General features: G+C 44.6%; 4 protein-coding genes and 1 pseudogene across 5 annotated transcripts; 2 read left to right on the top strand and 3 right to left on the bottom strand.

The window, feature by feature from the left end:
- Positions 1-26,092: 26,092 nt before the first annotated feature.
- Positions 26,093-27,670, bottom strand: LOC101417945 (protein FAM209). Its single transcript, XM_004484619.5, has 2 exons — positions 27,310-27,670; positions 26,093-26,439 (listed from the first exon to the last, which is right to left on the bottom strand). The coding sequence occupies exons 1-2, from the start codon at positions 27,556-27,558 to the stop codon at positions 26,173-26,175; spliced, it is 516 nt and encodes a 171-aa protein (XP_004484676.1). The 5' UTR covers positions 27,559-27,670; the 3' UTR covers positions 26,093-26,172.
- Positions 27,671-29,261: 1,591 nt separating this feature from the next.
- Positions 29,262-95,625, bottom strand: RTF2 (replication termination factor 2). The gene is made up of 9 exons (XM_058287256.2): positions 95,470-95,625; positions 83,591-83,685; positions 82,741-82,834; positions 80,221-80,360; positions 76,566-76,644; positions 36,047-36,160; positions 31,132-31,186; positions 30,932-31,027; positions 29,262-30,012 (listed from the first exon to the last, which is right to left on the bottom strand). Exons 1-9 carry the CDS (start codon positions 95,536-95,538, stop codon positions 29,855-29,857), a joined length of 900 nt encoding a protein of 299 aa, XP_058143239.1. The 5' UTR covers positions 95,539-95,625; the 3' UTR covers positions 29,262-29,854.
- LOC101418688 (beta-1,3-galactosyl-O-glycosyl-glycoprotein beta-1,6-N-acetylglucosaminyltransferase 7) lies at positions 46,218-57,431 on the top strand. The gene is made up of 4 exons (XM_004484621.5): positions 46,218-46,338; positions 50,136-51,164; positions 52,191-52,286; positions 55,746-57,431. The coding sequence occupies exons 2-4, from the start codon at positions 50,195-50,197 to the stop codon at positions 55,970-55,972; spliced, it is 1,293 nt and encodes a 430-aa protein (XP_004484678.1). The 5' UTR covers positions 46,218-46,338; positions 50,136-50,194; the 3' UTR covers positions 55,973-57,431.
- A 255-nt stretch (positions 95,626-95,880) lies between the features above and the next one.
- On the top strand, positions 95,881-97,399 carry LOC101420734 (mitotic spindle assembly checkpoint protein MAD2A pseudogene; annotated as a pseudogene).
- A 6,241-nt stretch (positions 97,400-103,640) lies between these two features.
- CASS4 (Cas scaffold protein family member 4) lies at positions 103,641-139,518 on the bottom strand. 2 transcript variants are annotated; one of them, XM_058287254.2, is made up of 7 exons: positions 139,218-139,518; positions 118,726-119,148; positions 112,902-113,003; positions 110,500-110,574; positions 108,260-109,564; positions 107,114-107,191; positions 103,641-104,922 (listed from the first exon to the last, which is right to left on the bottom strand). In XM_058287254.2, exons 1-7 carry the CDS (start codon positions 139,326-139,328, stop codon positions 104,512-104,514), a joined length of 2,505 nt encoding a protein of 834 aa, XP_058143237.1. In that variant the 5' UTR covers positions 139,329-139,518; the 3' UTR covers positions 103,641-104,511. The 2 variants fall into 2 exon arrangements, with proteins under 2 accessions (XP_058143237.1, XP_058143238.1); XM_058287255.2 differs by lacking the exon at positions 139,218-139,518 and adding an exon at positions 130,019-130,108.
- Between the last annotated feature and the right edge of the window lie 4,086 nt (positions 139,519-143,604).

The following is a 143,604-nucleotide window of genomic DNA, read 5'->3' as shown; positions in this document are numbered from 1 at the left end:
TATATGTGAGGTCCCATTCAACCCCACCCCCCCACCCCCCCTCTCCCCCCCCCCCCCAACAACACTCGTTCCCATCATCATGACACATCCATTGGATTTGGTAAGTACATCTTTGGGCACCTCTGCACCTCATATACATTGGTTCACATCATGGCCCATACTCTCCTCTATTCCATCATGTAGGCCCTGTGAGGATTTACAATGTCCGGTGATTACCTCTGAAGCACCATCCAGGGCAGCTCCATGTCCCGAAGACGCCTCCACCTCTCATCTCTTCCTGCCTTTCCCCATACCCTTTGTCCATTATGTCCACTTTTCCCAATCCAATGCCACCTCTTCTATGTGGACACTGGATTGGTTGTGTCCATTGCACCTTTATGTCAAGAGGAGGCTCAGATTCCACCTGGATGCTGGATGCAATCCTCCCATTTTCAGTTGTAATCACTCTAGGCTCCATGGTGTGGTGGTTGTCCTTCACCTCCATCTTAGCTGAGTGTGGTAAGTCCAATAAATCAGATTGTAGGTGCTGGAGTCTGTTGAGGCTCAGGATCTGGCTATCACATTGTCAGTCCAGAGATTCAAATCCCCTAAATATATCTTAAACCCCAACATTAACTGCACCTCCAGCACATTAGCATGAAAGTCTTATGAAGGGAGATCCCATCTGAGTCCAGATTCATCACACATACACACCATTTCCAAAGAGGGGCCATCTGCCCTGGTAGTTAACCCCATCGGCCATGACCATAACTCCCATGGGTCTCTTTAGCCCTCAAAGGAACCAATATCTGGGGGTTGTATCTGCTTTATCTGTCTCTCTGACTCTGCTCAGTTGTGCATGAGGGCAAACCTTCTGCCAGCCTCCAGACTCTTTTTTAGAAACTCGTAGCCATATAAACTCATTTCTCCTTTCCATTTCCCCCTTACTTTAGGTCAAACAGCATTTTAAAGTCATGGTATTTTATGTAGACATGGATATTCTGCTGATCCGCATTGAACCTTCCGTATAAGGTCATTTTCCAGTTGCATCATCAGTTGGTAGTTGATAGTGGTCCCTCGTTGCCAGGGAGGCTCATCCCCGGGTGTCATGTCCCACGCTGGGGGGAAGGCATTGCATTTACATGCTGAGTTTGGCTTCGAGACTGGCCACATTTGAGTAACATGAAGGCTGACAGAAGGAAATTCCCAGGCACAAAGTTGCTCTAGGCCTTGTTATTATTTTGGGTTTATCAGCTCACAAGCATAGTCATTAGTATCAGGGGCTCACTGTTGAACCCTCACTCCCTCCCGGTCCCCACCACTGTACCTGGGAGACTGTCGCTGCTCCCCTAGGGACCATGACAGAGCACCACTGGCCGGGAACCCAGTACCCCCCCTACTGTGGTTTTTAATTGTTGCCACTATGAGTATATCCAAACATTACCATGCACCCTGGACATATGTTCTGTACAGCTCCCTGTCAGTCATATATCATCTGTCATTGGTATCCCATACCAGTATCCCTCCATTGCCATTGTTGAAACACTCTGTGATCCAGAACTCCCCGAAATTTGAAGCCCAATATAATGTCATGGTCCCTTACTAGGGAATGGCATATAGCGATGAGTTTAAAGGATAGATAAAGAACTTGGATAAAGTTAGATAAAGAACTTAGATAAAGAATGTTGACTTGAAAAAATTCCACATCCTATTTTTCCCCCCCCCCCCCCCCCCTAATTATTCAGCTTTTCTTCACAGGAGTCCTAGACCACAGCAATGTATATATATAATATACAGCACTCCCACACATCCACCAGAAAACCTTTTCCCTTCCACAGTGATACTCTTACGCCCTATTCATATCATATTTACTTAAAGTGATGTACAGAGTCTGAGACATTAGCTTTCTAACAAGGTGACATCTGTATTTACATTATGGTGCATACTTTAGGATACACAGTTCTTTACATTTTTAGTTATCCTATGTTTTACATTATGGTTTACATTATCAGTCTGTCATCTCCTATATGTTATGGTGTAATATTACATGTTTTATATCCATCCTTGTGTACTCTCAAGAAACTCCTCTCTTACCCCCCATTTACTTTGGTTCCACACATTTAACGTCCATTTTCCCTTCCACCTTAGTGCCCTCAGTGATAGCCAACCTCTGTTTCCTGAGGAGCCACTTCCAGAGATAGATGGAATAGTGTTCAGGGCCTAACTTGCTCAACTGCCCCAATGCCCTGGGAGCCACCCTTTCTCTCGAGGGATACATTTCCCTCTATTGGATGGCATTAGTCCTCCCCAGGATGTGGGTCCACCCCCACTCTCACTACTTGGGTTTCTACCCCATGGTGTCACCCACTCTGGCAGAATGAGCATTTAGACATTCCCCAGGAGCCCGTCCTGCATCAGACCCTCCCCTCCGAGCATTCTAAACAGGTAACCCTCTTTATTATATTTTGATATGATTTTCTCGGCATTTTACTCTCCACCAACACCTGACCCTCTCCTGCATTCTGATTTTTGATCCTTCTTATATGACATTATTTTTCTCTAGAAACTTATTCTTTCATGTTCTAAATTTAGCAGTTATATGTCTCAATATGAATCTTTCTTTATTGCTCATTTATGTGAGAAGAAATCTATTTAACCTCCATGAATTTCTCATGCAGAACTACTTAGAAGCAGTAAGAGGGCAAAGTGAAAATGTGGTGCAGAGAGAGCACAGGGACTAGGGTGGTTTGAGAAGCCCCAGGCAATGTGTGGGAATTCTGTATGGTATGCATGATTCTTCTTTAAAAATTTGAAATAAAATAAAGAAGCCCCAGGTATCTATCCCCATGGCCTAGAACTTATGCTTTTATACAATAGGGCTCAATAAATAACTGTTATATTAGTATAGACAGAATCTACATTATTCATCTTAATCACTGCAAATATTTTATTTTATAGATAAGGCATTCTTCATTTAACTACATATTTTTTCAATGTAAAGACCAAAAGTAAATAAAATTTGTTAAAATTTGTCTATAAAACCACATAAAAATGGGTACTTTTATTTTGCTTTTCTTCAGGATTTTCCTTTATTTGTCTTCAAAGATCAGTAAAATAGGCTGCTTAGGAGGAGGGGAAAAGGTAGAAAACTGCAAAAGGTCTGACACAGTATGTAGGTTAAGATAGTACCTGGAGTCAGAGTTCTTGAGTTTGAGCTCAATTCAGCCACTTCCTTCAGAATGACCTTGGGTTGTTTACTTAACCTCTCTGTGCCTCCGTTCTTCATCTCTGAAATGGGTTGTTAGGAAGATTGGATGAATTAATTAATAGATGCAAAGCACTTAGAATGGGTATGGCAGAAAGAGAGAGCCTTGTGTTATCTTCTAAGAGTGTTAGCTCATATTTAGGTCCTTGATCCATTTTGAATTGATTGTTTGCTTAAGGTGTGAAGTAGGGGTCTAACTTCATTCTGTATGTGGATATCCAGTTTTCCCAACACCATTTCTTGAAGAGATTATTCTTTCCCCACTACATGTACTTAGCACCTTTTAAAAAAATCGATAGGCAATAGATGTGCGGGTCTATTTCTGGACTTTCCATTTTCTTTGGCTGATCTTTTGGTCAGTCTGGTGTGGATTGAATTTGTGTATTGCTTTGGGTAATTTTGACATATTAACCATGTTAATTCTCCCAAACCATGAACATGGGATGTCTGGACATTTATTTAATTCTTTAACTTATTTCAGCAGTGTTTTGTAGTTCTCAGTATACTTGTCTTTTGTATTTTAATTGAATTCATTCCTAGATATTTTATTCTTTTAGATGCTATTGTAAATGGAATTTTTCCCCCTTAATTTACTCTTTGGATTGTTCATTGTTAATGTATAGAAACAACTGTTTTTTGTGTGTTGCTCTTATACCCTGCTACTCTGCTGAACTCATTTGTTAGTATTGTTTTAGTTTTCTTGTGGATTCCTTTGTTTCATTTCTTCCTTTCCAATTTGGACACACTTTATCTCTTTTCCTTGCATAGTTCTGGCAAGAACTTCTAGTATCATATTGTATGGCAATGGTGAAAGTGGGTATCCTTGTCCCAGTCCTGCTCTTGGGGGGAAAGCTTTAAGTCTTTCACCCCTTGAGTATGATAATAGCTGTGGGTTCCTTTCTATTCCACTTTTCTGAGTGTTTTTTGTCAAGAAAGGGTGCTGGATTTTGTCTAGTGTCTTTTCTGATTCTATTGAGATAATCATGTAGGTTTTATCCCCCTTCATTCTATTTATGTAGTGTATTACATTAACTGATTTTTGTATATTGAAATACCCTTGGGGAAGTGGACGTGGCTCAACTGATAAAGTGTCCATCTACCATATGGAGGGTTCAGGGTTCATTTCCCAGGGCCTCCTGACCCATGTGGTAAGCTGGCCCATGCTCAGTGCTGCCACACACAAGGAGTGCGTCCCACAAGGAGAGCCGCCCTGTAAGGAGAGCTGTCCCACATGAAAAAAAGCACAACTCACCCAGAAGTGGCACCACACACACGGAGAGCTGATGCAGCAAGATGACGCAACAAAAAAGAGAAGCAGTTTCCTATTGCCGCTGATAATGCAAGCGGACCCAGAAAAACGCACAGCAAATGGACACAGAGAGCAGACAATGAGGGAAAGGGAGAGAAGTAAATAAAATCTTTAAAAAAAGAAAAAAAAAGAAATACCCTTGCACTCCTGGGATGAATTGCACATGACCATGTTGTATAACTGTTTTAATATGCTGTTGGATTTGGTTTGCTAGTACTTTGTAAAGGATTTTTTTCTTGTATTTCTATTCATAAGGGAAATTGGTTTGTAATTTTATTTTCTTTTTGTCATTACCAACACTTTTCATGTCATTACCAGGACTGGCTTTATCAAATGAATTAGGAAGTTTTTCTTTCTTTTGAATTCTCTGAAAGAGTTTGAGAAGGATTGCTATTAATTCTCTTTTAATGTTACATAAAATTAACCAGTGAAGCAATCTCATCCTAGGTTTTCTTTGGTAGAAGGTGTTTTGTTTTTCAAAGATTTATTTTTTATTTCTCTCCCTTTCCCCGCCCTCCCCCCACAGTTGTCGGCTCTCTGTGTCCATTTGCTGTGTGTTCTTCTGTGTCCACTTATATTCTTGTCAGTGGCTCTGGGAATCTGTTTCTTTTTCTTTTCTTTTCTTTTTAAAGATTTATTTATTTATTTATTTTTCTCCCCTTACCCCCCCACCCCAGTTGTCTGTTCTCTGTGTCCATTTGCTGTGTTTTCTTTGTCTGTTTCTGTTGTTGTCAGTGGCACAGGAATCTGTGTTTCTTTTTGTTGTGTCATCTTGTTGTGTCAGCTCTCTGTGTGCGGCGCCATTCCTTGGCAGGCTGCACTTTCTTTCGCGCTGGGCAGTTCTCCTTATGGGGCACACTCCTTGCACGTGGGGCTCCCCTATGCGGGGGACACCCCTGCGTGGCACAGCACTCCTTGTGCGCATCAGCACTGCACATGGGCCAGCTCCACACGGGTCAAGGAGGCCCGGGGTGTGAACTGCGGACCTCCCGTGTGGTAGACGGACGCCCTAACCACTGGGCCAAGTCTGCCACCTGTGTTTCTTTTTTTTTGTTGTGTCATCTAGCTGTGTCAGCTCTCTGTGTATGTGGCGCCATTCCTGGGCAGGCTACACTTTTTTCATGCAGGGAGGCTCTCCTTACAGGGCGCCCTCCTTGTGCGTGGGGCTCCCCTACATGGGGGACACCCCTGCGTGGCACGGCACTCCTTGTGTGCATCAGCACTGCATGTGGGCCAGCTCATCACATGGGTCAGGAGGCCTGGGTTTGAACCCTGGACCTCCCATGTGGTAGGTGGATGCTCTATCCGTTGAGCCAAATCCGCTTCCCTGGTAGAAGGTTTTTGATTATTGATTCAATATTTGTATTTGTTACAGGTTTTTTGGTGTTTCTATTTCTTCTTTAGTCAGTCTGGGTAATTGATATCTTTCTAGGAATTTTCCCATTTCCTCTAGATTATATACTTTGTTGATGTGTACTTGTTCATAATATTCATTATTAAAATATTTTTACTTCTGTGAGGGTAGCAATGATAACACCATTTTCCTTTCTGATTTTAGTTATTTGCACCTTTTGTTTTCTTTGTCAGTCTAGCTAAAGGTTTGTCAATCTCTTGTCTTGTTTATGCTCTCAGTTGTTTTGCTATTCTTGATTTATTTATCTCTACCCTAGTCTTAATTATTTCCTTTCTTCCATTATCTTTGGATTTACTTTGGCTCATCAAAAGACACCATTAGCAAAATGACAAAGTAAGCCATATAGGAAGTAAAACAATGCTCTGACAAAGGACTGGTATCCTGGATATGTAAGGAATTCCTATAACACAGTAATAAAAACACAAACAACCTAATTTCTTTAAAAATGGGGAAAAGATTTAAACAGACATATCACAAGGTAGCATATATGAATGGCCAATAAACACATGAAAAGTGTTCAACTCGTTAGTCATCAAGAAAATGCAAATTACAATTCAAAAAGAGAGAGAAAAATTAAACAAACATTGACAATTAAATGCAATACATGATCCTGAACTGTATCTAATAATGGAGGAGAAAATCACAAAAGGACATCCATGAGACAACATAAAAGTTGGAATATAGACTGTATGCTTTATACAATGTTAAATTTCTTGAACTCGGTGACCATACCTCATGTGGTTACATAAATAAATATGTTTGTTATTAAGACATACATGGAAGTACATGGGAGTATTGTATTCAAGGAGCATGATGTATGCACCCTACTCTCAAATATTTAGTAGGTAGGGAGATAATGATGTAACAAATGTGGCAAAATGTTGAAAGTTGGTAAATCTGGGTCTCTTGGGGGCAGGTATATTAAGTTCTCTGAATTGGTTTTTTTTAAGAATTATTTATTTATTCTCTCCCTCGCCCTCATTGTTTGAGTTTCTGCTCTCTGTGTCCATTTGTCATGGGCTGTGTCTGCTTGTCTTCTCTTTAGAAGGCACCGGGAACCGAACTTGGGGCCTCCCATGTGGAAGAGAGGTGCTCAATCACTTGAGCCACCTCAGCACCCTCGTTTATTGTATCTCTCGTTGTCTTTCCTCTTTGTGTCTCTTTGTTGTGTCATCTTGTTGTATCAGCTCATCATGCCGTGCATCATGCCAGCTTGCCTTCTCCAGGAGGCACCAGGAACTGAACCCAGGACCTCACATGTGGTAGGTGGAAGCCCAATTGCTTGAGCCACATCTGCTTCCCCAGGCACCATTTCTAGTCACCACAGTGAAGAGCAGAAGAGCCCATCTCTTTTAGTGGGTCTCATGGAGGAGGAAGGAAACCTTCCCCAGAATCCCCTCTGGAGACATCTCCCTCCTTGGCGCATCACCATAATTACATCCCATGCTCAGGCCTAAGTCAATCCCTGGTAGGGACATGGGGCCACCGTGCTTAATTTTATCTCGGACTAATCAGGATTCATCCCCCTTGAATCAGTGGAGAATGGATGCCAAAACAAAGTCAGGGGTCTGTTAGTAAAGAGTAAGAGAAGAAGCGGGTGTTGAGTCGACAACTCATAGTGATTGTTAGATATGAATAAGATTGGAAAAGGTTATCCTACAGTGTTATTTTGGTTTACCTCCGTGAACATAGGCTGATGGCTACGGTTAGTTTGTTGGCCCAAGTTTTCTTACTTATTCTCTAATGACCATGTTTCATTTTGCAATTTAAAAAAAATTCAAATATTATTTTGAAGGACTCCAAATCTGGCGGGGGTGGGGGGGAGAGGAAGGGGTGCTATAAATGTGAGAAATTAGCATAATGCTTACCACTTATTCTTTTCTAGCTTCAACAATAGGTCCCAAAGTTGGTTGGGAGGTGACATCTGCATTTGGGATGTAGGAGCTGGTGTGACCTGGCTGGAAGCTTTTTACTTCTTACAGGTGACTGGAAACCTCCAGAAACTCTACTGTTGGTACAAGAAACACTGTCAGAAGGAGGAGGCTCCAATTTATCGAGTGAAAAGTCTACCCAGGACAGTTGGCAGAAGCTCACGTTCTTCTTTCACAAAAGGGAAAGCCTAAGACGCAGCCCTCTCCAAACAGCAGACTTCCCCAGGGCCCCGAGGGACCTTGGCCCACAAAGAGCCCCGTGTTATTTGCAAGCCCAGGTAAAGTTTCTACCTAAGAAAAGTCAGCCTAGAGAAGATTCTGGAGAGTGCCTGGGAACTGGAAAAACTGGTTCAAGCCTCAGTCCTGAGTCCTCAGTTGATTCTGCAGGGAACCCCCCACCCGGCTTGATGTAGTGTGGCCGCTGGCAAGCAAGGGCGCCTTGGCTCCAGGGGAGACAGGCGGTAAACTGTAACTAAGTGGGGGGAAAAGACTTCAAGGAGCTCATTGCAAACAAATAGGCTTGGGTTCCTGGGCTCAGGACAGCAGATTCCTCAGCAGATGGCCTAATTTACGGGTTTGCAAAGTTGCAGGCTCTTGGGCCAAGAGACAGACAGAAATGACTTAAAATGCCCAAGGACCTGGGTTCAATCCCTGGAACCTCCTAAAAAATAATATGAAATGAAATGAAATGCCTGTTTTTTCACCTGTCAGAGCTTAGAGATCAGGGTTGGGCTGGGAGAGGTCAGGCGGGGCTTTAGGGACACTCTTCCCATTGATTTTCAAAGTCAGACCGTGTCTCCCCGCAGTTTTGAGACTGTTTGCCAGAGAAATGAATGTCCTCAATTGGAAAACTTTGGCGTAAGGGAAGCCACAGGTGCCTGATAACTCAGAGCCATGAGAGCAAAATGCAGCTGGTAAAAGTGACAGTAGGATGAGTATTGATAAGCTTGAATAGGTGGTCATGGTAGGACAGGGTTGGCAAGCTTTTTCTTTAAAGGGCCAGAAAGCAAATATTTTTGGCTTTGTGGGCCATCCAATCTGGAAAGCAGCCACAGTCAGTAGGTAAAGGAAAGGGTGTGGCTGTGTGCCAATAAAACTTTATTTACAAATCAGGCAGAGGGTTGGATTTGGCCCACAGGCTGAAGTTTGCTGACCCCTGGTAAACAGTAGAGAAAGAAGAGGTAATACAACATGGCAACCATTTCATGCTGACGCCAGATGCCCTAGTGGGAGGGGGAAGCCAGGGTTTCAGCCCGACACGCAAACTCAAGGGGCGTATTTGCTGTGGCTTACAGAAAAGTTTTGGAATGTGTGAGAACCACAGAGTATCATACCACCCATGCAAAAATGATGCCAGCTCACCCGAAGTTAGAGGTTCTTTTGTCTCATTGCTTGGAATGCATGGGTCCCATCACCTGGCATGATGCTCAAATCCTTTATCAGTTACAGACGCACCGATGACTGATGACATTTGGGGAACCTGAGTCACCCAGCTCAAGAGATTCTTTCTAACAGATTTGTGGACAGCACTTTGCGTGGTGCCTGGAATGTTTGCTAGATGGTAGCTATGATTTTGTAGTTATTATCATGACCATATTTACTCTTACAGATGGAGCATTTATTGGGTTCGATGCACTGTGCCATGCATCTTTGAGCTAATTCAAGGGTTGGCAAACTGCCTCCTCCAGGAAACTTTCCTGAACCTCCGCTGTCACCACTCCAGGCCCGTCTAGCTAGCCCAACTTGGTGTTTGCATGGAACCCTCTGTATAACTGAGTGGTGGGACAGTGTGCAGGCAGTGATACCCCTTCCTGCCTCCATTCTTTTTTTGTTTAAGATTTATTTTTATTTATTTCTCCCCCCTCCCCCTGTTTCCCCCTTTGTCTGCTCTCTCGGTCCATTTGCTGTGTGTTCTTCTGTGTCTGCTTGTATTCTCATTAAGTGGCTCCATGAACCGATCCTGGGACCTTCCGAAGTGGGAGAGAGGCAATTACTCTCTTGTGCCACCTCAGCTCCCTGTTCTACTACGTCTTCTTATTTTCTCTCCTCTGTGTCTCTTGTTGCATCATCTTCCTGCACCAGCTCTCTATGTCAGCCGGCACTCCTGTGCGGGGCGGCTTTCCTGCCTGGCCTGGCACTCCGTGTGGACCAGCTCGCCGCATGGGCCAGCTTGCCCTCACCAGGAGGCCCTGGGCATCGAACCCTGGACCTCCTGTATGGTAAATGGGAGCCCACGTGGTTGAACCACATCTGCTTCCCCTGCCTGCATTCTTCTGCTCTCCTGGAGCAGGGCTCAGGAGAGTGGCGAGGGCCGTGGACTTTGGAGTTGGACAGACACAGGCTCAAATCCTACTGCTGCTCCTCGCCGGCAGTTTGACTTTAGGCATAATGCACTGCTAGAGCCTCGCTTTCCTCACAGGAACAGCCACGCTGCCAGCCTGCGAGAGTCAAATGAGAAAATTATAGAATTGCACACACTGCTCTAGACAGTGCATAATTTTAGCTTTTTAAAATTTCCCTTTAAAACACTTAGCGTATGGGTTTCCTATTGCTGCTTTAACAAGTTACCACACACTTAGTGGCTTAAAACAGGCTTTCATTCTCTTCCAGTTCAGAAGATCAGAAGGCCATGCCAGGTTTCTCTGGGCTCAAATCCAGGTGTGGGCAGGATGACCTTCCTTCTGGAGGCTCTAGGGGAAAACCGTTTTCTTGCCTTTCCCAGCTTCTAGAAGTCTCCTGCATTCTTGGGCTCAGGGCCCCAAGCCAATCCAGTCTCCACGTCTGTGGTCACATCTTCGCCGACCCCTGCCTCTTTTTCCCCTACAGGGGCCCTGTGATGGCCGTGGCCCCACCCAGATGACTTAATCACACACACAGAGCCCCTTCGCCATGTACGGTGCCCGCCTTCATAGGGTCTGGGGGAGCAGGGCGTGGACACCTTTGGGGGCCGCTCTTCTGCCCGCTGCACTGAGGGGTCTTTGGTTGTGAGCAGAAATGGACTCTGGCTAATTGGGCCAGAGAAGAATCTATTTGGAAGGCTGAAAAGAGATCAAAGGAAAACCTCGGGTGACCTCAGGCAGGACGCTGGCCAAGATGTCTGGGTTTTAGGGAGCAAGACCCAGAGGCCACCTTTGTCCATGCACCAGGGGCGGGAAGGAAACATGGCTGGGCTCTGCTCCAGCGTCGCATTCCCGGGGGAGCAGCTGTGGGGCCTCCTCGGAGCACCTGGTCCCCTTTGACAGGGATGGGCAGTGGCAGGTCCCTCCGGGAGTTGGCACAGTGACAGTGGGAGGAGGACAGGGTGGCAGCTCCTACAGGGAAACTGGGGCGTGTACAAGATGGGCTGCAGGTACTGGTTGGACACAGTAGACCTGGCCTCTGTCCCCAGGGCTGGGTGTCCTCCAGGGCACGGGCTCTGTTTTCCTGTCAGAACTTCCAGAACCCAGTCGAGGCCTGGACCCCTGGAGCCACCCCATCAAAATCTTGCTTGTTTGCTTGTTTTTTTTTGTTGTTGTTGTTTTTTAAAAAAGATTTAATTAATTAATTTATTTATTTATTTATTTCTCTCCCCTTCCACCTACCCACCCACCCCAGTTGTCTGTTCTCTGTGTCTATTTGCTGCATTGTCTTCTTTGTCCACTTCTGTTGTTGTCAGTGGCATGGGAATCTGTGTTTCTTTTTGCTGCGTCATCTTGTTGTGTCAGCTCTCCATGTGTGTGGCGTCGTTCCTGGGCAGGCTGCACTTTATTTCGCGCTGGGCGGCTCTCCTTACAGGGCGCACTCCTTGCGCATGAGGGTCCCCTATGTGGGGGACACCCCTGTGTGGTGCGGCACTCCTTGCATGTATCAGCACTGCGCGTGCGCCAGCTTCACACGGGTCAAAGAGGCCCGGGGTTTGAACCGCAGACCTCCCATGTGGTAGGCGGACGCCCTAACCACTGGGCCAAGTCTGCTTCCCTGTTTGCTTGGTTTTTGTGTAATTTAAAAATTATTTCAAATTTCTTTGGGCATACACACACATATAAATTTACATAAATGCATAGCTGTGACGGTGTCATACTGATTTTGGATTTTTTGCTTGGGGCTTTCTGTTTTCATTTTTTGCTTGACTGCCTCCTTTTCCCTCTTCTTCCTCCAACACAAACTTACCCACCTTGACCAGGAGCCTATGTTAGCAAATTCCATAGTTTTCTCTATGAACATAAAAATCATATATAAATACACGTACCTACATGCACACATAGTGCCTTTTTCTTTTATTTAAAAAAATGGAATTACATTATAACTCTTTTTTGTGTCTTGCTTTTTTCACTTACTACCTGTAGAAACTGCTCAAAGGCACTGATATCTCTAGTTCATTCTTTCATTTGCTGCCAAACATTCTAAGATGTGACCTTCAATCATTTCCCTATTTTTAAGACTTTGTACCTAGAAAACCGTAAAAACATATCAGCTATTTAAAAAAAATAACCCTAGAATGAATCAGAGATTTTGGTTAGGTGGCTGGGTTCAAGTTAGATAAACAAAAGCAAACTTTTTTCTAACCTTTACAAATAAACACCTAGGAATGAAAATAAGAAAAACTATTTCATTGACAATACTGACAGACTCTATAAAATACATAGAAATAAATTTAATAAGAAAGACATGGGGGAAGCGGACGTGGCTCAACTAATAGAGCATCGGTCTACCCTATGGAGGGCCCAGGGTTCGTTCCCCAGGGCCTCCTGACCCGTGTGGTGAGCTGGCCCATGCACAGTGCTGCCATGCACAAGGAGTGCCATGCCATGCAGGGGTGCCCCCACATAGGGGTACCCCACACACAAGGAGCGCCCAGCACGGATAGCCGCCCTGTGTGAAAAAAGCACAGCCCACCCAGGAGTGGTGCCACACACATGGAGAGCTGACGTAGTATGATAATGCAACAAAAAAGAGACGCAGTTTCCCAGTGCCACCTCATAATGCAAATGGACACAGAAGAACACACAGTGAATGGACACAGAGAGCAGACAATGGGGGGAAGGGGGGAGAAATAAATAAAATAAATCTTTTTTAAAAAAAAGGTGTGAGGCCCTCATGAGGGAAATAATAAAATCTTACTGGGAAGTGGATGTGGCTCAAGGGGTTGAGCGCCTGCCTCCCACACGGGAGGTCCTGGCTTCAGTTCCTGGTGCCTCCTAAAAACAAACAAAAAAACAAACAACAAGCAAACTAATGAAAAAAAGAACAACTCAGGGAAGCTGATGTGGCTCAGTTGTTGAGTGCTAGCATCCCACATGTGAAGTCCTGGGTTTAATCTCCAGCCCCTGGACCTCAAACAAACAAACAAAAAAACTTATTGGAAAAGTGGATCTGCTCAAGTGATCGGGCTTCCACCTACCACATGTGAGGACCGGGGTTCTGTCTCTGGGGCCTCCTGGTGAAAAAAGAAAGCATGCCCATGCGGTGAGCCAAGTGCCCACGTGGCAAGCCAAGGGCTCACACGGCGAGTGGAGTGTCCGTGTGGCGAGCCAAGTATCTGAGCGGCAAACCAGTGCCCACCAAGTGAGCCATGCGGCAAGATGATGGCAGCAACAAAAGAGAGATGAAGGGGAGAGTCAAGGCAAGAGTGCAACAGAAACCAGGAACTGAGGTGGCGCAAGTGACGGAAACGCTCTCCACATCAGAGGTCCCCAGGATTGAATCCCGCTGAGTCCTAGAGGACAAAAATGAGAAGACAAAAAAAGAGAAATAGATACAGAAGATCACACAGCGAATGGACACAGTAAAAAAAGACCCAGTAGGGTGGGGGGTGGGGAACTTACTGAATGGCATTTCATAAAACAGGAACATATCATGTCCTTGAGTGAGCAAAAGTCAATTATTCCAAAGTTATGACATAAATTTCATTCAATTCCAACTAAAGTCCCGATAAGGATTTTTTTCTTGGAGGAGGTAGCAAGAATGAGTGGATAAAGTTGAAATCCTGACTCAGATGTACAGAGGGAAATTTCCTTTTGCCAGGAAAGAGGATATACTTGGCCAGTTTCCCCAAATGGCAAATAAAAAGCTGCTCCGAGGGAATTACTGGTGTTCTCACAGGAGAGCTGGTCGGGGCTGGGCGCCGTCCTCCCCTGGGTAATTCTGAAAACTGCTGCAAGATTTGCATCTTGGTGGGGCTGGCAAGTTGCTGAACGGGCTCCCAGAAGATGCGGCTCCTCCCGCCCCAAGTTCCCCCGCCACCCCCTAACACACCCCTTCCTCCCGCCTGTCCCAACACCTCCCTCTTCCTTGGAAGATTCAGGGAAAGATAAAAATCAAAGCGCAGCTTCTCCAAGCCCCAGGAACTGGGGCCAAGAGGAAAGCAGTGCTTCCAGGCCACGCCAAAGGTTTTTCCCACCTGGAGTTAGAAGAACTTTCTTCTCCCTTGGCCGCAATGCTCTTGTTTCTCAGAGGCCTATCCAGGGTTTCCTTGATGTCAAAGAGCCACCTTGAGAGTCCCCGTCTGGTCTGAATCAGCAGGAAGCCAGCCATTTCTGATCCTCACGCAGTGCGATCAGGCAGACAGCGACCGGGGTCGGGTCTAACTGGGCGCTAGGGGCTCGCCCTGTGCTCAGGGTGGGAATGAGGAGCAGGTGCGCCAGCCATCATCAGGATAATGTCCCGCTGTGACAAAAGCTGCGAAGGAAACAAGGTGAAGCGAAGGATGGGGGGCAGTGGAGGAGGGCTGCTGTGCCCGCGAGGTCACGGAAGGCCCCTCTGGAGGTGACCTCTGATATTCAGGCACGTTGCCCGCCCTGTGGGCGTGCAGCCTGGGTGCTCACGAAGGGCCCAAGCTTGGCTTAATTCTCCACTGCTGCAGCCTTGAAACCCTTACTAATCTTAGCTTTGAACTTGAGCTTTGTAAGTGAAGCTCGAGGGAAGGACGGGGCTTGCACGTGGGCAGGGTGCGTGTCCGCGGGGCTCCTCACCGCCTCCTTCGCATCTGGCATTGGAGAGCCCCACGAGCACAGGATCCAGAGTGCCCGCCACACAGGTCAGCGAGGGTCAGAGCAAGTCCGAGCTGCATCCCATCTCCAGGTGACCAAGCCCTGGCCAGGCCTTCCCTTTGAACTAGAGAAAGAGGACAATGGCGTTCCAAGAAAGGCGAATGGCCGAGGAACCCCATCACATCCTTTCCCACGCCTGTCACTGCCCTGCATTAGCCGGTCACTCGTGCTGAAAGTGACAGCGAAGGGGAGGAATGACAGGGCAGCCCAGGGTCCCTTCCTTTCAGTCCTTCCGTCCTCCTCAGTGAGCCAGACATAGAGAGGGCAGGTGGAGCGTATGAGTGTCACAAAGTGGAATAAAAAGCAGAGCTAGTTTTTGTGCAGTGATCCCACTCTGCTGGTAAGAAGCAAATACATCTGCCTGTGTGAACTACAACACGAGAACCAAATAATTTCTATGTTTCCACATACAAATTAAAAGCTCTTCTCTTTGTACATTAAACTAGCATTGCACAATATAAATAGTAAACTTCATCCTAATCATTTCAAATTTTAAGTTTTCTTTACTTAGAATGACACTAGGTAGCAAATGAAAAAACACCATGACAAGTGCAGAGAGAGACTGTGGGAGAAAGAAAAGGCACATTTGTGTGCCTTTAGGGGGACTTTCTGCCTGCTTTTTTTTTTTTTTCTCCCAAATTCTACTCAATTTATTAATTTTTAAAAAAATATTACTTTAAAAAAATATGAGGTCCCCATTCACCCCCACCACTCCCCCCACAGTAACACTCTCCCCCATCATGACACATCCATTGCGTCTGGTGAGTACATCTCCGGACATCGCTGCACCCCATGGCCTGTGTTCCACACCAGAGCCCACACTCCCCCACGTTCCATCCAGTGGGCCATGGGAGGACATAGAATGTCCGGCAATTGTCCCTGGATCTGCCTGCTTTTGAACAAGGAGCCCCACATGGTCCTTTTGCCCTGGGCCCACCAATAACGCAGCTGGCCCTGCCTGGGGAAGCGGAGCCCCTGCCTGCAGGCCGCAGAGCGCCTCCCCCCGGGGCACCCGCGAGTATGGAAGAGGGGAGCTCTGCGGTGTGTTCTCTCTTTGGCCTCTGAATCTCCAGAATCTCAAAGAGCAGGGAATGGTTGGTGGCTTCTTAGGAGGAGAGGCTCAAGATGGGCCCTTGCCCAGTAGTTAAAGCAAACAACAACCAGGCTGGAAGCCATCGTGGGAGGAGCCACAGGCCTGGTTCTATTTTTTTTTTAAGATTTATTTATTTATTTATCTCCCCCCCTCCCCCCGCTCCGGTTGTCTGTTCTCTGCGTCTATTTGCTACGTCTTCTTTTGTCCGCTTCTGTTGTTGTCAGTGGCAAAGGGAATCTGTGTTTCTTTTTGTTGGGTCATCTTGCTGTGTCAGCTCTCCGTGTGTGTGGCGCCATTCCTGGGCAGGCTGCACTTTCTTTCGCGCTGGGCGGCTCTCCTTACGGGGCGCACTCCTTGCGTGTGGGGCTCCCCTACGCGGGGACACCCCTGTATGGCACGGCACTCCTTGCACTCATCAGCACTGCATATGGGCCAGCTCCACACGGGTCAAGGAGGCCCGGGGTTTGAACCCTGGACCTCCCATGTGGTAGGCGGACGCCCTAACCACTGGGCCAAAGTCCCCTTCCCAGGCCTGGTTCTAGAGGCACGTTCTCACCCTCATGGTTAATAAAGGCATGTGGGGTTGGGAGGCAGCATTTTAGCTCAGCTGCATCATCTTTCTGGGGTGGTGGGACAGGAGGATCAGAAGAGCCCTGCCTCCTGGGGGTGCAGGCTTGCTGAAATGCTCAAATCCTGGGTGTCTTTCCTGTGGATGCCAGGAGAAAGCGCCACAAACCGGCGGATCAAACCAGTGTAGAAAGTCATTCTCTCCAGTTCTGAACCTCCCTACCAAGACGGCGGAAGGGCCACGTTGCGCTGCGGCTCGGGGAAGAGCACTTCCTACCTCCGGGCTCCCGGGCTTGCTGTTCCTCGGCTGGTAGATGCGTCGCTCCAGGCTCTGCCTGTCGCCACACAGCCATCTCCCCAGGGTCTGTCTCCTCTCCCCTTCTCGAAGGACCCAGTCTCTAAGGGCCCCTGCGATGGCCCTGTTTCCAAAGAAGATCCTGTTCTGAGGTAGGGGTGTCAGGATGTCAACGTGTCTTTTTGGGAGACACAATTCAACCCATACCGGTAGGAGACGGTGGTGATCCTTCCACTTAACCAGCGTTTACTGAGTGTTTGCTGCTTGCAGGTCTCCTCGAGGCCCTGGGGATCCAGCAGGAAACGAAAGTGACACATGTCTCATGAAGTGCTTTGGACAAAGAGCAAGTAGGGAAGGTCAGGGGAGGGCTGGGATGGGTGGGCATGCCACCCAACAATGGCGGCCAGGCATGGGTGCCTGCAAGGGAGCATCTGACCAAGCATTACTTTGAGGAAGGGCTGGGGCCCATGGAGATGTCACAGTCCCATCAGGTCCTGCACTTGGAGGCTTCTCCCCTTTTCTTACTCGGTCCTCACAGCAGTGCCAGCACGAGCCCCTTCTTCAGAGAAGAAGCAGATTGCCAGGGAACTGTAGTCCCCTGTGCTGTCACCCAGCCAGGAGGTGTCAGAACTGGGAGGTGAGCTCACGTCTTCTGGAACAACAGAGAACAGTTGTCACAAGACCCCTGTCTCCCCCAGGTTCTTCCTTATGTATCACATTTGAGTTGCCCTTGAAAAGCTCAATTGATCTATTCGTGTAATGAATAACTCCTGGTGATAGTGGGGGAAGAGGCTTTTCTGTTTTGTAGACCATTCTCTAGGGTATGCTTTTTGAATTTTAACCTCAGGATCTTTTTTAAATGCAGAAGAGGATCCAGCAGGTCAGAGTGGGGCCTGAGAATCTGTATTTCCAACCAGCACCCCAGCAAAGCCTCTGCTGCTGGTCCCAGGACCCCAGAGTGAGTCCCGAGGCTCTGGGGCTTCAATGGTTACTCCCATGCACGTGGCACTGCAATACAATGACCCTGACCCGAGGGTAGCTGCCACATGGAAGGACATGTGAGAAGACTGCATTGGAGCTAAGATAACAGAGGCATCATCTTTCTTTTTATCTTCTGTGCGCATAGATGTTGGGGACCATGAACCCTCATTGCCTTTTTTTTTTTTAACTGAGATTTAATTTACTTGCCATGACACTTAAAGTGCACAATTCAGTGGTGTTTAGTATATCCACAGGGATATGCAACCATCACTGTTTTAGTTTGCTAATGTTGCCAAAGCAATATACCAGAAAGGAGTTGGCTTTTACAACAGATTTATTAGGTTAAAAGCTTACAGTTCTGAGGTCGTGAAAGTGTCCAAATCAAGGCATCATTAGAGATGCTCTCATCGAACTGCAGCTGGGGGCCACCAGGCACATGGCAGTGTCTGCTCATCTCTCCTCTCCCCGCTCTGCCAGGCCTCGCTGCTTTCAGTTTCTGGCTGAAGTGGATTCTTCGGCTCCCAGGGCCTTCTCTCTCAGCTTCTGGGTTCCTCTCTGCCTCTACAGACTTTTTCTGTGTCTGTGGCTTTTTAGTCTTCTGTTTATAAAGAACTCTAGTAAAAGGATTAAGATCTACCCTGGGGGAAGCGGGCTTGGCCCAATGGATAGGGCGTCCGCCTACCACATGGGAGGTCCGCGGTTCAAACCCTGGGCCTCCTTGACCCGTGTGGAGCTGGCCACGCGCAGTGCTGATGCGCGCAAGGAGTGCCCTGCCACGCAGGGGTGTCCCCCGCATAGGGGAGCCCCACGCGCAAGGAGTGCGCCCCGTAAGGAGAGCCGCCCAGCGCAAAAGAAAAGTGCAGCCTGTCCAGGAATGGCACCGCACACACGGAGAGCTGACAAGACAAGATGATGCAACAAAAAGAAACACAGATTCCCAGTGTCGCTGATAAGGATAGAAGTGGTCACAGAAGAACATATTGTGAATGGACACAGAGAGTGGACAACTGGGGGGGAGGGAAATAAATGAAAAATATCTTAAAAAAAAAAAGATCTACCCTGGGTCATGCAATCTAATCAAAGGACCTTAACTACAGTAATTTAATCAAAGGTCCACAGTAGGCTTACATGCACAGGGATGAACTAGCTTTGAGAACAGGATTTTCTGGGGTCCACAAAAGCATCAAACTGCCCAATTACTGTTACATAATTCCAGACCTTTTAATCATCCCCTGAAAACCCCATACACATTAGTAGTCACTTCCCATTTCCCCCTCCCCCAGCCCCTGGAAATAACAACTCTATTTTTTGCCTCTATAATTTGCTTTTTTGGACATTTCATATAATGGAATCATACCTTCTTTTACTTACATAATGTCTTCAAGGTTCATCCATGTTGCAGAATGTATTAGAAAGGCATTCCTTTTAATGGCTGAGTAATATGCCATGTATAGATAGGTCACATTTTATTTATCCATTTCATCTGTTAAAGGGCACTTGGGTTGTTTCCATCTTTTGGTTATTAAGAATAATGCTGCTATGAATATTACGTGCAAGTTTATATACGAACATGCTTCCAATTCTCTACCCTCAGTACATTTTGGCTATTATTGTAGGGTTTGGATGTACCATAATTTAATCAATTCCCTATTGATGGACATCTGTTTTTTCCCAATGTTTTGTTATTATGAACACAGATGGTATGTGCTGCCCTGGATTGGGCAGGGCTTGCTGGGCTAAACTTCAAACCACCATCTGCCAGTGTCTGGGTGTATCCCACAGTCAGCAAACACTGCGGGCACAACGAGTCAGAGACGCTGAGAATAAAAAGCAGGGTGGCTTATACAGGACTAATTTTAGAATTTCTAAACTCAGTTAAGTGATGAGAAATCCCACTTACTTTAAAAGCTGTGTAGTGGGTCATCTTTTAGCTTTTTCTGTTCCCTTTAGCTTTGAACAGTTCCAGAGAATTTTGTCCACATGTCTGCCTGGTGTGTACGCTATTTAACTATTATTGATGGACACTCAGATTGTTCCAGGCTTTTGTTATTGCAAACATGACCACAAGGAGCTAGAGCTATTCCAAAGACATTTGAAAACCTCAATGAACATAAAAATTACCCAGATTGACTCCCAAAGAGAATATCTGCCTTAGAATAAACAGAGAAGTTATCAAAGAGAATGCCCCAGCACTGCTCCAGGCCCTAAAGCTTTCAGAGGAAAGGCTGTGGCAGCCCACGTAGCCCACGTGTCACCTTGAGGGAAACACGGCTGACAAACCCAGGATGGTAGCGTGGAGAGGTACTGAAAAGAATCTGGAGTTGAACCCCTGGGTTAACCAGCTCCAGAGATAGCTATCCTACCTACCAATTTCTTCATATATTATTATATGGTGTAAGTTCTATCTGGGTATTCTAAAGCAGCCCAAAGCAGTCCAGCTTATGCAGAGGACCTCATAATACAAACTTTGATGTATGTTGGGAACTGATAGGGGTTGGCAGAAACTTCCCAAAGTGGAGGGAACACCCAAGTAACACCTTCAAGATAAGTAAAAAACCAAAGGGATGTGGGGGAGGGGCAACTGCAGGAGGGAATTGCTGTCCCTTCCCCCTGCCGCAATTTGATATGAGTTATGAATTCCAAAAAGAGATACTGATTATGCTTGTAAACTGGTCTGTTTCTCTGGGAGTGCTACTCTTGGATTGTATTAGATTCAGCTGAGATGTCTTTGATTAAATTATGTTAAGATTAGGGCTTTGATTTAGCCACATCAGTAGGGCATTGAGTCCCCGCCCACCAAGGGTGACACTCACGCAGGAAAAGACATGGCAGAGGAAGAGAGACAGCTCATGGGAAACAAGAGAGACCCCCAGAAGAGAGATGAGCCTGATACTCTACAGCTGACCTTGTGAGTCCAGAAAGAAATGACCCTGGGGAGAGAGGTGAACCTTATGCCAGCCTTCAGATGAGACCAGAAGAAACTGGGACCATGGAGCCTTAAGAGGAAGAAGGCTGAATCCTTGCAGACGTTGCCCGCCATCTTGCATCATCATGTGGCCAGTGACTTGGGGTGAGAAAGTACTTCTTATGGTACCTTGATTTGGACTTTTTAAAAAAATATTTATTTATTTATTTATTTATTTATTTATTTATTTCTCTCCCCTCCCCACCCCCCCCACCCCTGTTGTCTGTTCTCTGTGTCTATTTGTTTCATCTTCCTTGTCCGCTTCTGTTGTTGTCAGTGGCACAGGAATCTGTGTCTCTCTTTGTTGCGTCATCTTGCTGTGTCAGCTCTCCATGTGTGCGGCGCCATTCCGGGGCAGGCTGCGTTTTTTTTCGCACTGGGTGGCTTTCCTTATGGGGTGCACTCCTTGCACGTGGGGCTCCCCTACACGAGGGACACCCCTGCGTGGCACGGCACTCCTTGTGTGCATCAGCACTGTGCACGGGCCAGCTCCACACCGGTCAAGGAGGCCCGGGGTTTGAACCGTGGACCTCCCATGTGGTAGACGGATGCCCTAACCAGTGGGCCAAGTCCGCTGCCCAAGTTGGACTCTTTAGGGCCTTGCGACTGTAAGCTTCTACCCCAAATAAATACCCTTTATAAAAGCCAGCAGAGTTCTGGTACTTTGTATCAGCACATCTTTGACTAATATGTTCCCCAACCCACATATTTTCCTAATTCACTATTTTTCAATGTACTAGTAAATAATTACAGATTTTTAAATTTTAACTCTGATACATTAATTCCCATTGATCCTGATTTTCAATATACGGTAACAATATAACACTTTATTTCAAAACAAATTTACCCAATTTTTAAAAAGTAAACTGATTTGAGGGGTGGGGGGGTATATGGGGACCTCTTACATTTTTTGAATGTAACATTTTAAAAAACAGAAAAAAGAAATAAAAAAAGTAAACTGATTTAAGGAAAAATATTAGATAATTGTACAGGTGATCCTTAGAATTGACCTTTGTTTCACCAAAAGACCACCAGGAAATCTGCTGATCAGCCAAAGCTGTTTTCTGGCCTTACTGCAGCCAGAGAGAATAGCACTTTGAGAGAGTCTCAGCGTCTCAGGAGGCAGAAGTTGGAGGGTAATACTTATGAAGGTTCAAGGCCTGGGTTTGGTGATTCTAAGGTGGGTTTTGCAAATGAGGGAACTGGTTGGGACTGGGCAGAGATGATGACATAATGGACTTTGGAATGGTGGCCCAGCAAGGCCAGGATCCCGAAGCAAGCCTTAAAGAGCCAGCTGTTAACCTTGACACAGAAGCACTTGTGACACATAGCTGTTCACAGCCTTGTCTTCCAAGAACAGGAATTTCCTGGAATTCTCATTAGAGATGGCAAAATTCCTGAGAGTTATACAGCAGCGACTAAAGTTTAGGAGACAGCGATCCCTAAGCATCTTCCAGATCTCACCTCACGTCCCTTCCCTATGGAAACATCCCCTGACCCGCCACCCCAGGTCAGACGGTCCAGCTCTTGGCTCTCGTGGCACCACGTACCTGCTTTCTCAGCCCGTCCCACGGCTGAGGTTGCTCGATGATTTGATTCCTACCTACCCCTCCTCCAACCCCCGTTCCACTAAGTGGGCTCAGTAAGGGCAGGAAACGTGTTGGCTTTCGCTCACCATTGTGTCCTCAGCACAGCGCCCTTCTTGGTCCCCAGCAATGCTCACGAAATACTAGTTGAACGATGAACAGATAAATGACTGACTGAATGAAGAACGAACGAGGACATGGGAATGGGGTGTTTCTGGAATAATGAAGTGACGTGAGGTGGCTACCGATTGCCTTTGTCCAAGTAAGGGGTGAAAACTCCAGAAGCATCTGACCGCCATCCTAATCCACACATTTGGGAAGGCACTGAGCAGCCTGGTGGTCCTCCCAGGGCCCAGGAATCTGGAGGTTTCTCCTCAGCTTCAAAGGTCTTCCCGAGCCAAAGGCAGGGCTGCTTAGTAACATTGTCCCCAGTGGGAAGTCGGGGCCAGGGACGCCTCCTCTCACCAGAGACCTCAGCCCAGGGAGGGTGAGCAAAAGGTCTCGGGCGGTGCCAAAGCAAGGAGGAGGAGAGTGGAGGAGGGCACCAGGGAGGGGAGGAGGCGGAGGAGGCAACGGGGTTGGCAGTGGTAGGAGCGGGTGTTAAAGGGGCACCTCTCAGGTAACGGATCTTTGAGTCCCGACTCTGCCGCTGATGCCAACTGCGCGAAGACAAGGACTTGCCCTTGAGGGGCTGAGGCTCCTTCTCCCCCAGCCAGGGCATCAGCCTCCCAAATCTCTCTCCAGTTCGTCCGCTTCTCCACAGCTCCTCGTGGCTACCCTAAGGTGGGTCACCACTGGGTTTCAGCTGAGCACCTGGGAAGGCCTGGAGGGGAAGGTGGAGGCCGCTGGAGGGGGAAGGTGGAGGCCGCTGGGCCTCAGCCTCCGACCGCCGGGGGCCACTACCCCCTACTTCTTATGCAGATTTCCTTTTTCCGGGTTTTAAAAACGGAAGTGGATCCAATTCACCTCCCAGAGTAACCTGTTGGAAGCATCTTCATTTCCACGCTGTTACCCAGACTGAGAAGGGCTCAAAGCACTGTAAAAGGGGAATTTTAAAAAGAGGGTATAATCAGTATTCTCGTGACACATTCTTTCATAAAATGGCCATGTGTCCAAGATTTTGTCCAACTCATTAAGAAGAGAATTCCCAGAGCCACACACAGCGGTGAGGAACACTGACATGAGTTCGCAGATGCAGAACAACTGCGCTGCGCTTACGCAATTCCTTTGCATTTTTATGGGTAAGAATTATCTGCATTTATCAGTTTTCTGCAATTTACAGAATCATTACTGGGCTCAAAGGGAGGCCGCGAGGGCCCACAAGGTGCCCGAGACAAAGCCCTTCCCCTGCGGAGGACCCCGGGCTCGGGCAGCCCCTTTCCGAGCCGTCACGGACTCCCTGAGGCCCCGATCCCGCACCTGCGCAGCCTGTGCGCGTCTGCTGCCCCCACCTCCCCAGCCCCATGGGGCTGAGCACCCCACAGAGAGGCCACGTTTTCAGCACCAGCCCCCAAAAGGGGGCACGTTCTTCTCATCAGCCCCCCGCACGGGGCCTGGCCCAGGGAAGGCGGTGAGTGTGTGGCTGGTGAAGGGGGCACTGCCGCTGCGGGGTGCGGGGTGCGGGGTTCCACAGCCTCTCAGGGTTCCCGTCTCTCACGGAGGAAACACCCAAAGTCCTTCCCGTGGTGGCAAGGCCCTCCGCCATCCGCGGCCCCGGCCCCGCTCCTACCTCCTGCTCTCCTCACTCGCTCCAAGCCCAGCCTCCTCGCTGCGCCTCCCTCCTGCCGCAGGCCTTCGCATCCCTCTGCCTCCCACTCTTCTCGCAGTCGTGCTTCACTCCCTCAGGGAGCCCCTCTGTCATGCACTGTTTAGGATCACAACCAGCCACCCCACTCGCCGACCCCCTCACACATCCTAGCCCCTCCTGGCTTTCCCCCTCTCCTCAGCACTGGCCCTCACTGACACACTTTATCATGTCTTTGTTTCCATCTCCCCCAGCAGAATGCAAGCTCCATGCTGGCAGGATGCTGGTCAGGGCTGTCTCCATCTCCTCATCCCAGTGCTACAGGGGTGCCTGGAATTAACACTTGAACGAATCATCGAGAGATGAATGTTAAGTCACCTTCTAATAAAAATAATGTTAGTATTACTACAAGGACTACAACTGCTAGTTGCTATTAGCAATGAAAGCACTGCAAGTACTATTACTTCACCTTCCACTGTTGTTACCAAAGGCCCCTGAAGCACAATCTTTGGGAGATCTTGCGCACACCCCCTCCTTTCTCTGAGTTAGGCTTTGTCTGCCATCTAGGGGCAGGTTCCAGTAAGTGCGATCCAAACATTCACCCCATCTAAGTCTAAGCAAGCTTGCTTCAGCACCTGTCCAGGCGTCCACGTGTGCATTCGTTCAACATCCTGCATTGACACTGCTGGTGAGAATGCAGATGGGTACAATGAATGAATTTAATTGAGATGAAACTCGAATAAGGTTGGTTAACAGTAACGTACCAATATTAATTTGGTTTTGATGACTGTACTCTGCTTAAGATGCAAATATTGGGAGAAGCTGGGTGAGGGGTAGATGGGAACCCTCTGTACTCTTGGTGCAACTTTTGCCTATGTCTAAAATGAGTTCAAAATAAAATCCTTTTTAAGACGTCTGGGCTGAGGACCTATTGCATGCCAAGCTCTATCCCAGATACTGGGGATCTGGAGCTTACATCCCGGGGGAGAAGGGACGCTCAATAAACAGGGAAACAGAGGGTGTCATGTCACACAGCACCAGGTGCCATGAAGAAAAGGATGAGGCAGGTGATGTGGGGAGCCAGGGGGCAGGGCTCCCCTAGCAGGTCAGGGCCACCCTCGCCGAGGACAGGCTCGGAGCCAAGACCAGGCCCCAAAAGATTTAACCCACGCAGAGGGGCCAAGTGCAAAGGCCCTGGGGCAGAAATGGGCCGATCTAGTGCAGGTGGGAGGAGACAAAGAGTCAAGCGCTGGGAGGGGACCAGAAGCCACACGGCTGGGTGGGCTGGAGCTGAGCGCTATGTTCTTAAGTGCCATGGGGAAGCTCTGGAGGGCTTGAGTTTGGGAGCCGTGCCTCTCACATTATTCACATACTAAAGGAGCTTACTGCCTCACTGCCTGTCTCTTACTACAACATAATGTGAAGTCTCTTATAATATTGGTCACTAATGCTCAATGTTTTTTAAAAGATGACTGTGGGCCAAAACATACGTGTATCATATGACCCAGCAACCACCTTCCCGGGCATTTATACCAGAGAAATGCAGAGCATCCACAAGATGGATGAATAAAAGGACTTTTCTAGGAATAAAATAATCAAATGATTTTAGAATCCACTTGACACCTCCTAATTTGACATATAAAGTTGTCTTTTGTAATAGGTCATAAAGAAACAAACTTTCTTCTTTTGCACAAACTGCCACCATAAAGAAACAAAGCCAGCGTTTGAAAGTGCTATCAGCATCTTATCCTCAGCTGCCCAAAGCTTCCATGGCACTGCAGTCAAGAATATACACTGGGTGCTACAATGCAGTTCTTGAAAAGCTTGAGAGGAAGAGAGAAGCACAAAAGCAAAATAAAAACTGCTACGGCCATCATTCTCACATTGTCTTCTAGTTAAAACAAGAAAAAAACGAAAAAAGGGCTCAAAGGAGAGTTTTCTTCAGAATAGTTTATTAGTTTGCATACTGTTTGCCAACACTCAACTTTCTCTCCTACTTCGACACACAAATCCGCTCACTCAGACTCTTCTCCCCATATTTCATATATTGTGACATTATCGCGTGGATCTGCGGGCACCTCTGTGTTTTGAAGCTTGAGGCTACTGCCAGTTGCCATGGCAACCTTAAGATGCCGCACCTTAGAGACGAATTTCACAAGGTCCATCTCGAGCTGGGTTAAGGAGTTGAACGCGTAGGCATAGTCCTTGCCGGGGGAGGTGTTTTGGTTTTTCTTTAGCTGACCGCGGAACGAACAGCGACGAAGGCCCGTAGGATTCGGATCCTGCCAAGAGAGACGCCGGGGTAAATGCGACCGCTGGCGTGGCCAGTTCCGACAGTTTCCTGAGTGCTGGACTCACCTGGGAGAGGATGCAGCCAGCCCCGCTCTCATCCAAGACCCGCAAACCCCGGCCCGCTCAGCCCCCACCTGCTGTTCTAAAGCTGCCCTGGAACGCCCACCCGCGCGTCCCCTACTGCTGTCCTTGGTGCTAAAAAGGCCGAGCCGGGCCGCTGCCACGAGACCACACGGTCCCCCAAGCCCAGCAGCTTTACTCTCCTGCCTGTACAGTTTGCCCCCCTCGCACCCTGAGGTGCGGGGTCTGTCCAGGAGAAAAGGCTGCCGCGCTTCTCTCCCCTTCCCTAACTGAAAGGGCCGTTTGGCCACTTCAGGGACCAGTTGTCACTTTTTTTACCCTAACCCTTTACTGTAGTTCTCATATTTCCTTTATTTGGGATAATGATTCCATTCGCATTTAGTTCAGCAACTTGTCAAATGCTGGGGGAATTTTAAAAATCAGGGTATAGCGAACCTGGTTTGGGAGTCATTTTGACTCTCACCAAGCTCTTGACTGTATCCTCAATTTGGCAAAAACTCACTTAATAGAAGAAATAATGAGCTGAGGTTTCATTCACCCAATAAACAGAAGGTCGTCTTCACCTTTTAGTGTCAACCTCTGTGGATTTGGGGATCATTGTCTTCACTGAGGACATGTCAGGAAACGAACTTGCCAACTTTGTCAGGACCTCGAAGTAGGTACTTTGTTCAAATTCGTTCTATTGAGCAGTCCTACCTACCCAGTCTAGAAAACCTGTTTCTCCAAGTTGGAAATTTCTGACACTGAATTCATGTGGCATAAAGAACGGGGCCTCTTACCTTACTCTTCTCATTATCTCCTCGAAACTTCAGTATCACATACAGCACAATAACAAAAAACAGCCAGAGCCATTTGCTCCCAAGCCAGCCTTGGGCATGCTCTGGTAGATTCTGCCTAATCCGAAAGTGCCCTCCACAGGGCACCTTGCCCTGGGGCTCTTTAGGTTTTTCTCTCAGAGAAGAAAACATAAAAGCACAGCCGCAGGAGAGGCAAAGAGGCAGGAACAGGAACCATTTCAGCGTACGCATGGTGGGTAGAGATGGGGGAAGAAGTCGCTCATGGTGGGTTGTGTGCCTGCACAACCGGGAGGCTGGGGGCCTAGTGCTGAGCTGTTGGTGATGTCACAAGGGCCCCCGGCCAGAAGCAGCTCCCACCATTGTGAGGCCTGCGGGGTCAAAGGTCGTGAGGCCCACAGCACCAGCCCGGGGACAGGACTTACAGGGAGATGAGGAATTTCCAGCAGGGAAGAGAGAGAGGATGCGAACAAGGCTGGGGTGCCACCTCCTTTCCAGTTCATTCTTTCTGGCCCTGGTGCTCTACTGGGACACGCCATCACCTATTTTTTCATTTGCTTGATCCAGACATTGTGGTGAGCAGTGAGGACATGGCACGTGCCCCGAGGAGCTGACAGTCAATTGGGAAAAGCAGACACGGAATCAGAGGTTACAAACTAGGGGCCACAGATGTGCTTTGTTTGGCCCACACTGATTTTTAAAAATAATTATTTGCCAGCATTTCAATTTGCCAACATCTAGGGGGATGGAGGGGGTGAGCGTCACTTTAAAAATCTAGTTCTGGCTTTCTTGGAAAACATGAAAGATCTAATAATTCTGGACCACATCGGACAGGCTACTCTGTGCTGAAGCCGAGTCAGGACTGCCCACGAGGTGGGTACATTCTCTCCACAGTCCCCACCCCTCCCTGTTGCCTCACCCTCACATGGACTCACCTAGCTGCCCAGCCCCTGTAGGTTTCTGAGTGTTCAATCCGTGTTATGGGTACCATTTAACAAAATTATGAGAAGAATAGAGAGTGTTAAGAACACATAACAAAGAGACTGATCTAAGTTAGAGTATCCAGGAAGGCTTTCTTGAAAAATGACATGTGAGCAGAGTTTGAGGGGTGAGTAGGAGCTGGCTGGGTGAAATGGGGAGGGGGTGACATCTAGGTATATATGAAGACCCCAAGGGAAGGCCACAGCCTGTGTGAGGGCTGAGGCTGACGCTGAATACAACTAGGACTCACTGGCCAGAATGTGTGAAATCATCCATTTTTAAAAATGACATGAAACAAACTAACTCTGGTTAAGGGAACCCAAGGCTTGTACTCACTCCCCTGGGTCATCAGCATCACCGTCGCCTGACGTAGGGCCTGAGCTGAGTATGGAATAATCCAGGGTCTATGGGCCCCCGGGCCTGACTTGTCTGCGCTCTGGGGAGTGACAAAGGTCTGCCAGGCTTCTAGGAACAAGGGGGATGTTTCGGGTTGCACTGAGCAGAGCATTCTACACACTGGAGGGTCTGGGCAGGATCAGGAGGGGTGTGGGTCCAGAGGGCTGGGGGGGAAACGAGCCCCAAGACTTGAGTCTTGAGAGCAGAGGCTGCAGGCTGCAGGGCCTGTCTTTCGGTTTGAGGACTGACCCCTAAAATCACGTTTTCCGTTTCCTGCCCTGCACCACACATGCTGGTGGGAAAGCCCTGAGGGCATTTGGAGGTGCCTCCCCACCCCCAACCCCCCATTTGCATGTAGCCCGTATTTGAGGTCAGCTACCCCAAAGGGTACTGCAAAATGTGGTGCTTACAGTGTGGGGCACAATAAGGTGCAAATGGACTTGATTTACCAAAGGTAACCCCAAAGAAAGGCTCAGTAAGCATTTCTTAAAATAACACGTGACCTTTGTGATTTGGGAATGTTTATGTGCATTTAGTGACAGGTATCACATCATTAGGCACCCAATGAAAACTCTCTTTTATCTTGAAAATGATGAAGGCAATTACCAGACACACAGGGCCCCTGCCCCTTCTGGGGCTAGAACAGAGCAGTGAGTCCTTGAAGACTCCACTGGACATCGCACACACAAAACTCTTCCTTTCTAAAAGCTCAGCTTCACATGTCCTACTATTTTATTTACTGTTGGTGGCAAAACCATTCAATTTTACCCAAAATGAGCCAACCACACACCTATATGGAATCTGGAGTTTTGTAATTATTTCAAGCATAAAAAGTGCAGCCAACACTACTTTCTTGGCCGTGGAAAGGCCTAAGTGCGGCGGCAGCCGGAAGCAAGCATAACTGCAGGCCTGGGAGGAAGTCAAAGGTGGGCAGGTGCCCAGCGCGGTCCCTCTGCGAGCCACACTCCCACGTCCCCTCCCGGACCCTCGTGGGCAAGAGTGATCACAGCCGGCTCGCCACTTTGGAAGGACAACTTTATAACACCGAGCAGACGGAGCTCCGCCAGGTGAGCTACACACGCTCAAGTGAGGACAAAGACCTGCCTACAGGGAGAAGAGCCTGGCGGGGGAGGCGCTGCAGCCACCGCTGCGCTCAAAAGCAGTACGATGTGTGGGTGACCCAGTGGGCCGACTCCTCCTTGGAGCGCTTGGCCGAGCTGTGGGTCGTGAAAAGGGACTTGTAGGCTTCGGACTCCTCGCTCTCAGCGATGGACCGCTTCCCGGCTTTTCCAGAAGAGCTCCCATTAGTTGCTGGAAAGTGAAAAATCAAAAATTTTAAGACTGGGACAAAAGACCATTCCAAACATCACTTTTTCAAAAGGGGGGAAAAATTTCATCTGTGAATCCCCAGCACTTTCTTCTGACCTTCTTGGGAAACACACTGAACTATAGCATGTCTCAACTGCCAATTCCTAAAAAGGAGACAAAGTTACCCGATTTAAATCATTTAAAATAACTAGTATCTTTACTAGCTAACAATTACTTAGTGCCTCCTAAATGCTGGGATTAAATTCTATAACCCACACAGAGTGGGTCCAATTAGCCCCGTTTACAGGGGGAGTTTTGAGGGGCCGAGGGGCTGCCTGACCCAGGCAGGTTGGATGCACCAAGTACAGGGCAGCGGCTGGGACCCAGAGCCCCCAGCTCTTTTCACCGCCACAGACACTCTCTACTACACGACATCACTAGATGTATTCTTTTCCCTAACAAAACTGGGTTTTTCTTTTTGTGGAAATAAAGCTAGTAAGAAACACCCTGACTTCTGGAAATGGGTCTGTGATAACTGGTCAATCGGCGGGCAGAGGGAAGGGGCTCCCAGAGCCAGGCGGGTGCACTGAGAGAGCTGCCCTTGAAGAAATTAGGAACAGCCTTCCTCTGGTCCACGGTCTCTAAGGGATGCTCGAGGCCAGCTGTCGAGGCCTCTTTAGCCTGGCACTGGTGAGAACGAGTCAGTTAGCATTTGGGGACAGAGCTGGAAATCCTGACAGGGTTCCTGACTTGAGGCATATTACACCTTTCTTAGTTACTACCCTCAGGAGAGGTCAACATACTATTTAGACAGAGGACTTTGGACAAACTTGAGTTTCCCCTTCACTCATTCCGATAAAACCCCTAACCATCCGGATTTCCAGCTTTCTAAACAGCTTGTTTTTGTTTCAACAGGCCCCACCTGCACTTTTGTGAGCTGTGCTGGTTTTCTTCTCTTTAGAATCAGGAGCAGTTTCTTCTGCCTTCCCTGTCTTACTTTTTGATGGTCCCGGGGATTCTGTAAAAGAAACAGCCAGCAAAATAAAACCAAAACAAAGGTGTGAACTTAGGAAGGAGCCACATGGTCCTGTTTACTCAATCCAGTCCCTAGTAGCATCTTACCTTCACTGGCATCAGGCTTGGAGACAGACTCTGCCGCTTTGGGTTTCTTCATTTTCTGTAGAAAGGGAGAGAAGTCAGAGGCTGTGTGCAGCCTCCACTCTACCTCACACTCCATCTAGCTGCCTGCCACCCTGCGAGTCCTATTTGCCAGGCTGAGGCGGTACACTGAAGACATTTGCTCACCCCTTCCTTTAATTCTAAGCCTTAATCGCTTGCACGTGTTCCCAGCTATGCACTTTTTGCCTCACAATAGGTAGAAATCTGGCTTAGTTTTTTATTTTTATGCCCCCCAATCACAGTCTCAAATATTTTAAATGAAGATGACAGATTTCAGTGATAACAGTCAATGTTAATGGTGGCTACTGTCCACAAAAGAGCAGTTAAATGAATAATACCATAAATTACATATAGGTACACATCATCCAGCCAGCATAAATATTCTGAATCTTACCTATTCCAAGAACTCCTTTTTTGATGTTGTCTAACTGCTCTGATACACTCTGGATTATTCTTGTTTTAAGTTTTTAAATTTCAGGCACTAGCAATCTGTTACTTACAATAGTTATTTTGATCAGCAAAAATTTAAAAGGTCTACAATTATACAGCTATTCCCAAATTTATTCAATCACAGAAAAGACAAAGAGGACTATATTCAGAGAATGTACTTTAAAATGCCATTTTCCTTAGAATCCAAAAGGTGGTGCAAACATACGCAGTCTAACTCAGAAGGCCCTTTCTCAGGCAAAGATCTTGAACTTGGAATATATACAAACAATGTGATCTTTAAAATGCATATCAAAAAATAAAACCCTTTTCATTTCACACAAGGTATGCATTTAAATTTCAGAGGGTAATAGCCAGTCTTTCGGAGAACTGAGACAACTGTTTATTTCTTAGCCCTCTACTCACTACTGGAATAATCTGAATAAGCAATACAGAGAGGAAATTCTACGCCCTGTTTCCTGCTGCAGGGATATTTGGGAAATATTTTGGTATCCTGGTAGCTGTATCTAAGAGGCATTCCCAGGAGCTCCGATGAATATTTTGCACAGAGAGGGGTATGTAATTTCCACCGGGCTTTGCACAACTTGGCAGGAAGCCTGGGGCAGGGGAGGAAATTTAGCGAAAAAAAGAGCAAGAGAATGGTTTAAAGACTACATGAAAATCAGCGGTTTCCATTAAGTATAATTTTGCCCTTTTGTATTTTTTAGAGACTGAGTTTGATCAATGGCAGCAATGAAGAGCAGAGTCCTTTGAACAAAACATTCTTTGTCAAAAATACCTCAAACTTTTTTTCTTTTGTTTTTCTTTTATAAAACTACAGTAATTTAGAAATCCAACTTACAACGAACTCACTCACACGTATTTGCTTTTTAACCTTAACTCAGTACACAGAGGATTGACAGGCTCTTTAAATGTCCTTAACTACAGAACCACAAACAAGCATTCTACCTATGTATAATGAGAAAGGGAGAAAATGCACTTGGACTTGGCTCTGAGAATCCTGGATGCAAGCAGGACGATGACTGCTGTCGTGTTCTCAAGCATCCGCTTTTTTTTTTTTTTTAAAGATTTATTTATTTATTTTAATCCCCCCCTCCCCGCCCCGGTTGTCTGTTCTTTATGTCTATTTGCTGCCTCTTGTTTCTTTGTCCGCTTCTGTTGTCGTTAGCGGCACGGCACAGGAAGTATGGGTGGCACCATTCCTGGGCAGGCTGCACTTTCTTTCGCGCTGGGCGGCTCTCCTTACGGGGTGTACTCCTTGCGCGTGGGGATCCCCTATGTGGGGGACACCCCTGCGTGGCAGGGCACTCCTTGCGTGCATCAGCACTGCGCGTGGGCCAGCTCCACACGGGTCAAGGAGGCCCGGGATCTGAACCGCGAACCTCCCATGTGGTAGATGGACGCCCTAACCACTGGGCCAAGTCCGTTTCCCAAGCATCCGCTTTTGAAACATCGTGACTGTAGGTCTCATATATCGTTCTAAGGAGGAATGGTGTTGCCCGTTTCCCAACAATGATTTTTTTAAAAAGCCCTTTGAAAAACTTAACTATAAGACTCTCACCTTGACACTGTTGAACACATGCCTGTGTAAAGCAGAGTATTCTTCTCACATTTTTTCCCAAGCATTCTTTTGCCTTAGTTCTGTTCATGAAAACTTTTCTCTCAAGTTTACCCCAAGTCTGACTTTCTTTTTAAAAGAATGAAAAGACCTACATGAAATAGCTATTAGCCATAAATACTTAAAAGAATTGTTATTTTTTAATAGAAACTGACGTTTATTTCTTGTCAACCATATTTCCATGCTGTTTCCGAGTCTGGAGGAGCAGCTGGGCCACTCGGCGGCTGCTCCTGCCCACTCAGTGGCCCGAGCTGAGGAGTGGAGGTCACGCCTCGTCTTCAGCTGGGAGCAGCTGACCAGGCACAGCTGTCACCTCGGGACGGGGAGCAGTGCAGTCAGGAGCTGGGCAGTCTACCCTCTAAACTTCCTCCTTGGCCGGCACCTGCTCTTACTTTTCAGTCCCTCAGGATCTCTGGAAGGAGAGCTCAGGTGACTCCCATGGGTGCTCACAGACTGGGTGCCACTCCTGCGCAGAACTCTCCAGCCCAGCCCCCACATCACCTGCTCAGTGTGCTCCCTTGCGGTGGCACTGGACGGCTGTGTCCATGTGGCACAGGGGAGAGTCTGTGTCACGTGGTGCAGCGGTCAGCAGGAGGCTGGTGGTCAGCTGGGATCACTCACACAGCAGATGAGGCTCCCAGCTGGCAGAGGTTCCAGAAGTAAAGCACCTGGCTTACGAGGCACTCCGGTGACAGCAGCAAACTTCAGCAGTCTGCTGCCTGGTGTTCCTAGAGGATGTGACACTGATAACAGCTGGTTTTCAATGTGACAAAGGACTGAGCCTTTGATGTAGATGCCATGACTTTTCCTTTGATAGATGTGTTTGATATTTATGAATTCCAAAAAAAGATAAAGATTATGTTTGTAAACTGTTCTGTTCCTTTGTATTTGATTCAGCTGAGATGTCTGATTAAATGATGTTAAGATTGAGGCTTTGATTCAACCATGTCATTAGAGTGTGACCCAGCATTAAGTCCCAGTCCCCTTAGTGGGCTGATAAAACAGACACTCACATGGAGACAGACACACAGAGAAGAAGACCAGAGAGGAAGAAAGATAGCTCCACAGACATGGCAGAGGCCCTGAGAAGAGAGACAAGCCTGACAGTTTGCAGTTGAAGAGAAGAGAGTGAGAAATGCTGAGAGATGAGCCTTATGCCAATCTACAGCCCAGATTGGAAGAAGCTGGGCCCACAGAGCCTTACGAGGAAGGGAGGCTAAACTCTCGCAGAGATTACCCGCCATCTTGTGTCAACACATGGCAACAGACTTTGGATGAGAACATACCTTTTATGGTACCTTGAGTTGGACTCTTGAGAGCCTGGTAACTGGAAACTTCTAACCCAAATAAATACCTTTTATAAAAGTCAACGGACTTCTGGTACTTGGTATCAACACCCCTTTGGCTGACTAATACAACAGATATTCTGTTCCATTTGGAAGTGGGTTCCTGATGCAAGCAATCTGAGCACAGCCTCCATCACCTGCAGGTGATGTCAGGGCTCTGGACACTGTTAGAGTTTCCCTTTAAGTTATGATAGGCACCCAGGATAGCCGTGTGGCGCCCTCTCTGATGGCGCAGGAAAACCCGTAAACACTTACCAAATAACAGAGTTTACTGCTGGATCCGGGATTGATGGCATGCTGAATGACTTCTCAGCTAATAAATTTGTTTTTTTAAAAAGATTTATTTATTTATTTAATTCCCCCCCCACCCCGGTTGTCTGTTCTCTGTGTCTATTAGCTGCCTCTTGTTAGTTTGTCCGCTTCTGTTGTTGTCAGCGGCATGGGAAGTGTGGGCGGCGCCATTCCTGGGCAGGCTGCACTTTTCTTTCGAGCTGGGCGGCTCCCCTTATGGGGTGCACTCCTTGCGCTTGGGGCTCCCCTACGCGGGGGACACCCCTGCGTGGCGCGGCACTCCTTGCGCGCATCAGCACTGCGCATGGGCCAGCTCCACACGGGTCAAGGAGGCCCGGGGTTTGAACCGTGGACCTCCCATGTGGTAGACGGATGCCCTATCCACTGGGCCAAGTCCGTTTCCCACTAATAAATGTTTTGATCCTGCATCATACCTTATGCAATTTCCAAACCAACCACCACAAAGTGAAGCCTCAACAGCTGCACGTCTCCCCAGAGGCTTCATTCTCAGGGAGCTGCTGCCTCAGCCTCCATTAGCACAGCCTCTCCCCTAAGCGCCCAAGCGCCCCTCACCAAGGCCAGACTCCCCCTGAGGGAGGGGCTGGGGAAGCAAGGGCGCCGATTCCTCCCCACAGGCGTGGGCCTCCAGGAGGCAGCCCCGGGAGGCGCGAGGAAGGCAGACTCCCAGGGCCCACCCCGGCCCTGCTGGAGCCAAGACCCCCATGGACAAGACAATCTGGGCCACCTGGTCTCTTCCAGTGGTGACGGGAAGAGGGTGACTTTCCTTTGTTTTCCAAGTTATGAACACCGAGTGTAACTCCTTCCTAAGATCAAGGCTGGTGACAGCAATCATGGGCTCACCCAGGTACCAGCACATCCCAAGGCATGATCTTCTTGGCCTGCCTGACCACCTGGCACCCAGACACTGCTGGTGCTCTCCCCATGCTGCTGCCAGTGAAGCCTGGTCTGGATGAGGCGGACCACCATGCCCAAGGAAGCAAGGGTGCGGACAAGTCAGGGCTGGGGTCCTTCTATCCCCAGGGCCTTCCCGGTTGTGAAAAGCTGCCTTGATCCCTGCAAGCTCCTAAGCAGCTGGCAGTCACACCCTGGCCCTAGACTCTAGGAATGTGGGGACACAAGCAAAGATGCTCCTTACCTTTCCCAGCTTCACTCTCAACCTTCTTTCTTCCATCCTTTTCTTCAGCATCTCCACGTCCTCCTTGGTGCCATTGAGCACGATGACATCGTCTTCCTGGAAGGCAGCCCCACACTGGAGAGGGCAGGCAGAAGACAGTCACCTGTGGAGTGGCAGCCACCCCAGACCCTCCCCTGGCCTGACTGCTGCACTCAAGCCCCTGGTAAAGTCATGCTCGTCTCCAATCTTGCCTCCTGCTTGACCCAGCTTCCATGTCAAAGCCCTGGCTTTGGAAGTCCCTGTGCACAGAGAAGAGCAAGCACAGCAAGCCCAAGAGAGCTACCTTTAAAAGGGTCTGCTGGCAAGGTTGGCCCTTGGCTGGCGCCTGAGGATGCGGATTTTGGGAATGTTCCTACCATTCCCTAATCACCCAGAGGCATGCTGTGCCTAGACTGTCTGCACAAACAATGTGGTTTAGATGCAACACCAGCTTTCCTTCCCAGAGCCTGGAATTCTGGTGTGTATTGGGCAGAGGGTGCCCAGTAAAACCCCAGGGTGCGGTCTAATGAGCTTCCCTGGGCATCACACGTAGTTGCTGACTTTTTGCTGCAGGGGAGAGAGCAGCTTGGGTGACCCGTCCCAGGAGGGAGAACAGAAGGAAGCTGGCACATGGATTCCTCCAGGCTCCACCAGTGCCTTTTTCCCTTTGGTCTTAACATGTCACTGAGATAAATCTTAGCCGTGAGCCCAGCTACATGCTGAGTCCCGAGAGTCCTCCCAATGAATCTCAACTGTGAGGGGAGTCTGGGGGACCCCAGCACACTCTGGCAGAACAGGCCTGAGGGCAGGGTCTAGACCACCTGCACACACGCTCACATCACATGCTGATCCTGCCAGAGTGCGGGCCCCCTCCTCAGAGGGGCTTCTGGGAGGGACGGCCTAACGCGGGTGGCTCCTCTCCCCTTCCATCCCCCTTCCTCTGTCTGCCCTGTCCACTGCTTGCTATCTGAAAGCCCCCTCTTCGTTGCTTTGTCTATATGCAATGCTTGGTCTTATTCATTGCTATGTCCCAGCACCCAGCCAGTGCCTGGCACCCAGCGAGTACCCAGCGGTGAAATTTTGGAATGAATTTAATGAGATCTGTAGCCAGAGTGGGGACAAGAAGAAAGAAGAAGAAAGAAGAAACCTCAGGATGGGAAGAGGAGTCTCCCCTGCCTCTGAACGGCGATGCTGCCGTGGCTGCCTTCGCGGGGTCTGGAGGCTAACTGAGCACCTAGCCCTCAACGCTGGGCGATTCTGCACCACCACGCCTGCCCTGGGAACTTGTGGAAATGTCTCGAGACATTTCTGGCTCTCCCGACTGGAGAGGGAGGGTGCTCCTGGCAGCCAGTGGGCAGAGGCCCCCCTCCACTGCACAGGACGGTCCCACCACAGAGAACGAGCCAGCCCCAAAGGGCAACAGGGCGGAGAGTGAGAAACCCTGGACTAGAGCCAGAAATATCCAAAAGTAAAAAGTAAAATTATAAAAGAAGAAGAAGTATTTGTGGGAAAATACGTTTTATCACTAGGGAAAGGGGGAATGTCCTCTAAAACAGGAAGGTGGAAGCCATAAACCTTAGTAAGTTTTGCTACAGATAATGATAAACGGTTGTATAATAAAGCTACACTAAACAAAACAAAAATACAAGCCAAAGGCTAAGAAAATATTTGCAACATATGTAACATTTAAAGGATTAACCTATAGAACTTATAATTATAAGAACTCTTTATGACACCCACCCCTACTCACCTCCCCCAAAAAGTCACCTAAACAGAAATGGACGGGAGCAGGACACATACCCGCCAGCCGTGTCCTCCACAGCTGGAAACCACCACACCTGGTTAGAACCTCCCATTGTCTGATCTGTTCAATACACCTTATTCTTAAAAAGTACCTCTTTTGAAAAAATTGTTCTTACTATTAATTCTAGGGCGAGGCTCACCACCCCCAAATCTCTGAAAACAGAGTAACTGGTACAGTAAGGAGAGAAAAGAAGTACAAGCCCATGCTCTCATTTTTCATTACAAAACCAAATTACTTTTATTACAATGGAAAGTGTAGTAGGTAATAAAGTTGGCCATTTTCTACTATATGTATTTAAAAAGGCTGGGGTTTAAAAAATATATGTAATAGTTTCAAAAACTGGTTTCAAAACCAGTCTAAAGTTTTATTTCCTTCATGTCATGCTGCAAGGACTGGGCACTGTGCTGAGGTAGACCTGGCCCCTGCCTTCTAGCGCTGGGTGGGCATTTCCTAAACACAGAGAATGGAAGGAAGTGAGCCCACTATTGCCCCTTTCTCAGGAAACCTGCCCCTGCCTCTTATGAAATCTCTCCTGGGGCTTTCAGAAGAGGGCTTTCCAGCTCACAGAAGAGCACTCTGGGGTTTTTATTTTATATCTCCTGATGGTCATGAGCTTCTGCAGAGGGCAGATAAATATCACATCTCTTAGCTGGCAGCACACTGCTAGGCTCTAAAATGGAAGGCTTGAGCTGCAGTTCCTTCTTGTACAGAACATGCCTCTTTTCAAACAGCTTTATTGAAATGCAATTTACACACCAAAAAGCTCACCATTTAGTGTCCAACTCAATGGATTTTGGTATATTTACAGAGTAAATATTTCAGAGTATTTTTATCACCCCGAAAGATACCCATTCTAGACATCTCATCTAAATGGATCATTCAATGTGATCTTTCTGTGAGTTGCTTCTTTTGCTTAGCGTCATGTATCAATTGTATGGCTGTATGTCACTTTATTCCTCCACTTATCAGTTGAGAGACATTTTAGGCTGTTACTTTTTGGCTATTATGATAATGTCAATATGAACATTTATGTGCAAGTTTCCACGTACACAAAGATTTTTATTTCTCCACCTAGGAGTGGAATTGCTGGTCATAAGGTAAAACTCCGTATTTCACATTTTGAAGGATTGCTAAACGTTTTTGCAAAGCGGCTACACCACTCTGCACTCCCACCAGCAATGAATGAGTCCTCAACTTTCTAGTCTCAAGAGAGCTCTATTGCCTAAGCCACCCAGTGGGTGTGGCAGTGGTATCTCACTGTGGTTCTGATGTGCCCTGCTTGACCTTCAGTGTCTTTTCATATGCTTATTGGCTTTTTGTAAGTTTTTGGAGAAATGTCTAATCAGATTCTTTGTATGTTTAAAAAAATGGTTTTTTTCTTCTTAAGTTGTATGATTTACTTACATATTCTAAACACAAGTCTTACTAGATGTTTTGCAAATATTTCCTCCTGTTCTGTGGGTTGTCTTTTTACTTTCTTGACAGTGTCCTTTGAAATACAAACATTTTTAATTTTGATGAAGTCCAACTTATCAATCACAAAGATTTACTCCTGCGTTTTCTCCTCTGAGTTTTACGGTCTTCACTCTTAGAGTTAGGGCTGTGATCCACAAGTTAATATTTGTATATAGTGGGAGGTAGGGGTTCAACTTCATTCTTTTGCTTGTGGACATCCAATTGTCTCAGCACCCTCTGTTGGAAAGACTATTCTTTAGCCACTGAATAGCCTTGACCCCTCTGTTGACAACCAATTGACCATAAGCGTGAGGCTCTACTTCTGGGATCTCAACCCTATTCCGCTGGTTTCTAAGTCCATTCTTACGCAGAACTCCCCTGCCTTTATTAATGTTTAACAGCTACACATCGAGTGGACCGGTCAAAATGTTTTTTTTCCCCTGATTCCTATAAAAAAGCAACTGGATTAAAATGTTGTAGCTATAAATATTTGAAAGTGTGCCATTTATTAATTGAAATATTAGGGTGGTACAAAAGTAATTGCAGTTTTACATCGTTAAAATTTGCCATTTGATATTGGCATACATTCTTAAATGTGGTTATGTTATACATATTTTAATGTGCATTTCTTGCTTTATTTTTTTTGCTAATGACTTTTTACTTGCTGTTTATACTTATTTTAGACTATGGAGATGTTAGGCAAAAAGCAAATTCGAGTGATTTTCTTATTTGAGTTCATAAAGCAGCGGAGACAACCTGCAACATCAGCAACGCATTTGGCCCAGGAACTGCTAAGGAAAGTACAGGGCAGTTATGGTTCAAGAAGTTTAGCAAAGAAGATGAGAGGCTTGAAGATGAGGAGCATAGTGGCCGGCCATTGGAAGTTGACAACAACCGAGCGCAATCCTTGAAGCTGATCCTCTAAAACTACACGAGAAGTTGCTGTAGAACTCGTCAACCATTCTACGGTTGTTTGGCATTTGAAATAAACTGGAAAGATGAAAAAGCTCAGTAAGTGGGTGCCTCATAAGCTGACCGAAAGTAAAAAAAAAAAACATTTTTAAAGTGTTGTCCCCTCTTATTCTACACAACAACAATGAACCATTTCTTAATCGGATTGTGACGTGTGATGAAAAGTAGATTCTATATGACAAATGGCAACCACCAGCTCAGTGGTTGGACTGAGAAGAAGCTCCAAAGCACTTCCCAAAGTCAAACTTGCACCAAACAATGTCATGGTCACTGTTTGGTGGTCCACTGCGGGTCAGATTCACTACAGCTTTCTGAATCCTGGTGAAACCATTACATCTGAGAAGTATGCTCAGCGAATCGATGAGATGCACCAAAAACTCCAATGCCTGCAGTCGGCATTGGTCAAGAGAAAGGGTCCAATTCTTCTCCACAACAACGCCCGACCGCACGTCGCACAACCAATGCTTCAAAAGTTGAACGAATTGGGCTACAAAGTTTTGCCTCATCTGCCATATTCACCTGACCTCTCACCAATCAACTACCAATCTTCAAACATCTTGACAACTTTTTGCAGGGAAAATGCTTCCACAACCAGCAAGATGCAGAAAATGCTTTCTAAAAGGTCAATGAATCCTGAAGCATGGATTTGTATGCTGCAGAAATAAACTTATTTCTCACTGGCAAAAATGTATTGATTGTAATGGTTCCTATTTTGATTAATAAAGATGTGTTCGAGCCTGGTTATAATGATTTAAAATTCACAGTCTGAATCTGCAATTCCTTTTCCACCAACCTAATATTTAGAAGAGATACAGAAGTACTTTTTCCTTAAAAGTTGTCAAAGATTTTCTAGCATCTACCAACACATGTAATAATGTGTTTGCTAAACTGACATAAGAGAAAGAAAAGACCCTCTTTAACTCCCTGCCCTGGAAGGGTGATTTATTGTGGTTCTTGTCTCCAAGAATGATTGTTTTTGGTCAAATTCAGCTTTTTTCTAAGGACGGCCTAGTAAGTGTTCATGATGGAAGAGAATTCCCTTGACGCAAAAGATCCTCTGGTTGGTGCCACAGAGAAGTGACATCTTACTAAAAGAAGCAGGTGCCCAAGGAAGGGATTTAGCTGGACGGACTCTGAAGGCAAGGAGCTTGTTTTTTTGCCATCACTGCAGGAGGCTGGGCCTAGGGGAGGAGGAGCGGTCCCCTGAGACATGCCACACTGTGGATTTCGGTAGAGCCTTCCCCTGGGGTCTCTTCCTTGGAGAGGGAATGAAAAAGAATCTGCAGGAAGAGAATCAGGTGGCAGATAGGGCCCAATGGGGCATGGGGCTGGGGCTATGGCGTAAATAACCCTCCCGAGTATACGACCAGGCAGTAGAGAGCCACACGCTTTTGCTCCTCCTCAGCCCTGTACCCTTTTCCTTTCTTTCTGGGCTTTCTGCTGCTGTTTCGTTCCACTGTCCTTTGCTGCCCCTCTCTCCTTTAGTGTCAGGAGAGGGCAGTCTCTTTCCCATAGATGTGATTGGCTAGAGGTTGTAGATCTTATCTGATGCATGGTTGTATTTAATTTGGCCTGCTCGGAGTTGCCGTATTTTAAAAGTTGAATTAGCCACTAGCAATAAAAAGTCAAATATCCTGTTTTTTCTCTCAAAAATTCAAAAGATCCACTAAGACCAAACCCACAGGTTAATGTCCTCCACTGCTGGGATCCAGGTAGGGCTGCCGCCTTGAGAGCGGGCACGCGCACCTCCACTGGGGACAGCCCGTCCCTCATTCCTGGTCCTGCCTTGGCCTTGGTAGGCTTTGTGTAGCCCTGGGGAACTTGGCTGATCCCTGAAGGGCACATCGAATGAGGCAGGAAGCTGGGAGCCACCTGCTAGGCCCGGGTTCTTCTCTGTAGATCGGAGGGCAGAGGGCTGCTTGAGAAAGGGGGGCTACTACAAAGCCCTCCCAACTGTAAAAGTAATAGGCACAGAAAGGAAAGAACACCCAGAATTTCTTCCCAATGCTTTTTTCTATGCATTCGGTTGTTGTACAGCTGAAACTGTATATATATATTTTTATTCTGCTTCCTTTAATCACTTTTAACCTAAATGTCAAAAAAAAAAAAAAATGAGGGCAATGATTAAATAAATTGAATACCCTTCTAAAAATGAATAGCATTAAGTTATTTTACAGCTTTTGATAATATAGAAAATGGTTATCACATGTTAAAAAAAACAGAATAGTAACTCTATTTCCATATGATCTCAGTATGTTTATTACCTTTCTAAAGTATAAGGAAAAAAGATGAGTCATAAAAGTACCAAAATGGTAAAATTATGAGAATTGTGCTGTTATATCTTTATATTTATCTTTCCATCACTTAAACAAGATGGAACAGTGGTTTCCCAATCTCTGGTCTCAAACAGTATGTGCAATGAATATCTCATTACATGGATCTCTGACCCAGAAATTCCACTTCTGAGATTTGGTTATTCTCTGTCATAGAACCTGTTTGTTTCCTTCAGGGCTTGTAATAATGAATGTCTGTCTGTATATTTGACTTGACTTTTTTTTAAGTAGGTACCAGGCATTGAACCTAGGACCTCACACCTGAGAGGCAGGTACTCAATCACTGAGCTACACCTGCTCCCCATATATTGACCTTTTTTTTTTTTTTGAGGTACCAGGGGCCAGGGATTGAACCTGGGCGCTCATATGTGGGAAGCCGGTGCTCAACCACTGAGCCATATCAGCTTCTCTGAGTTGGTTTTTTCATTTGTTTTGCTTGTTTATTTTTGTTTTTGCAGGAGCATTGGGAACCAAACCCGGGACCTCCCATGTGGGAGGCAGGCACTCAACTGCTCGGGTCACACCCAATCCCTGACTTTTTTTTCCCTGTCTTTTTTTTTACCAGGAGGTCCCAGGAATCGAACCTAGGTCCTCCACTTAGTAAACAGGAGCTCAATTGCTTGAGCCACAGCTGCTTCCCTCCCTTTTTTTTTTTAAAGATTTTTATTTCTCTCCCCTTCTCCCACTCCCCCTTGTCTGCTCCCTTGTGCTCATTTGCTGTGTGTTCTTCTGTGTCCGCTTGCATTCTCATCAGGCGACACGGGAATCTGTGTCTGTTGCATCATCTTGTGGTATCAGCTCTCCATGCGTGTGGTGCCACTACTGGGTGGGCTGTGCTTTTTGCACAGGGTGGTTCTACTTGCAGGACGTGCTCCTTGTGTGTGGGGCTCCCCTATGCTGGGGACACCCTTGCATGGCACAGCACTCCTTGTGTGCGGCAGCACTGTGCATGGGCCAGCTCACAGATAGGCCAGGAGGCCCTGGGTTCGAACCCTGGACCTCCCATATGGTAGGCGGATGCTCTATAAGTTGAGCCACATCCATTTCCCCTCTCTGACTTTTAAAACAGTGTGTTTCCTCCATTAGACTGCAAGCTCCAAGAGGAAGGGATTTTGTCTTCCTCTCCCATGACTGCGGCTGAGGGCCGTGCATGCAGTAGACACACAATAAATAATGGCTGAATGAATGAATATGCCCAGAGCCTAAAAGGAATACTTCAAACTAGGATTGAAGGGAGAGAGATTTTAAAGCCAAGAGACCCCCAAGAATACTGCATGAAATTTATGCTCCTTACAACATGTCAGAGTATATATATAATATATATATATAATACATAATTTGAAGGGGAAAGAAAAAAAGCTCTTGCTAATTTGAAATGCAAAAGAAATAGCTCCCTTTTGGCTTTGGTTAATAAACATAAAAAAAAAAAACCCACTGCATTCACATTGCTTCTTTTGTAAATCATATGTATATGTTATGTGTCCACTGTATTTATCAGGATTTTGGTACTGCTTTTAAAATGTCAATCAATCTGTATAAGGAGTTTATACAATTAGCCCGTTAGCCCTCAGTCCACTCATTAGGAGAGTTCCTCAGTCCTTGGTTTTCCTCCAGCTGGTATCTTTGCGCTATGGAAACACACACATCCTTGCAGGCAAACCTCGCCTTCATTTCCTCAGTTTCTTCCGCCATTTTGAGGCTTAGGAAATCTTCCTCCTCCAGGTTTAGGACATGAGGGAGGAGGTGAAATTCAGCACCTCTGCGTGTCCTCCACGGGAAGGGGCCGGGGGCCCAGTGCAGGAGCAGCCATAGCACACGTTTCAAAGCAAGCACTCGGGGTTGGCTTCCCAGGCTGGCAGCACTGCCTCTCCAAACACAGAGGGGGGCTTCCTTTCCTGATTCTGCCTAGACAAGAGCAGTACCTTGACTCAGGGAATCTGACCATCTCCACAGAAACGGTGTCTCACCACGGAAGGCCACATGGGTCCACTCTTACATAAAAGCCATATGCACGCCACACATGCATCAGTACTGCAGCCTCTCAGATTAAAGAGACAAGATTCTATCTGCCCAATTAAGAAACTGGCAAGAGCAACATCTCCACTGCAAAAAAACACATACTTCAGAGTCACCCCATGAGAAGGTAAACAAAATCAGTACCCATGTGATGAAATATCCAGCTCTGGTGTCCGGATATGTTCCAGAAGATACTAAGTCTCCATGGTTTGTGATTTACACCTCTCGGCTCCACTATCCTTTTTTTTTTTTAAAGATTTATTTATTTGTTTATTTTCCCCCCTTCCCCTCCTCCTGCCCTGCTGTTTTTCCTGTCTGTGTTGTCTTCTCTTTTCATTTTCTCTCCTCTAAGATTCACCAGGATTTGATCCTGGAGACCTCCGATGGGGAGAGAGGTTCCCTGTCAATTGCACCACCTCAGTTCCTGGTTTCTGCTGTGCTTTACCTTGACTCTCCCTTTCTCTCTCTTTTGATGCGTCATCATCTTGCTGCACGACTCACTTGGGGCCCTGGCTTACCACGCAGGCACTCGTGTGGGCACTCGCGTGGGCACTCGTGCGGGCACTGGTTCACCACGCAGGCACATCGTCTCTTTTTCACCAGGAGGCCCCAGGGATCGAATCCAGGTCATCCCATATGGCAGGCAGAAGCTCTATCACTTGAGCCACATCCACTTCCCTCCACTATTCTTAACAGATATGTGTTAAACCTAAATGGAGTACCAACAAGCAAGAGAACCTTTAAAACCAGTAAACGGAAGGATCTTAATTAGAAAAATATCCAAAGGTAGAAGAATAATAATAGAGCCAAGTCCATTGAAGGGGGAGAGGAGTACGACTCCATCTGGCAGCATGCTATTGCACGCACTCACCGCTTGGTGGAGCTATAGAGGAGAGAAACCCTGTGCAGGCTTATTTGCATCCTGGAAAGAAGGTGCTTGAGAAAGCCATTTAGGACCACCTGGATTTTTCTGAATGCTATTTAGGAAGCATGCAAGATTTTAAAATGACTTTCGTTTTCCCCTTTAGTGAAAAAGGATCATATAGCTAAATCTTTTCTCCTATTTTTTAGAGCAGGGGTTCTTCTTAACAAGGGGTCCAGGAGTTTGAATTGAAATTCAAAACATTATTCTTGTGAGGACATGTTGGTGCAGTTGTGATCTATTTATTAAATAATACACAGTATAGTGTGGACTTGTAAGGGGTTCGTGGTTTTCACCTGACTGGCCAAGGGGTCCATGGGACAAAAAAAGGTTAAGAACTCCTGCTTTAGAGTATGAGAGACTCTGCTTTGCCGCCATCTGTGCCAGGGGTTTTCTGTTATCTCGATTTGTTTTTCTAAGGCAGTGATCTGGTCCGTAGAAATATTCAAGAGACAGAAAAGCATCAACTATGTTTCTTTTTTTTTTCCCATTTATTTAGGCCTTCTCTATTTTTCTTTTTCTTTTTTTTTTTATTAACACATTTAAAAAAATTAAAGCTACTAGATCACATCAACTATGTTTCACTCTACAGGTCAGAATCAACAAAAATAAAATTCTCGGGGGATGACAGGGCAACAAAACTTGCCAAGCAACTCTGTTCACGTGATTCAAGCCGGAGCCACTGAAAGAGGAGTCCATGGAGGAGAAAAACCAGGTCCGGCAAGCACACTGCCTGGATTTCTGCCCCATGGAATCTGAGAAACATCTTTTGGTAAGTGTTTCCTTAACTACACAGGGATTGCAAATGGGCAGGCGCTAAGCAGGTATGCTTTTTGAAATAAAATGTTTTTTCTTTGCTCCCTCTTTGGTTTTAACATAGAAATATTGGGATATCAGTAATATTTTGAACTGCAAATACTGCAAGCATCTATTTCCCTTCACTTTCTGTTTAAGCCAAGGAAAGTAATATATGTTCAAAGCATAAGATCAATTAGATGTTTAGAATGCCACCATTTAATTCCTCATGTGGGAGGTAATAATCAAGTCTGTCTCAAGGTCAGATTCAAATCTTCAATTCTTGTGATATGCCATTTATACAAATAAAATGTTATTTTTGTTGTGGTTTTGAGGGGACAATAAAATGAAATTTGCCCCTTGAAATCAAAAGTGCTAAGAAAACATTTACGCATGCTTTAGGAAAAAGCATGTTGTGATTAAGACATCTTACTGGACAGTCTTTGAATTCAAAATCAATTCAATTAATATTATCAGTCCAAAGAGCTGAGGGAAAAAACTGTGCTTTTAGGGTGCTTTGGACATCATTCTGAGCCCAGAGACAAGAAAAAGAGCAGACACGCACTTTTCACTGCTATGGCTCTGGTGGTTTTTTAGGGCACACGGACAGTGCCGAGGCCAGGAGTCACACTGCTAGAGGCTGGGAAGTCAGAGAGCTGCAGAGAGCTGGCGAAGCACCGGGTGCCTGCGCTCTGCCAGGCTCAGGGTGGGACTCGCACCACGTACCCTCTCACAGGTCCCAATGTGAAGTCAAGAAAACGGAGACTTTGGGAGGTCCCCTTACTTGCCATAAGCCAACTAGCTGTGAGTCCAACACAGCACCTATAATCAGCAAGGCCTCTTCCCCAGCTGATAAACTAGATGTCAGACTCCCAAGTAAAGCTCGGAAAAACTTTACCGGGAATTAATTGTTTATTCGGCTTAAACTAATGTAAAAGCTCTAAAAGAACACTATTTTAGATTATAAGGCAAAATACAGTAAGCTCACCTTTAAAGATGCCCATCTTATTTAACCAAAGGTTTTTGCTATTTTTTTAAAAAGTATAAAAGATTCAGCAAAAGGAGTTCGTTTATGAGATGCTGCCAACCCCCCCGCCCACCAAGTGCTTATAACCAATTAAATTCCATCCGAATGAATTCAAATGAACCTTTATAATGGTCAGACATGATACTAAACCCATATTGCTCTCATGTTATTGCTGAGGCGTACTGGGGCTAGACAGGGGTGGTATATAAGGATAGAGAAGAAAAAAACAAAAACACACTCGCTGGTTCGAAGGAGGATATTATGTATTTTGAAACAACAACTTGGAAGCATTTATGCAAAAGCATAAAACGTAAAACACTTCCACTCTGAGAAGGCTAACTGGCTAGCATCTCTGTTCGTGTATAGAGTCTACCATTATATAAAGGGAAAAATGTCAACCACCACCCCAAACCATAACTTTGATGATTATTTTTTCCTGAGAGATATTCTATAATATCTCTTGGATTTGACAGAATGTATAATCTTTTTAAAACACTATTCATTGTTTGGAAGGTATTTAAATTCTACCGTATTTTTATTTTTTTCTTTTTATTTATTTTTAAACAAAGCTACCTAACAAAGGCTACAGATATGGAAGGGCTATAAGATCACTAAAGTTAATAAAGTTAAAGCTTAGTAAAGACAGTAAATGGAAAAAGTCTTAAAATGCTCTCACATAAAAACAAACCAAAAAGGCCCATTTTAGTAACTTCCAGAAACCATCTGTGATCTAAGGAATTATACATAAAGAAAGAGAACACTGAAATGGTAAAAATGGGTCTGGTATGGGAAAAGAATCTGTGTATGTGCTCCATTAAAATACAAGGATGACTGCTACTCTTTTTAGTCTTAAAAATAAACATAAAATTGAAATATAACCTTTTGTGGAGAAAATTTATTTCGGTTCACAAATCAGTAAGAACTATAGCTTTTACGAGCACTCGAAAAAAAAAACCACCTAAATTTTTTGGAAATTAATTTAGTGACTAAAAGTGAGAATTTAATAAATACAGGTTCATTTGTGGTCGAAACAACTGACCTCACAAGATAGAAACAAACAAAAACAACAACAAAACACTCACCAAGAACCAAGGACATGAAATGTGTGCGAACTGAAAACAGTACTCATCACTTTCCTTTAAAGAAAGAAAAAGTGCCAGATCCCAAAGAGTTTATTCCTCTGGGGATTTCCTATTATCCTCTAGATGTTAGGCTACAGCAACAGCAAGAACTATTTATACTCAGCAGCACTGGAGTCTCACAGGCTGCCCTCCCAAGCCTGCCCTCAGCGCTCACCTCTGGTGATAGCAGGCCCCTTGGCGTGGTGCTCTCGCCGGCGCCCAGTTCTAAATGTTACCGTGAACCTATGCGGAAGGAAGGGGACCAAGAGAAGCAGAGGTGGCAGGTGGGCCAAGTTCATGTGCCTGCCTCTTACAGGGAGGAGAAAACACTTAGCCCACGTATTACCCTGAAGGACAGTGGACTGCACATGGGACTTGCCTTCATTTAATTATTACAAACAACTAAAATATCCAGTTCCCCAGGCTCGGCTGCAGGTACGTTTAGAGAAACACAAAACCTACGTCCTGTACTAAAGCTTTAGCACAGGTGAGGCTATAAGACACGGGGGTACAGAGTTTATCTTTAATTCAAAATTCTGAATTTCATCTTAAGAAAATGTTGCCTTCCTATTGAATTTCTACTTTTATGGTAGGATTTTTATTTTAGAGGTCAAACATAAAATGAGTTAATTATAATAATGGAGCCTGTGTTCATTGTTCTGCCATCTACCTTGATAAGGGTAGTAACACGTGAAAATATGCTCAGTATCAGGGAAATGCAAAATAAAACCACAATGAATAACCACTACTCATCTATGAGAATGGTTAAAATTAAAAAAATTTGAACACATTAAGTGTTGGTAAGGATACAGAGTAAAAAGAACTCTCATAAGGAGTGGTTTGGCTCAGTAGTCGAGCATCTGATTCCCTTGTATGAGGGCCTGGGTTCAATCCTGGTACCTAGTGGAAAAAAAAAAAAAAAAGAAACTCCTATGGTGCTAATGGGAATGTAAAATGGTAAAATGGCACAACCACTAAGGACAACAGTTCTGCAGTTTCTTAAAATAGTTAAACATATACCTAGATGTGATGTTAAACATATCCCTATATGTAACTCAGTCATTTTACTCTTAGGTGTTTCTATTAAGAGAAACAAAAACATGCATCCATACAAAGACTTGTTTAGAGCATCTTTGTTTGTAATAGTCCAAAACTGGAAACAATCTAAATGTCCATCAACAGAGGAATGGACAGTGGTATGTCCCTCTGATGGAATCCTACTCAGCAATAAAAAGGAAAAACTAATGTTGGTGTAATGACATGGATGAATCTCAGAATCATTATCCTGAATGAAAAAAGCCAGGCAAGAAAAGTAGATACTTTTCTTATAAATCTTGTAAATGTGACTCCATTTACATAAAATTGTAGAACCTGCAAACTAATTAGTAGTGAAAGAAAGCATATCAGTTGTTGTCCAGAGATGGGGCAGAAGGAGGGATGGATTAAAAGGGGCACAAGAAAACTTTTGGGGGAAAAAAAAATGTTACTTGATTGTGGTAATGCAGCAGATCAAAACTGATCAAACTGTAACCCTTAAATACATGTAGTTTAGCTTACTGCAATTGTATCTTGATAAAAGTTGGGGAGGTGGAATTACAGTACTCTAAATTCTAATTGTTATTTTAGGACGCTTAAAGGAAAGCACTGCAAACTATGGTAAGAAGAAGGAAAGTGGAGCTCAAAACATGAGCCAGCTGCGAGCCAGGAGGGCTGGACTGCTAGTGGGCACGGTCATTTGCATCTTCATTTTCCTTTATTTAAGGAATCCGACTCCTGAGGAACCAGAGGAAGCCCCTACCTATCCAGTAGTAGTGGAATGTGGCTTTTATCCAGATGAACTGTGTTCAGCTTTATTTGAAGGGAAAGGAGCAGCCTCCCAAATTGCAAAATTCTGTAAAAACCCATATGGATCTCAAATACTTGCTCATTTACACACACCAGGAAACTGCTCCAGGATTTCCCAGGGGCTGCATTTCATAACCAGGCCCCTGTCTGCAGAAGAGGGTAATTTTTCCTTGGCATATATCATAACTATTCATAAGGAGTTGGCCATGTTTGTGCAGCTTCTCAGAGCTATTTACGTACCTCAGAATGTTTATTGTATTCATGTTGATGAAAAGGCCCCAAAAAAGTATAAGTCTGCTGTGCAAACCCTGGTTAATTGTTTTGAAAACATTTTTATTTCCTCAAAGAGAGAAAAGGTGGTTTATACTGGTTTTACCAGGCTCCAGGCAGATATCAATTGCATGAAAGATCTCGTCTATTCCAAATATCGATGGAACTATGTCATTAATCTTTGTGGACAGGATTTTCCAATCAAAACAAACAAAGAAATTATAAACTATATTAAAAGCAAATGGAGTGGTAAAAACATCACTCCTGGAGTAATCCAATCACCTAACAGTAAATCCAAGACAAGTCCAAGTGATTCTGAATTCACCCTTAAAGGAAATATCTATGCATCTCCAAATAAAGGATTCAAAGGTGAACCACCCCATAACTTAACAATTTATTCTGGAAGTGCATACTTTGTACTGACAAGGAAGTTTGTGGACTTCGTATTGACTGACATCCGTGCAAAAGACCTGCTTCGATGGTCCAAAGACATCCACAGTCCAGAGCAACATTACTGGGTGACCCTGAACCGGTTAAAAGGTAAGAACCACCCCAAAACACGGATCTGTTCAGGTCAGAAGCAACAACAGGAGAGAAGTTCCATCCCAGCTTGCATGTTCTTTCTATTTTGGCTCTTTTTTAATAGCTTTATAAACTGCTCTACATTTTGCAGTACCGTTCACTGGATAGTATGAAGGCAGTTCTTTTGATTTTAGTGTTTGCAGTTAGCCGAGGGCCACTTTTCCAGACCAACATGGTTAATTTTGTTCCTTCCCCAAAAAGAAGTGTTAGCATTTTTACTTCCTCAGATTGAGCCATTCAAAAATCCTGAGCCCAAATCTTGTTATGTTCTTCATTTTTAAATGAATATTACAGGATACCAGGCATTGTGATGAGGGCTCTGTAAGAATGGGAAAGTTATAAGGCCAAAATTAGTCATGTTGGTGGCAAATGTGATACCTCAGACAGGTTCTCTGAGAGGTAAAGGGAAATCTGAGGTCCTCGTTTAAGAGGACTGAAATCTTACCTGTGTTAGGCTGGTTGGCTCCTGTAGGGAATATAACTTCAAGCTTGAGCAAGCTAAGCAATACAGATAATCATGGAAATGACAAATCCAGAAGAAACTGGTTAGGGCCTTTCACAATCTCTTATCCACTGATAATCCTAATTTCAAACCACCTCAGAGGGCAGTGACAGAGAAAACCCAATCCCAAAACACCCAACATAATCATGCCAACACTCTGCAAACATCCAGTGATTAAGAGGGATGCAGAGAGGGATGAAAGATGATGTTTAGGTACAAAGCAGGATAGTCAGGACCCTGGTCATCCCAACACCAGTATGAGCACAGCACAGACCCCTTCCCAACAGTGTTTGCCTTTCATCAGGTGAGAACAAAGGACATCTTTAAAGAAAATATGCTGGACTCTCTTCTCTATCTCGCACACTTAAACAGAAGGCCATATGATGCTCTCTGATTCGCTTATCTTTATGAGCAGAAGATCTTGTACAAAAGAATCCAGAGGCTAGCTTTCACACTACAAGCTTGTTTTCTTCCTCCTTTAGATGCCCCGGGTGCGACACCAAATGCTGGCTGGGAAGGAAACGTTCGAGCGATTAAGTGGAAAAAAGAGGAGGGCACTGGTCATGATGGATGTAAAGGTAAAAATTTAAAAACTTCAAATTGTACAAAAACTATACAGCTGCTACCTCAACAACCAAGGAAAAAGACTAGTGATCAGGTAATCATTTAAAATAATGTGAAGCTAATGATTCTTGAATTAACACCACTGTACATTTTTTAAAGTTTTTATCTGAGCAACACACCCACATAGAAAACTATACAAATCCTAAGTGTGCAGACTGAGTTTTCACAAAGTGAACACACATCAGGGCTGCAATTTTTAAAACTCTAAGATAAAAATAAATGAGCTCTCCTGATTTTCTACCTGCTTGCAGAATCCATATTCAACAGTTAACTGAAAATGGGCTTGGTACCTCCCTATGTTTCTCTGTAAATATACAAAACAGTGACACAGGTACATGCTCGAGAGCAGGGGTTGGCCAACTAGCACCTGGGAATGCCTGCTGCTGGATTTTGTAGGTAAAGCTTTATTGGCACACAGCCACACCAGCTGTGCACATATTCTCTACTGATGCTTGCACCTTATGAGGAAAAGCAGGATTGAGCAGTTAAAACAAAGACCGTCTGGCCTACAATGACAAAAATATTTATTCTCTGGCCCTTTAGAGGAAAAGTCTGCCATGCCTGCTCTAGAGCAGTGGCCTTGAAGCTTATTTTGTTTGCATACCCCCTCCTAAAAGAAATTGGAAAAAAATTTTATTACAGGTTTAATTGTTACAAAGGTATATTTTCCAATCTGCTGTAAACTGTATATGTATTCTGAATAGTTTTCTATCAGAATCTTGAAGCTGCAGATTTAATTTAGCTCATTCAATTTATGGGAAATAGCTGCCAATTAACCTCATCGGCACTCATGGCATTCACGGTCATACAAACCAAATCAAACGAGATTGACTTCCTCTCTGAAAAAGTCTTGAGTTCATTTTTAGATTCAAATGAATGTTTTAATATGCATCCCTGTGACAACCATCTCACTCTGAAGTCTTAGTTTAAGGTACTTAGATGAGGTACGGGCCTGCCCAGGATAGTTCTTCAGTGGTGCTTGTTCAAGGTCCTGTTACTTTGCTCTGGGGGGATTCCCCCTGAAAAACTACGAATTCTCCTTTCGCCCCTTTGTCTGGTATCCCACTGGTTTTAGTCACCAAAGAACACACCAAAGCAAGACTTGGGGTGGGGGAAAGTGATGGCCTTCTCTTGTGAGAGGAGGTTTGGGAGAGAACTGGCTGGCTGAGAGGAGTCCACAGGCACATTTGCCTGGGGGAAAGAGCCCACCAAGGCTGAGGAGCTGGAAACGCAGCTCCGGTGGGTTTTTTTCCTGCCGGCACTCCAAGGGGTGCACCCCATTCCCAGTTTGAAGATGGCTGCTTGAGAGGAGGAGATGGTCTCATGGGGAAAAAGAAGGACAAATCACTCACAGCACGACTATGGATGAGTCCAGCATCCAGCATCTGAATGCTCCAAGCATTCAGACAAAGGAAAATGGAGGGTACCACTTTATGGGGCCACAAACCGTGATGAACAGAGAACGTTAAGAAGATTAGAGCAAAACTGTATTTGCAGATGGCGGCTTCAGAGCATTTCCTCTTCAAGGAAACCTGGCCCCTGCCATTTCTGACTATAAGCAGCTTGCTAAGGAGCAGTAGAAACTACCTGCACTGAGATACAATGACCTAGTTTAATTTTGTATTTGCATATGGTAGCTCAGATACGCAAAATAACCTAGATTCACCCAGTTTTCAAGCTGTTTAAAAGAGTTACCTAAAATACCCAGGTTGTAAGCAGATTAAAAACTATAAACTCAAATACCCAAAAAGATAAGTAATTCCAGCTGTAATGTGCACAGGCACCTACCTCTGAGAGGTCAGAAGGGTGGGAATATTTTTCTAATGAAGTATTTTTTTTTTTAAAAAGGTAGATATGATTCAACTAGATAGCTGTTCACATTGTAAGAAAGTGACAGTTTAAACAACTAGCTAACAAACTTCCTTGCCTTTCTTTAAAAACTGGTGTTCGTTGCCACGTAGGGGTTGGCAGGACTATTAAATAAAATATCAGAAAAGGAGAAGGGCTCAGATTCTTCCTGAAAATGCAAGTCCCTTAGGTGCGCAGATGGTATAAGAAGTGGTGAAGGGTTGCTGCTACTGATCATGAAGCAATGATTCAGAATTTTTATAGTGGCAGTCTGGATGTTTGGAAAAAAGATTTATTCTAAATCTTAAAATCGCCATCCCCTAAAACTTCAGAAAGTTCTTCCCATCACTAGCTTCAGTGTGTAAGCTGTCCTGAGAATAAGGTAAATAGAAAGTCATCTGTGGCAGGTCGAGTCCGCACACGACGTGGGCCCAGCACAGCAGCAGTGCCGGTGGGGAACCCTGCCTGGGCCCTGATCCGGGCGTGCAGTCACAAGGCATGATTCCGAGGTGGGAATTATTATTAGTCACACTTTACAGAGGAGAAACTCAGAGAGGTGGGGTCACTCCCAGTCACAGGAGGTGGCAAGGAAGCGGCAGAACTGCGTCTCAAAAGTAGGTGTCGTCGCATCCCAAAACTGGCACATCGATACCCTAATGTGTGTGCAAAAGGAGAGTTGCCCCGTTACGACCAACGCTGAGAGTACAATGATGTGTAAGCACTGAGACAGCCTCAACACAAGCCGGGAAATGTTCCATTTGTCCGGGTTCCCATCTACTTTTACCCCACACGTGTATAAATTCAGTAATAATCAGGGTGTAACCACGGTTCCTTTAGCCCGTGTATGCCATCGGTTTTTTACCCTGCTAGTCTTCGTGTACTTAAGTTTAGTTTTTAACTGGCTAAATGTAATGCCATTTAGGTTCTATCACATTGTACCTAGGACGTCTATCCATCAACAGTTTACCTGACACGTACACAACATGCACTGAGGGCTGGCTTGGCTGGGCAGAGGTTGCTTCTGGTTTTTTCAGTCTTACAAACAACACTGGATTTCTGGGCATGGGGCTTCCTCCCCTTTTGGTGATATTTCCTTTAGAGACGCAGGATGACGGCTGTGGTGTGAGGGACAGCGGGCAGGGCGGGTCGGGCAGAGAAGAGCAGGGCCTTGGAATCGGCAGGGCTGCGCGGGCGGCCGGCTCCCTTGCACAGGGGCTGCAAAGCCTCGCTTTGCTGGATCTGCTTCTGCAAACTAAGGGTGGTGACAGAAACCACCTCAGAGTGTTGCGAGGACTAAAAGAGGGTGCCGAAGGGCCAAGAGCATCAGCACCTGAAAAGCGCTACTGCACTCGCCTGGAAGGAATCCAATCAGCACTGGGTTCTGATGGCAATCCCTTCCCATCATAAATTCCAAATTCAACATAAAAGCCCCTGTCAAAGTAACCATGGAAATCACATTTAATTTGAACCTGTGAAGCAAAGTGGAGAAGGGAGTGGTGCCCTTTTGGGGGGATGTAAATGGCGGGGAAACACAGACAGCTCAGTCTTTGCGTTTGCTTTTGCAGGCCACTATGCGCAAGAGGCCTGCGTGTATGGACCGGGAGACCTGCCGTGGCTCATTCAATCACCTTCCTTGTTTGCCAACAAATTTGAGCCCTCGACAGACCCCCTGGTGGTGACGTGCTTAGAGCGGCGGCACAGACTTCAGGTACTGAGGCAGGCAGAGGTCCCTGCAGAGCCTCACTGGCATTTTCAACAGCAGGGCCATTTTAATATGAAACTGAACCGCTGAGCGGGAAGTCAAAAAAAGCGCTTGCTCTCTTATCGACACTGTTCTGTTTCCTTGATCATCCAACCAAAGGAGAATGGGAAAATGATTCCTTGATACAGATTTGACCCAAACAAGTTCAGAAACAGGCTACTGACAAGATGTTGCTACTGACTGTGGGACACCTTTAGAGTTTTCAGACAGAGAGAGAAAAAATAACTCAGTCTACCACCAGTGACACTGGAAAAGCACCAGCAAGGCCAAATGCTTCAGTAAGTAGTTGCTGAAAGCCAGAACTCTCCAAACTCTTATAGCCGCGTTCACCGTGGAGTAGGAAAGCTCTCGTTTTGAAGGCTGTATGCTATGGTGTATGAGAACACTCTCACTGCAAATGTAAACATGCTGATCTAAAACAGTTTCCTCTGGCTGAGAGCAACATACCTTTGTTCTTTCCAGAAAAATACTGAAGAGTCTCTTTCTTTTGGGTAAAACGGAATTAATCTGGAGTTGAAACACAACTTGTTAATAAGCCTGCCATGAGTTTCTTTAGTCTGGCAGCCCCAAGAGTACTTTCTGTGATGATGAAAAGGTTCCTAAGCTGCGCTGTCTGAGACCAGCTGCAGTCACACATGGCTACTGATCCTGTGAAACGTGGTGTGACTGATGGAGTACATAGGAATTTTTATTTAATTTTAAATGGAAACATTTTAATTAATTTAAATGTAAAAGTCACTTGTGGCTGTGGCTGCCTAGGGAACAGAGCAGATCCAAGCATACTAGATCTTGAGTATTTCTACTCGGCGATCCTCCCTTTCAAAGTCCACGACTTTTTTTTCTTTGAAGACATTAATTCTCTCTCTTGCTAAAAGACTGCACAACATCATACAAGATGAAATGTACAACTATTAAACGGCACATATAAAACACCTGAAATAAACGGAAAGCAGGACCCACAGGAGAGGAAACTAAAGAAACGAATGGATAATTTGAAGGCAACGTATTAAAAGCACCTCAGTAACCTGACTATTCTCAAACACAGAAATGAAATCAAAGTCCACTTAGAGACAATGAAATAGCTCTTGAAATTCACGAAGTTAAATAGAAGGAAAAGGTATTGTGAAGACAAATACCACAAATCAAATTTAAGCTCATCACAGAATATAAAAATCTTTTTTTACACACACATTTCTTCCCCACAGACATTTAATTCTGACGAAAGCAGCACTACCAACAGCAAGACCATCAAAGAAAAGAATGCAAAAGAGCCCACAACCACAGCGTGTCTACATACCTGACAGTCAAGAGGATAGTGCTCCTGGAAGGTGCTAATTGGCTACATTTCGACTGGCCATTCAGAGGCTCAGATCTTCCAAAATTATGTCCCCCATGTTTTATAACAACTCACTAGCAAGTAGGTACAAACCCCATTACAAAAAAGAAAAGAGAAAAAGGTTAAAGCAGTAAAAGTTATTTGATACACAAAGCTTCCTTTCTTCATTTCCCTGTCCATTTATTATATATTCACAGATTATGAAAAGGGGCCTCATAAGAATATCTAAATAACAGGATTTGGGAGGACCAAATGTGCTAATGTATTATATATGAAGCACTGAGAATAGTGTCTGACACATTCCCCGATAAGGAATCATCATGGGGCGAGGACAGAACTTTCCCAGGACCATATAGCTAGGAAGGTGGAGCTGGGATTTGGATCTGCATGGTGAAATGGGGGCAGCAAGAGGTCCAGGAGCTACAGGCTGAGTGTTAGGAGGAAGTGGTGGAAGGGGAGGCTGAGGGGCAGGCAGCCGCCAAGAAAGCCACGGGCCACGAAAGTGAGATTAGCCGAGATCGGCATCATCTGCTCCTGACAGAACTAAGAACAAGAAGGAAAGTCTCCTACATTTAACCCAACTCATGCTCATTCCACCCTGAACCAGACTCTCACTGCACACAACTGTAAAGGAAAAGAACAAAATTAAGTCACATGTAAAAAATGTCAGAAATACACTGTCAAGGGCTATATCTTAACGGTGATATATAAACAGGGATTTTAAGATCATTTTTCTAGCTCTCTGGGAAAAGAACCCTCTTGCTAACATAAAGTATATTATTCACTTGTTCTATGAAGTTTTTCTTACACGTAAAAGTTTAAGGCTGCCTGTCCTATATACTGAGGTTCCCTGAGCCTTAAGAGTCACAAAACCACAGAGACTGCAGAAAGCTAAAATGAAAGGAGACCAGAGTCTGAAAATCACAACCAGCTACTAACCAGACCACTTGGGAAGAAGCCCCCTTTCCTAACTTTTTCCTTCTGTCTCCAGCTCCCCCAAGTAAAGAACTAAAAGATCAGTGTTAGAGGTTTGCAATGATTACCAGGTCATAAGGCTGTGGCTCCATTCCAATCGACTGAGCAAGCTGCCTACGTGTTGAAGATAGCGTCTCTCCCCTAAGAATAAGCCATATCACCTTGGGAATGGAGCAGATAAGGACCCTCAACCCTTCTCAGCCATCAAACCCTCCTGCATTCCAAAAGAACCCTACCTCCTAGCCCACCACTCCCAAGCCTTTCACAAAGAGAATTCACTTTTACAGCCCCTTATTGACCCAAGGCTGTACTCTGGATCCTAACCCCCATCCCACCAACTATCATTTCCCCGCCTAGGAAAGTTCTGTATAAATTCAAGTCCCCGCCTTCCAGGAGTGGGCTGAAGTCTCTCTTCAGACCCCCACCATGCTGGTGGGGGGGCTGGAGTCTGTTTTTCAGACCCCCTCTATTGGGAGAGCTTCTCAAGACATTCTCTGCCTGTGGTCATATCCGTGTCCGTGTCCTAGTAAGCGCCGTTTTTCTCCAACAATCAGTATTGGTATACATTTGTTGTTACTTCCGACTTTAACCTTTAACCACCCCACACACTATTCATCTATCTATCGACCTAAAGAATGAAGCCAGAAAGCTTCTAAGTCCAATGCTGCCATCGCATCTAATGTAATCTAGTCGAGGGCTCCTCAAACTGGATTGTGCACACAAATCAGGTGGGATCCTGTTAAAGTGCAGATACTGATTTAGCAGATCTGGGGAGGAGCCTGGGATTCTGCATTTCTTAAAAACAAAACAAAAGAAACCTCCCAGGTGGTGTCAACATTGCAGGTCTGGGGATCACACTTTGAGCAGTGAGCACAACATTATTTCTTTGCAACCTGTAATTACTTCTTATTACGAGAAGGAAAGAATACAGTAGGGAATACAATTAATTTTTTTTGGTTAGTGATTTGTTTATATTGAAAACATTAAAACCTAGAAACCACATGCATCTCTTTGGACCCTGTTTACTAAAATCAAGTGTGCACACCATGTATTTGAGAACAGAGACCCAGAACTATTTCAAACCCTCTAGTCTCCTCCAGTAAACAGAAAAACTGCTAGTAGAACTACAGGCTGAGGCAGAGAGAAAACGTACACTCCAAGAATCACGGAGGATCCTGACATTGTTCTCAGGGCACTGCTTTCTCTATATTTCAGACCTTACATAAATAATTAAAATGGAGTTTTAGACTTCAGTCTGACATTGTGGCTGTCTCTCACTTTCATTCACATTTTCATGGAAAAACCACTGACTGTGACACCTTGCAGTTCCTGAAACTGGACATCACTCTCCCTTTTGGCAGAGTTTGGCAGAAATGGCTAGTATCCTCTTCTCCCTGGGCACCAGCCTAGACTACATTTCCCAGGCTCCCTTGCAGGTAAGTGTGGCCATGAGACTTAAGGAATGTGCACCACTTCCAGGACCGGCCATAAAAACCTCCTAAGATAGAGTCTTCTCTGTCCCCATCAGCCAACTGAATAAAGAGGACCATTCCAAGATGACAGGAGCCTGGACCTCTGAGTAGCCTCAGGAGAAAGCTGCCCAACCACCCACTTACGTTTTTGGGTTGTTTGTTACAGCATTTAGCCAATCCTGCTTAATATACTAAGTATAAGACTAGAAAGACACGGGACTCTCTTTTCTTCCAGAGAAATAGCCAGAGGACAGGCAGAAACAGCCTGGAAAAAAGTCCTCTAGGGTTTAGGACACCAGGGAGAGGGACAAAGGAAAAGAATCACAGTGGCAGAATTGTGAGTTAAAAGCGGCACTGAGAGATTCCCTGCAGCCCCTGGGCACACTCCACCTGTTTTATACAAAATTAAAAACAAGTTTTTACAAAAAAAAAAAAAAAAAAGCAGCACTGCCGGCATCCTCCCCCACACTAGAGACTCTTTAGAATTCTCAGGCCTCAGGGCTGGCTGCTACAGACAAAGGGGGCCCCAGGGACCCAGCTCCCCAAGAAAGGGGAGTGGGAGGGACACAGCCTAAGGATGACTCAGCTGCTGAACCACAGATGTGGTCTGCTGTGTCCCATGAGCCTTTCCAGGCCAGGAGGGGACTGCACCACTGTTTGCCTTCTGAGTCGGCTCAGCCCCTCCTTTTTCCTGGGTTAGAAATAATTCCACTCCCCTCTGAGTCTTCAACTCTTTCCCGGTCAGTAGAGGGGGAGATTGGGAGAGTCAAATCTCTGGGATTAAAGAGACAATCCTAAAGACAGAACAGTATGAATGAAGAACCAAAGAACAGCAGTAACAAATAGCCTTCCACCACTAAATTCCTATGAAAGGAGAGAAATTAAGCATCTGAGTAAACAACCATCCTCATCAGATTCCTAGACATCAGCAAAATATTATGAGCCATACTAAGAAAATAGAAGGCATGACCCAAGAAAAGGAATATATCAAAACCCAGAAGAGAAGCAGGATTTGAAATAACTAATGAACAAGATGCACACTAATTTCCAAAATCAAATTAATGACTTGAGATAAAAAACACATTAGAAGGAAGTGGATGTGACTCAAATGATTGAGCTCAAACCTATTACACAGGAGGTCTCAGGTTAGGTTCCTGGTGCCTGATGGAGAAGACAATGAAGACGGCAAGCTGGCATGACAGGCAGGCTCAGCAAGTTGATGCAACAAGATGACACAACAAGAAGGCACAAAGAAGAAAGACAATGAGAGACACAACAAAGCAGGGAGCTGAGGTGGTTCAAGTGATTGAGTGCCTTTCTCTCCCACATGAGAGGTCCCTGGTTCCCAGTTCCTCCTAAAGAGAAGACAAGCAGACACAAAGAGCACACAGTGAATGGAAACAGAAGTAGACAGCAAGAGCAAAACAATGAGGGCAGGGGAATAGATAAATTTTTAAAAAAACCACATTAGAGGTATATAACAGCAGATTCAGAATGAAAGAAGAAAGAATAAGTGATACTGAAGACAGAACAGCTGAAATTGAAGAGAGAAAAGGACAGAGGAAAGCACAGGGAGTTGAATAACATGAAAAAGAACAGCAAACCATTCTCAAAGCAAGCAGAAGGAAAGAAATAATAAAGATTAGATAAGAAATAGATGAAATTGGGAAGCTGACTTGGCTCAATGGATAGAGCATTCGCCTAAGACATGGGAGGTCCGTGGTTCAAACCCAGGGCCTCCTTGACCCGTGTGGAGCTGGCGAATGTGCAGTGCTGATGCGCGCAAGGAGTGCCGTGCCACGCAGGGGTGTTCCCTGTGTAGGGGAGCCCCACATGCAAGGAGTGTGCCCTATAAGGAGAGCCACCCAGGGCAAAAGTGCAGCCTGCCCAGGAGTGGTGCTGCACACACCGAGAGCTGATGCAGCAAGATGACACAACAAAAAGAGACACAGATTCCCAGGCCACTGACAAGAATAGAAGCGGACACAGAAGAACACACAGCAAATGGAAAGAGAGAGCAAAACAACTGGGGTAGAGGAGAGAAATAAATAAAATAAATCTTAAAAAAAAAAAAATTGATGAAATTGAGGGAAAAAGAAGACAATAGAGAAAATCAACAAAATCAAAAGCCGGTTCTTTGAGCTAGACTAACAAAGAAAAAGAGAGAGATGATGCAAATAAAATCAGAAATGAAAAGGGGGGAGTTACAATGGACCCCACAGAAATAAAAAGGATATTAGAGGATTATAAAAAACTGTATGCCAACAAACTAGACAACCTAGATGGACAAATTCCTAGAAATGCACAAACAATTACACTGATGCTACAAGAAATACAAGAACTCAACAAACCAATCAAACTTAAAGAGACTGAATCATTCATCAAAATCTCCCAACTAAGAAAAGTCCAGGACCCAGCAGTTTCACAGGTGAATTCTACTAAGCATTTCAAGAAGAATCAACATCAATTCTGTTTAAACTCTTCTAAAAAATTGAAGAGGGAAAATTACCCAAACATTTTATGAAGCCAACCCAACATCATCCTAATATCAAAGCCACATAAAGACAGTACAAGATAAGAAAATTACAGACCAAGCTCTTTATTGAACAAAGATGCAAAAATTCTAAACAAAATACTTGCAAATAGAATCCAACAGCATATCAAAAGACTTTATACACTAAGATCACATGGGATTTATTTCTGGTATGCAAGGCTGGGTCAACATAAGAAAATCTTATAAGACAGGATAAAAGAAATAATATACCACATAAACAAACTGAAGGAAAAAAAAATACACGATCATCTCAATCAACACAGAAAATGCATCAGATAAAATCCAGCATCCTTTCTTGATAAAAACACTTCAAAAGATAGGAATAGAAGGAAAATTCCTCAATATGATAAAAGGGATATATGAAAACTCACAGCCAACATCATACTCAATGGGGAAAGGTCGAACGCTTTCACTCTAAGATCAGGAACAAGGATGCCCACTAGTACCATTGTTATTCAACTTTGTGCTAGAAGTTTGAGCTAGAGCAATTAAACAAGGGGGAAAAAAAAGCCATCCAAGTAGGAAAGGAAGAAGTAAAATGATTTGCCAATGACATGATCCTATATTTAAAAAAATTATGAAATGTCTACAACAAAGCTACTTGAGCTAATGAGTTTACCAAAGTGGCAGAATACAAGATCAACAGGTAAAAATCAGTAATGTTTCTGTAAACTAGTATTGAACAATCTGAGAGGAAACCAAGGAAAAAATTCCATTTACAATAGCGACAGAAAGACTCAAATACTAGGAATCAATTTAACCTTCAAAGAAGTACAGGACCGATATGCAGAAAATGACAAAACAATGCTAAAAGAAATTTTAAAAGACCTAAACAAATGGAAGATAGCCCATATTTATGGATTGGAAGACTAAATATCATGAAGATGTCAATCCTACCCAAATTGATTTATAGATTCAATGCAATACCAATCAAAATTCCAACAGCCTATTTTACAGAAACAGAAAAGGCAATTACAAATTCATTTGGAAGGGAAAGTACACCCAAATAGCCCAAAGCATTCTAAAAAAGAAGCATGACATGGAAGGAATTTCATTGCCTGACCTTGAAACATTACAAAGTCACAATGGTCAAAGCACCATGGTATTGGCATAAAGATAGACAAATTGATCAGTGGAATAAAATTGAAAATCCAGAAATAAATTCTCACCTCTATGGCCAACTAGTCATGTTAACAGGCCAAAACAGTCTCTTCAACCAATGGTGCTGGGAGAACTTGATATCCATAACCAAAAGAACAAAAAGAGGACCCCTATCTCACTCCCTATCCAAAAATCAAGTCAAAACGGATCCAAGACCTTTTAAATGTAAAATCCAGGACCATAGATCTACTAGAAGAAAATGTAGGGAAACATCTTAAAGACCTTGTGGTAGGTGGTGGTTTCTTGAACCTTATATCCAAAGCATGAGCAACAAAAGAAAAAAACAGATAAATGGGACCTCCTCAAAATTAAACACTTCTGCTCCTCAAAGGACTTTGTCAAAAGGGTGGAAAGGCAGCCAACTCAATGGGAGAAAATATTTGGAAATCACATACCCAGTAAGGGTTTAATATCCATGATATATAGGGAGATGCTACAACTCAACAAAAAGACAAAGGACCTGATCAAAAAATGGGCAAAAGGGTATGACTAATCATGTACCATGCCTGCAAAGCATGTCTCAGATTACATATGGTTTTTTCTTCTTTCTTTTATTTATTTCCCCCTTCCCTTCTGCCCCTGCTGTTTTTGCTGCCTGTGTCCATTTGCTGTATGATCTGTATCTATTAGTCTTTTTTTGTCTTTTCTTGTTGTCTTTCTCCTCTAGGATTCACTGGGATTCAGTCCTGGGGACTTCTGATATGGAGAGAGGTTCCCTGTCAATTGTGCCACCTCAATTCCTGGTCTCTGCTACGCTTCACCTTGACTCTCCCCTTCATCTCTCTTTTGTTGTGTAATCATCTTGCTGTGTGACTCACTTGTGCAGGCACTGGCTCATCACATGGGCACTCATGTGGGCACTCAGTTCACCGTGCAGGTACTCGGCTCACCATGCAGACACTCAGCTCGCCGCTTGGGCACTTGGCTCACCATGTGGGCACCCACATAGGCACTTGGCTCACCACATGGGTATTCGGCTCACCACGAGGGCACGGGCTCTCCATAGAGGCACGCTTTCTCTTCTGTTTCACCAAGAGGCCCCAGGGATCGAACCCAGGTCCTTCCATATGGTAGGTGGAGGCCTTGTCACTTGAACCACATCTGCTTCCCTCTTGTTTCTTAATAAATACTTTACTACCTTGTATCCTGTGCCGTGTCCTTAAATTATTTTATGAGACATAGCCAAGAACCTAGAGGCCCAGAAACCAGAGCATTCCAATAACATTTTTGGCGAGGTAAGCCAGGAGATAAAAAGGCAAGTAACACGCCCCAACCCCTTCCCCGAACACTGGTGAATCTAGGCTTTTAAAATAAAGTCTGTCTGTGCCCTCTTTTGTTTTATTAGTGAGGCTCCCAAGACTCTCACTCTAGGCTGAGCCCGCAGTTTTGTTCCTTACTCAGCTCCCAAGAAACCCTGAGATTCCTGTTAATTCATTACCTCCCTGGCCCCGAGGTTGATAGCCTGTAAACCACAAAACAATCAGCCTTTGGCTTTTTAATGTACTGCTTAATGTCTGGTTTTAACTGCAGAACTTGGTCCCTGGCAGTGGCTCTCTCACAGTCAATCTTTCTAAGACCTCTGTAAGAGTAGGTAAAAAGAAAGGTTTCAAGCCAGCCCCTCTTCCAGGGAAAAAGGACTTAGGTTGGCAGCTTCAGTTCAGTCCTAGTTTGCCTCAGGGACACCCGGGCGCATGGTCTCTGAAATTTCCAGGATGCCAGGAACCAGAGCAGGAACTCCAAACATCCCCCAACACTTCAAGACTTAAGTGGCTTGGGTGCTTCAATTTGGAGGCTGGGATGCCAGACAGGCTGACAGACTTTTTTCTCCATTTCTCCCTAGAACAATGGGCGCGGCTTCTTTGGCATTCCGGCAGACTCCTCATTGGGGTTTCTTCTTAGGAATTGGGACAACCTACCTACTGATGGTCTAAAAAGTACAAGGCTAATCTTTTCCTGCCATACCATGTGGCTGGCTACAGTGGGGCCTCTATATGGGACCCTGAATTCTAGTTAAATCTGTGTAAGAGAGGAGAGAACAGACAGATCTGAGGACCAGAGACCATGTGATCATGTCTCCTTAAAGGGATAAGGAAATGCACTACCAAACTAGTCAATTATAAGTTCAGGGAAAGTACTTAGAAACAAAAAACCCAGCCTTATTTCAAGGAAAGCTGGTAGAGGCAATAAAAATACCCTCTTGCAGATTCTGACTCTTAGAGAAGGGCATATCTTCTAGGACTCACTTTATTAGCCAGTTTGCCTCAGAAATCCTTAGAAAGCTGCAAAAAACTTTCCCTGGGCCCCCAAACTTCCATTAACTCCCTTTTAAAAACAGCCTTTGCTGTTTTCAACAATCAAGACTGAGCCACCAAGAAGTAGATGAGGAGGGACCCAGGGATAGGGCCCAGAAGCAGGCTCACCTTTGAAACGCCACCATTAAAGGCACTGTCACCGCAGGACCATCCAAATCCAGGCTCCACATCAGCAGGAACCTGGCCCCATGCTGTCTCACCACCTGGACAGGGTTTTGTCCCAGGGGAAGATGAAAGAGGCCTGAAACCATGAGTGAACCATCACCAGGAGCTTTGGGTGATCCTTGATATGACATTTAAGATTCTTTTTTTTTTTAAAAAATATTTATTTTTATTTATTTAATTCCCCTCCCCTCCCCTCCCCCGTTGTCTGTTTTCTGTGTCTTTTTGCTGCTCTTGTTTCTTGTTTCTTTGTCCGCTTCTGTTGTCCTCAGCGGCACGGGAAGTGTGGGCGGCGCCATTCCTCGGCAGGCTGCTCCCTCCTTCGTGCTGGGCGGCTCTCCTTATGGGTGCACTCCCTGCGCGTGGGGCTCCCCTACGCGGGGGACACCCTGCGTGGTGCGGCACTCCTTGCGCGCATCAGCACTGCGCATGGGCCAGCTCCACACGGGTCAAGGAGGCCCGGGGCTTGAACCGCAGGCCTCCCATGTGATAGACGGACGCCCTCACCACTGGGCCAAAGTCCGTTTCCCTTAAGATTCTTAATTAACTTGGGAGCCAAGTATTCAGTCCTGGCCTCCATGCATGCTGGCCTCTCTAGCCTTGGCTGTGCCTAACAAGGGGAGGGAATAGGGAATCAAGAGCAAGGCCATTTACTAAACCTCTGTCCTGTAGAATAAGGAACCTCTTCATATGCCACCAATTAAAAAGTTCCTGGAAAATAGCTTCCGTCAGGTCCTTCCCTATACTAAGTGTGTAAAATTATCTCTTTTCAGTTCTAATCTGTGCTTACTTTGTCAGTCTGCTCATGTCTAGAAACTTGTAAGATTTGGGGTTCGCCTGTTACAAACTGGATAACAGTGACAGGTAACCAAAAATGAGTCTTTAAATGTTAATATTCTCTTGAATTGGGTTTGATATATAAAAGAAATTAAAAGTGCAAGTGGAATTAGTTCAACTGCTGGCAAAAGCAGGAAAACTTAGCAATGTTGTTACTAATAAAATTGTTTTAGTTGCTTAGTAAATAAATGAAAGTGCCCAATTTGTTTTTAAGTGAAAACTTACTAGAAACTGTAACTAAGAGTTAAAATCATTATATAGATGGCTCTATTACAAAACAGTAAAAGTGGAAATTGCTGTAACTGGGTGGATTTAACCTAGGCCTACTATTGTGATGGTAATTAGCTTAATTTACCTTTGTTATGGCTATTTCAGTCTAGCCTCACCCTTGCATGTGTTTCCTATAGTAATAGTAATTCTAAACTGGCTTTGCCTTTCCTTATGGTTATTTCAGGACTGGTCTCATCCTTGGTTTATACTTGGTCACCACTGTGACGGTAACTACTCCATTCTCCCATTTGTAGCATGGCAACTTCTGCCCCCTATGGCTCAGAGGAAGGCAAATTTGAGACATCCCTGTCTCCTGTCCCTCTACTGGTGTTAATAGTCCTGCATTCTCTTACGATTATCCAGGTGTGGATTCCAATTTACCTACTCTAGGCAAGAGCCCACAGGGACCCCATGACCTTTGAGGCTATGTGGTGGGAATCCTTGGCCCTTGGGGTTGGATGTCCACTCTTCCAGTCCAGGGACCTCCAAGGAGTGGGGAGTGCAGGACCTCCCACCTTGAGCATCAAGATTCCAGAAAGCAGGTCATGAGAAAAGCTTTCCTTGAGACTTCAATGACCTCAGTGAATATATACTGGAATTATTGTTGCTTATCCAAGGTCTGTCAAAATGAAAATGGGAAATAAGCAAAGCTCTGAAGTAAAGGAAAATGTTGTAGATTGTACTTTAAAACACTGGGGGAAGCCGACTTGGCCCAATGGATAGGGCATCCACCTACCACATGGGAGGTCCGCAGTTCAAACTCTGGGCCTCTGTGACCCATGTGGAGATGGCCCATGAGCATGCTGATGTGCGCAAGGAGTGTCCTGCCACGCAGGGGTGTCCCTGCGTAGGGGAGCCCCACACGCAAGGAGTGCGCCCCGTAAGGAGAGTCACCCAGTGTGAAAGAAAGTGCAGCCTGCCCAAGAATGGCACTGCACACATGGAGAGCTGACACAACAAGATGACACAACAAAAAGAAACACATTCCCGGTGCCGCTGAAAAGGATATAAGCGGTCACAGAAAAACACACAGCGAATGGACACAGAGAGCAGACAACTGGGGGAGGGAGGGGAGAGAAATAAAAAAATAAAACATTGGGAACAATTTGGTGATAAGCCAATAACTAAAGAATGAAGTTTCCTGTGCAAAACTGCATAGTTACAGTACGGATTATCAGAAATCGCCTTCAAAGAATACATTATTTTACAGTTAAACTTATTTTGTAAGAGAATGAAAATTGTAACATTAGTGAGCTGTATGTTTGTGTGTTTGTGTCTAACACTCTGTGTCTATTCACTCAGTGTATATTTGCATACATCAGGATGGTAATACCAAATTAACAAATAAAATTCTTAAAAGCGCTCTATTCAAATTGTTGAAAATTAAATATGTGCTTATCTATGTGAATGAATATTCCTGGAACACAAATTAGGCTAAGCAGGATGGAAAGGTCATATAGAATTCTGTATATACAAACTGCTGGGGAAGGGAAAAAAATTTTCCTAAGCTCTCTGACTCAGCCCCCATCCCCACCCTCCAGAGTTTTCTCTGTGGGAGAACTATGGGGGAAGGGCAAGGTGTGACAAAAATCCTACCTTCTAGGCTGGGGAATTAAGTATCATAGTTTGTCCTAAAATTCCCTGATTTAAACCTTTTAACAGCCTTAAAATGAGAATCATTAATAATCCAACTGTCAAATTTCAGTAAGTAATGGAAAATGTCCTTGTAAGCTATGAAAAGATCTTTTCTAAATTATAATTAAAACAAATTAAACAATTACAATCATTCCAGAACCTGGCAGTCAATATGTTTTTAAAGTCATACACAATTTTAGAATTTTATTAGAGGAAAGAGGTTTTAGCCTCCTGTGAAGGAAGGAAAAAATTCCTTGCATAAACTATAATTATTTCCATTTTATTTAGCTTGGATGTAATCTCCCTAGATTTACAGAAAACTAATAAAATTAATTAGCATTATATGTATTAAATCTTTAGGATTAAAACTACAAGTTTGTGTTTAATGAAATATAGATCCATCCTTAAGTGAAATGACTAGTTTTCACAGAACTAAGTATGTAAGACAAAACTCTTAAATGGATAAAATAAATTTCATTGGTTGCTAACTATAATTTAATAAGCTTGTTTAAAGGTAAAGTAACTATGTGGTTATGGGTAATTACAAGAAGTTTGTAAAAGCATGTTCTAAACTGAAACACTTAAACAGCTAATTCCGGGAAGCCATTATTATTTAGAAACCTAAAGTGATTGATGATAATAAAAAGTAGCTTCATAACAGAGAAATCTGTCAGAGGCCACCTCAATTTGCATATTAAAGTGGGGAAGATAACCTTGATTCTATTGGGCATCTTAGGTTTTCATAAAATAATGGAGAAAGTAGTTTTTCCTACACTGCTAAGGTAAAATACCTGTTAACATAATAATGATTAAGGCCTCAAAGTAAAAAATGAAGTACTAAAAATAGCCAAGCTCATTTAATGTTATACATTGCACTGGAAGTGTTTAGAAAATGTATAAAAAGAGATTTCAATATCATCAAACTCTTCTGCATTCAAACCAGGCCTTCAGTACAGTACATGGTACCTCTCCATTTGAGTTATTGGCTAGGTTGGTCACTACAACCCCTAAAACAATAAAAGTGTCTACTATATCTCTGAACATACTCCTGAAGTGGATGGAGAATATTTTGCAGTTTCGGACTCCTGAAGCAGCCAGTAATGGCTTGTTATAGCCAGATTTACAAATGGATACTGCCCGCAGACTGCCTCTGTTTCATTCAAGGGGCACTATGCACCAGGCCAGTAAAACAATGAAGTCGTACCTTCCTAGTCTCTCTCGAGGATCAACGGTGCTACAGCATGCTGCTGTGTGAAGGACATACCAAGTGGGCAATAATTACTACAGTAATGTGAGTAGAACTTAAACACAACTGGCATTATGGCTTGCTCCCATGGAAAGATAATATGTATCGTATTGCAAACTGGAGCTTAGAGCTATTAACTGCAGCTCAAAGATGAACTTATGCATTGATTGGTGCAGAGATTAGTAATATGTGCTGTACCGATGTACCTGATGAATATGATAATATATCTTCCATTCTAGATCATATGCAGAAGGATATTTAACATGCTAAAAGTCTTGGTAAACAATTCATTTTCTAAACAGTTAACGACCATGCCTATAAGACAAAAGAATGGCTCTCTCAAGTACTGTCTTTATTTTGCTTGCCATATGCTTGTCTTGTTGTTGCCTATACTGTCTTTGTGAGTTTATGTCTAGGGCAGTGCCTCTCCTCATACTTCTCCTAGCTGTCCTGGGCATAACCACCACCATGGGAAATGGGCTTGGCAGTTTATACCAAACCCAGCAGGTCTACCACAATCTCTTCTTAGAGTTAACCAACAGCATAAAAGAACTCAAGGAAAAATGCTGTTTCCTATCAACTTTGGGAAGATGCAGTCTCTGAAGATACTTGGCCTTTCTCACTCTCGTGGTCCAGTATGTCATGGCTGGCCCCCTTTTTGGGCCTGCGTGCCACCATCTTCTTATCCTTTTAGTAGGACCATGTATCTTAAATTCTAACTAAGTTTATTCCTTCCAGAATCAACATCTTCCAGAACAAGATATTAGTCATGTGGGGATCTCATTCAATTCCAACCATGGTGCCAGAGTTGCTTCCCTCAACCTCAATAGAATAGCCAGAGGGTTTTACTCTCTGGACCTATTCCCCCTAACCAGCGGGAAGCAGCTACAGAAGAATGACCTTCACCCTACAGCTCCCCTTAAGAATAAGGGTGTAAACTCTGTGAGGGGGAAGTTGAGGCAGTTCAGTATAGGGGCAAGAGAGAAGATCCAGCAGAGAACATGGTCATGAAACCCCGCCAGGAAGCTCCCTGAGGGTAAGGTCACTATAAAGAACAAAGCTGGAAAGACCTCCCAAGACCATGGCCACAAGGTCCCATTTGGAACTCTTTCAAGGGAAAGCCCCAGATAACTCCAAAAAATAGGCCTCCTATTGGTCCCAAGAACTAACAGGCAGGGAATGTAAGGCAACCAATCAGAACAGTAAAAGGCTAGGGCCTCTCCCCAACATTAGGAAAGGGGAGGAGGAGGAAAGGTCTTAAAAGGCCTAACCCAAGGCTCCACGTGCACCACTTATCCTGTACCATACCTGCAATACATATCTTGGAATGTGTACTGTTTTTCTTTTCTTGTTTCTTAATAAAGTCTTTACTCATTGCCTATCCTTAAAATAAAGGAAAAGGGGGAAGCTGATTTGGCTCAACTGATAGAGCATCCACCTACCATAGGGGAGGTCCAGGGTTCAAACCCAGGGCCTTCTCACCTATGTGTAGTGAGTTGGGCCATGTGCAGATGATGATGCACACAAGGAATGTCCTGCCACATAGGGGTGTCCCCTGCGTAGGGGAACCCCACATGCAAGGAGTGCACCCTGCAAGAAGAGCCGCCCCACACAATAAAAGTGCAGCCTGCCCAGGAGTGGCGCCGCATACACAAAGAGCTGACACAGCAAGATGACGCAACAAAAAGAAGACACAGATTCCTGGTGCCGCTGACAAGAATGCAATCGGACACAGAAGAAAACACAGTGAATGGACACAGAGAGCAGACAACGGGAAGGGGGGGAAGGGAGAGAAAAAAAAAAGACAAAAGGCAAAGGACTTAAATAGACACCTGTCCAAAGAAGAAATACAAATGGCGAAAAAACACATGAAAAAATGTTTGTCACTAGCAATTAGGGAAACGCAACTCAAAACTACAGTGAGGGAGGCAGATGTGACTCAAGCAGCTGGGTGCCTGCCTACCACAAGGGAGGTCATGGGTTCGGTTGCAGGTTCCTCCTAAAGAAGACGAGCAAGACACCGAGCTGACATGATGCGCTGGCGTGGCAAGTTGATGCAATATAATGATGCAACGAAGAGACACAACGAGAAAACACAATGACACAACAAGCAGGGAGTGGAGGTGACTCAAGTGAATGGGTGCCTCCCTCCCAAATGGGAGGTCCTGGGTTTGGTTGCTGGTGCCTCCTAAAAAGAAGATGAGCACACAACGAACACAGCAGGCAGTGAGGGCAAACAACAGGGATGTGGGGGATAGAAATAAATAAAATAAATCTTTAAAAAAAACCCTACAATGAAATATCATTTCGTACCTATTAGAATGGCCACTATTAAAAAGATAGAAAACTAAAAGTGCTGGAGAGGATGTGGAGAGACAGGAACACTTATTCACTGTTGACAGAAATGTAGAATGGTACAGCCACTATAGAGGACTGTCTGGCAGTTCCTAAAGAAGTTGAATACAGATTTGCCATGTGACCCTGCGATACCACTACTACGTATACACCAAGACGAACTGAGAGCAGTGACATGAACAGACATCTGCACACCGATGCTCACAGCGGCATTAGTCACAACTGCCAAAAGAAGATAGAAACAACCCAGGTGTCCATCAATTGATGAGTGGATAAACAAACTGTGGTGTATACACATGATGGAATATTATGCAGCTGTAAGGAAAAATGAGGTCATAAAGCATATGACAACATGGATGAACATGGAGGACACAATGTTGAGTGAAGCAAGCCAGACACAAAAGGACAAATACTGTATGACTGCACTACTATGAACTACATATATTGTGTAATCTCATGGAGTTAATAACTTGAATATGGGTCACTAGAAAACTGAATGAGGTTCAAGAATGGAAAGCTGAGGGTTAACGTGTACAGAACTGGTAAAAAGGACATGAGGTAATCTATGGAAATAAATAGAAGAGATGAAAGCACAACATAATGTCTATAATGAGCAGTACTAGTATGTGGGTACGAAAGGTGTTTAAAGGAAAAGTCTAAGGTCACATATATTAATTACTAAAAGTTAAGATAAAAAAATGTAACGTGGAACTGTATAGCAATAGTAAAACTGCATGCGAAATATGAATATGGGTAAAATTGCATACATAAGATTTTCTTTAAAATCGAACAAATGTATGTTAACACTACAAGATGTTACTATCAAACCAAAAAAAAGAAAAAAACCACCACATTAGGCTAAATGAAAGAAACCAGACACAAAGTACTACATATTATATGATTCCCTTTATATAAAATGTAAATATAGAATGATTACACTGGTGGTCATATATGGCTGGGGAAGGACTGCTAAAGGGTGTGGAGTTTTTCTTTTTGGAGTAATGGAATTGTTTTTAAATTTTTGTGATGATGAATGCAGAACATTGTGATTATACTAAAAGCCATTGATTGTGCACTTCGGATAGATCGTATGGTATATGAATATATCTCAATAAAACCGCTTAATCAGTAAGTAATTGTGCAAGAACAGCCAGAAATAGCAGCTATGTACAGCAGGAGAAGCATAGAAAGATCGATGGGTGAAGAATCTTCTTGTCAGTTTGTTTTTTGTTCATCATTGAGATAATGAAAATGTTCTAATGATGACTGAGGTGATGAATGTGCAACTATGTGATTATACCAAATACCACTGGTTATACACTTTGGATGAATGGTATCCTTTATTAGCATGTATCAATATAATTATTTGTTAAAAAATAATATACAAAGCCAAAACAAAATACTCACTATGACTAAACTACAGACTCTAAATTAGAAATAGGAGCTTGATTCCTGATACTAGTTTATGAATGTGCCACTTAATTTATTTCCTCAATTTAAAACATCATTGTTTAAAATTTTGCATCTCAAGATGGAAGCTGCTAGAAATGTGATTTTAGAATCTGAGGCCCAGAGAGGTGAAGTGATCTTCCCAAGGCCAAGGCCAGCATGCACCAGGCTCTCACCACGGGCTGTGCATGTGAATGGATGATCCCCACTCGAGAGTGCTGCGAGTATCTAAAGCGCACAGTATTCAACCTAGCTCTGCAAAGGCAATTTCTGTGTAGATTACATGGACGGAAAGCTCTCATTATCTTTTTCTCCTGGCAACAAATTTATTTTTAAGAAAATGTTCTCCAGGAGGCAGACTGGACTTACAGCTGGTATCCCAGTTTAACCCCAGAATCCCACTTTAACTGAGGAGTTCATGACAACTGCAGCAGCCTCCATCAGGTGATGGGAGTTACCTGCAGCTCCGTCTACCACCTGGTCTCTGCTTCTCCTTGTGCAATCCCAACTGTTGCTCTGTTCCCCTTTTCTTCTGACTCCTTCCTTTCCTTGAAGTGTTCAAGATACAGATTTCACAAGTTTTCTAGCTTTCAATAGCATTTCTCAAGCACCAACAAAACGACCTCAGGGTTCCCTTAAAATATTGCATTCCCAAGAAATAAAATCAACTTCTCCATTAAGCTCTCTACAGAAGTACTGTCTTGCTGTACTTACGTCAGCTTGGTCACTAATATGGATGTCTTAGGTCAGCCAATGCAGAGGACAGCCACTCGCCAATCCAACTGACAGTTACCATCATGGTTAGAAGGGAAAAAAGTCTCGGGATTTCAGATATGTGGGTCCCCCAAATCTGGCTATCCATTAGAATTATTCTGGGAGCTTTTAAACATTAGAATTCTGTGGGACTCTACTCCAACCTTGAGGATTTTGATTTAGTGGGTCTGAGATGGAGAAAGAGAATGTAACAAGGCTCTGTGGTGAGAGGCACAGCCTAGTTTGGGAGCCACAGACTTAGGGCATTTGGCCTCTGTAAGACATTCCAGCTTAATTTTCCATCTTCTTATACTTATTCATCCCAATAGACTTCCCAGGTATACTTGTAGCTGTACTTAACTCAACAACACCTCACAAACGGTTTGTTAAAATGTGAACACATTCAAACACACGGTGCAGGCAAGGTCCCCTTCTCACTTGAGGGACTCCCATGCCTCTTGAGGCCCCCTGCCTTCACGATGCTTCTCATACAGGCTCCTTCGCCCGTACTTGCTGTCACCAGTCTCACTCTTGTTCAGTCTTTTCTCTCTGTTCATCCTGCACAGGTCTACACACTTATGCCCCAAAGCACTTTCCTGCTACATTTCCAGCTGCACCTGCTCTTCGCTCTAGCATTAGAGGATTTCTATAGTCCAGTCCAACATACGCCTCTGGCTTCTCTCCCTGTTCCCATACCCCCACCTCATGAACTAAGATAGCTAAATACTTTTTTTACCCCAAAACATAGTAAGAAAGGTGGCAGCACAATTTGTAGATGTTCCTGAATCTCCACACAGAAATAGAAAGGACAACGAGGTGGCAAAACCAGAACTCCACAGGCTACACATACTATCACACTAGAGGAACATGGATCCTCATGAACCCCCAAACACAGGAGTGACTAAAACCACCAACAGTCCCTAGATCTGTGGGTTTCCACTGGCTATGGGACCCAGGGAGACCGGCGGGAGAATGGGCACGTGACAGACATGGGCTAGGAGTCCCCAAAGAGCCAAGAGCATTCCCTAAAGAATGCAGAGAAGAGCAATGAGAACTGGGCATGGTCTTCCCCAGTCTACCTGAGGGGAAGGCATCCCAGAAGACCCTCATGCCAACCTCTGGCCACTTCCCCTGCCCCAAGGGTAATGGCTGATTTCAGTCCCCATTAGCTCCTGCCTGCCTCTGAACCTATACACCTGGGATCACCCAGTGTCCTCCACCATACCTGGCTTCTTTTACAGAGGGAGAAGCAATACAGTAAGGCCTAATGGAATTCAAGCAGAGTTCCCACAGGTGAAAATACAGTCAGGAGTTGGTTTGCAGCCGTGATGTCACAGTCAGTGCCAGGGTCTGCGCGGCCCGCAGAACGTCAAGGCTCCAATGTTCTAGGTCCCAGCAGCAGCAAGATCGCTAAGCCCGAGTCACTGGTGTTCACTACGTGGGAGGTGAAAAGACTCTCGCACAGCAAGTCATTTGTTTCCATGTGTGACCATCTACTGAGGGCATGCTATATGCTCTGGAGAAAATAAGCCCTGGAGATAAAGAGATGAACAAGCCTTGTTCTCCACCCCCCAAAACTCACAGTCCAGTGAGCAAACAGATGCATAAATACACAATTACATTATGATCAGAAAAGTGAGATAACAAGGTGCTCAGAGAGCATGGAGGGAGATCTGGCAGCAACGACTCACAGAGCAAGAACTCTGGAACTAAGGCTCACAGGGGGAACAGGAACCCACCAGGCTGGCAGCTCCAGTGGATGGAACAAAGGCAAAGAGAGAGCTGCACAGGACGGCGGGGGTCACACATCACAAGAGGCAGTGTGAGTCTGCACTTGCAGCAACGAAGAGTCATGGAAGGGTTTTTAAGAATAAAGCAACTTGTTAGATCTGTGTTCCAGGGAGAATTGAAGGATGTTTAAATGACAAGTGAAGGGAGCAGGTGGAGCTCAGTGGTTGAGCACCTCCTTCCCATGTATGAGGTCCAGCGTTCAATCCCCAGTACCTCCTAAGAGGAAAAAAAAAAAGACAAGTGGAGAGAAGGATCCTAAACCACCTGATTTCCTCAGCTACTGAGAAGGCAACATCATACACATAAAGAACTCACTGTGTGACAGACTTCTGCTTTTATCTCTTTCAAGGCTCGTTCAGAAAATACGCAACCACAGCACCTCAGGAAGCAAAACCTGGAGAAATAAGTCAATGAGGAGAATGACTAAATAATTTAAAAACTGTTATCCACATTATCAATGTGTTCAGTTTACAAACGGCTAAGAACTACAAAGCTAAAAGTGGTTACATTTGATTCCATTAAGGAAGAACAAATCATTATACCTAAAATTCTCTGAAAAACTTTGAAACCAAAATCACAAATATAAAAAGTCAAAAGGCATAACAGAAACTCAGGGGAAATATTTTAAATAAATAAAGAGATTCAGGACTTATTTTTCGAATATTCAAAAGGGCCTTAAATAGCAATAATACAAGCTATTAAATGTATATGCTGAATGATTGTAAGGTATATGAAGACATCTCAATAAAACCACTTTTATTTTAAAAAAGCAATTATAGGCAATATAACAGAAAAATTGGCAAAGAGCATTAGCATACAGTTTACAGAAAAAAATGATCAAAGCATTAAAAAAAGATGCTTACACTCAATTGTTAAATAAATGAATTTCAAAACAATGACATATGACTTTTTACCTATCAGGCAATAATTAAACAGACTGAAGTTAACCAGCTGGAAAGTATCTGAGAAAATTGGCACATAAAATGCAGTACAACATTTCAGAAGGAGAGTTTGGCAATATCAAGTAAAATACCACTTTTAAGAGTTTCTCCTTTGGACAGTGACCCACAGGTGCACAAATATATATTGATGATGATGTATGGTAAAGGACTATTTGTAACAAGGAAAAGAAAGAACCACCTAAATGCTTGTCTAAATAGGGGAATGGTTAAAGAAATTATGAACATACATACCACTACGGAAAAGAGTAAGGTAAGTGTGTATATAAGGCCATGAAAACATGTTTAAGTTAGACTGAGAAGTCTGGGGAGGGGAACAAAACAGGTTACAAAACATATATGTGATCACTTGGGGAGAACATGTTTGTTTATGTGCCGATTGGCACAGGTGTCTGTAAGCATGGATATAAGTATATGGTATGTGTGCAGGTAGAGGGGTGCATTAAACACCAAACAATTATAAAGCTATCACTGGAGACTAGGATTGGGGGAAAGGAGCTGCAAATACTTTCACATTTTACTTTATTCTTGCCCTTTTAAATCACTGTGAATAAAGAATGGCCTGACAAAACCAATAATGACATTTTACCAAATTCATTATATATTGCTTAGGACCAAAATATGTTTCTTTTTAAAACAAAGACCCAATATATTTATTACTTCAGCAATTTATTTCTATTTTCCTGTATATAAAAGTCATTATTATAGATGTTACTACATATTTAAATGAATCTAAAAGTCAATTTTCTAGTGCTGAGGCTCTATTAATAGCAGGAGGACAAAGCCAAAAGAGGCAAACTCAATTAACTGAGAAGAGGAAAGGAGAAGAAATATACCAGCAAATGAAAGGGAAAAGATTAGGGGAAACCACAACTAGAGCAACAGGCTACTACAGGTAGCCCTTCTCAAGACCCCGAAGTTGAGTTTGTTTCCGCTAAGTTCCTCCTTTGGGGTGAGCCATGCTTTTCTTAAAATGAAGAGGGAAACCAGACACAAAAGGTCATGCATTGCTTGATTCCATTTATATAACATATCCTGAATAGGGAAATCCAGAGAGACAGAAGGCAGGCTGCTGGTTGTCAGGGGTTGAGGAGGAGGGGAGTGGGGAGTGATGACTTAATGGATATAGGGTTTTTCTCTTGGGGTGATGATGAGGAGGCTACGGCAGAATATTAGCCAGAAAATACAGCCGTACCACAAGACAGAGGTGCTGGCTGCACAATCCTGTGAACTGTACACGCTAAAATGTTTAATTTTATGCTACATGAATTTCACCTCAGTAAAAAAAATATATACATATATATTTACTGGGGTGAAATTTATGTAGCATAAAATTATATATGTATACGTATATTATAAATAAAGTATTAAAAAGAAGTGGGACAAGGCCAGGTAATGAGGTTCCCCAGAATACTTCCTGCTTGACCCAAATGATGACGCTTAAGAGAGAGGTTTAAATTTGGATCACCTGAAGAAGAGCCTATCTTTTAAAAGCAAAAGGTCCTTGGCCTTAAATTTTACCCCTCTCCAAACCCATATAGCCACAGGTTACTTCATTTCAGAGCACAGGGGTCAGTTCTCTGGCACAGTCTGCCACATGCAGCAGTGCCCAGGAGGGAGAAGATGCCTGTATCTGTCCATCATGTGCATGCAGACAATTCTGCCAGAATGCTCAAGATGAAATACGGCTGATGATAACTCCATCAAAGTTTTTACTTTTCTGCCCAGTTTAATAGCTTTGTTTTTGAGGACGTGATAATATGCAGTACAGTTTACCATCTGCTTTCCTTTGACACAAAACAAACCATTTACCAGACACACACGCACAAGTTTAGCAAGTTCTCACTTAACGGAGATGTTTTTCCCCTTCCTTTCCTGAATGAAAATAATAAAAACTGCTATCATTCAGTATGTAGTGTGTCAGATGGAAGATTCCAGAGGACAGTCTGGACTGTCAGCTAGTAAAAATATTCCCAGGGAAACAGATGTGGCTCTGGGAGCAACTGGGCTCCCGTCTACCACATAAGAGTCCAGAGTTTGATACCCAAGGCCTTCTGCTGAAGGCAAGCTGGCCTGTGTGGCGAGCTGGCCCACATGGAGTGCTGCCCCATGCAGAGAGCTGACGCAGCAAAATGACACAACAAAAAGAGACACAGAAGTGAGACAATAACTAGACGCAACAGACCAGGGAGCTGAGGTGGCACAAGAGAATGATAGCCTCTCTCCCATTGCAGAAAGTCCCAGGATTAGTTCCCAGAGCTGCCTAATGAGAATACAAGCAGACACAGAAGAACACACAGCGAATGTACACAGGGAGCAGACAATGGAGGGAGGGGGAAGAAATAAATCTTTAAAAAAAAGAAAAGGAAAAAAGATATTCCCAAGTGGTAGGGAATAGGTTTAAAGCTTTTTCTTTGTGAGAGACTTCCCATAAAAAGGTACTAGTAGTCCATTCAAATATTATAGTTTTTAAAGTGGAAAATATACAGGTCACTTAACATTTTCCATATAAATCTCTATGGTGAGATTTCTGGTGCTCCAGCTGCAGGATTTGTTAGATGCAAATTCAAAGCAAGTTATCATTTCAGCAGGGCCTTTAGCCAAGTGATCAACCATACTGTCTATAACACTGTTTTCCACTGCTTAATTTTTTAGCAATTATAAAGGAATGGGATTCGTTTGGTGGGAAGCATTTGCCCTTTTCTTTCCATAGGAAAACATAATCAAATAACCCAACCCAGGCCTCATAAGTGTCACATGAAAACATTTAAATCTCAGCTTCTCCTGCTTTCAAGAATAGAAGACCAGGACAACAAAAAGTTAAGAGGGCTCAAAAGTCAAATTACAGGTGGATGATGAGAAGCCAACGTGCTCTTGTAACCCAGCATCATTTCCTCTAAGGCACTGCCCAAACCGAAAGATTCCTTAGCAGCAGATCCCACAGACTTCACAAACCCCAACAACAAAAGTTGCCAGACTCCCACATCACCTATTCCATGTCCACTACTGACCTGTGCCGGCCATTCATCTCCAAGCCCACGACGGGGCAAATGAAACGCGCCCGCTGGAGGTCATCGTGCTTGTCCCCTTTTGTGTTTCCTTTATCCCCTTCCCAGGCGGGATTATCAGAAAGCTTCAGTTCTGTCACATTCTGCAAAAAAGCCGCCAACATCATAAGAATTTGTTAGATAAATAGGTCATCCTTTGCCTTAGTAACCATAACCACTGAGTCAATAGAGAAACTAATACTCTAATGCCTTTCCACCCAAACTTCTTTTAGTCACTTTCCTTCAGCTGTCAATTAATGTGGATAGAAATTAAACCATAAACTGTGGAAGAAACTAACTTTTTTTTTTTTTTTTTTTGCTTTTTTAAGGTGGTACCAGAGATTGAACCCAGGACCTCGTATGTGGGAAGCAGGTGCTCAACTACTGATGCTCCCCCAAGATTTTTTTTAATCCACTGTCGGGCAAGTAAATTAGGTAATTAATTCCTACTTTTCAAATACTTTCGTATTTCAGGAGAAGCAATGTCTGACATAAAAAACTACCCTCCTAAGAAAAAGCCCTTCATTAGTTCCATCCATAAAGGAGTACTTACTTTCCCTTCTGATGAACCCTCACTGAGGCTGTCTCCTATTCCTGACCACCCATATTTATAAACTAATTGAATAGACAGTAAAATCCATGAGGCCACGGCCTACTAAAGCCAAGGCAGAAAATTATCCCCAAAATACGGCCATACTCCAAGATACACATTCAGGTTTTCAAGAATTAAACTTTACAAGGAGCTGATTTAACGGCCCTACTTTAGCATCTGAGGCATTTTTTACTTAAGCAGACCCATTTTTATTCCAACACCCTGGAGAGCTGCCGAGGGCCTTGACAGGAAAGCCATGCCTGGTTGACAGCTGGCATGAGCCTTAAGTTCTCTGCTCAGAGGGCTTGTGGATTAATTTACAGTAATTACAATCTTGTGTATTTGCAATGGTTTATTTCAATGCTTTTGTCTTTTTTTTTTTTAAGATTTATTTATTTATTTATTTCTCTCCCCTTCCCCCCCACCCCGGTTGTTCTCTGTGTCTATTTGCTGCGTCTTTTTCTGTGACCGCTTCTATCCTTATCAGCGGCACGGGAATCTGTGTTTCTTTTTGTTGCATCATCTTGTTGTGTCAGCTCTCCGTGTGTGCAGCACCATTCCTGGGCAGGCTGCACTTTCTTTCGCGCTAGGCGGCTCCTTACAGGGCACACTCCTTGCGCATGGGGCTCCCCTATGCGGGGGACACCCCTGTGTGGCACGGCACTCCTTGCGCACATCAGCACTGTGCATGGGCCAGCTCCACACGGGTCAAGGAGGCCTGGGGTTTGAACCGTGGACCTCCTATGTGGTAGACGGACGCCCTAACCACTAGGCCAAGTCCGCTTCTCCCTTTTGTCTTTACTGTTGCGATTTCTTGAAGGTTTTTTGGTTGTTGTTTTTTTCATTAAAAGCTCAACCACAAAATTGAATATTGTGTGCATGTATATTTTGTTAAGTATAAAATTATCCAAATTAATTTCATTGATAATTAGTTTATTTAAATAGCACATTTTATTTAACCTACTATGTCTAAAATACTATATTTCAACATGTCATCAATATAAAAAGTTATCAACAATATATTTTATTCTTTTCATAGTAACTCTTCAAAATCCAATAATTAGATTTGAGGTAAGATAATTCATGCTACCATGGGTTTTTAGAAATGAATTATCTTCCCCAAGGTAAAAGATGGCAGAAGTCAGCACGTGTACCTCTATAGCACTACCATTAGCTACATTTCAGAATTAATTCACCCAAAATGACCTTGTATCCCATAATCTATCCAAGAATTCAAACTAAAAGCAAGTATAGTAAAGAAAAAGTAAAAAGAAAAAGGAAGGAAGAAATAATATGCCCAAACCTTTGATTGGGGATTGGGGTGTGGGTTCTGGCTCAAGCCAGGTGACCTAAGGTGAGTCCATTTCAATGAGTTTCCCACCTTGAAAAGAAAAGTTTGGACCAGACTGATGATTCTCAAATTCTCCACTATTGTTTTGATTTTTTTTCCCATTGACCAGACTTTTGTCTTCTCAACAAACTTTGTTTACTAAAACCTTGTTTGTCTACTTTTCTGAAAGAATTTTAACTGCCTATCAGAACTTCTAATCAGCAAGACTTAATTAACCACAGATTTAACAGTGATCTACCCCTAAAATTCTCTAATTCTATGAAAGCATTTTCCAAATCAAAAAGTATCTGATGTTTAAGAACCAAAATAATTTATCCCAACACTTAATTTAGCACATTAAGACTTTCCAAGCACTCTCACCTATATTAAATCACAACCGATTTATAATACAGGAAGTTGAGGTATGGAAACTTCTGGTTAGGCCTTTAAGAGACTTGTCCAAGATCATACTTTTATTAGATGGCTGGGTGAGACCGGAATATCAGATTTCTCAGTTTAGTTTTTGATGGTTCACTGAGACCCTTGGAATCATCAGTCTTACCTTAATGCTTTTAATGTGAGATGTTGCCTTCCCAAGAGCTTTCTCAGAAGATTTGTCCAATAGAAACTCAATGACAGCATCTTTGTTATAAAGCCTGCAACAATAAGGATCAGTCAAAACAATGACAATGATCAACCTTCAAATGACCAAAGGAGGAAGGATAAACTGGCTGGAGCAAAAAGAAGCACAATCCATGTGGAGTGTGTGTAGCTCAGTGACTGAGCATACGCTTTACATGTATGAGGTCCAGGGTTTAATCCCTGCTTCTTCCTGGAAAAAAAAAGAGAGAGAGAGAGAAACACAATCCAAAAGTATTTATATGTCCTAAATTACTAGAAGTATATTCAGTCCAGAGCATACAAAGAAAGAAACTAGCTTAAATCAAGGGTTGTGAACTGGCAGTCTGAAGGTTGGATGTGACCCGAACGGCTTTAAAAATTGGAAAATTTATATTTAAAAGTACATATTTTCAGCTTTTCTTGAAAAAATATCAGACGATCTGGAATCACAGGGTCCACATTCTTGAACTACAAGAACTCAATGGAACTGGGCAACAGCCAACTGTTTGACCAGCCAGTTTCCCAGTACCCCCATTTCCAACCATATGTCACAAGACTCCTTTCTACATTCATGTTTATACCTTAGCTCCTATTGGCACCTAAGCTTTTAGTCCATGGGTTCAATAAGCCACAGTGATTAGGAGAGTACAGAAGTCTGTTCAGAGGCAAGGAACAGGAACCTAGGCTCACAAATTACGTGGCTTAATTCATACTTGATGAATCAAGAACTTCATGTACACATTAAAATTCCCTTCAACATCATTTACAAGACTTTTCCTGTATAATCATACCTGCCAAGTTCACAGGCAACTATTGGTCGCCTTAATATTTCTTGACTTAGAGTACAATAGTTCCACTGGGCCACTAATTCAGCATCTTTGTCAACCTAAGAAAAGAAAAAAAATTCCAATTAATTTCCATCTCTGAAAAACATACGGTCCAAAGTTCTACATATAAAGGTTTATTCAATAATACTACACTGTAATGATTTTTAAGTGACACATGAAACTGGGATTTTTAAGTCACTAGTAACTGATACTATGTCAAAGACCCATTTGAAACATGGCAAGTACAAATAAACAGTTTGTATCAAACATTAAATTATGTACATTATATAAAATATTATCATTTGTGTCTTAGCAGTAGGGAGGCCATACAGGGAGAAAAAAGCATTACTGATTAATTTCTAAAAATGCTAAAGCCTCTGAAGTTGTAGCAGAATTTAAAGAATGAGAATTAAGAAGATAAGCATTTTTTTTTTAAAAAGTTCAGCACAAGACTACAACAGTCTTTATAAAATCACCAATTTAACAGAAACTGTTTTTTTCCCAAACTGTTCACCTGGGGGCATATCAAACCTTTATCCACACCATGAAAATCTAGACACAAAATATTCCATAGCCCTCAAATGACTTTCACCTATGACATTTCATGGCCCACTCATTTCCAAACCTGACACAGGAAAGAGAAAAAAAGGAAGAGAAAAGAAAAATATAAATAAGGAGAAACTCCCTTAAATTTGGTTTCTGCAACAACTGCTTAAGTGCTTGCCAAATGTCAGGCACTATGCTTAAAAGTATTACACCTTTTTAATGCTCATAAAAATCCTATGAATATCTTTATCTTTGTAGATGAGGAAATCAAGGCAGCAAGAGGTTAGGTCACTTGACCAAGGACACACATCAAGTAAATGAAAGAACTGGGGTAAGAACCCAGGCAGGCTGGCTCTAGCGACCATGCTTTGAATCAATACTCTGTCGTGGCAGCAGACTTGGCCCTGTGGTTAGGGCATCCGTCTACAACATGGGAGGTCCACGGTTCAAACCCCGGACCTCCTTGACCCGTGTGGAGCTGGCCCATGCGCAGTGCTGATGCGCGCAAGGAGTGCCCTGCCATGCAGGGGTGTCCTCCGCGTGGGGGAGCCCCACGCGCAAGGAGTGCGCCCCGTAAGGAGAGCTGCCCAGCGCGAAGAAAGTGCAGCCTGCCCAGGAATGGTGCCACACACACAGAGAGCTGACACAAGATGATGCAACAAAAAGAAACACAGATTCCCGTGCCGCTGACAACAGAAGCGAACAAAGAAGACGTGGCAAATAGACACAGAGAACAGACAACCAGGGTGGGGGGGGGACGGTAAATAAATAAATAAATAAATCTTAAAAAAAAAAATACTGTCGCCTCTCGTTTATTAAGAACAAAAACAAAAACCCAAAACAAAACAAAAAGACCTAATACTACTACAACTGTTACTACTCATTCCCCAGATCCAACAGCCACAAACTTGGTAGCTTAAATGGCTTTAGTCAAAAATCACTTTAAAAGAGGGGTGAAGGGATAGCCCACAGAAAGGGCTGCAAAGCAAGAAGCAGATCTATTACATTTTTTTTGCAGATTCAAAAACCACATCTGTAAGTCTAGGATCCACTTTCCAGGTGGTCCTTTACCACCTGGAATGAATCAACAACATTTGGGAGAGTTGGGGATAAGGGAGAAAATGATGAATTACTCCTTACTCAGAGATTTAAAAATTGGTTCTCTGAAAAAACTTTCGAAAAATGTTTTCTTGTTCACTGCCCTATCCTCAGGGCCTAGAATAGTGTACATGGTAAATAGTAAGTATTTGCAGAATGACTGGGGATAATGATAATCCTTCCGGACTGACCATTTCTGGTTGTTTCAGATCACCCTTTATTTCTCTCAGCCCCCTTCTATTAACTGCTTCTTGCTAAGCATTTCACTGAGCTCCTCCTCTTCAGGCCTGGGCACAAGACAACAACACTGAGTTGACTGTGGGAAGATGATGGAGTGGGAAGCACCAGGATCAATCCCTTCACTAAAACAACTGTTGAAGAGGCAGGGACGGCCTGAATCAACTATTGAGAAAGTGGAGTCCAGTGGAACAATGTACAGCATTCAGGGAAGAGCTAGAAGAAGAGCTGGTAAACTGCCAAATATCAGTGAATTTTACCCTCTATACAGCACCTACCATTCCCCATTCCTCATCTACGTGGGAGACAACAATGGGGGCTGCAGTCCAGGAACCTGGTGCAGCTTGCTGATGACACGGTGGAGTATAAGGATTAGTTCTCTAAAATCCAGGGGTGTATGGTCTGATCACTGATCACTGATTTTGCAGTCACTGCTCCGAGCCCCCTCAGGCAAAAGCAGCAGAGGAGTCCTTTTTTTTTTTAACAAACCAATTTTATTGATACATATTAATAAAGCATACAATTTTTCCAAAGTGTAAAATCAATGGCATCTAGTATAATAATATAGTTGTGTGTTCATCACTTCAATCACTATCAAAGCCTTTCCTTATTTCAATAATAATAATAAACAAAAAAAACAGACAAGGAAATTCCTCCCCTCCCAATCTTTGTTAACCTGTACATAGCAGAGGAATTTTTTAAAATTTTTACTTATTTCTATCCCCTTCCCCCACCACCCATTGTCTGCACTCTGTATCCATTCGCTGCGTGTTCTTCTGTGAAGACTTCTATCCTTATTAGCGGCACCGGGAATCTCTGTTTCTTTTTGTTGCGTCATCTTGTTGTGTCAGCTCTCTGTGTGTGAGGCGCCATTCTATGCGGGGGATACCCCTGCGTGGCAGGGCACTCCTTGCATGCATCAGCACTGCGCATGGGCCAACCCAAGGAGGCCCAGGGTTTGAACCGCAGACCTCCCATGTGGTAGGCAGACACCCTATCCACTGGGCCAAGTTCGCTTCCCTGCAGAGGAGTCTTAAAGAAGCAGTTCCTTTTCTCTCCCCCCATCCCCAATTCTATTCCCCATTTGGAAGCAAAAATAGTTTGGAAAAGTCACAGATTGATGGCTCCAGCCTTCATCAAACAACCACAAACACAAAACTAGCAATACCGAGGAGTGGGAGAACTAGATTCCCAGAGTTATAAAAAGAGAATTCCCAGTTATCAACAACAAAAAAATTATAAAGCAGAAGTATGGCCCTTTCACAGAAAAAAAAAGTACCAGAAACCACCCCTGAGGATGCTCACACATTGGAACCATTGGTCAAAGACTTTAAATCAACTGTCTTAAATATGTTCCCTGAGCTAAAGGAATCCATATACAAAGAAGTAAAGGAACTTAAGAAAACACTGTCTGAACAAAACTAAAAGATGGAAATTATAAAAAGGACCAGGCCCTTATGGATCTCAGCCTCCTCTCAAGTAGAGGTGGAGTGGGCAGAACTATCCCAGAATCCTCAGGATTGGGGAATGAACTATCAACTAAAGTAGACTTACTGGGATTCTACTATAGACTTATTGTGATTCTAGCAATGGAAGAAATTCTATCATTGATAGGGAGGCATTGGCCACTGGAAGGTCTGAGGTCAGGGAGAGGGAAAAACAGGTGTAATACGGGAGCATTTTTGGGACGTGGGAATTGTCCTGAATGATATTGCAATGACAGATACAGGCCATTATATATCTTGCCATAACCTACAGAACTGGGTGGGAGAGAGTGTAAACTACTATGTAAACTATAATCCATGCTGTGTGGCAATGCTCCAAGATATGTTCATCAATTGCAATGAATGTACCACACTAATGAATGAAGTTAATATGGGAAAATGTGGATGGTGTGAGGAGCAGGGCATATGGGAATCCCTTATATTTTTTATGTAACATTTATGTAATCTAAGTATCTTTAAAAAAATAAAATATATAAAAAAATAAAAAGGATCAAAGAAACATTTTGGAGTAACTGAAATTTTATATAGTAATTGAAATGAAAGACTCACTGGATGGATTCAACAGCAGATCTGAACAGGCAGAAGAAAGGATCAGCGAACAAGACAATTGAAATTATCTAGTTTGAAGAGCAGAAAGAAAAAATAATGAAGGAAATTGAACAGAGCCTGAGGGACCTGTGGGATACCATCAGGAGACAGCTGGCTACTGATTTCAGCTACTGATTAGTAAACTCAGCTGGCTAAAGTATAACTCTAAGAACAGCTAAAGTTTGAACTTCTCCAAGTTGGAAAGAGGCCAGTAGCTGCAATTTTACTCCGCCCCAGCATGTGACTAAAAATCACAGTGATGCTACAGACCAGTTTCTTCCACCCAGATCAACTTGCAGTCCTACCCTAGGCCTCAGCCTCCCCTCTGCCAGGGAGGAAGCTGGTGGGCCCTGCACCAGCCTATTCAGGTATCCAAGTACCTTTGGCTGGCACAGACTAAATAATCGTAAGTCTACTGGGCAACTGCTGTCATCTTGGACCCACACTGCATAGATTGCTGCCCATACCTGCAGCTCTATCCCTGCCCCAGGAGGGGGGAAAGGGACATGAAGCTTCATCAGTCTCTCTGGATAAATACAGCCAAGGCCTGCATGACCTGGATTATTCCACACAGCTGTGACTCTGTCCCTACCCCTGGCAAAGGAGAAAATTGGGAGAAGTTGCACTGGTCCCTGAGGCAATGAGGGCAGCTTGAGCCCCCCAGCTTATAGCACCGACTACATCCTTGGCTCCTACTACACAACCAGCAAGGGAGAAAGGGCAGGAAGCCCTAAACTAAAGAGAAAAACTGCATCCAGAATAAATATTCTAGTAAGCCAGACGCCAACACACCAACAAAAAATTACAGTCCACACCAAGAAACAGGAAGCTATGGCCCAGTTAAAGGAACATGATAAGCCTACAGATGACATAAAGGAGACAACTAATCAGAGATGTTCAAACAAATCTCCTTAATAAATTCAATGAGATGGCTAAAGAGATTAAGGATATTAAGACATTGGATGAACAAAAGAAGAATTTGAAAGCATACATAGAAAAATAGCAGTCTTATGGGAATGAAAGGCACAATAAATGAAATTAAAAACACACTGGAATCATATAATAGCAGATTTGAGGAGGGAGAAGAAAGGATTGGTGAGCTTGAAGAAAGGCTTTGGAAAGTGAACATACAAAAGAACAGATGAAGCAAAGATAGGAAAAAATTGAACAAGGTCTCAGGGAACTAAACAACAGAAGAGATGGGCAAACATATGTGTCACGGGTGTCCCAGAAGGAGAAGAGAAGGGAAAAGGGGCAGAAGGAATATCTGAAGAAATAATGGTAGAAAATTTCCCAATCCTACTGAAGGACACAGATATCCATGTCCAAGAAACACAACATACCCTCATTCAAAAAAACCCAAATAGACCAACTCCAAGACACATACTAATCAGGATGTCAAATGCCAAAAACAGAGAGAATTCCAAGAGCAGCAAGAGAAAAGGATGCATAACTTATAAGGGATACCCAATAAGATTAAGGGCTGATTTCTCACCAGCAACCATGGAGGCAAGAAGACAGTGGTATATATTTAAGACACTGCAAGAGAAAAACGTCCAGTCAAGAATCTTACATCCAGCAAGATTGTGTTTCAAAAATGAGGGTGAGTTTGGAATACTCACAGATCAGAAACTGAGAGAGTTTGTAACCAAGAGGCCAGATTTCTAGATAATACTAAAGGGTGTGCTACAGCCTGAAAAGAAAAGACAAGAGAGAAAGGCCTGGAAGAAAGTCTAGAAATAAAGGTTATATCAATAAAAGTAACAAAGTGTCAAAAGAGTGGTGAAAATACAATATGGCAGATAAAACCCAAATATTCAGGAATAAACTTAAAGAACAATGGAAAGCACTTGTATTCAGAAAACTACAACTCAATGTTAAAAGAAATTTTAAAAGGCCTAAACTATTGGAAGGACATTCCATGCTATGGATTGGAAGACTAAATAGCATTAAGATATCAATTCTATCCAAATTGATATACAGACTCAATGCAATCTTGATAAAAAATTACACCAGCATTTTTTAAATAAATGGAAAACATGATTATCCAACTTATTTAAAGGGTAAGAGGTCCTGAATAGCCAGAAACATCTTAAAAAGGAAAAGAAAAACTGGAGGACTCTCATTTCTGAACTTTAAATCATATTACCGGGAAGCAGTCTTGGCCCAATGGATAGGGTGTCCGCCTACCACATGGGAGGTCCACGGTTCAAACCCCGGGCCTCCTTGACCCATGTAGGGCTGGCCCATGCACAGTGCTGTTGTGTGCAAGGAGTGCCCTGCCACGCAGGAGTGTCCCCTGCATAGGGGAGTCCCACGCACAAGGACTGCGTCCTGTAAGGAGAGCCTCCCAGCATCAAAGAAAGTGCAGCCTGCCCAAGAATGGTGCCGCACACACGGAGAGCTAACACAAGATGATGCAACAAAAAGAAACGCAGATTCCTGGTGCCGCTGATAAGGATGGGAGTGGTCATGGAAGAGCATGCAGCAAATGGACACAGAGAGCAGACAACTGGGAGGTGGGAGGGGAGAGAAATAAATTAAAAATAAATTTTTAAAAAATCATATTACCTAGCTACAGTGGTAAAAATAGCATAGTATAGCATAAAGACAGACACATAGACCAATGGAACCAAACTGATGGTTCAGAAACTGACCCTTACATGTATGTATGGTGAAGTGATTTTTGACTACCCTGTCAAACCCATCCAGCTCAGGCAGAATAGTCCATTCAACTAATGGTATCCAGAGAACTGGATATCCACAGTCAAAAGATGTAAAGAGGACCCTTTTCTCACATCTTATCCAAAAACTAACTCAAAATGAATAAAAAACCTAAATATAAAAGGAAGAATGATAAAGTTTCTAGGAGAAAATGCAGGAAGATATCTTTAAGACCTGGTGGTAGGTGGTGGAATCTTAAAAGAGATAAGAAGAGGACTGAGATGGACTACTGATGTTTAATGCATGCAGAAGTTTTAATTAGCTTTACTGTAAAAGTGTGGAAATATAGAGTTGACAGTAACACATTATAGTGAGCAATAGCTGGTTTATAAATGGGGATGTGGCTGAAAATGGTAGTCTAAGGATGTAAATGCCAATTGACAGAATGTTAGAGAATAATCTAGGGACCGAACAGCACAGTAAACCCAGAGGTGGATGAGAATTGTAGATGATGGTACAGATGCAACAGTTTCCTTTGTGAGCTAGAGCAAATGTACATCATTATTGCAGGATGGTGAGAATGTGGAGAAGCATGGGAAAAATAAAACTGGAGTGACCTATGGACTGTGGTTAGCAGTAATAATGTAATATTACTGCATCTATGCCAAAGATGTGCTGCGTTGATAACGGGGGAGTATGGAGAACGTGTACCAAATGTACACTATGAACCTGGTAATAGTCGGATATTATTTTATAATCTGTAACAAATGTTCCACCACAGTGTGGTGTGTTGATAGAGGGGTGTTGTTTCAGAATTTTTCATAAGTGCATGACTGTTTTGTAAGTCTAGAACTTCTGTCATAAAAATATATTTAAAAAATAAAAATAGAGTGGGCTGGGGGGAAAATACACCAAACGTAAGATAAGGACTATAATTAGTAGTAAGATTTTAACAATATTCTTTTATAATTTTTAACAAATGTCCAATGACAATGCAAGGCGTTGGTGGAGGGTTGATATATGCAGCCCCTCTATGATGTTATTCATGTTTGCTTTATAAGTTTACACCTTTTATACACACTTATTGTTTATGTACATTCATATATAAATGATATTAAAAAATAGTAGTAATAGGGTGGGCTGGGGAAAAATATTTTGGTTAGTAGTAATATTGTGAGGATGCTTTTTAATCATTAGTTAAAAATGTTTAACAACAATGTAAGGTAATGGTGTTGGGGTGAAGTATGAGAGCCCTGTATTATGTTATATACAGTTGTTTTGTAAGTTCACAACTATTACTATACACTCATTGTTTATGTATGTTCATGTATGAGTGCTATGCTTCATAATAAATTTTTTTTAAAAAATGAAGGAGTGTTGAAGAAAAAGTACACTAAAAGTGTTCCATGAAAGAAGGGACAGGAGCCAGGCTCTCTGCTCAAAGATATTACAATGGAGTAATATCTTTAAAGACCTAAGAGAAAATGACTGTTGACTTGGGACTATATCCAGCTAAACCAATATATAAGAGTCAGGACAAAAACAGGACATTTTCAGAGCTACAAATATTTTTAAAATTACATATAACAGGTTCTCATTAAAAGAAGACAAATGATGTACTTCAGCAAAAAGAAAAACAAATTCATAGGTAAAGCATGGGCTATAAGAAACAATAATGAACACAAAAATGGATAAATTTCCTGGCAAATTCAATTAGCTAAAAAATTACAATAGTTATAGGTAATTTTTTCATTTAAAATAACGTAAAAATGAAAACCACACACCTGTGCTCTCTGTTATAGTAGCTACTAGCCACATGTGGCTACTGAACATTTGAAATGAAGCCAATCTGAATTAGATGATGAAGTATAAACACAAACTGGATTTCAAAGAGTTAATGTGAAAAAAGAATATAAAATATTTAATTAATATTTTATATGTTTAATATAAAAATATTTAATTATTTTATATTGATTACATATTGAAATGATAGTATTTTAGATATATCTAGTCCAATGAAATATATTATCAAAAAAATTTTAATGAGGGAGAAATTAAGACATTATAGATAGACCAAAGTTCAAAAAGTTCATTACCAGAAGACCTGCCCTACAAAAAATGCTAAAGAGAGTCCTTCAGGCTGAAAGAAAAGGACAGTAACCTGAAGCCATAAGAGAAATAAAGAACATTGGTAAAGACAACTTCATAGGTAAATATAAATCTGTTATTATTGAACTTTTGGTTTATAACTGTTTCCCTTCACCCCCATGATGACTCAACAGGCAAATATGGAAAATATCATTTAACATCTATGTTATTGGGCAATGTATAAAGAACTCCTACAGTGCGGCAGACTTGGCCCAGTGGTTAGGGCGTCCATCTACCACATGGAAGGTTCGCGGTTCAAACCCCAGGCCTCCTTGATCCATGTGGAACTGGCCCATGCACAGTGCTGATGCGCGGAAGGAGTGCCGTGCCACAAAAGGGTGTCTCCGGCGTGGGGGAGCCCCACGCACAAGGAGCGCGCGCCGTTAAGGAGAGCCGACCAGCGCGAAACAAAGTGCAGCCTGCCCAGGAATGGTGGCACACACAGGGAGAGCTGACACAACAAGATGATGCAACAAAAAGGAAACACAGATTCCTATGCCACTGACAACAACAGAAGCGGACAAAGAAGACGCAGCAAAATAGACACAGAGAACAGACAACCCGGGTGCGGGGTGGGGGGGGAGTGAAATAAATAAATAAGCAAATCTTTAAAAAAAAAAAAAAAAAGAACTCCTACAACTCAACAACAAATGACTTAATTAAAAAAATACCAATGGTTTGAACAGATATTTCTCTAAGGATATTCAAACGGCCAACACATACATGAAAACATGCTCAAAATCATGAGCCATTAAAGAAATGCAAATTAAAACGATGAGACTTTCTGCATGATGTTTCTGTAAATCTACAACTCCTTTAATAAAAGAAAAAGTACAAGACACTACCTCACACCTGTTAGGGTGGCTATTATTAAAACATCGAAAATAGTAAGTATCGGCGAATATGTGAAGAAATAGGAACAAAACCACGTACACTGTTGGTGCGAATGTAAAATGGTGCCGCCACTGTGGAAAACAGTTTGACAACTCCTCAGAAAGTTAAACAGAATTGTCATATGACCTGGCAATTCTGCTCCTAGGCAACACCCAAAAGAATTAAAATCAGGGGCTCAGAAACCAATGTTCATCACAGCATTATTCACAATAACCAAAAGGTGGAAGCAACCTAAGTGTCCATCAACAGATAAATGGATGAAATAATATGGTGTATACATACAATAGAATATTATTCATCCATAAAAAGATGTGATATGCATGCGGGTATATATTTCAGGATGGATGAACCTTGAAGACATCATGTTGAGTGAAATAAGCCACACAAAAGGACAAATATAATAAATTCTCTTATATCAAATATGTATAGAAAAAGCAAATTTTTAGAGACAAAGCAGAACAGTGATTACTAGAGTGGGGAAGGGAAGAATGGGGAATTATTGCTAAATGAGTATAAGTTTTGGTCTGGAATGATGAAAATAATCTAGAAATAGTGGTGCAAGTTATATGTAACATATACATGACATTAAGTCCATGTACTTAATGTCAAAAAACTGCCCAATCAAAATGGTTAAAATTAATTTACATTATTATATTTCACCACAATTAAAAATATATAAATTACAATCCCAAAATTCTCAAGATTGAGAACAAACATTAAGCGGGGAATATAACCATGGACCAAAGTAGACTTATTATTATTATAGTAACAGATGAACTTGTAACATTGACATAAAGATAGTGGTTACCAGAGGTTCTTAGGGGAGGGGGAGGGGAAAATAAGTAGAACATAAGGCCTTTTCAGGGCATTAGAATCGTTCTGCATGATATTGCAATGACGGATACATGCCATTATACATTTTGTCAAAACCTATAAAACTGCATGGTGCAAAGTGTAAACCATAATATAAACTACAGGTCATGGCTAGTAGCAATGCTTCAATATTTGTCCATCAATTATAACAAATGTACCACACTAATTTAAGAGGTTATTAATAGAAGAAAATGTGAGAGGGGGACGGAGTGGGGTATATGGCAATCCCCTGTATTTTTTTTTTAAAGAGGTACTGGAGATTGAATCCAGGACCTCATACATGGGAAGCTGACACTCAACCACTTGAGCTACATCTGCTCCCTCTCCCGTATTTTTGTAATCTCATTTTTTCCCCTTCATTCAGTTCTTTACACAAATGTCATCACAGTCCACTGCAGCTGAAATACATCTTGCTCCCAGTCACTCTATCCTCTTTGGCTGCTTTATTTTTCTTTATGGTGCTTATTACAGCATTTATCTGTTGTCTGTCTCTCTCCTATGTGGACAAGGACCTGGTATGTCTTACCTCTGTAACCCAAACTATGTAAAAATGTGTTCAATTCAACAGTGAATGAAGAGCCAAGAAGGTGGCATGTGCCCTCTAATTGGACCTACATATGCATACGCTAATGCTGGATAGTTAGCACTGATGGGAGCATTTACCAAAATGTAGTCAACTGAGTTTTTTTCATTTGTAATTTTTAAAAAAACTTTATTTTAAAAGAAGTTTTGAGAAGAGCAGGAGTGAGGTTAGAAAGAGTCAGGATACTAATCGCACAAGGGCCTTGAGGATTTTATTCTGAAAGTGATAGGAAGTCACTGGAGTACAGAGAATACAGTAATGACATATGTGACTTACGGTTTAAAAAAATTTCTCAGACTGCTCACTCTAGAACATATGGAGCATCCATGTGTACCAGAAACTGTTAGGTGTTTATATACCTTCTACTATTACAAAATAATTATAAGAGCTAACTTTGGAATCCCAAACGTACAGATGGGAATGCTGGCTCCACCACATACCAGCTGTGTGTCCTTGATCATATTAATTAACTTCCTTGGACTCAATTTCCCTATCAGTAACTTGGAAATTAGCATACATCATTTGCTCCATATTGTAAGCACTCAACAAACATACTGTTTTCGTTAATTCTGAGTTCTCGGAATGGGATAAATGAGGACAGCTGCGTCTGGAACCCCTCTGGCTCCCCGTTCCTACCTCCCCTCGCTCTCTGAGGGCGTCGGTATTCCCCGTCAACCCTTGTTCCCCATCGGGCCCACGTCTCTGACCTTCTCAACTTTCTTGGGCCCCTTCACCAGTTCGTGCCTTTTGGGGATTGTTCCCCCGTCGCAACCCATCTTGAACCGGGAGTCAAGGCCAGCAACAAGCCCCCAGCCGCTTCCTCCGTGGAACTGACCCACAGCTGCAGTCACTTCCGGCGCACCGCGGTGACGTACACTCCCATCGCGCCTCAGCGGGGCGGGGCTGTAGCCAAGGGCTGGTTGCTACGGAGAGCGTCGCTACCGTGCCGCGCGGGTTGCCGGAGCGCTGGCGGGTCCTCCTGAGCCGGTAGGGTGGGGAGCGGGCCGCCCCTCCAGCCACTCCCGCGGCCCGTCCTTCCTGTTCCTGTTGGGTCTCTGGGTTTTTGTCGCTTAAGCACAATCAATCGCCCACGCTCCGGGAGGGCGGCGGGGGCGGGCATGACCCAAGAGCCCTCGCTGCTCTTTGCCTGGCCCCACTCTCATCCCCGATACGGTCGGCCTGGCATATCCCTAGACTGTGAGCGCCGTGAGGAAAAGGACAGCATCTTACTAACACAATAGTTTATATGAATGACATTGATTGCTCCATTTAGCGTATGTTTACAAGGAGAACGCATCTCTATTGAGCGCTGAGGCCCAAACACAACAAATCCTGCCATTTATAGGAGATTCAGGGGGAATAAAATCCTCTGTATAAAACCTGAAACTTGCTGATATTGCCATTAAAAAAATGATCGTTATCCCCATTAAGAAGCAGGTAAAATTAAGAGCCAATCTAGGTCTTTTAAAAAAAGGTACCCTGACGCCTCTATGCTCTTGCCAAGAGATAGGCTGAATTACATCTGCAATCAAAACATAAACGCCTGCTAAAATCCATGATTGTCTGCTCTCTTGGTCTTAACCATCTCACTATTTGTTCTCTTACTTACTACAAGTATTAAAGGAAAGCCTATTCTCTAGTTTTCAAATAAAGCAGGCTTGTGATTGGATGTTAACTTAATTTTTGGCCCAAGTGAAAATTTAAAAAGTGCAAACAGGTGACTTGTTTTCCCTGGAATTCTGTCAAAAAGGTAACTTTTGAAAGGAGGGGCAGGGAACTGTGGAGCTACAGCAGTTGCTGTTTACCTGCTGGAAGCAGCTCTCCAGGGAGTATGGCCTCACCTTGTGCAGGAGTGGCAAAATTGTGACAGAGTTCTCTTTAGGCATCAATAGCATTTTTTTTTTTTTTTTTGAAGTACCGGGCACAGTTTGAACCCAGGACCTCATATGTGAGAAGCCAGCACTCAACCACTGATCCACATCAGCTTCCCTGGATTGGTTTTTTCCTTCATTTTGCTTGTTTTTTCAGGAGGCATTGGAACCAAACCCGGGACCTCCCATTTGGGAAGCAGGCTCTCAACCACTGGAGCCACATCCAGTCCCATAGATAGCATTTTATATCAGCCAGGCATACATCCGTCTGAAACCTTTACTTGAATGCAGAAATATGGACTCACCTTGCTTCAAACTACTGATCCTGAGTTCATAAAATAGCACAGTAATGTGGTGGGACAACTAAAAATTTGGTTATACAAGTGGTCAATTCAGAAAGTCGTGGTAGTGATCTCAAATATTGAAAGTGGTAAAGTTCTTGAAAGATGGCAATTTAATATTGAGTGACGAGACTGCAAAAGAGGACAGTGCACCAGAAAAAAGTCTCAGAAAGCTATCCAAGAGGAAATTCATCCAGTGATCAACAGATCACAGCTACAGTAACATTTCTGCCACTAGCAGAAGTTTCTTGTTCATTTGATCACCTAATTTATACAGACAAAGATTTGGTTGTTCCTGAAAAATGGGAACAGTCAGGACCACAGTTCATTACCAATTCTGTGGAAATGGGTCTTTGTGCATTTACTACCACAATTCACAAAATAAGTAGCATGGTGGCCTATAAAATTCCTGTCACTGACTGAGGGATGAGAGAAGAAAAAGAATGTACTTGTAATGATGAAATGTGATTTTCCTGAAACAAAATCAATTCTAGTTGATAGGTTTTATTTCATGGTTAATTTTTAGGTAGGGAAAATCAACATTATACTTTTCTGAATAGTGCATGATTGTTCCATTTTTTGGTACCTGTTTGACTTTCCATAGGGTTGACATGAATTCAAGGAGAGTAAAGTATTATTCCCTTGTTAACATATTTGGCTATATAGATTAGCACAAAAGCATATTGCACAGTGTTCAAAAGGGAACCAGCAGATTTTGTCAGCATTCCTTTGAAGGTGGTAATTATGGATGGGAAAACTTTTGCTATAAAGCTAACTAAATGATTTCCTAATTCATACATTTTGGTCAAGTAGTTTGAGTTAGAATATAAATGAGATATTTAAATGTAAAATATAGCAAAAGAAGTCTGAATTTTCAGAATCTTTGTTTAGGCATAACACCAGTAATGAAACATTGCTTTATTAGGTCCATTTATTTACTTGTATAGTTCCCATGTTGAAAGAACTTTCAAAAATTTGATTTTTTTTTTAATCCCCCTCCCTGTGGCTTTTTTTTTTGCTTGCTGTCTGCTTTCTGTATCCTTTCCCTGTGCGTTCTTCTGTGTCTGTATTTATTTTTATTGATTTAATCCCCCTGCCCTTGCGGCTTGCTTGCTGCCTTCTCTGTGTCCACTTGCTGTGTGCTCTTCTGTGGTTTTGCTCGTCTCCCTTTTTGTTGCGTCACCTTGCTGAGTTGGCTCTCCACGGCACCTCTGGCCGGTGGCACTCTGCGGTGCCCAGACTGGCAGCTCTCCGCAGCGTGCAGGCAAGCCTGCCTTCACAAGGAGGCCCCGGGACACAAACCCAGGGCCTCCCATATGGTAGATGGGAGCCTAACTGTTTGAAGCACAGCTGCTTCCCTCAACAATTTGATTTTAATTTCTATAACTTGTAGCTATGAAGCCATGGATATTTCTACTGTTTAATTTCTTGTGATACAGAATGCTTCTTAAAAATGTCTTATGTTTCATAAAATCAAACTTTAAATGACAATGATGAAATAAAGTTAAATTTGTATGTTTTTTTTTTTTTAAGTGTAAACATTCCCTACTTGGGAAGAGTCATGCCCCCAAGAAAATATGAGGATGTGAAAACTTCATAGACTATAAGCTTGGGGTACCTGTTACTGCAAAGAATGAGAAGGAAGAGAAAAGACACCTTTTAATCAGTCAGAGGCTCTCATCGGCTTATGATTTATTTTTATGCCAATTACAAGAATTATAAGTTCCATAAGGGTAGGAACTTTTTCATTCACCAATAAACCCTCAGGGCCTAGAAGAGTGCTCGGCACGCTCGTTATATATTTCCTTAATAAACCAAAAGAAAATATAGGAAGGGGCAACAACCCCAGTTTTGGAAGACTCTAAAACTCATAAATATTATTAGTATTCCACTTTTCAGGTAAGGAAACAGAAGGCTTGTCCCAGGTTGTACAGCTAGTGTTTTAGTTTCCCAGCTGCTGCAACAAACACAATACAATGGGAATTTATTGGCTTCTGGTTTCAGAGGCTGGAAAGTTCTGGCATCTCCAGGCTGGCCAACAATCCTTGGGGTTCCTTGTCTTTTCTGTAACGTGCCAGTGCCCCTGGTGGCATCTCCTTTTTCTTTCGGCTCCCATGGGCCTCCAGCCTCTAGCTGCTCCGGTGGCTGCACTCTCTGTGACCTTCTCTCTAAGGCCTCAGGCAGCAGGATTAACTGAAGTCACTTCCTCCTAAGGCCATGTTTACTGTGGGTTCACACCTAAGAAAATGGGTTAAGATGAATAACATATTTTTGGGGGGCATAACTCCAAGCCACCATAGCTAGTAAGTGGGAGATCTGGGAATGAGTTCCAGAATTAGTTCTCTCTCAGAGCAAAGGACAGAAAGTCAGCCAGAGAACAGCAAAACCCCAAAGATACCTTTAGACAGGCTCTCAAACCTCCTCTGGCAGGTTAACCTGTTCTTCACCTAGTTAATTTGAGAAAGAAAAATAAAAGCAAAGGGAAGCGGACTTGGCCCAGTGGTTAGGGCATCCTCCTATGACGTGGGAGGTCCGCGGTTCAAACCCCGGGCCTCCTTGACCCGTGTGGAGCTGGCCCATGTGCAGTGCTGATGTGTGCAAGCTGTGCTGTGCCACGCAGGGGTGTCCCCCGTGTAGGGGAGTCCCGCGCCAAGGAGTGCGCCCCGTAAGGAGAGCCGCCCAGTGCGAAAGAAAGTGTAGCTTGCCCAGGAAGGGCGCCGCACACACGGAGAGCTGACACAACAAGACGATGCAACAAAAAGAAACACAGATTCCCGGTGCTGCTGCTAAGGATAGAAGTGATCACAGAGGAACACACAGTGAATGGACACAGAGAGCAGACAACTGAGGGCGGGGGGGAAGGGGAAAGAAATAAATTAAAACAAATAAAAAATAAAAGCAGCTGCTCTTCATGAAACCATCACCAGTCTCTTGGAGATTTACAAGCATCTGTCACAGTAATATTAGGAGGAAGTAGATATAATTACCTTCTATTTTACAGAAGAAAAACCTGAGTTTTTCACCCAGCTCACCCAGCTAGTGAGCAGTAGCTGAGGGACTTCCTTAGCCAAGGCCCATCTGACTTCAAATGCCGTGTTCCTTAATCTTGCCTCAGGAAGTTGCTGCTGAGACCCAATGGCGCTAACTGTGCTGGCCTTAGAGCTAAAGCAGCTGGATTTGCTTCTCTTCCTCGTTGGTTTCCTCTTTTAGGCTATCAGCCTCTAGGCTGCTCTGTGCCTTAGGCTATACACAGCTAAGACTTTTGTGCAGTTTACTTTTGCCATCAATAGCAGGTGTCATTATTGTTTGTCTCATCTTCCCACTGCCTTTGCTGCATAAACTAATAAAACATATTCCCTTATAAGAATCCACAGGGACAGCTTTGCCCCATTCAAGCTGTGGCTTTAAGGGGCAAGGGCATGAAACCATGAAAAAGAAGACAGTCACTCTCTAGTTAAACCAGTAGTTCTTAGCCTTTTTGGAGTCACTGGACCTGTTAGATAATTTGATGAAAACTATGGACTTTCCCTCTAGAAAAATGGCAGTTAGCACATATGAAAATTTGCATACAGTTTGGGAGCTCACAGCTTCCTGAAGCCCAAACTAAGAACTACTACTTTAGATGCCTCCCAAAGGCAATCCACTGCCTGCTAGGATCGTTTTCAAATATTTCTGACTTCTAAACTGAGGGTTTTCCTGTCAGCTCTGCCTATGTGCTATCTTAGCTGTAATTTAAAACTGTCTGGAAAAAGTTGGCATGCAGAGTAACTCATTTTAAGAGGATGGGGGAAAAAACCCAATGTGCTAAGATTTTTTAAAAATTTCACATCATTTAAGATCACACTTTGGAGGGTGGGATTAAAATAAAATAAAGTGACAAAAATTTGAGGCAAATCCTGAGATAATTCAAGAAACAAATTACTACTAATTTGCAATTTTAGGGAAATATTCCAACAAAGCATTCCAGGAATGTACATGAACTGACCACTAGAAACCTCTACCAACTCATGTTTGCCACTTTTGCATTCTCTCTCTTGGCTCCAGCCACAGTGGCCTCCCCCCTCCTCCTTAACCATGCAGTGTCCAATGCCTCACTCTCCTCACCCTGGTCTTGGCCCCGAGCCCCTAGCTCCCCCAGCTGGAATGAAAGCCCCATGATGGCAGAGCCTTTGTTTGGCTCCCCGCAGCATTGCTAGTGTTCAGCAGAGGCCTGGCAAATAGGACATGCTCAATAAATATTGGTTAAAGGAATAAGGAAAATGGGCATTCACCATGGGTACACAAACAAAGGGGCAACTTTTGGAGATGGGGCATGATCACACCAGGAAAACAGTGTTTTAAAAGAAGATGTTTTATAGAAAAACAGTTACCATGCAACCAGAAACACGACTCCCCAGTGCTTGTCACACTGGAAGATCTCCTCACCACGTCCATCCTCTTGATAAAAGTCAACTTAATTGAGGTCAAGCTGCTACCACCAACGGCACCACCATACCACCCACCATTTCCTCTTCCCTCCTGGGAGGAAATGGTTCAGAACTCCAGGCATTAAATAAAAATATGCAGCAAAAAATTGTCAAAAGCTAAAAACAAAAATGTGACTTTATTCTATAATAATACTTTTTTCTGAAATAATTATCCTATTGAATGAATCATTGTAAACCCATCCTCTTTCAGAAAAGGAAGGAAACACATTTAGCTAAGAGCAGCAGTTTTCACGATTTTAAACCCAGTGGTTTTGTATTTTGTCCACAAAGGACCTTGGTTTGAACTCATTTTCTGTCTATCTGCCTGCCTGCCTGTCTGTCTGTCTATCTATCTATCTGTATAAATATAGTGTTCTGAAACCAGAGAACCTGTGTATTTTCCTATTAGCAAGCTACTTATGGAAAACTAAATGAGTTAAAATATCTAAAGAATTAAAACAGTGCCTGGCATGTAATAATCACTTAGTGAACTCTTTTTGGGGGGGTGAGAGGCACTGGGGATTGAACCCAGGACCTCATATGTGTGAAGCAGGTGCTCATCCACTGAGCTACACCTACTCCCTCAACATTTACTATTACTATCGTGTAAAAACTAGTTTTGCCCACGGACATAAAAATCGATTGTTTAGTTCCCTGCATTGATCTCTCCCTCTTCCAACAATATTCCTGACTTTCTGGGAGATCCCATGGAGAGACATTTCTTCGTGGCTCCCCGTATGTCTTCTGAGTAGAGGCACTGACAGTGTTTTGTTGTGGACTCTCTTTTCAAGGATGTTTGTAGCAAATAACCTTGGAAGCTAGAAACAGTGTCTTCCTCCAGGACAGAAGGGCAGGGTTGTTTGCTCTCCAAGAAAATAAAGATAATTCTCCCTCTGAGGCTTCGAGTCCATTATAAAGATTAGAGTTTCTTAAATTCGGGGTTCCTTGGCTATGCCGCAAACCCATTGTATGTACACCATCCACCTAAGCCCACCTCTCTGTTGCCCCCTGGAACTTGGGGGACATGGGAAACTGATGTCAAGATGAAGCTCAAGCTGCTTTCCACACTATGAGGAATACAGTCCTTGTCTCAGACCCCAGAATCTCCTGTCATCTGTCAGTATCCACAAAACCGGCCTACTCACTTGCAAACTGATTGGGTAAAATCTCGCAAAGAGTCATCCCTTTGCCTCTCTCAGGACACATGGAATGTGTATGTGTGTGTGTGTGTGCAGGGGTGAATTCTAGGTCTAGGTCAACTTGAACATCACATGCCCCTGCTCATCATGGGATGTTCAGAGGCAGGAGCTGATCTAAGCTAGGCCCAGCAGAATGAGGTCACTTGCTCTTTCTTCTAAGAGGGACATAGCGGCCACATTGCAATCATGGGGGTAAGCTCAGAAAAAATGGGGCATAGAATCTGGGCCTCAAGGACACTGTGGAAGCCCCTGAAATCAGTCAGGCTTGAAGCCCGTCTACTCCTGGATTATTTTAAGACAATTTCAGTCAATAAATGTCCTTTATCACTTAAGAGAGCTTAAGTATGTTTTTCCATCACTTGTAAAGAAGGAGTTCTAACTGAAACGAACGACAGCTGTTCAAAGTGTGTTGGTGTCTAGCATCTTTCTGTGCAACTGTAGAGAGCCACGCCTCACCGAGACGAAATTCTTCTTTTAGGACACAGAGACCAACACAATAAAAATAAACAGCATTGTAGCAGTCAATATGTGAAAAGTGCCGACCAAGTACAGAGTAGCAGATAGGAGTTGGAAATGGCACCATTTGGGGTGACTTCCAGCCTGGAGATGCTTTTCTTAGGTTGCAAAGGTGTTTACGTGACTGACATGAGCATAGAAGTCCTTTGCACCAAGTAAAGGGAATGGTGTAACCATAGCAACAGGAACTAGAGACTCTGTAGCATGGAGAGGAAGAGGAGGTGGTTCGAGCTGAGGGCAGCTCTGCACCACTTCCAGATCTGTGACTGGTGATGGGTATCCTCTCCACACCACATCTTCCTGGTTGCACCACCAAGGGCAAATTGCTTTTGTGTGCTAGTCTTGCATATAAGAATTTAGCATCTCTCTGCAGGTTTCAGGGAGAAACATTTGAGTGATAAAAGTAAAATCTGGAGGCTCAACTTTAGTACCAGAACACCAGTGACATGGATCAAAAACTTTTCCAAAGAGATGAATGAGACAAATGACATTTAAATCCTTAATCATATTTAAGTATTATACATGGTTACAGAAGATTTGATGCTGTTGAAAGATCTAAACCCCTTCTGATTGCACACACTGAATTTATCAACACAATCTGTAATGTTCAAAATAAATTAACAGGGAACCCAAAAGAATATGCTATGCTGTATGTGTGCAGAATAGCATGTTTAACTAGGTTAAGATGGAAAAGCAAAAAATATGTTAAAAACATGTATTTTTTATGCAAGACACAGATGAACTTTTTTGTACCAATTTCACAGAATTAATTCAGCCCAAAATGAAAAACTCATTATTTTTACTAATGGATGCAAGAGAAATTAATCTCTTAAAAATAAGCCCTCCTCCCCTTACCCTGCTTTATTTTCTCCTTTGCTCTTATCATCACCTGGTATATTATGTATGTGTTTCATCACAGTTTATTGTCTGTCTCCCCACTAGATTGCAAATTCCCTGTTGACATGGCCTCTATTGAATTAACTGCTATATCTTCAACACCCAGAACTTGACACGTATTAGGTGCTCAATAAATAAGTGCTGAATGAATGAGTATGCACATGTTTAACCAACATAAAACTCGATTTCTGCAAAATCACTCAAACCCTCTCCCAGCTTACCCTACCTGATCTGCTAACCATGGCAAGGTCCTTGAGACCTGCCCTTCTTCCCTGACCCTCTGTGGGGCAGGTCAGGGTCCTGGGGCTGCTCAGCCACTTGGTACTGCCAGCTGTGCACACTGCGGCCATCTCCCTTACCCCCCCGGGCTGGCTCTTCCCAGAGGACAGAGTTGTGCAGACTGAGGGTGTGGAGCTGAGGCCGAGAGGGGATCAGGCGAAGGTGCACGGTGGGAAGCCCTCACTCCAGAGTCCCTCTGAATTGCCGTGTGTGCTGCTCCAGAATTTCGGCCTCGGCCTGGAGGTGCCGCAAGGCTGCAGCGCTCGGGTACTTGAGCACTGCGGCCTTGGTGGCCAGCGCCAGGTTCTTGAGCAGGCCGCAGAGGTGGCTGCTGCTGCACAGGATCTCGTTGCGCACGTCCCTCTCCTGGGTCTCCTTGCACAGCGTGTCCACCAGCTTCTGCCCGATCATGATGACCAGCTTGCTCTGCGTGATGAAAGTCTCAGGGGGCTGGTTGCTGTCGAGGCTGCCCTTAAATACTCCGATGGCTTTGAAGAGCGCCCCAAAATAGAGCCGGCAGTGTTCAGATAGGTGGACTTTCTTCTCAGGAGTCTGCTGACTCGAAAGTTGAGGTGTAAGAGAGCTGGGATTCTAGAGAAGGGGAAGACAAAAAGAGATAAGACATAGTCAATGGACCGACTGTGGTTGTCTCTGTTTTCCCAGTTTTGCTCAATTTGCAAGACGTTTTATAAGAAAAAGTCCAGTTTTGTTTGGGAAGCCCAATCCTGCAGCATTTGTCTAGTACCTTAAGGTTTTCAAAGCACTGTTACATACATCTATCTAATCTTATCCAATCCTCTCAACAAACCATAAGATGCCCATTCCAAGAAACACATTGACAATGACTGAATTTATAACTTTCATATATGCAAGGAAACGTGATGGTGAGATTTTAAAAATCATTTATAATTCCTGTATCAGAGGTAAACTCAAACACCCAGAATTTCCAGAATAATTCCAATATGTTGACCTATCCACCTTAAGGTTAAAATATTTATCTTACTTCCTAATCAGGTTTCATCTAGAATTTTACTTTCATGAATTTATTTTCTGGACTTTGGAACCAATGTCTCCTCAAAACCTATACACTACTGAAAGATTCTCAGCATTTAATTTAGTGGCAGCCACTCCACGTAACAATCGAAAGGCCCTTTATTATTTTATTATCTGGAACTCTAAGCCCAGCCCTCTATGCCTGAGACTTCATAGAGTCAGAGAAGACTCTATGCCGTTCTTCTATTAAACTGCATCTTCTCTCCTTGACTTTTGACCTCAAAATTCAGATAGATGATATAAAACGGGGCTTCTTCAGAAGGCTCTGTGTCTTCAGGGGTGGTAGTGTCGGAGGTGGAATCAGACACAGAGAAGGAAGATGTACTTTGGAGAAGTCTGTTCATTATTAGAATTTCATATTTAGAAGATGAAAAAAGTACTCTTTCATAGTGCAAAGTGGAGAAAAGATTACAATGTTGACCGAGATGGACTCTCTGCGAGCAGAGAAGGTGAGAGGACCGGAGCACAGGTTAGAAATAATGAGGAACAACAATCTAAATATTGGAATATTGGTGTCTTAGTTTCAAACTATTAATTATAGGTAAGTGAAAAAATGTACTATGGTTCTCAATCTGGGGTATTGGAAATGTGTGGAGATATTTTTGTTGTCACATTGACTAGGGATCACAGCAGGCAGTTAATGGGTAGGGGAACAGGGATGCTAAAAAATCCATCCCATCCAGTAGAAAATTGTGCCACCTAAAGGTCAACAGTGCCTCCTCCCCTCGTTGAGAAGCACTGTCAGTCTACAACAGTGGGTCTCCAAGTGTGGACCTTGGACCGGTAACGTCAGCATCACCTGGGAACTTGTTAGAAATGACAATTCTCAAGCCCTGAGGCATTCATATTGAACCCCAAACCCTGGGAGTGGGGTCTAGCCACCTGGATTTTAACAAGCCCTCCACGTGATCATGATGAAAGCGCAAGTCGGAGCAGACTTTACATTGGAGCAAAATAGCATGATGTTTAGCAATTTGGCAGGCAAAAGTGCAGGGTTTGGGATTTGGGAAATGAAGCCTCAGGAGGCCTGGGTTCTCATCTTAGTTCACCGCGGAGAAGCTGGAGGACTGTGTCTGAGCAATTGGCCATCTGTCTCTTTCTGTCTTGGCCCCTGTAATCTAAGGAGTTGAACTGGTTCACCATCTCCCAGTGAATGACAGTAACTCACAGATAACCTTCAGAACCTATGCCCTTTCTGTCTCCCTCTCAAGACGTTCTATTTTCTTAATCTTCATCTTTAAATGGAGTCATAGTTTTTACTGAAATTAATTTCAGAGGAAACTTAAAATTGGTAAATGGAAAACCTCTATCATTGCCACTAAAAAAACCACAATGATAATATCTTTAAGAGAAAAAAAATAACATCAAGTGTCAAGAGGTGTTGAAGATACACAAGACTCAGGTCGAATGGTCTCTATTCTAGTATTCAGCTGGATTAAAAGAGAATGTCAAAGGAAGCATGAGTCAATGCTATTAAACGCCACGCGGGGACTCCCCCCCCAAAGCACTGCACGAATAATGTTCATGTTCCACATCCTGAGGCTCACGGGGCTGGCTGAGCTCCAGGGGTCCTTCTACTGCTTAGGAAGGAAAAACAAGCACACACACACCGTCCCCCCTCATTTGGGTCATCCTTTTATTAAAACGTTGAATCATTTGTAGCAGGATGAGGCATCTAAGGATAAAGCACATTAATGAGGAGTATTGGCAAGTGAGCACTGTGGCTTACCTGCATTCTTAAGGCTTTGCTTTTATCTGTTCTTTGTTCCGAGATGGGGTTTTCTTTCTCTTCTACATTAAAAAAATTCTGAAAATTAAAAACCATTTGAATTACCAACTTGAATTTTTTAGTCTACTTAAGTTCACTTTTAAAAGTATCTACCTGGGGACTGGATGTGGCTCGAGTGGTTGGGTGCCTGCTTTGCCACATGGGAGGTCTGGGTTCAGTCCCTAGTACCTCCTTAAAAAATAAAAAACAACAAGCGAACAAATGAAAAAGCCAACTCAGGGGAGCTAGCTGATGTAGCTTAGTGGTTGAGCACCAGCTTCCCAATTAAGGGATCCCAGGTTCAATCCCCAGGCCCTGGCAGTCCAATGGTTGAATTTTGCCTGCCAACACAGCTTAATGCAATGGGCCACAGAGTATTTTAAAAAGTTATATAAATGTACATATATATATATATACACACACACACATTTAGACATTGTGCAATGAAAACATCTGGACTTCTCGCTTCTCTAGATTGTGTCAAGGCTCTTACACCATCAGGCATTTTGGGAGAATAGACCCTTTATTCAGGGTCAATGGTGCCTGGCTGTTCCCTGACACTGAGGCACAGTCCCCAGGTTACCTGCTGGGCCTCTTGAGGCTTGTAATCCCTGAACTTGTGGTTCTTTTTCTATAATGTCTGAACACAGCTAGCAAAGTCTTTCTAAGTAACTAGAGCCTGGAAGCTAATAAGACCATTAACAATTTGGAAGAGAGTTTATGCTTCTACTTTCTAAGAAGCACATTGATGATGACTAAATTAAACACTTTCAAAAATGCACTCACTTGAGTGTTAAAAAATTTGTTAAAAGACCAAATTTAAAAATCATTTATAATTCCAGTACCAGGAGTAAACTTGAACCCTAAAAAATTTCCAGAAGAAATCCAGATATGCTGACCTATCTGCCTTAATACTAAAATACTCATCTTATTGATAAGATTTGTCTAGAATTTTACTTTCATGATTTTTATTTTCTGGAATATGGAACCAATGTCTCTCCAAAGTCTACACTCTACTGAAAGATTCTTGGCATGTAATGTAGCATTGACCTCTCCAGGTGACCATGGAAAACCACCTTGTCATACTACCAGGAGCTCTGAACTCACCCGTCCACAGACATTTGTCCTGTGCTTCTTTAATAGTTCAGAGGAGTGTTCATTTTCCCTTGGTTCATTAAAAGGAGAACTCCTTTGGTGTGATTCAGTTTCTCTTTGGGGAAGCTGAATGTATTTTTCAGCCTTAAATTCTACATTTGGAGTCAACTGCACAGTCTCTTCTTTTTCACAGTTCTGCTTAAAAAGGAGCCTTCCATTGGCAATGACAATAGAGGCAAACCTCTTGATGTCTTCTGGAACCATCCGTGCCACCATGACAAATCTGTCAAGGTCATCTGGGGTGTTTTGGACTTCGTCGGTCACAAGAACTTCCAGGGACCAATTACAGCTGTTTAGGTTTTCCTTCGTTTCAAGCAGGATCTGGTAGGAGTTGGAGATTGTCTGCAGCTGATCTCTAATTCTGGCCTGAAGGTTACTATCAGTGAGGTTGCAGGCAGTCCCACGGACTCCTTGGGCAAAATTCAGAAATTCTCGTAAAGACTCTTCTATGTAGTCGGAGGCCCTGTGGATTGCTTCAAGGTTGGCTTCCAGACACTCTCTAAACCTCCACTTCCTACTTACAAAGAGCATCAAGCCTGCAACAGAGCTGAGCACCTTGTGCTGCAGAGCGGTTACCATCTCTTTGGCCATGTTCAAGTCCAAGGAGAACTCCTTTGCTGACTCCTCCGAGGATGAGGAGCTAGAGGAGTCAGTGGATGTGGAGGAGCATGAAGAAACAACACTGGCCCTGCTGTCAGAACTGGAAATGGATAATCTGTCCGGTTCAGGAGACAGAGATGTCACCTGTCTGGAGAACCATGAGGAACTGTGGTCTGTGCCACTCTCTGCAGCCCCCTTGGCTTTCTCCAGCTCTTTCACGGCCTGGGAGACACTTGGCATGGCTTTAGGGATGTCATAAATGTTTGGCTTGGTGTTCTGCTGTTCCACTCGAGGAACCAGGAAGCTTGAAGGAACCTTGTAGCTGACACCTTCATCCAAAGGGAATAGGTCCCTGGGTGCCGAAAAGCCATACCCGGGAATTTCTGCAAGGCTGAGTTTTCTCTGCATGGGCACATCTTTATCCAGTTGTTGACTGAGGCACGGTCCTCTGTCACTCAGAGTATGGAAACTGGAAGTGGACCAGGCTGTAGCATGGGGCCTCGTGTCGGCTGCGAAGCTGGTTAGAGATGGATTTCTCATGCTGGCTTTTTCTGGAGACACTGGAGTGTCATAAATCCATTCTGACTTCTGAGGGTTTGGTAGCGTGCTGTAGTTGCCTATTCTGACAATGGTTGATGTCAGGGGAACTCTGTGCTCCTGTGGAAGAACCACACAAAATCCCCCCGTTAGTAGCAATGAAAAGAGGGTTTGAGTGACTCACCTGACTACTGTGTATGAGGCTGAGGTCCTACCAAGCGCTGGGCACTGAGCTGCTTTGCTATCAGATCGTCACTGCCACGCTCAGCCTCTTCCGTGGCTCCCTGTTGCTATCACCACCCAAGGCCCTTCACAGATGGACTTCGCCCTCCTTTTGAGCCCCTCTCTCTCCACTTCTGCCACACCTCCCCCTGCCATGTGTGCCTCCACCCTCCTTGTCGGTTCAGTCACCCAGGTTTTTCACTTTTCCCTGAACATAGAATGCTTAATTTAATTTCATTTAAATCGGCCCACGCTGATCCCTCTGCCCTAAATACCCCTCAAACCCTTTCCTTTTCATCTAACAAACTCCTGTGTATCCTTGAAGACACAACTGAAATGCCACCTCTTTTGCAAGGCCTTCCCTAATAACCTTAGGAATAAATCCATTTATGGTACACATGTGGTAGAATCCAATAATAAACAAGGGTTACACAAATTTCACATTAAATTATTTTCCCTGTTTACAATTAAAAGCCTACTTCAACATAATGTGTTGTTGAGGTGCACAATAATGAGAAGAAATTAATGAATGGTTATTGCGCTCTTGCTCTGTGCCAGGCACTGTTTTAGGTCCTTTGTAGGAATTATCTCATTTGATGCCCCCAATAAGGCTGTAATGAGAAACTAAGGCATTGAGAAGTTAAGTGACTTTTCCTAACCCATGCTAGTCCTATCCCCAAACACCATGGCAGTCAAAGAGTTTTGCCTCCAATGAAATAAGGTCTGCTCCAAGGAATTTGCATGCCTGGTTTGACCAAGCTAATATCGTTTCCCAGAATAGCTTCAAGGTTTAATAGCATGGAATCTCCTCACCTCTCCATACTTCCACTTACCTGGTTGACTGGAGGATAGAGCCCGGCCTTTTGGGGGCTGGCTGGTATATCATACACCTGCTGCTTCTCTGGCTCCTGGGAAAAGACCACAAAGGAGAACAACTTGAATTCTTTCCTTCCCAATGGCTACACATCACAAATTCTCTCCACTCCAATATTTCTTTCCAAATGGAAGCATAAATCACTGTAGACTTTCGGGCCTTCAGCCATTATGTGGAAGTTTACATGCTGCAGTACAATGACTTTATGCTTTAAAACGTGCCTTCGCGACAGAAGATAGGGGACAAACTAGGGAGAGAGCTAACTGGAGTTGCTTGAGTTAAAAATGGTAATTCATTTCCTTCTGTGAGTTAGCCTTAAGGATGAATTAAGCCAGAAGAATAAATGAGATTGGGTCCTAAATATGTCTTCTTTCTTTCTTGTTTGTTTTTCTCAGTAGAAATTTTCCCGTCTTTCTTTCTTACTTATTCATCCTATAAATATTTATTGAGTGTTTGCCATCTACTAGCCAGAAAGCCAAATGACATATACACACACAGTCAAGAGCAAGAATGCTTGGTCCTTGCATAAATAATTGCTGTCCCTGTACAGCAGTTAGAAAATTTATAGATCAGGATGGGAATACTCCAAGTTCCAAAGCAAGGGGAGAGAACGCCAACAGAGACTTAGCAAAGAGAGAGAAGAGCTGGAAATCTGAAAGTGGGTTCTTTGGAGAGAGCTCAGCGGTGAGTCTCCCACTGACTGTTCATCATTTTGAGAAAGGTGGGGCGCTTTGCACACCCCTCAAGCCTAGTGGAAAGATGGGACCATTCAATAACTTGAGAGGTGTCGCCCGAGGTTGGGGGGTGGGTCACGGTGCACGAGGGGCCTAACTCCAGCCTGAAAAAATGAAAAGGCGAGGGAGGCTGATGGCAAAGCGCAGGGCGGAGGCTGAGCTACTGGAGGACCGTTCTCGGTTCTCGGGGAGGTGGGACAGGTGCTCCCCAGGGTGCAAAAAAAACGCTCAGAGGTCAAGACAAATCATACTTTACTGCACTATTTTTTCTTAACCACCGTTAATGCAAAAAACAAAGAACAACAAAATGTCAAAATTTTAAATAAAGATAGAATTCCACAAGGCGGAGACGAGGGCCAGGCGAGGGAGGTGATTCGGGGGTGCCTGGCCGGCCTCTGGCTGGCCGCGGACCCCCGTGCTCCTGGAGCTTCTGGTGGCAGGGGGAGCGGGCCGCGAGGGAGCTGCACGCAGCCCCGGCCCGGAGCGGCGAGGCGCGGAGTCCCGGAGCCCAGGGAGGCGCGGAGCCCCCGCCGGAGGGCGCGCGCCCGCCGCCCGCAAGGGGCCTGCGGGGACGCGGTGCCAGCGCGGACGAGGTGCCAGCGGCGACGAGGTGCCCGCGGCGCGGCGGGGCGTCGAGAGGGGGAGCCCTTTCAGCAACGCTCCTGCGGAGAGTCCGCCTGCCGCACCTGCCTCTTCCAGGGAGCACCACCGCAGCCTCCCCACCCCTTCCTGCGGCCTTCCCTCCTCTCCCTCCCTCCCTGCCTCCCCCCGACGCGGGAGGAGCCCGGGTCTGCCCAGCGAGAGGGGAGCGAGCCCCGGATCCGATCCGATCCGATCCGCGGGGCTGGCAGCGGGAGCGCAGGCTTTACATGGAGTAGGAAGTCGGGTTATTTCCTTGGACATTAGATTCCTCACCTGAGCCTGGGGGAGACTAAGGTGACTGATGACTTGCGAGAGACATGAAGTCTCAGAGCTACTTGAAGTTTTTTCTTCCATGAGAGCCGTGGTTCTCAGCCTTGACTGAGCATTAGACCCACATGGGGAGTTTTTAAACCTCCCAATGCCCCCCCCCCAAGTACATCAGAGTCTCTGGGGTTAGGATCTGTTCAAGCTCCAGGTGAGTCCCTGTGCAAACGGGAGGGGAGGGAGGGGGGAGGGGGGAGGGGGGAGAGGGGCTGGGGGAGACCCCCCCCAGAAGTTAGGATGAACCAGGAAGTGGTTCATGTCTGACCAGTCTGATGAACCAGCAAATCCGATTGAGTTTAAAAAACAAAACAAAACTGAAAATCAAAGATAATAATCAAAGTTTAGACTATGAGGTGTGTGTATGAACATGCATATGTATATATACATATACACAGACATACCATACAAAATAGCATATATGTTACAAACGAAAGGTTAAAAAAACCCTAATGTTCAGCAAATAGTCCTGACTTTCTCGGAGCTGGTGTGGACTCCGTGGGCACAAAGGAGTCCAGGGGAGCCTCCGAGTGCTCGCGTGCGTCTTGGCGTTTGGAGCTAGATCTCCATCCGTCCAGCTGACCTGCAGAGTCTGCGGGACATCGCCAACCCCACACCCAGTGCCAGCGTGTCAGGGTGGAGCCTGGTCACTGAACGGGCTCACCTTGGGGGCTGAAGAGACCCGGCTCTGGGCAGGAACGTCATACACCTGGCAAGGCAGAGCTGGCAACGAGGCCCGAGCAGGTCTGGGAAGTGTGAAGAGAGCCTGGGGAGAAAAAGAAGAGAGCAAAGTTAAAGAAGCCAACGACTGGTGGTAACAGCCACGCTGGAAATTCTCACGCAGCAGGGACAGCCCCAGCCCTCGCCGGGGAGCTGGCCTGGCAACGCTGACCGGCAGGCCCTTCACGACTGGGACTGAAAGAAGAAAGCATGGGAGGGGACGTGGGTGAGGGCGGCCTTCCTCCCTTAGCTGCCGGGGAGGAGAGTTAAAATGCAGCTTCTCAGGCCCTACATCAGTGTGTTGAATCTCTGAGCCTGGAGACTGCAGGGCACACAAGTGGCCTGGGTGATTCTGCTCTTTAGGGATCAGGAGGCTGCGAGGCCAGTGCTGGGTATTCCTGTCACTTAACGGTGCTGCAGAGAGAGCAGTGGGCGAGACGGACAGACAGGGCTTGCGGAGTGTGAAATGGGGGGCCTGCTGAGGTCCGGGGAAAGCAGAGCCTGTCCAGGGATGGGCCACTCTGGCTAACGGCCGAGGAGGAGAGACCAGTGAACCGCAGCCAGCAGCGGTCACTAGCCGAGGAGAACTTGGTGATTTGGAGGGATGGACCGAGATGGGAGAACCGTGAGGGGCGGAGCAGGCCGTGCTAAGGAACTTGGAGTTTATCCTTCACAGGGCAGGATTTACAATCAGATTCGTGGTTTTCTAAGCGCACCTGCTTAGGCAATGGTTTTGGAAAACATGACCTCTTCTGGTCCTGGAGTCCAAGTCTGTCAAGGGGACCTTGGCTTCAAGCTGACTCTGTGCCAGGCACCTCCTGGGGGTCGGAGAGCCGCAGCTCCCAGCCTGGCCAGATCTCGAGCACCCAGCTCCCACCTCAGATGTTGACCCAGAATGTCCCTGGGTGGGGCCTGGGAATGGGTGACATTACAGCATAGTGGAGCTCGTCTGTCAGGGGGCTCCTGTCTGAAGGGAGGGAAGTTGGATGGGCAGACCTTGGAAACAGCTGGAAAGAAGCAGGGCCTGGAAGAGGCAAAGGGGAAGTTCCAGAGAGGCCGGCAGAGGGAGAATGGGCTTCTGCTCCGAGTGCCATCAGCAAGCTAGGGGCTTTCCAAGGTGGATCATGGGGATGCTTAGGGTTTAAATATGGGGAAGAGGAATCTTGGTGAAGGGAGAGCTCCAGGAGGACCACGTCAGGGTCCCTTCATTCAGGACATGCCCTGGCCCTAGCTAGCCCTGTGGCCTATGGGTGGAAGGTGTTTGGGTGAATGAATGGGTATGGCTTGAGGGGGTGGAAGTTTGCTGGACTGTAAAAGTCCTCCTGGCCAGGCCTTGAGCTGGACTCACAGACCCAGCAGAAGCCGTACAGGGCCCAGGAAAGTACACAGTGCAGCCGGGAGTGTCAAAACATCCGCCCTCTTCGAAGGGCAATTCTTTCTTGCTCACTGATAAACGTTGTTCTCTGAAATCCTAGAATCTCAGAAGGGTGGCTGTTTTAACCTTATCAGTAAGAAGGACACATCCCACACTTGTCTGGAGGATCTGAATCACTTTGACCCCAGGAGCAGCCTGGATTCCCAGCCCCGGAGCAGAGCTTCAGATGCGGAGCTTCTGAGACATTCCACACCTATCTTAGTTCCCAGGATGCAGCAGCCGAGTCGCCTTTGTAGCCTAGCCTGACGCAGACCCCTCCACGCACAGCCTTGCTTGGCTGTGAGCCACGTAAACAGTGCTGACCGCTGACCCCCACCCCGTACTCTCTCTAAGCCTTTGCTTGGGAGACGCCCTGTGCCTCCTCTGCTGTGCAAATGCTCTCCTGTGGTGTATGATATCAAAGATCTTGAATCCCCAAAGTACGGTAAACACGTTGACTACATTTAGAACGTAAACCAAGGGAGGAAAATGTTTTTTTAACCATAACCAGACATCTGTGCGGGGATGCCCGCCAGAGGGACGGTCCCTTGATGAGGCCAGAGACCAGTCTGCGGCATAAACACCCGTTTGGATGCCGCTCACGTGAGCGTCAGGTAGAGGCAGGCTCAGCCCGGCTGCACGATTCGGGGCAGCGCGGGGAGGCCCCTGGCCATCCTTGCCACTCCACGACCAACGCCTCCAGCCCACAGCGTGGCATCCTCCGCCGACACGGCGTCGGCCTGGCTCCCGAGACCTTCGTTAACGGTACCCGCCTGCCTTGTGTCGGCCCTCGGGCTATTGACTCCAGAGACTCTGGCATCCTCCGCCTTTAAATGTGTCGTGTGCCCTCGACCTGGTTATCACGCATCAGTTGTCGTGTCCGCAGCTTGAGATTAAGCAAGCAAATAAAATGCACTGAGCACCCAAACCTTGTTGTGCCGAAACTGCTTTTGATTTGTTACAACACTTACGAGATCCTTACTGCAAGGGCACAATAAATCTGTGGGTTTTCCCCTGGTGGGGGTAGGTTGGTCTAGAACTAAGCCCTCTAATGGCTGTCCCTTCCACTTTGACCCCAAGGGCTATGTAGGTCCCCGGCCTCAACCACCGCCTCCAGCCCCGTTTGAAGACACTTCTCTTCCCTCACTGCCCCCACTCATTCCAACACGCCAAGCTCTCTCCCACCCCAGAGCCTTTCCAAATGGGACTCGGTCACCTATTATTTGCCTGCTACTTCAGGCCGTTTTATTTACAAAGCGGGCTCTATGGGTCACACGTGTAAGACTACCTTCAGAGAGCAAAGGCGCTTCCTGGGGAGGCCACTCTAAAGGAATTTCAGATGGAAGGAAACCAGTTCAAAAATGCCTGGTGTTTCTTGGGAAACAGAGGTTTAAGGTGACAAACAATTAAGGAACATGCTTGAGAAAGGTTTCAGGAGATGGCCGGGGACTCCAGTTCAGGAACCAGAGGTCCAGGCGCAGTTTCATTAGGAAATCTGACCCTCCCCACCTGAAACACAGGAGTTCCTTCTCTGAATTTAAACCGAAATCAAATATGCTCTTTCTGTGGTTTTCTTTTTTTCTTTTAAGTTATGTCAGCAAATTATATTAAGGAAGTCGGGATAAAAAGTAAACCAGAGCTCAAGATCGTGGTTTCCTTGTGGGGAAAGGGGGGTGTCTGGAAGACTCGAGGGGCTGTTGGGGTGCTCGCTGTGTTCTGTGTCTTGATGTGGGTGCCAGTGTCTCAGGATGTCCCCTTTGTGATTCCCTGAGCTGCACCCCAAGGGTCCCTGTGCTGACCTCCATAAAAAGCTCAATGGAGAGAAGAGCCACAAGAGTCAAGCGAGAGAAGATCAGGAGCTCTGTCTCGGGGGCGTCGGCAGTCAAGGGCAGAGACACAGCAAGGAAGCTTCTGCTCCAGCTCAGTATTCATCAGCCACGTGCCCACGGGTGGGCCCCTTCCCCTCCCTGGCATTCAATTTCCTGTAGTCCAGCCAGAGACATCTGATGCTCACACAAACCCTCTCGAGCACTCCCATGGAAAGTGACACACGTCAGCCGTCCTTCTTTTTAATCTGGGCCACCCTTCACCTACAGATAGTCAAAAGAAAAATACAAGGGAGCCCAGGAACAGGAAACGGCCCACCCAGGCCATGCTCCGAGCCCGGAATTGCCATTGAACTGGCCTTGCTGATTCCACCAGTGACCACTTCTGCCCAGAATGGACTTCCCGGGCAGGCTTGGGCGCGGGTCTAACACTGGAAACACAAGCAGGAAGGCGATGCCTGCCTGTGGTCGAGAATGTGAGCTTGACTTTTGTTCTCAATTATTGCCTAGTCTTCTCGTTTCTATGGCTCCTTCCTTCTTGTAGCAGCAGCGAAATCATTCAGAATCACAACAGGTGCATCTGGAGGCGGACTTGGGAACGACGGGGCTGAGGCCTCTCATGATGCACAAGGAGAAAAACAAGACTGGGGGCTGCTGCGGTGCCCCCAGCCCAGTCTGGCTCACTCCAGCTGCACCAGGACTGCTGTCTTCAAAGCCAAAGATGGGCCAAAAAAAAAAAAAAAAGGGGGAAAGTGGTGGGGAGGGAGGGGACAAAAATGTAGACAGGGAAGACAAGGAGGGAACTTTCAGAAATATAGGGCAGGAAAGTTCCCCAGGTACTTTACTGTGCTGCCCTCAAGAACCAAGCTAGGGCGGCGGAAGGCCTGGTGTCTGAATTCCCCTTTGGTCGGTCGCTGTGGCTTCTCTCTGCTGCCTCCGCCTGCACAAGCAGGGCCCAGTGGCTGTGGCCAGCGGACCTTCGCTTCATGTCTTACAGTGCTGTTCTTTGTGGGAAGACAGCCAAGGCTCTGCTCGGAGTCAGCTGCTCAGGCAGCAGCTGGACATGCCAGGCTTAGCTCCGGGCCATTTGTTCCAGAAAAGCAACGCAGGGTCCACCTCGTGGACTCCTGAGGGAGGCTGGGCAGCCTTCCCTCTGGAGTCTGCAGCCAGCGCCCGTTAGGGCAGCTGTCCCATGCAGCAGCTGTCAGCTTCTGGGCCTCGGGGAGTTAGAAAATCTCGAGTATTCAAAATCTTTTAAGGAATCAACACCTTCCTGTTTGAAGGAAGCTTTGGAAGTTGGCAGGGAGGAGGCTCAAGTGGGAAGTGGGACATTCCTTGGGCACAGGCTGAGGCCATGTGGACTGTGTCACTTCAGCAAAAGCAAAGCAGGAAATTCCAGCAGCGACTAGAGACCGTGCAAATGTGTTCTGCATTCTTAGCACCTCATGAAGGCCAGGCTTTGGGAAAGACAGTGCATTTATTTTTCTCTTTCTTCTTTTAGTTCCTTGCCTTCTTTAAAAAAATGTTTTCATTCTACATTTACTGAATGCTTTTTTTTTTGGTCTCTTTTTAACTGATAATTTAAAAAATTATAGATGCACTATGTGTTCAATACAGCACAATTTTTTTCCTAATCTATTTGTTTGTTTTTAGGAGGTACTGGCAATTGAACCCAGGACCTTGTATATGGGAAGCGGGCATTCAACCAGTTGAGCTATATCTGCTCCCCTTCCTAATCTATTTGTTCATCAAATATTTTTTGAGTATGGACCTCATGCCAGGCACAAGCCTATGTGCTGGGACACCAGAGGGAATAAAACAAGTCCCTGCTTATTTTATACTTCCTTTCACTTTCCCCTTACTCAATTCCACCTCCCAACTGGCTTAGCAATGGGATGTGTGTCCTTCTAGATCTTTTTCTATCTGAGAGCAAACACACAGACAAATTTTTTGTGGTTTTGTTGTGGTTTGGATTTTACTTAAATGGCTCTTTCTTCCCCCTTAAACACACCTCACATAACTATCTCATTTCTTTGACCACTGCATTGTATTTCATTGTAGGGATATGCCTTGATTTATTTAACCAGTCACTCCATTAATGAATATTTAGGCTTTCGATTTCCCCAATGACAAGTAATTCTGTAATGACCGTGGCTTCCCTTCACATACATATTTGCCTACTTGTATATTTCTGTAGCAATTCTAGAAATAAAATGTCTGGGTCAACGGGAATATACAGTTTAAATCTGATAAGCAATTGCTTGCCTCTGAACCCATGGAAATTCAAGCCCTGCGTCCGTGGCCAGTGGTCCTAGCACTGCTTCACAGTGTTAAAGGCCCCTGGGAAGATGCTTGTGTCCACACACACTGGATCACAAGGGGAGACTTCAGTACCAGTCACGCTGCAGTGGGACCCGCGGGCACCCAGCCAACCCTCCAGACTGCCATTTTACACATTTGGACCTCCCGAAATGGACGTATATTTCCACAGCCCTTGACCCATCTATTTCATTTGGAAATACGCTTACCTGTTTGGGAAAGCTTAGAGTCTTTTCGCAGATGATCCTGGCGTTGGCGGATGGGTCAGGGAACTCGTAGACTTGGGCGGTGGACGGCAGGGGTGCCTCCACCCAGCTCTTCATCTGCTCGTAGACGGGGCCCGGAGCGGGAGGGCTGAGCAGCGTGGGCACCTGGTAGGTTTCCTCCGAGCTGGCGAGGGCTTCTTCCAGGCCCCTCGGGCAGCGGGCACAGAGCCTCTCCGCGGGCGCCTCGGCCAGGATTTGGAGGCGGTTGGCCGGGGCCAGGCCTCGCCTCCCGTGGAGCACGCACTTCCACCAGCCCTCGCTCTCGGGCACGTTTTGCTCCAGAATGGTCAGGATGTCTCCCCTGCAGAAAGCCAGCTCGTCAGAGCAGTCCGGGTGGTTGTCATACAGGGCCTTAGCCAAGAGGGCCTGGGACAGCGGGGAGAAGAGAAGCCATCAGTCTACAGGGCCACGCCCAGTGCTGCTCGTTCAGAAGCGCAGGGGCCGATCCACAACTGCGCCGCTGTTCCATCCCACCCCCGCGGCTCTTGCCGTGTGATTTATCCCTACCTGTCCTTGGGGTCTCAGCCTGAATGTCATCCTCAGGGAAATCTTACCTCCACCCTGAGACTAGGTTGAGCCTCCCTAAAATAGGCGCTATTTTCATTGAACCATAGTCCTCATAGTTGAATAATTGAGTGCAGCGTAAAGCACAGTTGGGTTGAAATCCTGCTCTGTGACTCCCTAGCTGTGGAGTCTTGAGCAAATTAATTAACCTCTCTGGACTGCAATTTCCTCATCTGAAAAATGGGAATAAGAGTAATACCTACCCCATAGGGTTATTGAGAGGATGCAGTGGGTCGATACATGTAAAGTTCATCCAACAATGCTGGTTTTCAGGAAGTGCTGTTTGTTTGACTGTTGGTGGTTTTATTCCTTAACTCGATTAGAAGCTCCATGATGGCTGGGAGCCTACTTCACTTATTTGCTAGTCTACTACTCCCAGCATCGAGCACAGGCCCAGGAGCATAGGAGAGCTGCTCAGTAAATGTTCATGAATGAATAATGACACACAGACTCAGAGAGGTTAGGTAATTTGTCTATGATCACACAGCCAGGATCAAACCCCAGGTTCCCTAATTCTCAGATGTGTGCTTTTTCAGTAAACCACACAGTCTCCCTAAAAATTCGCCTTGTTGCAATGGCAGGGATGGGTAAGTCCCTTCTTTATTTGAACTGTAATTCTTTCTGCTGCAATTAAGTGAAGGCAATTAGTTTCTGTAGAGTTTTTAAACCGATCATATTTCCCCTTATATCAGTGCATATTCATTACAGAAAAGTTAGAAAATATAAAGAAGCAAAAAGAAGAAAATAAAAATTACCCATAATCCCACCACTCAGAGAGAATTAGTCATACCATTTTGGTATTTATCTTTCCAGTTTTTTTTTTTTAATAAATTTAGTTAATTATACTTTTACTACCCACTAGCACCTAATACATGCAGTTTATAAAGTAATCAGCATGCTAAGGGGTGTGGAGTTTTTCTTTTAGGAGTAACGAAATGGTTCTAAATTTTTTTGTGGTGATGAGTGCACAATGTTGAGATTATACTAAAAACCACTGGTTATACACTTTGGATGGATCATATGGTACATGAATATATCTTAATAAAACTACTAAACAAATAAATAAATACTTGTGCAAGAATAGCTAGAAACAGCAGCTGTGTACAGCAGGGGAAACAGAGATTGAGAGGTGAAGAATTTTTTGGTGTGTTTTTTGTTTTTATTATTATTACTGAAATAATGAAAATGCTCTAATAACCATTGAAATGATGAATGTACAACTATGTGATTATACCAAATACCACTGATTGTATACTTTGGATGAATTGTATGCTTTATTAATATGTATCAATAAAATTGATTTGTCTAAAAAAAGTTTTTAAAAAAGGATATCAAAGCAAAAATGATCAAACCTTCCATTACATTTGTTGAGAATTCAGTTGCACATTTTGCATAATTTTTTTACTATGGCAAAAATGGAATTGGATGGTCAGTTGCTGATAAAAACCACCTTAAACACCCAGGTATGTGTGGATTTAGGAAAAACAACAATGCTTATGTCTGAGAAGCATAATGGAATTAAATTCCCCAGACTGCCACAAAGGGCTGCACGAATCCCCCCACAAATCTATAGCAGCTGAGATCCTCAGAGATCATAAGAAATTTCTGTAAAAAATGTCTTTGTTTTTATGAGGAAAGCAATAAATAGTCATTAAAGAAAAAAATACCAAATCGTGATGAGCACAAAGTAGAAAACACAGATGCCCACGGTGTCACTGCCACAGATAACTGTGGTCATCCTTTGGTTTGTGTCCTTAGAGATCTTTCCTTGTGCATATTTGTATAATCATAGTTACTTTTCAAAACCTAATGGTTCTGCATGATTTTTCTGTAAATTTCTAAATACTAAGGGAATAAAAATTAATGGGAATCATATGATACATCGTTCTAATATTTGCTTTTTTCCATTTAAAAATAGACTGTCAACAGAGTGTCTTCTTCAGTATCTTTTTAATTACCTATGTGGTATCCACTGAATGGATAAACCATACTTGTCCTTTCTGGTTTGGGGACATTTGAACTAATCTCAGTTTTTAGCTACTATAAACAGCACAGAAATAATAACCTTTGTAGATAATATTTGTAGCCTCCCTTATTTATTTCATGGGTAAAATCCTAGGTGAGGAGTTGGTGGGATGGAAATCATCTCGGCTCTTTCTTCCCCTCAGGAAGGTTTTCGTCAAGTCACACCTCCCCCCCCCCGCCATGGTACTGGGAGAGCCCATTGCCTTGCACCCTCATCACCTCCTTACACAAGCTTTTTGTCAGATGGTAAAGTACATTTATGTAAAAGCCTTTTCAAGGAAACCCGGAATTTCTTTTTTAACATGTTCACTCAAGTACCCAGATGACCTAAAGCCATGGAATGGACCGCAGCCTGCCTTCCTCTGTGAGTTGATACCGTGATTGCACCTGGAGAAGTGCCAACCTCCCGGCTACACTCTATCTCTAACTCATTAAAAAAAAGAGAAGAAAAAGAAAAGAAAAGAGGTTTGAAAGAGTTACGGACTCATGTGGGATGAGGGGAATTCTTGCCTGGAGAGAGTTCCTCTTTCGCCCACGGTGAAACAGAAATCCTTAACTGGAAGGAATGATAGAAAGTCATCTGGTGGCTGATACTCTATTAAAGTGAAAAGCAGGAAGCAGATGGAGCCCAAGCGGTTGAGAGCCTGCTTCCCATGTATGAGGTCCTGGGTTCGATGCCCAGGACCTCCTAAAAAAAAAAGTGAAAATAAGCCCAGTTCGAGCTATCGCTACGACTGCCTTCCAGGTGTCAGGCACCCTGGGGTGTGCCCTTGGGTCAGCCATTTTTTCCTCCATGAATTTAGCAAACATTTGTTGGATCCTATGGTACAGCATTGTTCTTGGCGCTTGAGTTTTCAGAAACACAAATTTTGATCTTGCCATTCTCCGCTCTACGTTTCAAGGGCTCCTCAGGCTTCTTTGGATGAAGCCCCTGTGCCCCCCCAGACCTTCAAGCCTCTTTTTGCTCCTGCTCACCTCGCCCGCCTCGGGGTATCACTTCCTCAGCAGCCTGTGTGAGTGGCGCTCCTCCTGGGGGCTCGAGTCCTGCACAGCCAGTTCTCTCTGCCCCCAAACAGTCAGCAACCCTTTACCCCGTGAAATCCCACTCATCTTTCCAGATCTAGCTTAAATGTTACTTCTTTAAAAAACAATGAGCTCACACCCTCCCCCAGACCGAACCAGTTCCCCTGTTTGTTTGTTTTTTGCTCAACACCCTTCCAGGTCAGTACTTATCCCACTTGTATTCAGTTCATTAAGTGGACGCTCATTGATTCTGCCACTGACTCCCTGCCTAGCACACAAGCTCCAGGAGAGCAGAAGCTGCATCTTCGCTGTTCTCTGCTGCATGCCTAGGGTCCAGCACATAGTAGGTGCTCATTAAACCCTTGTTGAGTTAGTGGATAGATAGGGTATGGGTACAAATAATGCAATGCCCCCATTTTCACATCTCTGGGAGGTAAACAGACACACAGCACAAAGGTGAGAGCTCCTATTTCCCTAGCAGGCTGAGGAGGTCATGGAAGATTTCTTTGACCCTCTCTCCACCTTCTTAGGTGGATTTTAGTAAGGTGACCACCAAGATGTGTAGAAGATGGATCTCAAGGCCTCGCTAGTGTCCTGCTGAATTTCCACCCCTTGAACGTCTTGAGAGTAGGTTTCACATTACATGGGTCTCAGCTCTGAGAATCCAGCAGGGATGAAGTTTTCAGAGGGACCAGAGGTTTAGAATCTTATAAAGATTATTCATTAAAGGTCAAGGCCTAGCAAATTTATATGCTAATTCATAGGTTGTTTTTCCAGAAAAGATGCAAATAATTTCTGGTTAGTAGGAAAAGATAACCCAAAGGATACAGTTTATTACTTGTAGGACTTTAGCCAGTTTTGTATCTAATCCTGCAATCATATCCTAATAGTCCTTTATTAAATTGCCTATAGATAACCCAGCTCCTCGCTCTTTGACCCAGTTTTGACACAGGTTCCTTCATTTATTAATCATGTGTTGATATGTGTTCATTTTATATTTGATGAAAATCATGATTTCACCCTTTTGGAAATTAGACTTCAACAATTTACATTAGGAAAGAAAGGGAAAACACAGTCTTTAGTCAATCGCCACTATTCTATGAAATATATTCAAAACAGTTTGAAAAGCAAAAGCTCCTCATCTGAAATGTCCCTGCATCTGTCTGGAAATAGGATATTGTGTATCTGCAGACAGAACAGTTGCTGCAATATGGCAGCTGCAAATGTCCAGAGTTGCAGCAGCTTAGCTGGTAGACCTGCCTATTGTGAAAGGCCGGGCATATCCCTGGAAAACAATGGCTTCTTGTGGTCATCCACCCTGCCCAGCACCCACAGCTGTCCAGGACGGACAGCGACAGTCTTTGTCCCTGCCACACGGATTGCTTCGTTGTCTGTCCTGCTGTGTTCGGTGGAGCAGCCTACACCTGCAAAGGATGTGTGCTCCCAGCAAGGCAAAACCCTGAATATTTTGCTCTACCGTGATTCCCTGTCAGCGCCGCATTTCATTATAACTGGCAACGGGTATCTCCAGACACCTCAAGCAATAATTAATGACTGAGATTCAACAGCAAAGACCGTCAAGATTTCTGCTACAAAAGAAGAACAAAACGCACGTGGGAAGTCTTGGGGGACTTGTTGACCCAGAAAGGAGGGACGGCAGTGAACTAGCTTCGAATGCCGGCCTACCTTGGGCCAGGTGCGTGGAAGCCGTTATAACAGTAAACTCCCAGAAGCCTCAGAGGTGGGCTTGCTTATCCCCATTTTACAGATGAGGAAACTGAGGCTCGGAGAGATCAGATGGCTCGTCCCAGGTCGCACATTGAGCAAGGGGTAGAAAGAGAAGTGACAGCTCACCCCTCCAGCTGGCCTCCTCACATCCACTTCTGCGCCCTTCCCCTTGCCACCTGTTCTCCACGCAGCTGCCGGGGGACACCTTACGCACCTGAAGCCTAAAGACCTCCAGGTGTTTAGAACGGCTGTAGGACAAAACCTGAACAATCTCCCTGCGCGCAGTCGAGGCCCGGGACGGTCGGGCCAGCCTCCCTGCCCTCGCCGCGCAGGGCGCTGCCACCTCAGGGGGGCGCTCTGCTCTTCCTCCCGCCGCACCCCCCTTCCTTCAGGTGTCCGTGTGCTGGCCCCGCCTCAGGGAGCTGGCGCGGCGCTAGATCCCCCCCACCCTCCTCCTCCGGGCCATGCAGGGAAGAGTCCAGCCGGGGCGAGTCGGGCAGCGCAGGGAGAGCAAGAGAGAAGCTGTGCAGGTGTCCCTGCCCGCGGTGTGCCCAGCATTGCGCCACGCGATTCGGGGACAACGGGCGGGGACCACGGGCAGGCGGCCGCCGAGGAGCCTGCTCACACCTGGGATTGTCACTGAGGCCATTCACCAGGAGCTCTTTAATAGGGTGCCAACGTAGATATGTAGGAGACGGAGGACACACGTCCAGACTTTTGTTTTCCAAGAGCAGTTAGATTTCAGGTACCGTGGAAGAAAGGTTCTCAATTTCAGCCAGGACCTTTTCCCCAGAACTTCAGACAACAGCTGGGCAAGGGGAAAGGAGACAGAAGAGTAGGCCTCAGGGAGGGCGGTGGAGGGGGCGGTTTGTAGAAAGGAAGGCAGAGCCTAAGGGCTGCCTGCCGTCAGGGTGGTGAGCTGGGAGAGGGAGACCCTCACACAGTTGTGGGAATGCAGCTTGCACCGCCACAGTCATCAGCCAGGAGCCTGGGCTGGCCGGGGAAGGAGCGATTCACTGCAGCTGGAGAAACCCGGGAAGCCAGGCCCCTTCACTCACTCCCCCACCACGTTCGCATGGAGCATCTGCTCCAGGCCGGGTGCTCTGCGGGCGCTACGGCGGTGAGCTGAGCAGTTCCTGGACCCCCGACATTCACAGTCCAGTGGTGGAGACAAAACTCTGATCAAGTACTCACAAAAGAAAGAGAGGGTTTCTACTTGAAGGAAAATACAGGAATTCTGAGAAATTATGAGTCCAGTTGGGAAGAAAAGGGTGGTGGGCGAGGTCTTGGAGAAGGGTTGAGAAAGTGGCTGTGGAGGCTGAGTAGGCATTAGTCGGATTAAGAGTCCGGGAGAGAGCGTTCAGGCAGAGGAAGGGTGTGTGTGTGTGTGTGTGTGTGTGTGTGAAGTGCGTGGTGAGTTGGAGGAACTGAGAAAAGACCAGAGGAATGGGCCTTGCTTTATGTACTGGCTGCTGTTTACGTCTGGTTGCTGGGTGGAGAACAGATTGGGGGGGGGCAAGTGTGAAACCCAAAGACTAATCACAGCCTGTTGCCCAATCCAGGTGGCTTGGGTGAGGGTGGACGTTGGATTTAGAATAGCTGTAGATGGGAGCTGGGGAAGGAGTGGATGTAGTTTTGAGCTGGGTGTTGAAGGAAGAGCAGTTTTATACTTGCCAGAGAATGGAGAAAGGGAGTGCTGCTGGACAGACCAGGAAAAGTAAGAAGAGAAAGAAAAACTGGCTCTCGCACATTCTGTCTTGACCCAGTAGAAATGCCACCTCCGGAAGCTGCAGTTGTTGGCTTCTCTTATCGCTCTTACTAGGACGGTAATCCCCTCTCTAGCTGGGAGGTGGGCACAGTTCCTCCGCGAGGGCACCCACGCGGACTCTCCAGGAGCCCAGCTTGCCTCTCTGCTTTCCTGTGCATGTGGACTTTCCCCCCCAGTTTACTCGAAAGACAAAGCTGCAGGAACTCTTGAGTGTGAGCACTGGACAAGGGCCCGGCGGGCAGGGGCTGCTTGACATCGCTGACCCTGTCGTCTCAACTGAGAGCTTAGAGGCCGTGCCCTAATTTGCGTTTCCAGTAGGCCGGCCTGAGCCTCTGGCCCTGTGCAGACTCCTCGAATGGGCAGCCTGTGTTCTGAAGCTCCCCTTTGGGGTGCTCCAGACTGTTTTCCTGCTGCCTCCCAGGCCGGGGCTTTCTCCCCCCTATTCTGCTTCTTTCCGGCTTTCCGTGCACGGGGGTCAGCTCCGCATCCCCGCCGGTCAGGTTTCCTCCTCCCCTCATCGTTCACCACCACCCAAACAAAGCAAAACAAAAATGACAACAATCCAGAGCAACAACACAGGACACTCTGGTACTCCTAGGAGGAAAGAAAACGTTCATCGAAGGCCTGAGAGGGTTTCGTCAGGGTAACCCAGGATAACATTACTTCAAGGGAAAGTCAATCACGTCACGAGATAATTAAGGGCCCGCAGGCGTGGTACAGACTGTAAATATGGCAGGAATCTCGAGGGGGAGACGCGTGGGGCGGGCATCTCTCAGCCTCTGCTCTGAGAGCTGCAGAACTCAATGTCAGTGAGAAGGGTGTTTTCCTTTAACTAAAATCCTTCTCTGAAAACTGTCCATGTTTGACATTTGAGCTTCCTTCTCACAGATTCCATGCCTTACTTCCAAGAATTCTTAGTTCATTTTAGGGGAAGGTGACAGAATTTTTCATACTTCCCCTCTGAAGGACATGAGAAATGGTTAGTTATATGAAAACCACAATTATTTCTAAGCATACTCTGTAAATATTACAAATCCTTTGATGTATGGGGAATGTGAATCTGTGAAGCTCATGAAGGGTTTTCCTTGATTGAGGAACTTTTACTTCATCATCAGTGAGATATTTTCTTATGTGTCTTTATGAGGAAGCTGAGCACAGACTGGGCATATCAGGCGCAAACGCGACTGGAGAAAGCTCTTTGATCATTTTTAAGGACAACAAGCTCTCCTTGGATGCACTGGAAAGTATTTTATATTATGTAAATATGAAGCGAGGCTAGCAGGGATCAAAGCAGGGAGAACGGTGTTATCTGTTGGTTTGTGAGAGACAATTCTGTCATTTTTTGAAAACACATCATACTTTCAAAAAAGAAAGAAAAAGAAAAGTTTCCGAAAGCACAAGAGAAATCCCCTCACCGCCTCCATTTTTTTCCACCCACATTCTCCAAGAAAGGAGGAGATGGAGAAGGACAACCTGAGAAGAAACTGAGTCCCAATGCCACACTTCTTTTGTGAGAGAGCAACATTCTGTGAGATAACTTCTGGAACTCAAAAGAAAGATTAGACAGACATCAAAAATGTTTGTAAGGAGTCACGGCCACTCCACAACAATACAGACTTCTTACATGCTGTGTGTTGGCTAGTATCATTTTCCTACAATTCATCAAAGAGGGAAAGCACCCTCCTTCATCTTTGGATGCACATTAGCCCCTAATGAAAGCAGTTTATTTGTCCTGAGAGGAATGCCACTGGAGTTCCAAGGGCCAGGAGTCGTGTTATTTTGTTGTCTGCTATTCAGTGGATGCCTGCACGTTGCAGCGCATCTGCAGCACAAGATGATATGAGAATCTCAACAGATAGCTGATGAGTCTGTGACCAAGAATACCTCTTGAGAGAGGAATGTCCAGCTGATAAAGACATTTTAACTCAGCTGAGTAAGATGCACAGTTATTTACCAGTAGATTCTGCGCTGAAAAGAATTGAAACAGCCTAAATATAAGTACAGGTAAATAGGTAAATAATGATAGGTTTGTATAATGGAATACTATAAAGCCATTTAAAAGCACAAGGTGAGTGTATACAAGCTGAAATGGAACAATTTCCAAAATCCAGTATTTCATTTTTTCAAAGACCAAATGAGAAACTGTGACTATGGCATGCCCCCATTTATGCCTAGAAGAATATAAGTAGTTGGGGTTCCCCATATGGGTAGGGGAATAGGAGTCCAAGGAACTAGAAATTTGGGGTGAGAGGAAAACACACTTTCAGTTCATGTTCATTTGCAGTTTGAATCTTTAAACCATGTTGTGCTTCTTTAATATAAAAAATTTATTTATTTTTTTAAAGAGGATTCAGTTCTGTTGGGGCAAAAATGGCTTCTGCCTTGATGAACTTTGGCAACCACTTTTCATTAGGGCTCAAGTCCTCTCTCCACCTGGATTTGCTCGAAGGAAGCCTTGGCTCAGAGTCAATCTTAACCTTTGCGGCACAAACTCACCCAGGGAAACCGTTTATGAACTTTGCTTCCAGGATGACTAGCAGCGTGAGAATGCAACCCAACAGCATAAATGCAACTCCCATTGCCCATTGTCCAAAGGACTCGTACACGCTACAGCACCGAAGATCCTGAAAAGTGCTTGAAACTGGCTGGGGTTGTGAGAGTCTCTCTCCCCTGCTCCTTGCGAGTAGGAGCAAAGCGTCGAAGCGCCCGGAGAAGGTGGTTAAATTAAACAAGGTCTTAGGGTAGGGGCCCTGAGAGTCACAGAACTTTAGGGTGGAAGAAGCTTGAAGGGTTTGTCTGGCAAGTGAGGGAGGCGTGGAGTGAGTGTGCAAGCAGCTGGGGGGGCTCCCTGTCCTTCCCCCGCACCACGCCAACCTCCTTCCCTCCCTCTTTGGCCAGCTGCAGAATGCTGGGCACAAACATCCTGAGCAGAGGGAAGGTCCCCCATGGTGGGACTAGTTACCCAGAGCCAGAACTAGGAGGTGTTGCAGGCCCTCACAGTCACGTGCTGCCAGCGTGCCCCGGGGCGGCGACTCAAGCACCATCTGCCTTCTTTCCTCCCAGGAGTTGGTGGGTCGTCTCCAGATGGGAGCACCGGCAGCCAGCTCATCTCCTTCTTTTCTCTCCCTTCTCTTCCTTTCCCACCCTCATTGTCCTCATTTCCTTTCTTCTTCCTCTCCTCTTTAATCGCCTCCCTCTGAAATCATTTTCCAAGATGTCATTATATTAGCTTTGATTTTCCCTCGTGAATTTCAGTAGCTTTCCATATTAACGTTTACATTTAAAACTAAGAGTCCACCAGTTATGGGGCCCTGAGTTATCTAAAACAGCAAAATGGTATATTTCATAACCAGAACTTGCCCTCAGAATTTGCAATCATATGAAAGTATTTTCTTTTCATTTGTCATGCTTAATGTAGTGAGAGGATTGGTTTGCAGTTTTGGAAATCCTGAGACAGCTTTGCTTCAATAATCTGCATTTCATTATCAGACATATTTAGAATTTTTAAAATGAGGTGACAGCTAATTAATTTCTTGCATCATCCTGCAACACGAGGGAGAGTTATTTCACTTGGAGCTGTTTATATAAACAAAACAAAACAACACACAAAAAAAAACCTTAAGTAGTTAAATACTGAAGGAAAACTGTTGTCTTCCTTTTGTGATTAAGGTTCATTTGACAAATAAGTCAGGAAAATAACTGAGTTTCTGCTTCAGCTCCCCCTGAGAAAAAGTAGAAAATTCTTGAAAGAAAGGCTCCAAAATGTGGAGAAAATAACCTGAAGTCACTAAATTGAAAGTGAGATACTGAAACTCCCTTTTCCCAAATAACTTGGATGTTTACAGTAATATTTAAGCTTTAAAAAAAACTTAATTGAGAAGAATATATATTTCAAAAGCAGACTATAAATTCTCATTTTTGTTTCAAAACCTGGGGCATAAAAATGACTTTCAAGTGTTTCCAGTTGTGTGAGAGTTATTTGGAAAACATCATTATCTCCTTCCTTAGTTTAGGGAGAAAACTTAGAAATAACAAGTTATGGACCGCTTTCCATGGATAATTCAGAGTGCCAAGCATCAAATAGTTGTAGAAAAGAGATGTCAGGAGAGAGAAACTCCAGGTACTCACATTCGCCTTCATCTTGATCTTTTAAATAAATTATTTTTAGAGATGCCTATTCCATATCCTGGAAAACACCAGCAGAAATTGCTTCTGAAGAGAACTCCCTCCGTAGTGGTTTGTGCTGGAATCCTGGGAGGCTCCTGGTGACACTGGGGCCTGAGCGGAGCTCCTGTGCAGCTGTCCAGCTGATTACGCAACAAGCCCCTCCAACATTCCTGCCGATTCCCTCCCATCTCCTGTACTCCAACAGCCACCTCGGGGTGGGGTTTACCGTGAACTCTTTAAAAGAGTAAATAAACCTGGTCAACTTGTATATGAGGAGGGTGAGAAAAAAACCACATTTTAATAAAAGGGTGATTCCTGGCTGTCCTAACACCTCTAAAACTGAGCCTGGGTGACGGAAGATTCTGTGAACAAGCAGAAACCTTCAGTGATCTCTCCATGACCAGGGTAAACTGATCAATCTGGCTTTTGAATTATTTCAGATTGTTCAGATGACAAAAGTCATATATTAGGGGGATTTTTGTAACTGCAGAGGGTGCAACCTACTCATGGGACTTTGAGGAAGAGGTTGTGCCCAGGAAAAACTGCCAAGGCCCACCAGTGGAAATGAAGCATTTTCTTCCCTGCTGCCTGAAAGCTGGGATTTTCCAGTAGGTTCAGGTCTAGAGCAGCTCGCTTGAACGTGCTTCCATTGTCCACAGCTACCTTGCCACAATGCTCTTTTAGCCATTCGTTCATCACGAATACTTTAAAAAAAAATTTTTTTTAAATTTTATTTTATTTTTAAATTACATTAAAAAAATATAAGCGGTCCCCATAACCCCCACCCCCTCACCCCACTAATCCCACATCAACAACCTCTTTCATCACTGAGGCACATTCATTGCATTTGGTGCATACATTCTGGAGCACTGCTGCACCGCATGGATAATGGTTTACATTGTAGTTTACACTTTCCCCCAGTCCATCCAGCGGGCCATGGCAGGACATACAATGTCCAGCATCTGTCTTTACCGAGCGCCAATCGTACGTCTGACCACGTGTGCTGGGGTGGTGCGGTGGCCACCGAGTGTACTTGATCTAGGGTAAGGGTTGAAATAACGTCGCAGCAAAGCATTCCGGGCCCTCCAATAACTGCACCAAACTGCCTTCAAATGAGAAGGGCCCGGGCCGTCCCAGCAGGTTTACCATTCAGCCACACTCCGGCTGGCCTAGTCCCTGGTTTTATCATCTAGTCTGAAAAGCGAAGGCTGAAGCAGTTGAGGATTTGGCCCGAGCTCATGTGTAACTCACCAGCGCGGGTGGGCAAGGAACTGAGGACTTTTCCGGGCCTTAGTCTCCTTAGTGAGGTGGCTTTGTGGGCTGGCCACCAACTTCCCATCCGGCAAACCCCTGCATTTCGCATGGCTTCTTGTCTCACTCTTCCCTCTTAGTTCATGAAAGGAAACGGAGGGATTGAAAGGAAAGTAACATAGAGGATCGTTTCCTTCTTTCTTTTTTGAAAGGAGAGGGGGAGGACAGGCATGGAGAGGGAAGGTGTTTCGTGTTATTTCACAGTCCATAAGCGAAGCTCCCAATTCCAATTAGGAGAAAGCCTTGTCTAAGGCAAACTTTGTGTGTCCAGCATGATTTCTGTCATCCCCACATGTCGCCTGCACAATTTTTTGCTTAAATTAAGATATTAAATTGAGCCAATTAAAGAAAAAAAGATTCATATAGTTATGAATTCCAAAAATACAAATTGGATTATGTTTGTAATCTGATCTGTACCTGGCCATGATTGAGTTATGATTAGGGCGTTGAGTTCCCATCTCTTGGTGGGTGGGGACTCCCAGATAAAAGGCATGGCAAAGGACAGAGTTGAGGGTTTTTGATGTTGGAGTTTTGATGTAGGAGTTTGATGCTGAAGCCTTAAGCTGGAGCCCTGGGAAGTAAGCTCACAGAGGAAAGAGAAGCAAGCCCCAGGAAGAGAGGAACCCTGAGCCCAGAGAGAAGCAAGACCTGGGAAGAGGGGAGCCCAGGAAGACTGAACCCTTGTAAATGTCAGCAGCCATCTTGTTCCAATATGTGCAAATAGACTTTGGTGAGGGAAGTAACTTATGCTTTATGGCCTGGTATCTATAAACTCCTACCCCAAATAAAGACTCTTTATAAAAACCAACCAATTTCTGGTATTTTGCATCAGGACCCCTTTGGCTGACTAATACACTCTACTCAGTACTACCTATGAAATTATAGGTTTGATGGGCTAGTTTAGTTTTTTCTAATGCACATTAATATACATAACTAATGGAAAAATATTCTGCGTATCACCTAAAATCATCTTGTATTCCAGGGGTCAAGGTCCCTGCAATGTGTGATTTTTTTCATCTGAATGATCAGGAAGAATTCAAAGCTGGCTCAAGTGGCTTAATGTATCACAGAGAAATGAGCGAAGGTTCAGGCTTGTTCCCAGAATTCTCCATTTTTCGAGGTATTAGGAAAGCAAGGAGTTGCCTGTTGTTTAAGCTTTCTTTCTCTCATTCTCCTGGCATTTATTCCAGGTCACTGGGTTTACCCATCTTGCTGTCAATAAAAGGCTACAGATAACCCATCCCAAGCCTGGGGAATGTTAGTGAGAATGTCTTGTGTAAGCGGCCTGGATTATTTCCCAATGGTTGGTGATCTCTTCACTCTGGGAAACATCAGCCTAAGAAAGAAATAACTGGTGCTTTGCTCTTAGTACCTGACCTTGAGTGCTTTTATTCCCCTTTCAAGGTGGGACCCTAAGTAAACAAAGCACCCTCATTTTTTGTTAGCCAGATGGTAAATGTCCCAGGGGAGAAAGTGCCTGCTGCTTTCCTAGCTGACTCTCCCCCGTTCCCACCCTTCCCAAAGGACAGACCGCCTGGGCAGCTCTGGACAGAGGGATAACACACAAATCTGCTCTTGATTCCAAGAGAAATGACAGTTTAGGGAAAAAGAACAATACTGGACATTCACGAACTTCTCAACTCAGGGAGAAATTCTCTCGGGAAGGGCAAGGTGGTCCAGGAGGGCCTAGGAGTGGCTTTTCCGTGGTCCACACCAATTTCCTGGAGGAGTTTTAAGAATGCGCAGAGCCCCCAACAAGGAGGGTCTGGAGCTGGTGGCCTGGGCACAGGAGGACGCCCTTTTCTTCCAGTCTTAGCTCCATTTCTCATGAGTGGGGGTGCAAGAGTCCTCCTCTCCTGACCCATGGCTTATGAACAATACACTTGAAGTGGTTCCTAAAAAAGTTAATTCCTCTTTTTGCAACTCATGCTGGAGTCTTCTAATATCAATCACCCCTTTTAGCATCTTTTTCACCAGCCTCCCATCTTCCTCCTTTTAAGTTCTTTCTCCTCCAGCCCTTGTCATTTCCTCCCTTAGTCACCGCAGTTCCAAGATGACTGCAGTATATTTCTCTGGTTGCTTCCCCATTCCATGATCATGCTGGCCACTCGCCTTTGTATGGTCTCCTGGGAGACTCTCTAATTTTGGGGTGTAGAGGTGTTCGATTTAGCTTTTTTTTTTTTTTTTAAATGTGCTCAATTAGAAACAAAATGTTAATAAGGGTTGTTAAACAGGGAAAAGTAATGCTTATGTAATGGACTTTTTAAAAACTGGATGACAATTCCTTGAATATCGAAAAAGGGGACCAGATACTTTTATCTTTTGTGGCACACAGAATAATGCCTGGCATGTCATAGGCACTTGGTATTTGTTGAATGAATGAACAGTACGTCATCTCCCTGAATCAAACATAGCATATGCTGTTAAATAAAATCTATTTCCTCCTTTAGTCATTATTCTGATCCCCACACGCCCCGACACACAAAAGACAGAGCAAACAATTCTTCTCCATGTCCACTGAGAACAGGAGGGAACTATCTGGAATGGGAGGCAAAGCTGTCTACACGTACGTCTCCTAAATCACCTCCTTGCTTCTAAGCTCTTTTCCTACCTCCAGTGGGTTTGCCACACAGCAGCCCATTTCAAAATAGAAGTCAGATCACGTCCTCTCCTGCTCTAGAGGTGCTAGGGCTGCCCTTGCAATTAGAATGCACCTTAAAGCTCTCCATGTAGTCTCCAAGACCCTCCGTCTCTTTTCTGACCCCGTTCTCCCCTTGGTTCTGAGGCAGGTGCAGGGAAAGGGAAGACTCGGGTCACAGCTGAAGACCCGGCAGACTGCATGGCCGTGAGACCCCACCCGGAAACCTCCTGAGAGGAAGGCTGCTGGAAAGACCCTGCAAGACACTGGCCACCAGACCCATTTGGAACTCTTTCTGGGGTCAAGGGATAGCTTCAAACAAAAGGCCTCACCATTGGCCCCCTGAGAACTGACAGGTGGGGCAACCAATCAGAACAGCAAACAGCCAGGGCCCCTCCCCTAGCGTCATGAAGGGGGAGGAGGAAAGACTTTAAATAGCCTGACCCCACACCCGCATCTGTGTCCCCCCGCCCCCGCCCCCCCCCCCCCCCCCCCCGTGGCGGGTCCTTAAATTTGTTTATGTGCCATAAGCCCAGAACCAGAGCTTCCAGCTCGCAGTCTACGGGTCTTTTTACTGATACTCTGTGCTGATTCACTCCCACTGCAGGGCCTTGGCGCTTGCTGTTCCCTCCACCTGCAGCGTCCTTCCCATCACTCAGGGAAACGTGTCCCCTCTACAGAGTGGCCCTTTCTGTCAATCGCTGCTACCAGCTCACCCCGTTCTGTCTTCTCTGTGACAGTCATCACTACCTGAAAGCAGTGGGTCTGTTTACTCCTGACTGCCTTTCTGACCTCTGGAATGTCACCCTGTCGGGACCACCCCAAGCCCTCAGAGCCAATAACTATTTGGGGGTGAATGGCTAGACAGTGGACAGTGAGTGTGGTTCAAGGTGGGCACTGGCTCCGGGCCATTTCTCTTTGTGAGACGGGAGAGGGAAGAAAGTCCTGGCCAAGGTCAGAGGGAGGCCACAGGCTCTTTTGAGCTTGACCTCAGTTACAATGGGTCAGGTCTAAGGCAACATCTGGCCATGGGAGGAGGAGGGGGCCAAGTCTCAAAAGTTCAGACCAAGTGGCAGGTCAAGCTGTGGCCACACAGCATCAGACAGTTGAGAGTGAGGGACAGCCTCTGTTCTCAGAGATCTGAAAACTAGGAAGTGCCGTTTCCACCGTCACCCTTTACAACAGAGCTGTGATGCAAGGGCTCCCCTGTATCTGGCAGAGCCTCCCTTCCATTCAAGGGACTAGCAGAAAGCATCTATTGAACATGGCAAGTTTCTGTGTATGGTCCCACGTGCCCTTCTTTGACAGAGACTGAGCTTAAAATGTTTAGCTTTACCACCTCAGAGCTGCTACAGGTACAAGGAGAGCCTGGAATTTCTCCCCCTCCCAAAAGCCCACTGGGCTTTCCTCCCCAGAAGAGTCCCAGCAAGTGACAGACATGAGTATCTGATGCCAGCACCATCTGCCAGCATCTAAACCAACCTTGGGGATGTGGGAGATCTGGGTTTTTCTTTTCTTTTTTATTATTAGTTCTTAGTCTTTAACTTGACGTTTCCTGAGGTGTAGCCTGGACCATTCCACTCAGAGATAAGATAGAAGAGGGATATTTACTCTTCACTTGAGGCTGAATCTGAAATTCAGCCTTCTAAAAACACAAATATTGGTTTGATCAGTTCTCTGGACTGGCCACCTTTGTGTGATTTCATCAAGATGCTTGTTTGAAAACTTCCTTCAGAAGAGCAGTAAGCAGACACCTGCCTTAATAGAGGGAGACAGTATATATAGACTGTCAAGAAAGTACTAGGAAAAGTAGGTTTTAAACTAGAAGTCTAAAAATAAAATAAAATTAAATTAAATTCCAGAAATTCTCCAAAAGTGAATGAAAACAAATGCCAATACTTATTTGACTCAATAATAGTCTTTTAATTCCTGGACATTTAACCCAGTGAGAAAATAATGTTATGGGGGAAAAAAGGCTGTGAGCCAAGATGCTAATTTCAGTATCATCTCTGATCGCTTGTGTATAGGTGCATATGCATGTGGACACACACACACTCAGAAGGTAACACAATTTGCAAGAAAGGAGCTGAAGCACTAAAGTACATGCAGATGTGACTTTCATACATAAGGCATTTTTGAAAGTGCCAAAAATTTAAAACAAGGACTCACATATAAAAATCACCTCATTTTTGAGACCTAATTTTCTAGCATTTCTTGAATGAGCTTGAACATGGAGTCAATTGGCTAGCCTCTGATATGCCAGTGCACAAGGCGTGAGATTTACTACTTTGCCAAGTATAATGATTTCTATCTTTGTTGCAACTGCATTGTTTGAGGTCAGTGCTTCCCATCACTAATATTGGCCTGTTGATTTTTCAGTTATTTTTTTTTTTATCCATGAAACAATTAGGGGAAAACATAATAAAACAGGCAGGTAATTATATGAAATCTGCTATGCACAATCTGCTATGCTCTCCTGACATGGAAATGTGGTTGACAAGGAGTGACGCTCACAAACAGCTCAACAGAGCAGTCATTATTTGCCATCCAGTGTACGAAGGCCAACTTCAGGGGAGGGAAGTTGGTCTGGGGGTGCCTCTGTATGAATGGAAGGGTTCCTTTAGAGTTGGATGCTCCAAGGTGATGACCATGTCCACGGTATGATGCCTTGAAGCTCTGTGACCATTTAAAAAGCAATTAAGCAATGATGTAGGCATTTGAAATAATGAGATGGATCAACTGTGCTAATATGAACCAAACTCTACTATGTATTGTCAACTGTAAAAAGCAAGAAGCTCAATGGTTGTTCAGTTACTGCTCGTATTTGTGGGAAGTCTGAAGGAAAAGCCTGTTATCTTACAGGTGCACTGACAGTTTCTGTGGGGATGCTCCAGAACCCATTCACTGAGCTGCCTCTGGACTAGGAGCTGAAAGACGTGGGTTCCTGTGCTGGTTCTGCCAATTCTGGATGAGTGTAGCCTGCGTGAGCAGAGAGGTCATTCGTCTAAGACGTGGGCTGGCAAACTGTGGCCCGTGGGCTAAATCCAGATGACTGACTTAAGAGTTAAGAACGATTTTACATTTTTAAAGTGTCATAAAAACAAAGACAGGGAAACGGACTTTGGCCCAGTGGTTAGGGCGTCCGTCTACCATATGGGAGGTCCGCGGTTCAAACCCCGGGCCTCCTTGACCCGTGTGGAGCTGGCCATGCGCAGTGCTGATGCGCGCAAGGAGTGCCGCGCCACGCAAGGGTGTCCCCCGCGTGGGGGAGCCCCACGCGCAAGGAGTGCGCCCATGAGGAGAGCCGCCCAGCGTGAAAAGAAAGAGCAGCCTGCCCAGGAATGGCGCCGCCCACACTTCCCGTGCCGCTGACGACAACAGAAGCGGACAAAGAAACAAGACGCAGCAAATAGACACCAAGAACAGACAACCAGGGGAGGGGGGGAAATTAAATAAAATAAATAAATCTTTAAAAAAAAAAAAAAAAAAAAAAAAAGACAACAAGGACTGTACGTGGCCTGCAAAGTCTGAAATTCTAACTGGTCCTTTATGAAAGGAATTTGCTGCTCCCTGGTCTGAGGGTCAGAATAGGTTGAGCGGGCCAAGAGCTAGGGCTCTGGGTTTAGTCTGCCTGAGTTTGATTCCCAGCATTGCCTCCACTTGTTGGCTCTGACCTTGATCTTGGGCAAGATCAAGCAAGCCTGGATTCCTCATCGGTAAAGAGGGAATCAGAGTAATACCTCTACCTTGTGGAGGTGTTGGGAGGATAGAGGGAGAAAATGCAAGCTCAGCACTCAGTCCAGGGCGTAGCAGGAAGGCAATAGTGAACGCCAGTCATTCTTACCTATGCAGTAATGGAAATAGGGCTCCCTAGGGATGCAGGGAATATAAAGTACAATTGTGTATATTCTTTTCAAAATCTGAAGTTCTACATACAGTTTTTAGACAGAATATACAGTACATAAATTTAAAAAGTTCTAGTCATTAAAAAAAAAAAACTAAGATATTCAGAAAAAAAATGTCAGTATTAGGAAAGCAAGGGATACAGAAAAGGTAATGGATAGTTCTAGATTAGGGATGGTTGAGATCTGACAAACAATGCAGTGCATGAACTCAGACTGAATCCTGCATTGGAAATACACACAAGCAAATAACAAGCGAATGACAACAGCCTGAAAAGCTAAAAAGCTGAAAAGCTAAAATGACTATTTTGGGGGCAGGTGAATGTGGGCTGAACAGCAGGTGATATTATAAAACCCCTGTTAAGCATTCCCGGGTGTCAAACAGCCTGTGGTTGTGCAGGAGCCTGCCCTTGTTCTCAGGAGATGCATGCTGAAGTCATTAATGGGAAGGGTCTAATATCCACAATTTATCTTCAGATGGTTTGACAACAAGAACCAAGGTGTATCTGTGTCTAAACAGATACAATTACATGCACAAAAATGCCAGCAATTGGTGAGTCTAGATAAAGGATACAGAGAGGTTTACAGATTTTTCCCCCATTTTTTCCCAGTGGTTTGAAAATGCTCACAGTAATAGTTGAAAACAATATTTCAGAGTATCCTAAAAGAGGATATCATGGGTTACTCATAAATTTCATGATGACATCTAACATTATCAAATAACCTATTTAATTCCTATAAGCAGGCTCCCCACTTGTTTCTTTTTTTTCTCGTCTACTTAAAATTTAAAAAGGCTGTGGCAAGATAAAAAAAAATCAACTTTGAGCTTCACTTTCCTTGCCACCGAGTGATTTTTTTGTTTCTGATAACCATTGCCACTTTCTAAATAGTGAATCTTTTCCTGAAGTTTGTTTGAATTCTCCAGCTCCATCCACACACCTCAGTAGGAAAGCTGATGTGAAAACAGCACCCAGGGAACGTGCTGAGGGCGCGGCTCCGGAGGCTGAAGCCTGCTCCGGGCGCTGCTCTGGAGCAAGCATAGAGAGCCATCAGGGACCTCAGGAGTGACCCAGAGTGCCGTAGGGGGTCAGACACAGCTTGCTCAAGCAGCTCATTGGAAGGTGACTGATGATGGATTTTGCCGTCTCCGAGCAAGCTGGTTTCTACTAGAAAGTACCTTCCACCCGTTTCCGAGACTAATTGTTAAGGCGCTCTGCAGCTCATTCATTTCCCACACTTCAGCGCCCACGTTACCCGTGACCCCCTTGTCGTGCTGCCCCCCGCGCGGCCACCAGCCCCAGCTGCTCACCTTGGGCGCGCCGTCCGGGCCGCTCGACCCCTTCATGTCGCCGGCGTGAAGGGCTCCTGGGAGCTCCCTGGCCCGGCGCTCCGGCCTCACGGGCGGGTTATGCAACGTCATGGCATGTCTGCGACTGGTTCTCAGAAACGGAATTCTATGGAGTTATCTGACAACACATGGGAAATTGTCAAAAAGATTCTCCCAGCCGACACGCTTTCTGCAAAGCGCGATAAGGGTTAAGTGAAAGGGATGAAGGAGGGAGGACCAGAACGACGTGCCTGTCTCATTTTATCTGTAAGGGGAGGTTGTCACACATTCGACAAATGAAACCACAGAAGAAGGAAAAAAAAAAAACACTTCTGCTTTAGAGGGCGAAGTTCCTATTTTGAAAAGCGCAGTGTGAGAACACCCGGCCTTCTTGTCCCTCGGGTGCTGTGGAACAGCTCCCCCGAGGGACCTGGCTCGCTGGCCTAGTTAGAGGCCACCAGGCCACAGTGCTGATCATGGCCACCATTTCTTCCTTCCTGCCCCCCAAAACTTGCCTGCAACGGGCAGGATAAACAAGACAAGCAGGATGCATGGAACAACACGGCTTCCACCCCATCTGCCCAACCCAACCGCACACACACTTCGCAGCTCTGCACCCAGGCCCACCTTTGGGTCTTTTTTCATTTTTCCCCAGTGGAACTCCAGAGGTTATGGTTTATTGCCCTGTAACATATTAAAACCAGTTTTTAAAATCAAACTCTGCAATCTTTTTTTTTTTAATTAGTGAAGTTATGGGTTCACAGAAGAACCATGCATAAAATAGAGGATTTCCATATAGCACCCTATTAGTTTTTCATTTTTTAGCACTCTATTATTAACACTTTGCATTGGTGTGGTACATTAGTTAAAACTGATGAGAGCACATTTCTGTAATTGTGCTGTTCACTATAGTCCATGGTTTAACTTTGGGCTCACGGTTTGTGTTGTGCAAAACCTCCAGGTCTTTGCTCATAATACTTAATGCCTAACGTTTTCTGAGGACTGACCCTGGACCAGGGGCTATGCTGAGTGTCATAGTACTTGTACTCTCTCATAAACCTATGCAAACCCATGGCTGTTCTTTAAACCACCACACTAGCTCATACAGTTCATCATTACTTGCTACCTTTTTTCTTTTTACTAAATTCTGACTCAACATTTAGAGAGGCCCTACAGTGTAGCAGACCCAGCATTAGGAGCATTTGCATTTTTATTTCATTTAAACAAAGTCATGCCCCTCCTTCAAGCCTGGCTGGAGTTCCAGCTCCACCAAACTGGTCTCTCATCCTTCCCTTCTTGTGGTCATAGAACTTAACTTCTCATCTTCTGCTTGTCCCATGTGTGGTCGCACAAGTCTGAGCACTAGGAAGTCTTTACCTACTGAGATAGGGGACTGATTTCTGGCCAAGACGATCTTTATTGTAAATGCTATCGGCGTTGGAAATTTCCGGGGCCAAGTAATTGATATGCTACAGATGGTAGAGGATAACAGGGCGGGGACAGTGACTCATGGAATGAACATGAACTAATTTAGCAGCAAGTATAAAGCAGAGATCCCTAAAGGGGAGGATAGAGATGGAAAAAGGGGAGTATTTTAGGGATGGCATCATGGAGAAGGCAAGATATGAAAGAGGCAGATGCAGATTAGTAAAGGCAGAGCTCAGCCCTGGCTGGGACATCATGAACATGCAAAAAAAGAAAGGAAAAAAAAGGAAAGCGAGTTCCATTTAAGGAAAACAAGTGGATCTATTCGAAAGGGCAATGAGTCATGAAGGCCTGGACTAGAAATGTGTTAGCCTATTAATCTTAACAGATCTGACAAATCATTTAAATAGCACTACCATAATAAGTGTATGTAATATATATACATATTAATATGTAATACTACTTATAATAGCATTCTAAGTATAATATTAATCATATATGTAATAAGTAATAGCTAGCGCTATTTGTAAGGTGAAGGCAACTGCAAAATATCAGATAGTTTCCATATTGCTGAATGTGAATCTGGACATGTCTCTTAGGTGGGCCTTTTTGCTCCTGCTTTCTTGTAACTCTGCCAGTTCCTTTGTGTTGGTGGGCATGGAGGAAGTAGTGTCTCAGATAGAGAAGATGCAACTGCATTAGCAAGGCAAAACAGAGGTTCATGTTTCAAGATAGGAATCTACTAAACCTAAATTCTGTTTCAAGTTTTATATATCCATGGAAAAAAAATAATTTAAATAGGGAGTTCTACCCAATTATCCTTTACCTATAATTATTTTCTCAAACAAGAACCACATAGCCCTAACACTTGGAGGCCAGAACACAATTTTCTAGGAAATGTAGTAACCTATCTAGAAAACACAGTAGAATTTAAGTCATGGGCATGCAAAAACAAAAACAAAAATCTCACCAGTGATTTGGGTAATGAAAGAAAGGCAGAAGAAAAAAAAAACCTAGATTAAACTAGCAGGGCAAGATGAAGAATGAATGAAGGGGTCGGATTAGAATAACAGGATAAAAGAGGGGCTCTCCTACTCTTAAGTTTTCAATTCCGAATAAATGCTCTGTGGAACAAGCATTTTCTTTTTCTTATTTTTAAAGTGTTCGGTAGCTATTTTATAACAAATCACTCTTCATGTAGGCTGTCTGAGATCTCCCCAACCTGGTCACTAATACTTCCTAGGTTTTCAGCAGTGCTGAGCACTTAGTGCTCAATTGTTGAATAAATGAATGAGTGAATTTTTTGTCTAGACTGTACAGAATTCCAGTAGTTGATATTTATTGTAATCCTCTTTGTTACAGAGGCTGTTCATTCGGGGAGGCAATGCTCCAAGTACCCACACCCTAGAGTGACAGAGGTTCACTCATGAGAGGGAATCAAGAAATCCCCCCTATGGTCAACCTGCTGTCTTTGGGGTAGGGGGAGGAAGGTTCTCTTGCCTTCTGCGATTAAGGTGGGATTGAGGCAAGCCTGCGGAAGGCTGGGACCTCCAGGTGACGGCTCTGCCACCACCATGTGGCATGTCTGCCAGAGAAGGACACCCACACCTGGACAGGGAGGGCAGAGAAGAGGAGAAAAGACCCAGAGACATGGCAACAGGAGAATTCAGCCTGGCCCGAGGGCAGCCCAGGAGAACCCAGGGCTCACTGTGTGCCAGGTGCTGTTTGAACCACTTGGCATCTATCAACTCAGTGAATCCAAATAGCAGCTCCATTACTCCCATTTTACTGATGAGGAACTGAGGAAAGAGGGAGATTAAAGATTTGGTCCAACCAACCAATTTAGTTTCTTCAATGGGTAAACTGCCAGGGGGGAAAAAGATGGAGGTGGAACCTCAAGAGGAAAAGATATTAAGAAGATAGATCAACTCACAATGTATGAGCCAGGGGCACATGGGGATTCATTATATTATACCGTTGTCTTAAAAAAAAAAAGTCAAATAACCCCCAGCTTTATTAAGATACCATAAAATTCATCCTTTTCAAGTGTCCAATTGAGCAATTTTTAGAATATTCAGAGGTATAACCATCAGCAGTAAGTTTAGAACATTTTTGTCACTCCAAAAAGAAGTGCCTTACTCTTTAGGGGTCTCTCCTCACTCTCCTCTCCCACAGCTCCTGGCAACCACTAACTCATTTTCTGTTTTTGTTGTACAGTTAATTTTTGTATAAATTTGAAACTCTCCATAATAAAAAGTAAAAAGATAGGAAGGACAGATAAACTTTGCTCAAGATCTTACAATTGCGAGATGGAGCCAGAATTTGAAGTTGTGTCTCCTGGAAAAGAAAAGACACATTCATACAACGTTGGGCAGCTTACATCACCTTGGCAAACTTCGAACTTTGGCCTGCCCCAAACTATTGTTGTAATTTGCATGGGGGTGTGCAGGGGACAGGGAGACCAAAACACAAGTCTAAAATGCAAGAGTAACAGCATTTGGTCCTAGAATTAAATAATAGATTAATTGCTCGTACATACCTAGTATAATATTCCATGAATGAGAGGCTTGATTTTTCAGGCTGGTATTTGATCCCTCTGCAATTTTTCTGAATCAAAGGCATGAGAAATTGCCTTAAACAGTTTGCTGCAATCCATTCATACTTAGTTTTTATTAAGGCCAATGTGTCTGTTATGTGCAACTATTGCAAGTGTTGATTTTCTAGGAAACTGGGTGGCTTTCGTAATATCCGGCTAAGCAAAGGGTGAAACAGCTAGAGTTCACAAGAACTCAGACTCTAGTGAGGTAATTTAGTGAGGTAATGTAAATACTGACAAATGTGCTGGTGGGAACATTATTTTGGACTAAATTTTCTCTTCTGACCCTAGTAAGGCTGATCACTTTGCCTCCATAGCTCCTAATAAATGTTCAGGAAGGCAAATTGT

The sequence above is a fragment of the Dasypus novemcinctus genome, chromosome 24 (genome assembly GCF_030445035.2).
Source record: "Dasypus novemcinctus isolate mDasNov1 chromosome 24, mDasNov1.1.hap2, whole genome shotgun sequence".
NCBI lineage: Eukaryota > Metazoa > Chordata > Mammalia > Cingulata > Dasypodidae > Dasypus > Dasypus novemcinctus.
Note: the sequence above shows the minus strand (reverse complement) of the source record. Positions and strands in the feature narration are given on the sequence as shown.

Coding starts and splice junctions, on each gene's coding strand:
- RTF2 (XM_058287256.2), bottom strand. CDS start 95,538: ATGGGTTGCGACGGGGGAACAATCCCCAAAAGGCACGAACTGGTGAAG. Junction 82,835..83,590: donor GTTGCCTGTGAACTTGGCAG/GTATGATTATAC, acceptor TTATTGTTGCAG/GCTTTATAACAAAGATGCTG. Junction 80,361..82,740: donor CTCACATTAAAAGCATTAAG/GTAAGACTGATG, acceptor GCTTTTTTGCAG/AATGTGACAGAACTGAAGCT.
- LOC101418688 (XM_004484621.5), top strand. CDS start 50,195: ATGAGCCAGCTGCGAGCCAGGAGGGCTGGACTGCTAGTGGGCACGGTC. Junction 51,165..52,190: donor GACCCTGAACCGGTTAAAAG/GTAAGAACCACC, acceptor TTCCTCCTTTAG/ATGCCCCGGGTGCGACACCA. Junction 52,287..55,745: donor TGGTCATGATGGATGTAAAG/GTAAAAATTTAA, acceptor TTGCTTTTGCAG/GCCACTATGCGCAAGAGGCC.
- CASS4 (XM_058287254.2), bottom strand. CDS start 139,328: ATGACGTTGCATAACCCGCCCGTGAGGCCGGAGCGCCGGGCCAGGGAG. Junction 119,149..139,217: donor GCCCGGACGGCGCGCCCAAG/GTGAGCAGCTGG, acceptor CCGCTGTCCCAG/GCCCTCTTGGCTAAGGCCCT. Junction 110,575..112,901: donor GGGTCTCTTCAGCCCCCAAG/GTGAGCCCGTTC, acceptor GTCTTTTCCCAG/GAGCCAGAGAAGCAGCAGGT.
- LOC101417945 (XM_004484619.5), bottom strand. CDS start 27,558: ATGCGTACGCTGAAATGGTTCCTGTTCCTGCCTCTTTGCCTCTCCTGC. Junction 26,440..27,309: donor GAGATAATGAGAAGAGTAAG/GTAAGAGGCCCC, acceptor CTCTCTTGGCAG/GATCCGAATCCTACGGGCCT.